The sequence below is a fragment of the Rhinolophus ferrumequinum genome, chromosome 12 (genome assembly GCF_004115265.2).
Source record: "Rhinolophus ferrumequinum isolate MPI-CBG mRhiFer1 chromosome 12, mRhiFer1_v1.p, whole genome shotgun sequence".
Taxonomy (NCBI): Eukaryota; Metazoa; Chordata; class Mammalia; order Chiroptera; family Rhinolophidae; genus Rhinolophus; species Rhinolophus ferrumequinum.
The window spans coordinates 1,591,100-1,735,278 of record NC_046295.1 but is presented as its reverse complement, the minus strand read 5'-3'; the positions used below and the strand labels follow the sequence as shown (position 1 = coordinate 1,735,278).

Sequence of the window (144,179 nt, the reverse complement as noted above, 5' to 3'; positions counted from 1 at the left end):
GTCATGCTTACCATTCAGGAAAAATCACCGTGTTGTGGCAGACAGACTCTAAGGTTAGGTCCTCTGATCACCACCTCCTGGTGTCCATGTCCTTGGGAGGTTGGGATCTTTGACTTGTTTTTGATAAAATACGGCAAAGGTGATGGGAATATGTGATTACTGTTGTGTAAGTAATAAGCTGTAACTCATTTCACCAATAGACTCACACTTTCCCCACGGCTGCTTTTGATGAAGCAAGCAGCCTTGTAGGGAGCCCACTTGGCAAGGAATTGGGGAGGTCTCTAGGAACTGAGGTAACCTCCAGCCTACACACTGCAAGGGCTTCCAGTTGACAGCCAGCAAGAAAATGGAGTCCTCATTCCTGCAACTGCAAGAAAATGAACTGTGCTGACAAGCTGAGTGAGGTTGGAAGAGACCACTTCCCCAGGCAAGAACTCAGGTGTGACCACATGCTTGACAGACACTTAATGGCAGCTGTGTAGAAGGCCCAGCTAAACTGGGATCAGACTCTTAACTCATAGAAGCTGTGAGATCATAAGTATGTGTTGTTTTAAGCCTGTAAGTTTGTGGTAATTTGTCACACAGCAATCGATAATTAATGAAAATATCATTCAATATACTAATCTAGGAAAAAAGAAATCTTCGGTGTAACAAATCTTGTAATCATTACTGCTGTGGCTTGTGTTACGCACATGATGAATTGCTAATAGATATATTTTCTGTAAGTCTATTAGCTGTGTTGGTCTTTCTACTTGTGTTTTAGCCAGTGCTTTTGAAAAGCGGTGAGTTTGTTCACTTTCATCCTGATGTTCTGGGTTTTGACAGAGCAGCTGTCAGCCTCTGCTCAGCTGAGACCAAGAAGGGGTACTGTAGTCACTCCCCCGTTGTCACGGTCATGCTGTGTGTTCAGTGCTTGTGAGTCTGAAGCAATTTCAAAACCCATTTGAAATATTCCAAGTTAGCTGAGCCTTTTTAGCAAAACTGTAGCTAAAATAAAAGGAATGAGGACATTTTCTTCTAAACATTATCCAAACAATCTACAATTTAAAAAGCCAACTATCAGAAAAATTTCATAGTAACATTCAATTTCAAATATTCTCTATTATCTATTTTATTGAATGGGATTTTTTTAAATATATAAGGATAATCCATTCAATCTTTTTAAAAAATTGCTCGTATTCATTATTTGGATTCTTGTCACCAACATGATCTTTATGGACTGAATTAAATGTTTTGAACTGAACTGATGCAGGAGAGTTAGCATGTCCCTAGGTAGACAGGGAGGTCCCTGGTGGAATAAACAACGACAGTCATATCCTAAAACTTCAGGTTTTGAAATCACTCCTTTGCTCCAGGACATAATGTAACAAGGCCTTGAGGTTAATCATAAAATTCCTTTTGGCCTGGCAAATGGAACAGATCTGATAGATAAGAGTGGGTTACTTTGCTAATTCCTTCAGGATGGGCAAGCAGAACAAACCTGGTAGACGGATTTCATTAGAAGGTGCCAGTCACCTTCTTCAAACAAATTCCCTTCTTCAAACAACTCCCCTTCCCCAAACAGGCAAGGGAAGGTATAAAAGTAAGAGCTTTTGCCTCAGTCACAGGCACCCCGCATTCGGGACCCTGACCTGCTCGGGAGCTGCAACCTCTTCTCCTGCCTCTAATAAACTATCCTCTTTTTAAACCTTTTTGCCTCTCCTTGGTCCATGTTTCCATTCTTCAGCTTCACGAGACACGTGGGCCCACACTCAGAAACTGCTAGCAGATCCAACATCACCTACATCAGAACCGTCAAAGCAGTTTAGGTGTGCGGACAGTTCCACATCCACACGAGTCCTGTCTCATCCTTGAGCCAGCAGAGAATGTGGGGAGTGTCCAGCCCCCTGCAAAGGAGTCAAGGTCTCCCCAGCAAACTGGCCTTATTAGAGTTTCCTACATCCTTATAACATGTGGTCCTTCAGATTGAAGGGAGCTTACCGGACCTTTCCTGAACAGTCCAAAGCCAGCTAATCCTTTGATTGCTTTACATTTTATCCATCATCAATGTGCAGCTTTGTTTCCTTTTGTTGGAAAGAAGTAAGGAGATAGCCTCGACTTTGTAGACATGATGTGAGAGCAGTTCAAGAATAAGTGAAGGATATTTTAAAAAAACAGGCAGCTTTGCCAGGAAGCTATGAGGAGCCTTCAATGTGTTACAAGGCAAAGACTTGTTTAGAGATTACTATGAAGAAATAACATAGATTCAAATTTCTATACAATGCAGTTTTAGAAACCCATTAAGGCCCAGAAGCTCAACCACCTGGTTCTGAAATGCTTTGTTATCTTCAGTTATTATTAACTATTAATAACTCTTCAATCATTAATTAAAACCATGTCCTGAAATGATGCCTCTGCAAATATCTGGTAGCTCACTCCTTATTGAGGACAAACAGGCAAATGAAGTTGCAACCACTATTTGTAAAATGCACATGCCTCTTCTATTGAGAATAAAAAGGTGGCGGGATTTCAGAGACAACTAAGTAGTCACGCTTCTGGAAAAATCACCATCCTTCTTAGGATCTGCTCTTGCACTTCGTGAAAACCTGTAGGCCCCTTCATCCCTAAGCTTTTGCCGGTGAGTGCCCTCTTCCGAAAATGCCCTTCCCTGGCTCTTTGCCTAGATAAAATCTGATCCACCTTCATGGATTTGTCATAACTTGCAAATATACATATATTTGTGTAATTACATTTTTCAATTAAAACTTTATTTTTAGAGCAGGTTTAGGTTCATAGGAAAATTGAGAGGACAGTACAGAGATTTCCCCTATACCCCTGCCCCACGCGCCTGTAGCCTCCCCCATCACCACCGTCCCCACCAGTAGTGCATTTGGTTCGGTCAGGGAACATACACTGACCATCAGAATCACCCAAGTCCGTAGCTATGTTAGAGTTACTCTTGGTGCTGTACATCCTCTGGGTTTGGATACATGCATAATGACACGTATCCATCACTATAGTATCATAGAGTGTCTGCACTGCCCTAAAAATTCTCTGTGCGCCACCTGTTCATCACTGTCTTTTCCCCAACCCCGGCAACCTCTGATCTTTATAATGTCTCCATAGTTCTGCCTTTTCCAGAATGTCATGCAGTTGGAGTCACACAGTATGTAGGCTTTCAGGTTGGCTTCTTTTACTTAGTAATGTGCACTTAAGTTTCCTCCATTCTTTCCATGGCTTGATCTCTCTCTCTCTCTCTCTCTCTCTCTCTCTCTCTCTCTCTCTCTCTCTCTCTCGGCACTGAGTAATGCTCCATTTTCTAGTTGTACCAGTTTATTTATTCATTCATTTACTGAAAGATTCATTTGAGGTGAATTTCTTCATTTAATTTGATCTTCACAACAACTCTGTGAGACAGATATTATGACAATGTCCAAGGGGCAGAGTTAAGGGACTTGCGGAGGTCACATGTCTAGTAAGCACAGAAATGAAAACACATTTCAAACTCAGGCACTTTGAGGCTGGAGACAGAACTTTTAGGCTCTGTGTTACAAAACCTCTGGCTTTTTAACTTGTATACTTTTAAGACTATGAATAATGTCTTCCTTTAGTAAATATCAAATACTTTTCAGTTGAAGAACTAAAATTGTCATGTTTTGGTATGTAAAACTCACCTTTTAGGACTTTGGACCACTGATGTATGAAAACATTAAGTTTCTGTAAATGCTTACATGTAACATGGGGAAGCACTCATGACTAGTGAAACAGTCTTAAGAGCTGAAGAGGATGTATTTTCTGGGACAGCAGAAATGGACGGGAGGAACTCCTATGATGAGGCCTCTCATCTTATAAGCCAAAGAGAATGTTTGCCTCAGAGACGCTTAGAGAGCAGGAGGTGAGGGCTCAGCCGGCGGTACTGCCAGCCCAATCTCTGCTGTATCCCCCGGGCTGTCATCCCTGCAGTTAGGCTGGGACCAGAGCCCCTGCCTACACACAGTGAACAAAGACGTGGTCCCATCACTTCCAGAACCCAGGAATAAAGTCACTGTAAGCACCCTGATGATAAAACAGGTGTTGCCTTTCAGCACCCTGCAAACAGGGCAGTGGGCAGAGCCCCGCCTGGGGAGCTCTAATGCCATAATTTAGCTGTCAGTGTGCACAGCTCAAGCCCTGGGAGGACCACAGCAGCCTAGGAGAGGAACCACGTGGGAATAATCAAAAGTGTAGTATCTTCTCCTGGGGGGAAGTCAGGATGCTCACTGACCCAACATGGCTGGAGGACAAAACAGTGTATGTCATTTTCTTCATCTATGGTTTATTTTGGGACACTTTAGTCTAATGTTTATTTAAATTAATATCAATTTAATGTTTACATCTAATATTTATTGGAAATTATTTTTATTGAAAATAGGATGCAAATTATGTAAATTGAGTTTAGGAGGTCAGATATGAAAATCGTTTGCCTCAAAACTGTAAAAACTGAATTTCAAGTAACAGAGATTGCAGTTTCTCCAGTACAGTCAGAATAATTGCCATGTTGCTAAGCAATGATAACATATTGAGAGTGGTTACATTTCATCTGATACCTGTCACGTGATCTGGATAACTTGTATCAGACAGTCTATTTCTTTCAGTGTTTGGCAAATAGAAGCCAGTGGATTCATATTTGAAAGAATCTCAGACTCAGAGTCATTTGCACTCATAAAATCCAGAGAACTTCCTGGCTCCACCACATGGGCAATAGTTACTCTGGAATAGCAACAGTTAATTCACAGTCCTTATAATTCTTTTGAGAGAAATAACTTTATATACAGTAGTTTATATTTGTGTCTGTGTACTAACGGGCTACATTTTATTAGAGCACGCACTAGATTTTTTTGTTTTCACCAGCTGTTAAATATTGTTTAGCTATATTTTTTAGCTTCTGGGGAAGAAATGGTGACTGTCACAGACACAGCCCATGTCCTGATGGAGCTGATTATCCACAGGTGAAATAGCAATTTTTGAGGAGCCAAGATCCTCTATGTAAAGCACAGACACCCCGAGATCTCACTGTGTTTGAGCCACAGATGATCCTAGTGGCTGTTGTCTGAACTAGGTCAAGGAAAGTCGAGGGAGGAAGAGCAGGCAGTGCAGAAAGTGGCTGGGAGTCACCCAGGACACAGGCACTTGCCTCTATAACGCTGTGACGAATGGCCAACCAAGGGTGCTCACCTCTAAACCACAACCAAAAAAAAGAATCAAATTTTATGTTTTCAAATTACTCAAATGATATACCTATCACGCAAATTCAACTTCCCAATTTGAGATTTCACCAAGATTGAAATAATTCGTTGAATTAAGGATTTCAGCTTCTGAACTTATAGAACGGTTGTTAATTTTACCCAAACACTGTAGGCAACAGGAATTTTTCAGGCTTTTTGTAATTATCTTAATGAAACAAGAACTTTTTTGAAAATAAAATAGCTTCTTACAACAGGGTTTGAATTGAAATAGCGCACTATCACCTGTCATTATATAACCATAAACGTGGCGACTTTGGCTCAATTAGGCGTATCCCTTTGTGAAGGCTTTGCACAATATGGCAAGTAGACCACAGGCATCTACCTGACCTTCCCTCATGCTTGTCACATCCTGAAGAAAATGATTAAAAGGAGAGCAACACATGAATAAACTATATCTTAGAAAAATAAAGACAATGTCACAAAGTGATATTTTCCACTTTAAAGACTCATTTTTTTTTACTCTTAGGTCTATTTTATCATTTGTATCCAGTGATATATTTTTCATTTTGAAATAGTATAATAGAGATAAGAGGCATATGTGTGTGTTTAATGCCTTTCTTTGGCCAAAAAAGTTGGCAAAACTACGTTTTTCCTGTATATGTGTGTGTGCTCTATTTCTCTCTCTCCCCCTCTTTGTGTGTGTGTGTGTGTGTGTGTGTGTGTGTGTGTGTGTGTGTGTGTTATGATCTCTGAAATCCAAAGTCTGATGTTGACAATGACTACATGCCTTTAATTCTGGATAAACTGGAAAGTCTCATTGCTCCCGTAAAGTTCTAAGGGAAAATCTCATAACTAAATACACATCTGCTGTCTGCACTCACACATATCTCAGCAGACTGACGCTGCTGATGACGCTCCGTGGCCGTGCCTTGTGTGTCTCAATCACACATGTGACCCAGCTTGAAGCAGCTCTGCAATTACTGTTGTGAAAATCATTTTGGCTCTGTCTGCAGGTTCCCAGAGGCTGTCCATGCACAGGTTTGAGTCCTCGCCGGGTGTTCGTCTGTCATAAGAGGAGCCAGTCCCTCCCTGAGCTTGGCCACCTGATGAGCCATAGGGTCACCTCACATTGCGGGACAGAGAGCCAGCATACCAACTTCTTGTCGGGGCACCTGACCGTGAATTCACTCTTAATATTGTTACTATTGAGCAAAGTTAAAGTTGATTGAAAAAGTAATTGTTAAGGATGATCTAGAGGATGTAAAATTCACGCACGTCTCTGGATCCACTCATTTATTTTCAATTAAACAAGATGAAGAAAGAGCTTAAGTGTGAGGCACATTATTTTGTCCCCAGTAGAGACTGAGTTTTTCTGAAACACAATTTTGCATTATTGCCATCACCCGACATTGAAGGATGTTTCAAGAAGCAACCTGTGAACATACCTCACTGTTTAAAATGTTACTCAGGGTTATAGCCGGGTGCATTTTATGGGGTCCCGACGGAGAGCAGGCCAAGAGCCCAGTGCCATATCTGAGGACCTGGTCACATCGCAGGTCAGCCTGGGACTGAGACTCCTCTTTGCACTGAATCCTAGGACAGTCAAAGATAAATTAATTGGCTACTTCTGTAGCTGTAGATCAGGTGCGATGGTATATTTTATAAATATATGAATGTCTTACTTTTGTCAAATTTGTATTACTTACATGGGGTTTGTCGTTGTTGAAATCTAAGGCAGAATATAAATAAGAAACCTTTAAATGATGCCAGTGTACCATGTGGCTGTATACTGCAGTATAAAAGCAGGAACCATAAATGCTGACATAAGGAGAAAGCAGCTGCAGAGTTTAAGTTAAGTGGAAACAGGATTTTAAGGAATTGGAAACATAAAAAATCATAAATTTTCAATATAGGAAATGGCAAATTTTTGTTAAATAAAAATAATGGCGTTAGAGGAAAAATGAGAATTTTACTACAACATCGTTCCTGCTTCCACTTCTGTAGTTCACCTGTAAAAAGAAATTCTATTGAGGGACATTACTGTTATTTGGAAATGTATTTAACGGATTCGTACTCAGGCAGGGAGTTTTGAAAGCCTCCTCCTGATATCTTCTGCCCCAGCTTTCCACCGGCCCACAGGCTACAGGGCAGCAGAGGCCGGGCCATCCATCCTGACGAAGGACTCCTGGTTGGTGAAGGAACACAGGAAGGTCATGCATCCCTCAGTCCACTGGGAAACAATACTCTCTCTGGGGACCAGGGCTCTGAAGTCACGTCTTGGAGAAGCTCCACTGCAGAGAACTATTGTCGCCGGAAGCGACGTTCTAGGAAAAATGCCTGCTTTCTCTGGACGGCTACCAAGTCCAGGTGCTGGACTTGTGCCTCTTTCAGGCCCGGACACTCCCAACATGCAATTTCTTGAAAATATAGCCGCTGTATTTTTCCTAGAAAATCAGGAGCTCAAGAATTACTCTTATGGCTTACAATGTAAATGTAAATTGATATTCCACAGTGAGGTGGTAGAAATATTTTTTGACATATTCTAATTAGTTTGAAAGAAGACTGTTTATATTTTACCTTCACTGAAACTGACAGTATGGAATAATCAAATGAATGGAATGGTTTTACCACAGCCAGATGCACAGGGCCGCACTCTTTATATTTCATGCCTGTATGATATTTAATAGAAACTACAGAAATAAATAGATGCAATTTGAAAAGATTTTAAAAAGCCTTATGTAAGACTTGTGTTTTACATTAGTAAAAGTGTCAGTCGTGAAAGATTAAAGCATATCATATATTTTTAATCTTATATCCAAAAGAAACATTACAATTTATGAAAGCTTACCTTCAGCCACAAACTTGAGTCCCCAAACATAAATGTGAAGGTAACTGAAACTGAACCTGAATTAGAAGAACGAAAATTTAGAACATGTGGTTGTACCCAGTTCTTGGCCATTTAATGCGAGTAAAATATATTGCTTATAGCAATTGTCACACTGAAAGATTTTATCCTTAAGTTAAAAATTGTTTTATTAGTTTTTCTCTCAAATCATAATTTTTGAAAGGAAACTTTGGAATTTTGGCATAAAATAAATGCTAGAAATGAAAAAAAAAATTATTTCAGATTGAATAACCATTGACATTAATTTTTTAGTCTCTTTTTAAATTAAATTTATTGGAGTGACATTAGTTAGTAAAATTATATAGGTTTTGAATGTACAATTCTATAATACATTATTTATACATTGCATTGTGTGTTTACCACCCAAAGTCAATTCTCTTTCCATCAGTCATGGAGACACTGAAAATGTTCTTAGCTCCCAGGAGGTATCTTTAACGGACAGTGGAAGAGAACGTAAGTCACAGAAACCATCTTCAGTGCAAAATTTCTTGTCAAAAATAAATAAATAAATCATATGATGAAAATGGGAATCTAGAAAGCCAAACTGGTAACCAAGTATTCTACTGCAGTCCTTGGAAGTTTTGACAAGAAACTAAGATCCAGATTGCAAATAACATTGTTGCATTGAAATGTAGGTATCACGAATGTTATTCTCACATCAATAACATTTTGCTAGAGAATTTGCAAAATGATGACATATATAGTATAAAATTGTGTAAGTACCATTTAAACATATAAAAAATCTGAGATAATTATAAATAAATATAATTTACTTTTTGAGAAATTTAGAGAAGAAATGACAAAACACATTGGTCTAGAGAAAAGAATATAATTGAATTTTAGATGAACAAGAGCATGGACTATATATGACTATGATGAAAGCTTGAACAAAGGTGGCTAGTACTGTGAGAACAATTGAAAAAAAAAAACAAGAAAAGAAATACAAAATGTCACAAGGATACAATATCATCTTGAGTTCAATCCGTTGCTGCTATTTATGTTAAATTAACCAAGATTGTCATCTGATTTTAAAGACAGACACAGTTTAACTGTAAGGACTAAAATCAAACATGCCATCGCTTGAGTTATCTCTTATTATGAAATTCACAGGCTGTGGACAGCAGGATTCTCAGGGCTGATTCCATTCACTTGACTTGGTTGACATTAAAGAACCTGAATGAGCCCAGAGAAGGTGGGTAGTGTGAGTTCAGTCACTGCTGAAATGCAGATGTGCCTGAACTCGCATCTCAGGGCAGATGCCATGCTAGAGTTTGCCCTGACCTTTGTCCTTAGCCATGTCTTGGGACTGGGCCATGAGACACCAGACCACCCTCAAATAAGCAGGCTGGAGGACACACATGAAGATAAGACTACACATGTAACGTGGATGCTGGTATTGGGTTGAATACTGCATGAATGAAAATGCAGCAATGTTTTTCCTTCAGTTCTTTACACGACTCTATTCCACCTGGAGCTTCATGACTGGCATGAATGATCATTTATATTAGGTCTAGCCAGCTTATAGTTGAATATTATATGTATACCACACTCTCTTATGCCTTAATCTTTTCATATTTTATACGAGATTTTGAAGGATATATATTTTATTAGCATTAGAGTCTAAAATTTGCTTGCCAACTTTAAAATATATCAGACTCAGAACACAATATTATACATTTTTTAATTATGCCAAATACCAACGTGTAGGAAGCGGAGAGGAAGTCACTGTTAAGGATAGAATATGGAGAGACTGAATGGTTTCCTACAGGCAAAGGTGTCAGGTAATGGTGCATTTTGTCTTCCTATTTGTTTAATCTGTGCACAAACATACCATAAGAAAAACTGGGCTAGACTCAGAGGAGGAGGAGTGAAAATTCGTGGAAGAAATATCAATAACTTAAGCTTGCAGATGACACCATCTTACTGGCAGAAAATAATAATGATTTGAAATGACTTCTAATGAAAGTGAAAGAAGAAAGTGCCAAAGCAGGACTGCATTTAAACATCATCAAGAAGACAGAAATCATGAGTACAAAAGAAATCCACAACTTTTACATAGATAATGAAGATTGAAATTGTTAAATATTTTGCTTACCTCGGTTCAGTCATCAATTCAAATGGAGATGCAGCGAAGAAATCAAGAGAAGGCTGGAACTCAGAACGGTAGCACTGGACGAATCAGGAAAGATGACCAAGGGCAAAGATGTATCATTAGATTCCAGGGCTAAGGTCATCCACACTCTTGTATTCGCAAGTACTATGTACGGATGGGAAAGTTGGACAGTGAAGACAGTCGACAGGAAAAAAAATGATTCATTTGAAACATGGGGTTGGAGGAGAGCTGTACAGACACCCTGGGTTGCCAGAAAGAGGAACAGGTGAGTCCTAGGACAAAGTAAGCCTGAAACATCGCTGGAGGTAAAAATGACAAAACTGAAGTTGTCCTACTTCGGCATATCATGAGAAGGGAGGGTTCTTTGGAAAAGACATAATGCTGGGGAGATAGAAGGCAACAGGAAAAGAGGAAGACCAAATGTGAGATGGACTGACTCTGAAAGAAGCCATGGGCAGGAGTCTACAGGGACTGAGCAGGGCTGTGAGGACAGGACACTATTCGGGTCACCAGGAGTCAGAGCCCACTCACTGGGCCATAACACGTGGGAACAGTGTTGCTACCCTGGAAATGCCTTTCAGCTGTATCCCTTATGAAATTCTATAACATCACACTGAAATCCAGCCCTGTGTGCAAGAGGAGATTGAGCTCACATTCCTCACCAGCCATGGTAAAGTCCTTTGGTGTATGTCATGATCTTTCCTTCATCACTGGGTTATTTCGCTCACCCCTTTCTAGTTGCAGGGACTATAGGTTGGTTTGGTAGTGTGTGTGTGTGTGTGTGTGTGTGTGTGTGTGTGTGTATGTGAGTGTGCATGTGAGTGTGTATGTATGTGTGTGGTGTGGTGTGTGTGTGGTGTGGTGTGTGTGTGGTGTGTGTGTGCGGGTGTGTATATGTGTGTGTGTGGTTTGTGGGTGGTGTGTGTGTGTGTATGTGTGTGTGTCTGTGACAGTAGAAGCTGTTAATGTTAGTTCTCTTTTCCAGTAGTTTTCATAGTAGTATAAAATCCTTTATCAATTATCTCCAAATCTCCTGGCTGTGAGAAGGTGGATTTGTTCCTGTATTATTTATTTCTCATCAAAAGGAAAAAAAAGACACAGCTAGGGAATAAAATCTGTAAGAGAAATTCCACTTAACAGCTTTGCCTGATCTTAACTAACTTCCGTTTCGTATGTACCTCTCTTGCACACCCACCAGTTTTCTGAGTCCTTTCCATCTTTAACAAATTGATTTCTAATGGGCGAATGGGACCACCAGCTCAAAGATCACCAGGGGAGGACTGTGATGAGGTCACTCTGCCAGGCCAAAGTCTGTCTTTAGGTGTCTACGGAGCATTTGAATAACCTCCCCAAGGGCCACAACCACCATCCTGGTGGGCTGCTGCCTTGGTGATCGCGGGGTGATTTGCTTTCCAGCCATCACACTGTTCAGAGAGCTGCCTCGTGGCTTTCAGGAAGGCCTCGTTTTCTAGGCGTTCTCCGCCAACACCATTTCCTGCGTTCTGTTAAAGGCGGGGAGGATGCTCAGGGATCTTACAAGGACCCACCTGCTTCCCACCAGAAGTGACCACTTTGGAGGGAAGTCTGCGCGCTCTCTCCACTCTTCCTCTCAGCATCTCGGCGTGAGCCTGGTGTGATCACCCCGGCGCCCAGAGGAGGCAGACAAAGACGAGGTGGCAAGGAAGCAGGGCTTGTTCTGCTTCTTCTTAAACTTGCCAACCAAGTGTGATGACTGCAACACAGTGTGCCACCAATAGCACTGGGTCTGTCACAGATGAGGCCACCAGGAAGCCTGCGGACTCTGGGACAGAGGATAGCTTCTCATTGTCTGGCAGCTTCCGCACCTCTGTGGGGATGACGCTCTCCCCCAGCGTCAGGCACCCCTGTGGGAGCCAGCCCAGGACTTGCTATGGAGAACCGGCCCCTGAGCCGCAAACCGGGCTCAGTAGGCCAGGTGCGCCCAGCACAGAGATGACCCTGCACAGTAACCAACAATTTTCCGCAATGGTTGCGGGGAAGGCAGCCCAGACAGGCAGGGTCCCCGGGAGAGTGGGGAGGGTGAGGACCAAAGCGCCCTCTTCTTGTCCTTGATGGATGGGAATTGCATCGGAGAGACGAGAATCGGGAGCAAATGATCAGAGCCCCTGGCCAGGCCACTGCCTCCTCAGGACTCCCCAAGTGGGGATACCTCCTGCGGGAATGGTTTCAGCCCGCGTCCCAGCTGCTTGCATTCTCTGAGACTCTGTGAGTAATTGCCAAAACCAGAAGAAATGTGAGTATTTGGAGGGGTTTACTTTGCTCTTGGCCTCAATGGCCTTACAACGGCAGAACTCTCCCCATGGCCAGAGTCCACGTCGTTTTTGCAGGGTTGTTGTGTCCTCACCCTGAGCACACTTGCTCTCAGTGATCCCTTACTGTGTCAGAACACTTCCCAACATACAGCAACTTTGAAGGGATCCATATACCTGTCACTTTGATTCCACAATCACTGCATTTTACTCTGCTTGCTATAAGAGGTCTGACAATTAAGTTCGTGAACTTAGTGTAACAATGTTGCTAATGTTTTTTGATATCAGAGGGATTATTCATTATGAATTTGCACGAACTGGACAAACAGTTAACCAAATTTACTTTCTGAAAGTGCTGGAAAGGCTGTGTGAAAAAATTAGACGAACTGAGCTTTACGCCAACAGTTCATGGCTCTTGCATCACGACAATGCACCAGCTCACACAGCACTGTCTGTGAGGGAGTTTTTAGCCAGTGAACAAATAACTGTATTGGAGCACCCTCCCTACTCACCTGATCTGGCCCCCAATGACTTCTTTCTTTACCCTAAGGTAAAGGAAATATTGAAAGGAAGACATTTTGATGACATTCAGGACATGAAGGTTAATATGATGACAACTCTGATGGCCATCCCAGAAAAAGAGTTCCAAAATTGCTTTTAAGGGTGGACTAGGCACTGGCATCGGTGCATAGCTTTCCTAGGGGAGTCCTTCGAAGGTGACCACAGTGATATTCAGCAATGAGGTATGTAGCACTTTTTCTAAGATGAGTTCGTGAACTTAATTGTCTGACCTTCATATCCTATCCATACATGTATATTCATTCTTCTATTCTTAACTGCTTCTTATTTTTGATTCTTTTAAAAGTAAATTGCAAATATCCCCTACATTCCCCTATAAACATGTGTGTAATCAATTGGATTTCAATATTTGCTTACAAATTTTCTTTTAACGAAAAATCTACACTTTGCCTTCAATCCCTTGTGTCCATGTGAGTATTCTAAGAAATGCGAAGATGGGATCAAATATGTGAGAGATTGATGGGGGGAATACTTGTGAAGGAGAAAAAGGAGGGAGGAGGGAGAGCCAGAGACCACAGTGCAGCTCTGATCCTGGGAAGGGGGAGGGCCAAGGAAGGAGAGTCGGGCATAAGAGGCTCAGAGTGCAGTGCAGTTGGAGGAATTTTTGGACAGGCCACGGGGGCATCTTGAAGCCAAAGCTGCAGCGGAGGAGGCCCACGTCATGCAGGAGTGGGCCTGCACTGGTGCCTCACTGCTAAGTGTAGGCCGTGAGCAGCCTGAGGAAGTACAGCCAGTCAGCTCTGCTCCCTAACACATCTGAGCAGCTCCGCATCCCTGACCACCTCCTCCCCAGAGGCACTTAGTGTCCTCATCATATTTCCCACCATAGATTAAATTAGCCCGTTCTAGAACTTTGTACACATGGAATCAAGCAGGATAGACTCTTATGCATAAAGCTCCTTTTTCTGAGGACAATATTTTTTAGATTCATCCATGTTGTTGCGGGGATCAGTAGCTGCTTCTTTTTTTATTAATGAACGGCATTCCATTAAATGGACACAGCACAGTTTATCCATTATCCTATTAATGGATATCTAGACCTTTTCCCAGTTTTATGAATAGTCCATGGCTGTATCCCCTGTGTGCCTAGTATAAGTGTTATCTTCAGTTCTTGATTTTTCTAAAGTTTAATTAAAGTGACCATATCTAGTGCATAAGATTTCTGGACAATATAAACACAAGGATTCATTGATAAGTGGCATCAATGAAGATAGATTTGCCCAAATTGACCAGTCCAGTTGGAAAGGTTCTACCTGCTTATGTGAAGGCCTTTCATTTTGTGCTTTGTCTACAGAGAAGTAGCCCAAGACCCTTTAAGAAGGCAAAACTATGCAATTCACAGAGCAGGACAAGCAATAAGAAAAGGAATTAAGCAATAGTTTTGGTCCACATTATACACATGACTTCCTCAGAAGCAGATAAAACAGCAGAAGAACCATTTTAAAGCCTCACAAATGTGAATCCCTGACGACTTCGTACTGGTTTTTAGGAAAACCATTCTAGTGCTACCAAACTGTACAGTCCTGACACTTATTCTCTTTTTGCATCAAAAATATAATTGTTCTTGTCACTGGTTATCTCCTACTCTCCTGTGTTCATAGATTTGGGTCAATGATCACATCTAGATTTTTATCCCAAACTGTTATGAATCAAATAGAAAATGTCTCTAAGTATCTAATAGGTTGCTTATGATGTTTTAAGCTATTAATTTTCCTAATAATGAATATGTATACTCTTTCTAGTTTTCCCCTACATGTATTTACTAGTTGCCTGGACCAACCCAGGCAGCACAAGGCAAAGCTTGGGGAGTGTGGTGTGTCTGTGGACAGAATTGTGGCCACTTTTCAATCCCACACAGCAATTTTATTAATATGTTAATTTCCCCCAACTCTCAGGATATATCAGCTTGAATATTTTATACATTTCATTTTAGAGTCCCTCAGCAATTGACTCCACACATTAATTTTATGTGTCAAATTATAACTTGTCTTAGAGACAAAAATTTACTATGTGGATCCAAATCTTTTAAGATGATATTCATGTTCATTCTTAAAAGAAAAGCTGTAGAAAATGTTAATATTAAGGACTTATGTTAATGTATAAACGTGTTTTTTAATGTCAAAAGACCCATTATTCACATTTATTTTTGAAAACTTTGAAAATAAAGCAATAACCTATACTTCATTCAGTAGGTATTTTTTCAATATTTTTGTTGCAATTATTTAATACATATGATATATATTAAAAAGAGTATAATCCTTTTTCCTTATTATAACAACTGTAGTGAGAATAAAATAAAAATAAATTTACAGGTATGTGTGTTTTAAGGATTAGAAATCAACAACATAAATAAAGTGCTTTGGAGGGATCCCCAGATATGTGATTTTAGTTAAAATTGTGACATAGATAGGTGTGAAACATTGTTTAAACAAATTCCTAGAGAATATGAACTTAACATCCATATATGTGTAATTGTTCAAATCAACTGTGGCTTTCTCTTTAGTTTTCTTTTCTAATGTATTAACATTTGTCTTTTCCCAGTGATAGAGTAGGCACAGTATGGATTTGAATGAACACATTGTTATTTCTATAAATAACAGTAACTCTCTGTATATATATATATATATATATATATATATATATATGTAATGGGCAATCAAATAAATAATTCTGGATAAGTCAGAGTTAAAGAGAGAAAAATTAATATTGAAAAGCGTTATTTCTTAATTGTCAAATAAATAAAAATAAGACTGATAAGACATGCTCAAAGAATAGCCAGGAAGGCTACAAAGAATCCCTGCAGAGTGGACTCCACACCATTCTCATTTGTAGGTTGTCAAGAGTAAAGTATATATAAAGGAAGGCAATTTCAGCTTCAAAACAGAGCTGATTTATTAATAGTGAGAATTGGTGTGACCCGGGAAACAAATGTCATCACTCTTCTGTGAGTGGTAATGGCAGACCCTTTCCTACAATTCAAACCAGCATCAAGCAAAATCAGCGGATCTGCTCTATTGCCACAGTAGTGTGGGAAGGAACCAATCAGAATTCAGATAGCATCTTCAAATGTGAAAAAATGGAGGCTGTGCAGCCAACGAAGAAGTGTGTGAAACAGGACCAAAAAAAAGCAACTGGAGAATAAAAGATAACATGGTTGATGTTTAAATCATTAACAATCTATAATAGTTTTTCAAGTTATTAATACAATTGCAGGTGTTTCTGAGTTGGCAGAATCATAAAAGGAAGAAACTGCACCTTAACAAGGAAGTGCTTGGTACCCACTTCAACTCCACAGACATTTTAGCTGCCTCAAAATAATGGATTTTATATAATTTCTCCTGATGTAACATCAGAGTACAATGGATTATTCGTTTGTTTTGTTTTGTTTTGTTTATTGAATTTCCAGAATATCAACTAAATCCAACTGTGTATCCAGAGCACTTATAGTCTACCTATATCTTGATTTGGAAGCTCTGTATTTTCCCCATGGCTCTGTTTGTCATTTCTAGCATTGTTTGCATTACTTAATTTGCTAATGAGCCTAGATTTAATTTTCTGTCTTTGCCTATGTATAAAATTTTAATCTTCAACAAAGATACCTATTACCAAAACGTAGATCCCACCATGGTGAAGTGATATAATGTTCCTGAGGTTGAAAGACAGTCTGAGGTAGAGCTGTGATTTGTGTTTTAATTTCTGTTTCAGTTGATTATTGCTGCATAATAAATTATCTCAAACCTCAGCGGCTTAAAACAACAGGGATTATTATTTCACAGTTCTGTGGGTCAGGAATCTGGACATGGCCTAGCTGAATGCCTCTGGTTCAGGGTCTCTCAGGTGCTGCAGTCAAGCTGCTGGCTCTGCTGCAGTCACCCCAGGCTTGACCGGGCTGAAGAATCTCTGTCCACTCCTCCTGTATGTGGTTTGGCGTTCCTTAGAAGATCCACTTCCACGCTTACTCCTGTGGGCCTCTCCCCAAGGCTGCCTCCCCCAAGGCCAGCCACCCAAGGGAGAGCAAGGAAAAGCCCAAGATAGAAGCCTCAGCCTTTTTTATAATATCTGAAGTGACACCCCATTGCTTCTCCTGTAGTCCACATTTTAGAAATGAGTAGGTCCAGTTCACAGTCAGGGGAGGGAATTCCATAAAGCTGTGAGTACTGGGAGGTGGGCATGGTGAGAGGCTATCATGGAGGCTGCCTGCCACAATTCCCATTTATTTTTTTCCCAATTGATATCATATTTTATTGCAAATACAATATTTTGTATATAATTTTTAAAACTCTCTCAGCTATAGTGAAGCTATATGAAAGTATCATTGACTAATGTGAAGACTAACAAAAATTTTTGTAGCAGTGGACAAATTTTCAGGGGAAATAAAATTGATCAGTGTGTCTGGAGTAGAAATAGGATAAAAACTCTGTTAGACCCATTATTTCTGTCATTTTTCTTTTTTCCAGAAAGACTGGCTGTATTTCTTACTACATCTACATTAGCTAGGAAGTCATTCATATACCCTTAAATTGTATTTTTAATTCTTTCTTCGATGTTAAGCATGTGTAGTTTAAGCTGAAAGACAGTGTGGAAAATTGAGCTTCTATGGGTTGTTTTTATTTAAATATGAAAAGCTGATAACTATACTGTAAATAGAGAAAAAAGATGAATCCTGATAGAAAAATTTCCCATCACTACCACTTTTGTGCAAACAAATTCAGAGAACATTTTGAGATTTGAAATTGGTAGATTAAGAACCAAGTCTAAATCTTGGTTTGATGGTCATTCACTATAGGACCTTGAAGAAGATATTTTCAACTCTGCAACATCAGGATTCATTTGCTACACTGTATGTTCAGGAATAAGAACACCAAATTAGTGAAACAGCTGTGGCTGACCCGATGGATGAAGTCATCTTAAATCCAGACTATTTCTGCAAACGTTAGGCTTCTTGATGTGAACAACAGAAAATGTCTCCAGAGCAGCACAAGAAATTAATTGGAACTCACAAGGTCAATGGGAAGGCTGGGGCCTAGGTGTAGGAAAAAGGCAAGAACCAGAACCCTGAGTTGCCAGGACTTCAGCCAAGGTCCCCCTCCAGTGGAAAACCGAATTGTGTAGTGGCCCAAGGAGCAGGTGCAGTGAGGCAGTGCTGTGCCAGCCATGCTGTCTGTTGGACACTCAGGCCTCCACATGAATTCTCAATAGTCTGTGATCCTCTGGCTTCAAAAGGATCCAACTGACAGAGCCTCATGCTGTGGGTCATGGAGAGCCTGGGTCTCCATTTAGGCTTCTGGGGTTCACACAGCTTTGGGGGCCACTAGCAAAGGAGGATGGTTCAGATACTGCACAGCAACAGAAAACAAAATTCTGCTTCCTTATCTCAGGGAAAAAGAGGACAAAACAGAGAGGAACTTTTAAAATTAAATCCTGAGAAGTTATAAAAAGACCATAGTCTAATTAATGCTCTTCATATGCCTGAAGACAAAATGTACACACAGAGTTACATGATTAGAACAGAAACCCCTCCCCCCCAAAAAAAATGAAGGAATAGGGATTCCACACTGTGTGTCCAGCTCTGTCCTGGGAAGGGCCCTGATGAGAACCCCTCAGGCATGGGTGACACTTGCTCTCAGATGGAGGTGCTTCAAAAGCACTGGCCAGAAAACCACTCATGCTATAGCCTGTATCTATGCTGAGCCCACAGGCTTGTCAGGATAACAAAGGGTCTAGGTTAGATTTGTCCACTGAGGGGCCGATGCTAATGGAAGAACTGGACTGCCCAATGTCCTTTGTCTGTACTTCTCATTGAAAACTGTTATGTTGGATTTCTGTGCATGGAGTTAATTAAAGAGGTCTCCTGAATATCGCCAAAGGTAAGCACTAAATTTTAGAATAACCAGAAATGCCTGCAGTACCTCCATGGGAGCTGGATTATTTGGTCTTTAGAAAACATCGTGGAGAAGAAATGATATGTTTATTGCATAATATCTATGAAAAAAATGTCACAAATTAGCTTATAATTAAAAACCCTGGGCTCAATTTCATGCAAATTAAGTACCATTAACTTTTTCAAACTTAAGAATATTTTCTAGTTCTATGATTAGTCCCACTACCCTCTCTGCCCCTACACACATACACCACAAACACACCACCCACACAACACACCATCCGGTCAAGCTGGAGGAGTAAGTAAAGGCTGTACTTGCCTCCTGTCATGACCACATCAAAATTACAACTGAACTACAGAACAACCATCATTGAGAATCACCTGAAGTCTAGCTGAACAGAAGTCCTATAATTAAGCATATACAGAAGAAGCCATGTGGAGACTTGTAGGAGTCGCAGAGATACAGAACAGGATGGCCCCACACCCCCGTGTGGTGGTTAAAAATCGGGAGTGATTCTTTGGCTGTGGAAGTCCCCCTGGAGGAGTGAGGGGTCCCAGGCCCACACCAGACTCCCCAGTCCAGTGTTCCAGTGCCACAAAGAGAAGTCTCCACAACTTCTGGCTGTGAAAACCAGATGAGATTGTGGCTAAGTGAGACAGAGGGCAGCTGCAGTCCCAGGCACTCCTCTTAAAGGGTCCACACACGGCCTTACTCACTGATGGACTCAGCTGCTCTGAGCTGGGGCAGCAGCTTGAAAGGTTCCAGAGACATGTGGGGAGAAACTTAATTGTCTGGCTTCAGGGAGAGGACTGGGGGGACAGCTTTCTTCCAGACAGAAGAGCTGCCAGAACACACTGTTCCTTTGTTAAGCCGTCTACCCTCCTGGTGTGCAGATACAGATGAGTGTCAAATCTCAGTCTCCATCAACCTGGCTAACACCCTTCATTTGCCACCCTGGTGATGCCCTGAGATCCCACCCCACCCAACTTGCTGACCCACCCAAGATGCTTCCAGTGGATTTTCAATATAAATGACCCATCGTGGCTCATAATGCGGACTTTCCAAATACTTCTCAAAGGTTCACAAAACCCAAACAGGTAGCATCTGGCCTCAGCATGCCTTGTACCTCTCGCTGAGCAGCCCCAAGACTGGCAGTAGTGGCAGCAAGCCTCAGTTCACAGTTTCACCTCAGAGTCACCTCCAGCCCCAGCATGGGTGGCTGCCAGAAAGGCACAGGTGGCAGCTGAACTTGGATTGCGGCAGGGCACCCCCAGGAGGTCCTGAGCCGGCATGCCCAGTGGCTGGTTTCATATACAGCTGGAGTATCACCCAGCCTTCTCAGTGGGCTACATACCAAAAAGAAAGACTAGGCAGACACCAGAACCCTGCTAAAGTGAATCCTGCCCTGACAGGTCAGCACCTGCACCATAGCTCCTCCACTATAGTCACGGCCAGTCCTCACAACCAATCAGCCTGAGGATCAATCCCTCCCATTAATGTGCAAACAGCAACCAAGGCTCAACTATAGCAGGAGGGTACACACAACCCATACAAGAAAAATACCTGGAGTGCCTGGCTAAGGTGACCAGGGAGATTGCACCACTGGGCCCCACAGCACATCTACTACATAAGATCACTCTACTGAGACCAGCAGACATAGCAGCTCTACCTAATTCATAAACAAACACATGAAAGCGGCCAAAATGGGGAGACAAAGAAATATGTCCCAAATAAAAGAACAGAATAAAGTTTCAAACAAAGAACTAAACAAAAAGGAAACACGCAATCTACCAGATGCAGAGTTCAAAACACTGGTTATAAGGATTGTGGGGACAGAGCCCTAGAGAGCAGTTTCCAGGGTCTCAGCATCACATAGAAAGGTGCTGGCTCAGGTAGTAGATGGTCATCAGCTGTGAGTAGTTGGCCATCAGCTGTTACCGGTTAGCCATTAGCCACTGATATAACTGACGCGGCTAAGCTAGCAAGGTAGTGTGGTGATGTAGTGGCGTGGTGGAGTGTGGGTTACAGATTGCAGAGAGGTGGATTGCAGCTAGCAAGTGAGGTTGGTCGGCAGAGACAAGTGGATGGCAGGTTGCGGATCACGTGGCTCCTGCCTCCTGTGTCTCCAACCCAGCTGCCAGTGAGACTACAGTGGTATGACTCCCGTATCTATGGCTTCATAGATGTTCTTTTTTGGCCTCACCATATCCTGCGTTCTTATGTGGGGAGCGGCACTAGAGACCCCGCATGCCACACTGCGTGACAGGATGCTCAATGATCTCAGTGAGAACTTCAAAAAAGATAGGAAACAAAAATGGAGATAGAAAACATAAAAAAGAACTAGTCAGAAATGAATACAATAATTGAAATAAATATGTTAGGGGGACTCAACACTAGATTAGATGAAGCAAATGATTGAATCAGTGATTTAGAAGATAAGATAGCAGAAAACACCCAATCAGAAAAAAAGAATTAAAACAACTGAGGACAGTTTAAAGGGCCTCTGGGACAACCTTAAGTGTTCCAACATTTGCATCATGTGGGTACCAAAAGGAGAAGAGAGAGAGCAAAGAATTGAAGACCTATTTGAAGAAATAATGACAAAAACCTTCCCTAACCTGGTTAAGGAAGTAGACATACAAGCCCAAGAAGCGTAAGGAGTCCCAGACACAATGAACCCAAAGAGGCCCACACCAGAAACATCATAATTAAAATGCCAAATGTCAAAGACAAAGACAGAATTTTAAAAGCAGCAAGAGAAAAGCAGTTAGTTACTTACTATGACAACATGGATAGACCTAGAGGGTTTTGTGCTGCATGGAGTAATTCAGGCAGAGAAAGACAAATGCCATATGACTTCACTGATATGCAAAACCTAAGAACAAAATCACACAAAACAGAAACAAACTCATAGACACAGAGAACATTTTGATAGTTGCCAGCTGGGAGGGTGTTGGGGTGGTGGGTGAAAAAGGTAAGGGGATTAAAAAGTACAAATTGGTAGTTACATAGTAGTCATGGGGATGACTACAAGGAATATAAATTATCTCATAAATCCCTTTTGGCCGGACAAACGGAACAGATCTGATAGATAGGAATGGGTTTGTTAATCCCTTTGGGTGGGCAAACAGGACAAACCTCATAGATGCATTCCATCAGAAGGTGCCAGCTCCCTTCTCCAAGCAGACAAGGGAAGATACAGAAGTAAGAGCTTTTGCCTCAGTCACTGGGCACCCCATTAGGGACCTCCCTCCCACTCGGGAGCTGTGACTCTTTGCTTTTTAATAAACTATCCTCTTTTACAACTCCTCATCTCTCGTTGGTCCATGCTTCCATTCTTCGGTTTCACAAGACACGATCCCGGCACTCAGAAAAATATTCCTACATCATCCAGGTGCCCCCTCAGTTCCTGGCCTATTGGAGAGGTCAGTAAGGATCTATGCAAAGAACTACTGAACAAATGGTATGTGTGCCTGTTTGGGGAGCCATGGCTGCTTCCTGAACGGGCTTCACTGACAGGGATGCAGGAGACGTTTCCCAGGGCTGACACTCAGCCTTAACATAGGGAACAGCCTCCCTAGAAATAGAATTTCAAGGGTCTAAGCAGATGACTCACCTTGGTGGGCTCATTTCATCAGCCACTCTGCTGCCAGGATCATTTCTGCATTCCCATAGTGATGTGGATAGATAGCTTTTTCCTAGAAAATCTTTTTAGGCCCCTCCTAAGTATAAAAAAACACATCATCAGGGCCAAGGATTGAATCTCTCTCTCCCTTTCTCTCTCTATGTCTCTCAAGATCAATGCTGTAATTGTTTTAGCAGCTAACTAGTTGTTAAGAAAGTCTAGATAAACAGGCCAGATGACCAGTGCAGCTATCTTCTATTCTTACGTCCCCTTGTACCCCATTTTTCCTAAGGCAGAGGAAATACTAAGTTGTCAGATGAGATGGTCGCACCTGTCCAATGCAAAATCTTGTGAGATGCAGGGGAAAACAAAACAAAACAAAACTGAGTCGTCCTAAATTAAATTCCAGTAGCCCAGAGGTTGGGAAGATGAGAGAAGGAATTAATCAGTTAATAGAGCCCCGGGCAGAAACCAGCAAAAGACTGCTTATATTCCTGAATGTCTGTTGACACTTTCAGGTGGCTTCCAGGTGGCTAACTCAGCTCTTATCTAGAAAGAGATAGCAGGCCACAGGATTCCACCGCTGCCTGTTTAGGCATAAACTGCTGTTGCCCAAAACCAATCCAAAGTAGCAACCACTTTTTCCTAGGGACTCTGCACCTATCCCAGAACCAGCTCCTCTACACTTTTTCCACCACCACCTTTATGTTTTCCACCTCTCCCCCTGCGTTATCTGTAGTCAATGTAAATTCTTTCTAAACAACCTTACATCTTTATTCTCCAAACTCTTATTATGAAAGAACCCTGTCAACTCCAGGAGGGCAGACACTCTCTTCCATCTGCCCTTTGCGGACCCTCTCCTGGCAGTTCAGACTGCAGGCCCCAGGACCTAGGCGTTTCCCTGGCTAGCATGCCACAGTAAACCCTTTCTTTTAGAAAAACTTTCAGCCTTGAGGCTTTTGTTTAACAGAACTAAGAGGGAAAGGAAATGCAGGAGATGATACAGAGAGAATCGAGTAATTCCTTAACCTGGAATATGGCCATGAAACAGGGGGATGGGATCACTACATAGCTGAGAAATCCCACTTAATCATAACAACATTTGCCATTTTTCTGTGAAAGCCCTTGCACTTAGGCTAGTATATAATTCAGTCCATTACAGGAAAAAAGTCAAGCTTTACCTTTAGAACTAAAGAGATTTTCCCCAGAATATATTTCATCTTGTTTGCACCAGCAAATTAAGTAGGAGACACAGCCGATTTGATTGCAATAATATATATTTATATTCCTTTAGGCTGTGAAACTAAAATTCCATTGCAACTCTAGTCTTTTTAGGACAGCATTTTCTTAATATGTGTGCATCAGAAAAACTCATGAACCTAACATTATTCTATTTCATAAGACACTGTTTCCCATTAATAATTATTTCTAAAACATCAGTGAATATGATTTACATGAAATTAGTAAGAAATGCATTATGCTTTATAACATAAGGGAAATATTTTCTCTTACACCTTCAACAAAATATATATTAGATACTTTGGAGACTTATTTGCAAAAAAAATTCAAATAAGATGACTGATACATGATTATATAAAATTTAGTTCAAAATTGTTTTCAAAATGTTAGACACTAAATAAAACTACCAGCTGAAAACTATCTACATACATTGGATGATTTTAACCACTTACAAATTTTGAAATAGAGATTATGTTACCAATTCAAGGCCCATGTGCCTGATGCTTTGAGAGTCACCAACTGAGAAGACAGGAGACTTAATGTTGCCACAAGTTCATCTTCAGAGAGCCCAGAATCCAGGCTTCTTTTGTGTCAAGGGAAAAGAGAAGGATGGGGCAAGGCAAGAGGTGCCATCCAAAAAAGGGGGGTGGGGATCTCCAAATCTCTAGGTTCCCAAGTCAGTTCTTGATATTCTTGACCAATCCACTGATCTGAGTCTTGAGCTTCCAGGAAATCTTTGATAAACAGTCATGGCTTTGCAAATTTTTTTCCCACCTATTCTGGAGGCAAAATTCCTCTAGTTAATTAGCATAACTACAATAGGAACTATTTGTCTGAAGGCCCTGGGAGAAATCCAGGCTAGAATTTATGGTAAGAGTCAAATGGGAGAGGAACAAAAGCATTCCACCCTGTTACAATTATATAACTAATTGAATCAGAAATTCATTTCCAGATACCACCAGAAAGATGAATGTAAATTATATCCACTTCAAGATATGTCATATATAATATCTCATGAGGTAGTTCTTAATTATTTACATGAAATTTTATGACCATTTACTTAGTATGTTCAAAATTGGTACATCAGAAGATGAATTCTATTACTCTACAGACTATTGGAAGCAAAATGTATTTGACTAGTTTTAATTAATATTTTGTAAATATAGGGAAGGCTGTTGTGCTGGGCTTTTATGATAAAACCACAGTCTTATATTATACGTATGTTGCAGAATCCAAGACTGGAAAGAACCCAAGCGGCACTCAGAGAGTTAGGAGAGTCAGCTTTATTAGCCGGTGGGCTCAGCGGGATCCGCGGGATCCTTCCCAAAAGACTGAGCCCCTAGCAAGGTTTTGCGCAGGTTTTTATGGGTTGGGGACTTCCTTGAGTCGGGGAAGGGGTAGGTGTTGGCTGGTGATTGGCTCCGGGTGTGGCTTGGAGGGGGCTGTGTGGAAGTGGGCTGGGGCTTAGGCGGGGGACCTCTCTCTCCGCTCGGGCCACCATTTTAGCTCAGTTCCACGTGGCAGGGAACCATCGTAAGGTCAGGTTCCCCATTACATATTGACTAAAGACTCATTGCTTCTCATACCATGTCAAAATGAAACAGTCTTAAAGTTAATACAACCATTGTTTGTCTCTGCAGAGTAGATGAAGTGCAAATCAGCAGAACTTGGAAGAGTTTTTAAAGACATAACTTTAGAACAATCTACATTCATATTATAATTGATTTGCATATATACGATGTAGCAAATGACGTCTTTATTTTATAATTATATTTTTAAAGTATTTTACTTTAAAGAAATAGCTATAAAGGAAGAAAGACTGAAAGACAGAAAGAAATGGAAGGAAGCAAGGAGGGAAGGAAGGAGGGGAAATAGAAAAGAAGAAAGGAAAAAAAAAATGAAAGAAAGAAGCCAGATTTGTGATGAAAGAATTTCATTAAGGTGAAAAATTATCACATTTACTTTATGGTTGTTACTCCCCTTAGACATAGGTGACAATTCACTCTGCTATTGTAAATATACTGGGCATAACTAAACTTGGCCAAGAGTGTTCCCAGTGTGTATTTGTGAAGTATGATGTGTGCATCTGTACACTTATTTTTCATGTGAAGCATGGAAGTGATACATGGATTCTTCAAGGGCAGGAGATGACAATGAACTGACTTCTTCTTTTGCACATTATAGATTTACCAAATACCATTTTTGGTATCAAATGACAACTTCTCTTGTCTGATAAAGAAGATTAATCATGAGATCCTTAAACTTTTGCCACTTTATATATGAAAAGATATTTTTAAAATATTAAATTTTATTATTTGACCTTAAACAAGTGATCAGTAATAGAACCAACTGGCATAAGGTGCCTTCTGATATGATGAACTGAGCAGGATACAACATCACCTGTGTTACTTCCAAAATGCATAACATGAATCTAATCATGGGGAAACATGAGACAATCACCAAATGAGGGACATTCTATAAAATTGATGTAGGATAATTTTTTTGTGAGTCCCCAAATGATGTAGGGGACTTTTGACTGAGGGAGTGCCGGGATCGTGTCTCGTGAGACCGAAGAATGGAAACACGGACCCAGGAGAGGCAAAGAGTTTTGAAAAAGAGGACAGTTTATTGAAAGCAAAGGGTCAGGACTCCCAAGCAGGAGGGGGTCCCAAATGGGGGTGCCCAGTGACTGATGCAAAAGTTCTTACTTTTATACCTTCCCTTGCCTGCTTGGGGACGTGGGGCTGGAGCCTCCTGATGGAATTCATCTATCAGGTTTGTCCTGTTTGCCCATCCTGAAGGGATTAATGAAATAACCCATTCTTATCTATCAGATCTGCTCCTCTGTCCAAAAGGGATTTGAGATAATTTATTAACCTCAAGGCGCATTCTCTTTGTCCTGGAGTGAAGGAAACATTCCAGAACCTGGAGTTTCAGGATATGGCCGCCTTATGTTTATTCCACCAGGGACCTCCCTGTCTACCTGCTAACTACATGCTAACTAACCTGTCTCAAAATGATTGGCCTATAATCTTTACGAATGTCAAGGTCAAGAAAGACAAATATAGGTTGAGGAACTATTCTGAATTAAAGGAAAGTAAAAGGATAATTACAATTTGTGATCCTGATTTGGGTCCTGGGACAGGAAAAAAAAATAGCTATAAAGGACATTATTGGTACAACTGACAACATTTGAATAAGAACTGTGAATCAGACAATAGTGTATCAATGTTAAATATTCTGGCTTTGATCATTGTGCTATGTTAGGTAAGAGAATGTCTGTACTCTGGAATTACAGAGTAAAGTATTCAAGGGGGGGAGGGGTAAATAAGAATTTAGAATCCAGAAAACATAACAAGCAAAGAACAGCAATAATATGGTGAGGGGGCAATTCTTTGTTCTATTATAACTCTTCCATAAATTTGAAATTAAGTTAAAATAAAAATAACCAAAATGCTATTTGAATTGTCTTTGCCCAAAAAGGTCTTCCAGCCATCTCAGTGAGATCATGGAAGGCTAATTCACACTCTGCGCCCAGGCCACAGACCTGAGAGAGTGGCTCTATGAGCGAGGGTCCAGGCAGTTATCCAGTGCACCAGAGGAAGAAAGGACATTTTATCCACCAGTCATTTGAGAGGACTTTTAGATGGAAAGGACTTTGCTAGGAGCCAGTGCTTTGGGATTAGTGATATAGGATTCTGGTGTCTGGTGCCCAGAGATCGTGGTCTCACGTACCCAAAGGATGAGAATGTGGACTCGGAAGGAGAGGTAGAGGAGCAAAGATATTTTTTAAAGCAAAAGTACAGCTCTCTTGCGAGAGGGGGTATGCAAAATTAGGATGCCCATTGACTAAGGCAAAAGGCTCTTATTTTTATACTTTTTCTTGTATGCTTGGGGAAGGGAGTTGGTGCCTTCTGATGGATTTTGTCTGTCAGATTTGCTCTGTTTGTCCAGACTAAAGGGATTTTATGAAATAACCCTTTTATCCCTAGAGGAATGTTTCATTGTTGTCCTGGAGCGAATGAGTCAGTACAGAACCTGGAGTTCCAAGATATGGTTGCCTTTCTTTATTCTACCAGGGACTTCCCTGTTTACCTAACAACATGCTAACTAACCTGTCTCATTAGCTTCTTCCTTTGAAGTAATTTACGGGTCAACATTAGGTAATGATTCAGATCTTAGATGTTACACTAATATGGTTTGACAAATCCATCATTGTAATTTCCTAAGAATCAAGTTCATCTTCCCGTGTGCCTCATTTACTTTGATTCTTAAATATTTATTTTTGAGGCCTAAAACTAGTTTTAACATGTTTAAAACACCAAATAGAATCCACTTTTATCATAAAATACAGGTTAATATTTTCTTATACATATTTAATTTAAATCCAAATCAGAGAGTTGTGTCATACAATTTTAATTATCAAACACAATAATTTAATATTCTTGATTGTATTCAAATATAGTTTCATTTTTTAAGAATGAAAGGAGTAAAATATGACATTAATACAAATACAAAATAAATGCGTCAAATATTATTTACCACAACGGAACCAGTAAAATGTTATAAACAATTAAAAAGAGTTCAACACACACACACACACACACACACACACACACACTCATGTGCACATGCGTGTGCACATGTACACATTTATAGGCTATCAGAAATGCTAAACTGAATGTGCAAAATAGATGCAAATTTACTTAATGTCCATATGACAATATTCAATTTTGTTTCTAAGAATGAGAATACTTTCCTTACTATCAAAATTCTACAATGTACAGCGATGTAAAATAGCTTGGATAATGAAAGACAGAGATAACCCCAAACATGCTAGACTGGACACCCTGTAATAATTTGCCCACTTCAGTGTTTCTCAGTTTTTCCTGACAGTTGCTTTAGGAAACTGAAACCAGAGGCCAAAGGAGTCCGGGCTCGTGCTGCCTGTGCCGCTCAACCAATAGACCGACACAGGACTTGGGTCATAGAATAAGCGTTCATTATCCGAGCATCAGTGGTCTGAGAAGGCAGCAGGTTAACACCTTCAAAAACTGCCTTAACATTCTCAGACCAACATGGGATATTTAAGGGGAAATCTGGGCTTTCCTCCAGAGGCCATGTGATGGTTCCAGAGGTCTGCATGGAGCCTCTCCTCTGGCGATGTGGCTCTCCAACGTGGTCACCAACCCAGGACCAGTGATGACAGTAACCTGGAAAGAATGCTAGACCTTAGAGGTTGTGATCAGTAAGCCTAAGGATATTAATCATAAGTTTCAAGGTAATTTTCTAAAGCAGGGAACTGGGTAGGACAGGGGATCATCCCACAGGGGGTTGATCTCTTGTTAAGCTATAAGTAGGTGAAGGAAGGGGGCGCTGAGGCCCCCGCGAGGCCTCTACTGAGTGGGTGACAACCCGGCCCTGTTTCAGAACCACCAGCGTTCTGAAATAATTATTCCATGAACCATTCATAGACTAGTGCTTGGCTTCACCATCTAGGGATATTTGTTCAAAAAAAAAAGGTAAAAACAATTTTTGGAGTCAAAACACCTTACTCTGGAAATCTAATAAACTCAACAGGCCAAGATGATTTTTCTAATTTTTATTTTATTTTTATTTATAACATGTTTTAAGCTTGCATTGCTAGAGTAACACTGAAGAAACTATATAAATTTTATTTCACTTTGATTCGCTGAAGTCAAAATCTTATATGCATCTATAGTAAATTTTGGTAAATGAATTTACATTAAAATAAAATGATAAGATTAAATAATAGAGATAAGTATTTGGCTAAAATTGAACTCGAGAGACATTGTCGTTTTTCTTGGCTAGGCTTTTGTCAGTGATAGTGGATAAGAGTAAGAACCCTGCCCTGGAGCCAGACACCTCCCTGCTCTGCTACTTCCAGCTGTGTGATGGTGGTTAAATCACTTCCCTTCCCAGGACTTCAGCTTCCTAATCTGTAAAGATGGGCTTAAGAGTAGAACTACTTCATACAAGTGTTATGAGCATTAAAAAGGTTAATATGCATGTGTGGTGATAGGTCTAAAACTAGTATTAGCTAGCTGTGGACAGAAAAGGGGCCACAGGTTAAAATTGACAAGCTCAGGAGACTGAAATTAACCACATATGATGACATGAACATAAAAATTCCTAACTAAGGTGGGCCATGGCGGGAAGTCGCATCCTTGGCCTGCAGCTTCTTTGACAAAGGTCCATCTTTATCTTAAGTGATCCTATCTGTTTGTTTGTTTTTTTGCATCTAAGATAACGTACCCTTGGAATGTCAGAGTACTCCCTTTTTCCAGACACCTCAGGGGGCACAACCCACCACACCAGAGCAAGAAACTACAAAATCTCTCTTTGTTATCTTGTTCCCCAAATACCATCTCTATGTGCTGTAAAATGCAATGAACTATCCTGTACCCACCAATGTAAAAAAATTGCGTGTTTCCATTTTACTTTTTATCCAATCCCAGAGATTCTCCCACTTTGCTTTCTCCTACCCTCTTAATCTACCACCAGTGGATTTCATGTAACCCTCCTCCTTTGATTCTATGTATGAAGTAAGTTGCCAACCCGCCATTTTCTGGAGCATTTTCTCAATGCGTTAAGAGTTTGCTTCCCGGCAATTGTCGTCAGTTTGGCTCAGATAAACTCTTATGAGCTTTCTCTTAGGCTGGATGGTTTTTCATCGACAGTGGTGACAGTGTCCTCCTTCCCCAGGCTGAGTCCATGCTGCTAATGAACGGCTGTTGATGGCATCTGTCCAGTGTCATGTGTTTGGCCATCCCCATAACCTGAGGGCAGGAATGCCCCTCACCAGTGGGGTGCAGAGGAGATGATGAAAACAGCAGGGAACGTGACAACTGCTCCATAGATGAGAGCTGTTATCAGTACTTACCCATGTCATCAGCCCTGAGGCTGTGCAGTGTCGTGTTAGCCTGGAATGCAGCTCATCAACAGTAAATAACTTCCCTTTGAAATAATTGGGATGACACTTCAATATTTTAATATCAGCTTCAGCTGACTGCTGCAAAATATTCTGAGTTTTCTGAGAGGCTGGAAGTCTGGGTTGCATTTGCAATCTTCTGATATTTAAATTTTGGCAGCAAACTTTAAAATTAATATAGTCCTCTGTGGGGGCAAACAAAGCACATCTAGGGGATTTTAAGGTGGTAGGTCTTCTGTTCCTGAAGTAAAACTTCAAATGGGATTTCAGGGACTATAAGGACAAATGCAAATTTAAAAAAGGAAAAAAATCAGTAGTCCATGGTGCAAAAAAGGGAAAAAGAATTGTCTCCCTTCTTGAGAGCACTTACTTTACAAAACGTATAATTATAAATTCTTTCTCTGCCTTTTTGAGATGTATGTAAATCCCTTTAAAGCCTAAAGGAGAGCCTCTTGCCACTTTTACAACCCAAGAAAGTTTTTCTTAAGGATCCAGAAGCCATCTGTTTGAAATGTAGTTATCAAGGCACATTATGCCCCATTTCCCAGTCTCAGCGGGAGGGTGGGAACTTAACTTGCCTGGCTCCAAGTTTTAAAACTACTCCATGTCATGTAGCTATGAGTTTATTTTCCCTTTGGATAAAGGCAATTATCTAGCTAATGGTAAATAAAAAAGAATTGAAGTGAGAAAAATTCAAACATCAAATTGGCTTTTTTCAATGATTCTTGAATCAAGCAGCATCTCATCCAGCAAATAGAAAGGGGCTCCACAGAGATGTAGAAAAGGAAAGGTTTTTGTTTTGTTTTGTTTTGTTTATTAGTTTCAGGTGTACAAAACAATGGAATAATTTGACATTTACACCCCTCACAAGGTGATAACCCCACTACCCCAAGCTACTACCCTTCTCATATCACATCTAGCTGTTACAATTCCATTGACTCTATTCCCATGTTATATTCCATATCCCCTTACTATATATATATATAAAATTAATATATATGTATATATTAATATATATTATAGTAATAATATTATTAATATTATAATATTATAATAATAATGATATAATATTATAATAATATATTATAATAATATTAATATTATATATATTAATATATATACATATATACTAATTATATATATATAATATATATATATTAAATTGTAGTTCACATTCATTATTGTTCTGTTTCAGCTTCAGGTGCACAGTGCAGTGGTCAGGCACCTACACCGCCCATGAAGTGGTCTCCCTAATAAGACAAGTGTCCATCTGACACCCTACAAAATCTTTACAACAGTATTGATTATATTCCCCAGTTTTTCACATCCCCGTGGCAATATTGTGACTACTAATTTGTACTATCTAATCCCGTCACCTTCTCCCCCATCCCCACCCCCTCCCATCGAGCAACCATCAGTTTTCTCTCTATATCTCTGAGACTATTTCTATTTAGTTTGCTCATTTATTCTGTTAGGTTTTTGAAGTCAGAAAGGGAGTGGCAAAAAGGAAATTATTAGCAAAAAACGTACTGTTTCAGATAAGGTTGCCCTGCTAAAGGGAATGGAAGGGGCCTGTGGACAGATTATTTCTCTAGTGCTAACCAGGTTATTTCAAGTTGTCTGGCTAAAGTTCACCTCCCTGGAAAGCTGAAACTGCAGTTAGGTTAAGTAATTAAATCTTGGTTTGCTGATGCAGGGCTTGGCACGAGTGACTCCATTTTGGGCCTGTTGTTTCTTTTTAACACTAACACAATGTGCCACCCCAATTACCAGGTAAATTTGGGATGAATGACATGTGACAAATGGTACTGTCCAGTCCTCTGCTTGAGGGCTCATTATCATTTATCTTGACGTCATGTAGGTCATAGCTGCCTGGCTCTATGAAAGGGTGAGATTTCTTTCTGTTTTAATAATCTTGTAAGCAGACTGCTGTGATGCACAATTCAATGTTTATTCAATAATAAAATGCGGTGTTTTTTTTTGTTTGTTTGTTTGTTTTTTTTTTTTTTTAATTCTGCCTTTGTGCAGAGGTGTGCAGAGATTTCTAGGATGGCAGGAGATACTGTTTCTAATTTTTCTCCCACAGTGCCTCCTTCCTGCACAATTTTCAATGACCATGGTTAGCAGGGCTTGCCAAAGTAAAGCAAACCTCTCCTGGTGTCTTTATCATTCGATGGACGCTTTCCTGAGCGCTGGCTGTAAAGTGATGTGTCTTGCTGAGATGTGTACACCCATGTCTTTAACACTGCCTACTTGGTTTTTTTTTTTGTTGTTTTTTCTTGTTGTTGTTTTTTGTTTTTTTTTAATTGGGGAATGAATATTGGGGAACACTGTGTTTTTCCAGGACCCATCAATTCCATGTCAAGTCATTGCTTTTCAATCTAATTGTGGGGGGCACAGCTCAGCTCCAAGTCAGGTCGTTGTCTTCAATCTAGTTGTGGAGGGTGCAGCTCACTGGCCCATATGAGAATCGAACCGGCGACCTTGGTGTTATGAGCACTGTGCTCTAACCACTGAGCAAACTGGCCGCCCTGCTTACTTGTTTTTTGTTTTGCATCTTAGAGCTATTCTTAAGCCTGCTGTAACTGTGGATAGACCAGTCCGGAGAAAACATTTTGAAATGCAAGTATTATTTGAAAGATGAATCTTACGTATTTTCTGACATACTAAGTGATGAATGTATTTCATCATCAAAAAATACATTATTTCTTTTACCCACCTATCAGTATATAGCAACCTATGATGTTATCTACTGATATTTTCCCTCCAGCACCTGCAAAGAGAAGAGACTGTAAAAATATCCTAAATTGGGAATCTTACAAATCAAAGAGAGATCATAATCATATATCCTAGGAGGCATATATGGGCACAGGCACTAGGCCTGTGCCCAGCCCAGGCCTCGCACAGCTTCATCGCCAGTGCACGGGGTTGTGGCTGTGTGAGGGCAGGTTGGCTCCTCATTCTACACTAGTGACTACCTCCCCACACAGTGCAGAAGAGTTGTTTCAGCTCCGCTTGCCTGCTGCAGAGTGACGTGCCTACGTCTCCCATATTCTTTTGGGTAGAAGAGACAGATGGGTTCTGGGCAGACCTGCAGGACAGAAACGGCTGTGGGAGGGATTGGCCTGAGGGCTGGACTCACCTGTTTTCCTCTCCCCTGAAGGGGTGATGGCAATGTTTGTTTTTTTTGTTTTGTTTTGTTTTTATTTCTAAGTCAATAAGAAGACTAGTGCTTTTTCCCAAAAAGTGCAAAGGAAAAGTCAATGTTCAGAGCATTAGGTTATTATTATTATTATTATTATTATTATTATTATTATTATTTTGCACAAACCTTCCTTGTCATCATCCCATTCTCTTACTAATGCTCTTTCAATGTTTGCTTATCCTCCATGTCATTTCTTCTTTTCACAAAGTGCTAAACACCTCACAGACTACAAGAAGGACAGTACCATTCCTTTGTCATTCAGTAATCCTAGCTCCACTCAAAATGCTTCTGTGTATATATACATGATATTACTGATGAAATAATCATCCCTCTTTGTCTCTCTTTTCATGCTGTTTAATAAATAGCCAGCTACATCTAAAGCTATGCACGGATTTTGGTGAGTGAGATCTGGCACAGATGTGTGCAGTTCTCATGGTGCTCTTTAAAACAGCATCATTTTTTTTCTGAGGTCATTAGTTATAACTGTGGAGACCACATCATTCACTTAGTACCATCTCCTAGCATTTCAGGTTCTCCAAGAAGGAAACTAGAAGAGTCACAGTGAAGAAAGGGCAAATCTTCAGGTCTTGCTCTGATGAGAGACATAGCTAAGCCAACCACAGTCAAGGGGCTTCAGAATTGTGGGCTGGGCCATTTGCTAAGCTGATCTCAGAATGATTTCAGATGTTGTGAGAGCCAGTAGCCCAGACCGGGAGAGAATACCAACTTGTATACAAGTTGTCCCAACCTCAGTTCATGGCAGTGTAACCTAAATACCATTAAGCAACGGAATTTGAAGTCTATTCTAATGTGGTTTTATAGATGCCCACCACAAAACCATAGGATTAAGTAGTACATTTCTATATGCTAGTCTATCTATCTCTACTCAAACACATGCACATGCATGTGTGCATGCATACACACACACACATACAGAGTTTTCTCCAAAATTTATTGCCAACTGTTTTTGAGTGCTGGTTCAAAAAGGCAAATTCACATTACCATATTTTAAAAAATGTTTGACTTCATTATTAATTATCTACCAGAGATGAGACCCATTAAGATCTACAGACAGTGTCAAAAAAAATGTATACACATTTTAAGAAAGGAAAACTATATTAAAATTATAATACTCAATATATACCAATATCAAGAGATGAATACAAGTGACATCATCAAAATGGCAGTGTGAGGTGAGCCTCTGGAAATCTCCCCTAGAATTTACAACAAATTGAAAAACTATAACTCCACAAGGACTCCCTGCACAACAGAGAGGCAAGACGAAGAGTCTTACTACTAAATTCACCTAAAGGTGGGCAAATTGCCTGAGCAGGGGAGGAGGAAAGGGAGAAGTGTGGAGATAGAGCCGCGCGGAATCAAGATGCAGATTCCGAGCTCGCTGCATCCCAGAACTACTACAGCTGTGGGAGAGGGAAGAACTCGGACTGCTAGGGCTCCACTTATGGCCCACAGGGCTGAGGGGACAGCATATAACATAGCTGAACCCAACGCTCACGGCAGAGACCTCGGAGCAAAGACTGAGGGAAGAAAGCTGAAAATGGTGGTTTAAACCCTCGCTGCCACAGAGAATGGAAGACTTAGGCACTGAGACTAGCCTCCCCCTTCCTACTTTCCCAGAGCTCACCCTGCCTCCACCTGCCCAGGACTAGAAGCGGAACAGTAGCAGGGGCAGATCAATAGAACAGAATATTTGCTGTTCTGAGAACTGTGATCAGCAGACACAGATTCGCAGCCCAACTAATTCCAGCAAAGGGCAGGGAGCTGTGGAAGCAGGACTGGCTGTGGTGGTGGTCGCCTCCATTGCTCTGGGCCACCTCTCACAACCCAACCCGCCCCTGTCCCCACCTATCTGGGTGGATCCCTGGAGGAGGAAACAGAACTGCTGAAACATACGGGCTCTGAATCTGGTGCACAAAGAGCTTTGAAACTTCAAAAGCTCTCCGTGTCTGCACAGGGACGCAGTGCCCTATGACCCAGGCAAACTGTTAACAGAGGAGAAGCCCGCCTTCCAGGGAATCCCCCCATTGTGTGAGAAGCTGGAAAAGTGCAGAGAAAACACAAAAATACACTGTGAGAGAGAAAAAAAGGCTGCAGTCGGAGAGAATATAAAACATTCTGCAAACACATACTGGAAAACAAAAGAAAGACCTCTTCCTATCAACCTGTTGCAGAACCCACTCCTGTAGATGTCTAGGAGGAGAAATAATAAATCAGTAATTGCCATGAATAACCAGGGCAACAAGACAGCTCAGAAAGAAAGTGAAAAGTCTCCTGTAAATGAACTTAAAGCTATGGAAATATGTGACTTAAATGACAGAGAATTCCAGATTGCAGTTCTGAAAAAACTCAACGAGATGCACGAAAACACAGAAGGTAGTTTAATGAACTCAGAAACACAATCAAAGAACAACATGAACATTTTACCAAAGAAACTGAAATTTTAAAAAAGAACCAAATAGAATTTCTGGAGATTAAGAACTCAATAGAAGAAATGAAGAATAAAATAGCCAGCTTAGGAAGTAGAGTTGACCAGATAAAGGAAAGAATCAGTGACATCAAAGATAGAAACCTGGAAATGACACAGATTGAAGAAGGAGACTTGAAACTTAAAAGAAATTAAAGACTCTACAAGAAATTTCTGACTCCATCAGAAAGAGCAACATAAAAATAATGGGCATACCAGAAGGAGAAGAAAGAGAGAAGGGAACAGAGAGTGTATTCAAACACGTAGTCGATGAGAACTTCCCAAACTTGCAGAAAGAACTGGATCCTCGAATCCAAGAAGCAAATTGAACACCTAATTACCTCGACCCCTACAGGCCTTCTCCAAGGCACATTGTATTGAAGCTGTCAAAAATCAACGACACAGAAAGAAGCCTCAAGGCAGCAAGGGAAAAGAAGATGGTAACCTACAAAAGAAAGCCCATTAGATTATCACCAGATTTTTCAGCAGAAACCCTACAAGCCAGGAGGGAGTGGAACCAAATATTCAAACTATTGAAAGAGAGAAATTATGAGCCGAGAATAATATATCCAGCAAGGATATCCTTTAGATATGAAGGGGGAATAAAGACCTTTCCAGACATACAGAAGCTGAGGGAATTATCTAATACACGACCAGCACTACAAGAAATGCTAAAGGATGCTATTCAACCACAATGACAAAGACAATTTGTGGCAACCAAAACATAAAAAGGGGGAGAGTAAAAGCCAGAACCAGAATATGGGAGTGGAGAAAATAGGCATGCTGAAGAAAATGGAATACTCTAAATATCAAACTTTCTTTTACATAAACTTAAAGGTAACCACTCAAAAAAAAATCCAGAACTGAAATATATACTGTAATCAAAGAAGAAACAGAGGGAAACATCATAGAATACCACCACACACAAATAATAGACAACAACAAAAAGGCAAAGAAACAATGGAGACACAGCCTTACCAGAAAACTAAAGAGAATGATAGGAAATCCTCACATATCAATAATCAATAATCACCCTAACTGTAAATGGACTGAACTCACCAATAAAAAGGCACAGAGTAGCAGATTGGATCAAAAAACTAAACCCAACCATATGCTGTCTCCAAGAGACGCATCTCAGCCACAAGGACAAGCATAGACTCAAAGTGAAAGGGTGGAAATTGACACTCCAAGCAAATGGTATCCAGAGAAACTCAGGTGTAGCTATACTGATATCAGATGAAACAGACTTCAGGGTGAAAAAGATAACAAGAGAAAAAGATGGACATTTCATAATGGTAAAGGGGACTATACAACAAGAAGACATAACAGTCATCAATATTTATGCCCCCAATCAGGGAGCACCGAAATATACCAAGCAACTACTAACAGAACTAAAGGGAGAAATTAACCAAAACACAATTATACTGGGGGACTTAAATACATCATTGACAGCTATGGATAGATCATCCAAACAGAAAATAAATAACGAATTAGCAGCCCTAAATGACACGTTAGATGAAATGGACATACTTGACATTTATAGAGCACTTCATCCTAAAACATTAGACTATACATTGTTTTCTAATGTGCATGGAACATTCTCAAGGATAGGCCATATATTGGGACATAAAACTAACCTCAGCAAATTTAAGAAGATTGAAATCATACCAAGCATATTCTCTGATTACATGGCTTTGAAATTGGATACCAACTGCAAAAAGAAATCAGGAAAAACCACAAATACATGGAGATTAAACAACATACTTTTAAAGAACGACCAGGTCAAAGAAAAAATTAGAGGAGAGATCAAAAGATACATAAAAACAAATGACAATGAAAATACATCCTACCAAAATTTTGGGGATGCAGCGAAAGCAGTTTTAAGAGGGAAATTTATATCATTACAGGCCTATCTCAAGAAACAAGAAAAAAATCCCAAATAAATAACCTCATGTTACACCTTAAAGAACTAGAAAAAGAAGAACAAATGAAACCCAAGGTCAACAGAAGAAAGGAAATAGGAAAAATCAGAGCAAAACTAACTGAAATAGAGAACAAAAAGACAATAGAAAAAAATTAATGTAACAAAGACCTTGTTCCTTGAAGATTAACAAAATTGACAAACCCTTGGCTAGGTTCACTAAAATAAAAAGAGAGAAGACACTAATTAACAAAAGCAGAAATGAAAAAGGGCAAGTTATCACGGATGCCACAGAAGTACAAAGGATCATCCAAGAATACTATGAAGGACTATATGCCACCAAATTCAATAACCTAGAAGAAATGGACAAGTTCTTAGAAACATATAGCCTTCAAAGGCTGAACCATGAAGAACTGGAAAATCTAAACTGACCGATCACCAGTAAGGAAATTGAATCAGTCATCCAAAACCTTCCCACAAGCAAAAGTTCTGGACCAGATGGCTTCACTAATGAATTCTACCAAACCTTCAAAGAGGATCTAATACCAATCCTGCTCAAACTCTCCCAAAAAACTGAAGAAGAGACAGTACTCCCTAACTCATTTTATGAGGCCAACATTACTCTGATACCAAAACCTGGTAAGGACAACACCAAAAAAGAGAACTACAGACCAATATCTCTGATGAATACAGATGCAAAAATCCTAAACAAAATTCTAGCAAATCGAATGCAACAATGCATTGAAAAGATTATTCATCACGACCAAGTGGGGCTCATCCCAGGGACACAAGGATGGTTCAACATCTGCAAATCCATCAATGTGATACATCACATAAACAAAATAAAGGACAAAAATCATATGATTATATCAATTGATGCAGAAAAAGCATTTGACAAGATACAACATCCATTTATGATTAAAACACTTAATAAAATAGGTATAGAAGGAAAATACCTTAACATAATAAAGGACATATATGACAAACCCTCAGCTAATCTCATAATTAACATTGAAACACTGAAGCCTTTTGCTCTATGTTCAGGAACACGACAGTGCTGTCCCCTATCACCTCTGCTTTTCAACACAGTGTTGGAAGTCCTTGCCAGAGGAATCAGGCAAGACAAAGAAATAAAAGGCATCCAAATTGGGAATGAAGAAGTTAAATTGTCACTCTTTGCAGATGACATGATGCTGTATATAGAAAACCCTAAAGACTTCACCAAAAAGCTATTAGAAATAATCAACAAATACAGTAATGTGGCCGGCTACAAAATCAACGTACAAAAGTCCATTGCATTCCTATATACTAACAATGAAATCTCAGAAAAAGAAATAATAAAAAAAAACACAATTCCTTTTGCAATTGCAGCAAAAAGAATAAAATACCTAGGAGTAAACTTAACCTAGGATGTGAAAGACCTATGTGCTGAAAACTACAAGACAGTTTTAAAAGAAATTGAAGAAGACACAAAGAAATGGAAAGACATTCCGTGCTCATGGATTGGAAGAATCAGCATAGTTAAAATGGCCATATTACCCAAAGCAATATACAGATTTAATGTAATCCCTGTCAAAATCCCAATGGCATTTTTTAAAGAAATAGAACAAAATATGATTAGATTTGTTTGGAACCACAAAAGACACCAAATAGCCAAAGCAATCTTAAGAAAAAAGAGCAATATTTGAAGTATCACACTCCCTGACTTTAGCTTGTACTACAGGGCTACAATAATCAAAACAGCATGGTATTGGCAGAAAAACAGACACATAGACCAATGGAATAAAATTGAGAACTCAGAAATAAAATCACATAAATATGGAGAGATAATTTTTGACAAAGAAGCAAAAAACATGTAATGGAGAAGAGACAGCCTCTTCAATAAATGGTGCTGCGAGAATTGGAAAGCCACGTGCAAAAGAATGAAACTGGACTGCTATCTGTCACCATGTACCAAAATTAATTCAAAATGTGTCAAATCAAAGATTTAAGCATAAGACCTGAAATAATAAACAGCATAGAAGAAAACATAGGTACTAAACTTATGGACCTTGGGTTCAAAGAACATTTTATGAATTTGACTCCAAAGGCAAGGGAAGTAAAAGCTAAAAATAAATGAATGGGACTATATGAAACTTAAAAGCTTCTGCACAGCAAAAGAAACCATCGACAAAATAAAGAGTCAACCAACTTAATGGGAGAAGATTTTTGCAAACAGTGCCTCCGATAAGAGGCTAATATTCAGACAGAAAAAGCAGAGAATCGTATCATTTCATTGATATGTGGTATATAAATCAAAAACAACAAAAGAACAAGAGAAACAAATGAGAAACAAAAATTCATAGACACAGAGAATAGTTTAGTGGTTACCAGAGGGTAAGCGGGGAGGGGGATAGTAGATGAAGGTTAAGGGGTCGAGTATATGGTGATGGAAGGAGAACTGACTCTGGGTGGTGAACACACGATGGGATTTATAGATGATGTAATACAGAATGGTACACCTGAAATCTATGTAACTTTAGTAACATTTGTCACCCCAATAAACTTTAATTAAAAAAAAAAATGAATACAAGTCACATTTGACTTCTGCAATTACAAGAGGTGCTCAAAGTGGTTACCATCTGTAAGGAATAGAATATATGAAGGTCTGCCTGGGAACATTTGGGGATGGAAACTCTCACAGTGGCTGGGGTACATGCTTGGCCTTGGAAGGATTGGCTACCCTCCCAAGGACCAAGAAAATATGTACAGGATGTGGAGCCTGGCCTTCGCCTTGGCGCAGGTGGGCCGAGCTCCGACACATCTAATCTCGTACCAAGGACTGGCCCCGGCTCCTAGCCAGATCCGAGACCAGTTACTTGTGTTGCTAACACGTATGCTTATTGGCTCCTTCCCGCTGTTGTTACTGAAGTTCTCAAAACCCCAGAATACCGTGACAGGCTCAGTTGTGTTCCCCGGGCCGCCTTGGCTGCTGCAAGGTATTCCGCCCGTGCTGATGACTTTACTTGACTGGGATTTTGCCTGCGCTGATGAAGGGCCGGTGCTGTTTCTGCGCATGATGTTTTGCCCGTGCTGATGAAGGGCCGGTGCTGTTTCTACGAGTCTAATTGACTGGGCCCTGGTGGTATGATGAATTGCCTCCTTGCTTGTTAGTGGTATGATGATATATTCCCCTAATCTCTGTCTTGTCTTACTTTCACTTTGTAATAAAACTCTTTAACCCCTTCATCCCGGCTTGTGGTGGTGTGTCTTGTGTATCGGGCCTTGAAAATAAGTCTGTGCACAGCAATCGATAATACTTATCGATATATCATCAGTGTCCAGACACTTCTGATTATGCCCAACTACTGCCTGAGCAATGGTGACCAAAGTGTCCACTTGTATACATTTTTTTGGCATCCCTGATATTTATGACAATATATTTCTGTATTATAGAAGTATATGTAGAAATATATTAAAGTTTGTTATCTACCCGTTTAACCAAAGCATTTCTTTGAGGAACATTAAAATAAATAGTTATGTAGGTATATTAGTTAAAATATATGAAAGAAATACACTTACTACAGAAAATAGTTAACATTAATGTCTTATAGGTGAGGTAAAGATTATTTGAAAAAAATACATATGTGTTCAGAGTTTTATAGTGGCTTTTTATGATGTGGTCCAAATTAGAGATTGTATGATACAGTTGACTTTTAATCTAGAGTGCTTTCTTTTCTCACAAGGATTGTTTTCTTAAAAGAAAACTAAATAAAATTCTTATCAAACAACTTGATAAAATAAATAAATTGAAATAAAATTTAGTTCTATTAAATGCAAACAGAAGTGACTGTGTTAATAAATAATTTTCTTCAATTAAATATCTATACCTAAAACTATGGCATATTTTCCAGAGTCACAATCCATGAAAAATGTTACCTAGTGTTTAGACGCATGTATTTTTTTCTGTTAAATAGTGGATAATATCACAACTGTCATAATTAACCAACATATAACAAGCAAGGCTATTAATCAACTCATCAACTTCAGTACAATGATATCTGCTATTATAGGAGATTGACAAATGAAAATAATCAAATGAGGTCAACATGTCAAGTAAAATTGAGGCCAAACAGCATTTATAAGATCTTGAACTTTTATCTATAACTCTTAAAATAGCTATTCAAGAGTCTGGGAATTTGAGAGGAAGAAATCAGTCAGGTGAATAACAATTACGTATACTGCAAGGTTTTCATAACATCTTTTTTTTTGCATGATTTTTTGCATGAGTGCATTTTTCTATTATTTGCTCCAGGCTCCATCTCTGACAAAGTTCTGAAAACTACATTTAACATTTTTCATTTCTCAGACTGACTTCACTTAATTCTACCAAAGATGGCCTTTTCTCACATAGACTCTCTCAGGAAGGCGACACTGATGGAAGTGGGCAGCTCCTGGGACAGCCTCCGATGATTCTGCCTCCCGGCATCCTGCCCGTTGCACCCTTCCCTTTCAGTGCGGGCTGGACAAGGAGAAATGGCAAAAGTGATGATGTGGCACTTCTGAATTTAGGTTTGCTCAGACGTGGGGGACGCATGCCTTGGTGCCGGGCACTGCTTCAGGGCAGGCCCACCGCCCTTCTGGAGGCAGGGGTTGCCAGCGGTGCCTGAGGCTCTGGGCGGTTCTGCCAGTCCAGGACTGGGTCCATGTTTTGGAGTTTGTTTTCTAATGTGCAAAATTGTGTTGTTGTTTTCTTCTCTGTCTCGTGAGTCTTTTGTTGTTGTTGTTAAAAGTAAGAAATCTTTTTTTTTTTTTTAATTAAAGTTTATGGGGTGACAATGGTTAGTAAAGTTACTTAGGTTTCAGGTGTACAATTATACATCATCTATATATCTATATATCTGTATATCTGTATATCACATTGTGTGTTCACCACCCACTCAGTTCTCCTTCCATCACCATATATTTGACCCCCTTTACCCTCATCTTCCACCCTCCTTCTCCTTTCCCCTCTGGTAACCACTAAACCGTTATTTGTGTCATGAGTCTTGTTAAAATCCACTCACTGTCCTGTTAGAAGGATCTGGCGAGGGAGTAGAGGTAAATGTTACATTGCCCTGAACTGAACTGCAAGTCCTTGATGTTTCTTTTTCTCTTTTGTTCCCCCTGATGTGTGGATTGAGGAACTCAGGCATATTCCTAGGAGAAATAAGACCCAAATGCAAGCGTTAGTCACTATGACTCTACTGGGAAAGTAAAACGTCAAAGTAGTATATTTCTAGATTTCTCATTGAATTTTATCACATTTCCTTATGTCTAAGCTACCTTTTAAATTCTGCATTCAAAAGATGTTACTTCTAACCTTACCCATATATTTTTCAGTGTTTTAGATTATTCTTTATTCAGCTGAGTTTTTTTAAGATGAGATAGTTTCTTGAGTTCACAGCTTAGATTAAATACAAACTTTACTTATATTTCACAAAAATTTCATCTCTGGTACACAGTTCCAATTTAGAGAAGAAACTCTGTAAGACTCATAGTTTATTAAATAATTAAATAATCATCTAAATAGAACAGTCTTCGTTTATCTTATTTAAATGCATAAAATCTCAAATTTTTCAAAAATGTACAGACTTCTATTCACTGGAAATGTTTGCTAAAGATTTACGTGGGTATTAATTCTAGTATTTTATAATTATTATCCAAACCTATGGGGAGTGGGAAAAGCATGTGGGTGTACATGTGACACTGAGCCTTCCATATCTGGAAGGAGAGTGTATATCTTACAAATATTCTACTACTTTCTATTCTGTAACATATACTACATCATTAAAAGCTATATAATTTGTCAGTGCATATTATCTCTCACAGTTATTAGGTAAACAATAATCATGGTACATGTCTTCACACTAGAATCAGAAATCGTTTAGGCAGATTATACATATAAAAAAGTCTGCATCTATGGGAATGAATTTTATTTCCCTGGACTCTTCTGACAGTATCTCTTTGGAATAGTTTCTTTTTTTTCTACCCAGTTTTTCCTCCCCCCTGGGAATTTATATGAGTTGACATGGCCTGTTGCTGTGGGGTACATGTCCCCCTCTGGCTGGTGAGCACAGCTGAACAGGTAGGGCCACACTTGGCTGCTTTGTAGCTTTCTTTGCCAGTGGACACCGAGTCATAAGATGCTGCCATAGAACTCACCTGGGCACTTGAAGATGATGCTTTCTCTGTACTTCTTCCAAGAGAATTAAACTCCAGCACAGGTTCCAACACAGGTGGGCCTCATCCGTAAGGAATAACATCCAATTCACATGCAGGCCTCCGAATTCCCTGAGAATTCCTTGGACGCCGTCTTCCTGGAGAGGGCCTCATCACCGCCCAGCCCAGGGCCCAATCTTCAGGCCTGATTTTCCTGGCTATCTCTGAACCCTTTCGTACTTTCACACATACGTACTCATCTCCTTGGTCTTTGGAGACCCCTCTCCCTGACTCCCCCTTTCCTCTGACTTGCTAGTTTAGTCTCCTGAATGGCATCAATAAAATAAAAGCAAGGTAAGATTGCAATGCCACTTTTTTTTCTCTTTCCATCACCATGTATTTGACCCCCTTTACCCTCTTCTACAACCCCCTTCCTTTGTTAGCCTCTGGTAACCACTAAACTGTTGTCTGTGTCTATGAGTTTTTGTTTGTTTGTTGCTTTCAGTTTTACATCCCACATATCAGTGAAATCATATGGTTCTCGACTTATTCTGTGTGACTTATTTCGCTTACTATGATAATCTCAAGATCCAATACCACCCTTAACATTTGTATTTTTTAAATCTGTGTTTAATTTTAAAGCTCTTTTGTTCATCTTCTTTCTTCCCAAATTAAAGATCTAAGTTTTCATTTTCTTATGTACAATACATATATTAGCCTATATGTTTATTAATTATTTTCACCTATTTAATTCCAAAAGAGAACTATGATGTTTTTTACAATAATAGGCACAAATATAACTGAGCCAATAAAAATGATTGGAGTAATAAAAGTATATTAATAAAAAAGGAAGGCAGAAGTAAAATCTATATGCTAAGAAAGGAGGAAAAATGGAATTGTATTAAATATTCAAGTAAAGCCACAAAAGGCAGGATGAGAGTGGAAGACAAAAACAGGAACAAAGAACAAGGGCAATAAATAGAAAACAGTAACAAATATGGTAGATATTGAATCCAACTATATCATAATAATCACTTTGAACATCAGTGGTCTAAATGCACCAATTAAACAGCCCTGTCAGAGTGTGTTAAAAACAAGAACCAATTATATCTTTTCTACAAGAAACCTACTTTCAATATAAAAATATATATAGATTAAAAGTAGAGGTGAAGAAGGGTGTACTATGCTAATACTAATCAAGAGAAAACAATTGTATCTGTATTAGTAATTGCAGACTAATTACTGCAAGTGATTTCAGAACAAAGAAAGTTATCAGGGATAAAGGTCATTACATATGATAAAGTATGTTCTGCGTCATCAACATATATGAGGCAAAATTGGATAGAATTACAAAGAGAAATAGATAAAGCCACTATTATGGTTGGAGACTTCAACACTTGTCTGTCAGAAACGGACAGATTCAGGAGGCAGAAAACCAACAAGGACATAGTTGAACCAACAACACCATCAATCAACTGGAGATAATTGCCATCTATAGACTACTTCATCCAGTGATAGCACAACATACATTCTTCGCAAGCTCATACGTACCATTCACTAAGACAGACTGGACCATAAAACATACTTTAACACATGTATGAGGTGTGATCAAACAATACAGTGAATGTTTAAATTTTAAAAAATGTATTACAGGAAAAGACACATTGCCATTAATCCCCCTCAAAATACTCCCCCTCACTTTGAACACATTCTTCCCATCGTTTTTTGCCACTTTCTGAAGCAGTTCTGGAAGTCCTCTTTCGTGAGTTGCACTGTCATGCCTGCCTTGGTGTCCTGAATTGATTCAAAACTTTTACCTTTCATGGTCATTTTAACTTTGGGAAAGAGCCAGAAGTCGCACGATGCCAGATCTGGTGAATAAGGTGGATGAGGATACTCCGTAATATTATTATGTGACAGAAATTGCAGTATCCAGAAGTGATGTGTGACATGGAGCCTTTCCATTGTGACCACAAAATACAGTGAATGCTGCTGCCGAGTGCCATCCAACAGAAAGGCCGGGATCTTCAATATGGGAAGTGGCACATCAAACCTTAGTAACAGTCTGTGACAAGTTTCAACTTGTTCGGTGGTCATTCGGGTGTGAGCTACAGTTGAGAGAAGGTGTATTTTAAAGTGTGCCATAAATCATCCTCCATCATGACAATGCCCAATAATCTGTTTCTACCTTAGAAAACTAGAAAAAAGAAAACAAATTAAATCCAAAGTAAGCAGAAGGAAAAAAAGATAGAGCACAAATCAATAAAACTGAAAACAGGAAATCGGTAGAGAAAATCAACAAAACCAAAAGCAGGTTCTTTGAAAAGACCAATAAAATCTATTAGCCTCTAGCCTCTAGCTAATTAAGAAAAAGTAATTAGTCGAAGTTCTAAAAAGAAGACCTTACTAACATATCTATATACTCAAAATCTCCACTATTAACTCTATCAAAATATTGTAAAAATTAAGAATTGTGCATTTCCATTCCATTATACTTTAATAAATGATGTTTTTTTGTGGTGGGGGGGAAGAGAGAAGCCCATTTATCAGAAACTTAGATTAGGTTCTAAATAGTATATTAAAAAAAATTGCTTCAACCACAGGATGGCCACGGGGTTTGAAAATTAATCTGGGGAACGTAATTTAGCGGTTACCAGAGGGTAAAGGGGTTGGGGGTGGGTGATGAGGGTAAGGGGGATCAAATATACGGTGATGGAAGGAGAACTGACTCTGGGTGGTGACCACACAATGTAATTTATAGATGATGTGATATAGAATTGCACACCTGAAATCTATGTAATTTTAATAACAATTGTCACCCCAATAAATTTAAATAAAAAAAAAATTGCTTCAGAGACTTCTTCTAAAGTTAAAAACGATTACTATAGGATACTCTCTCTTTTTCTCTGGGACAGTCATAAACATCTTAAATTTGTTTTTAGAAAACATAAAGCTTTTTGTGCTTAATCAATGGCATAGTATTGTCTTCATATCTTTCACAATTGTCCAGCTTCCTGTAAACAAGCTGCTTGTGTTTTCATCATTTATCTTATTTTCTCTGTTCCTTTTCTAATATGCTGTCTCTAGATGAATTTTTGAGCTGTGAACATTTTATGAAATAAAATGATTCTAGAAAGCATGGTATTTTAAAGCATGATAATTCATCATGCATAAAAACTGGATTTATTTATTCATTAAATATTCAACCAGAAGAAATTAGTACATTGTGAACTTTTCTTTAAATTATGTGTCACTAATTTCCTAGTTAGGGTAGTTCCTGAATGAATGGTTTATAGTTTCCTCAGTTTGTCGGGTTAAAAATATTTTGCTGTTTTGTTTTTCTTTGAATGCCATTCAGGTATACTTATCACTCTCGTATGCACAAAAGTATAAAGCTGTGTTTTCTCTTCTTTTGTTTTCTGCATCTCTCTTGCTTGCTTTCATTTATTTCCCTGGCAGTTGCTTTAACATCTTTGTAGGAAAACAGGTGGTTGCAGATACTGATATTCTCCTTATCTTTGTCCTATCTTAAGTTAGCTTCTGAGCATTAGGGATTTTGTGTGCTCTGCATATCTGTCAAATTCCTTGTAGTGACTGATATGCAATTATTTTGATAAGTAAACTTTGGGTTTAACTTTTTTCTCCCCCTCATTAAACTTTGTTTTAACAGGTCTTAAAATTCTGTGACAGATTTTTGGTCAAGTTGTTTCCATTAAAAAGTACTGATTTTAAAAACTAATAACTGAAAAACTGCCACATACACACTCACAAAAAATGGTCCATAAAACATTCTCCTTTCCTTCTGAAGGTTTCATGATGCATTGTAATCATTAAACAGTCTTTTACTACTAAACTTAAATGGCCAATTGAGACAAACAGTTCTGAGACCGTTCTTCCACCACTGATTAAGAGTGGGCTGGCAGGTATTGGGGATAATGTCCATTTGGCCTTCTGAGCCTTCTGGGCAGACTTGGTGGCCTTGCCAGCTCCAGCTGCCTTCTTGTCCACTGCTTTGATGACACCCACAGCAACTGTCTGTGTCCTGTCATGATCAGCAAAATGACCCAGAGGAGTGTTGTCAGGGAAGCTCTCAACATACATGGGCATGCCAGGAACCATCAGTGATGGCAGCATTACCAGATTTCAAAAATTTGGGGCATTCTTCCATCTTTTTCCCTGGATGATGCTCATTCTTCTCCTTCAGCTCAGCAAAGCAATGTGAGCTGTGTGGCAGCCCATCACAGTGTGTATCCAGCACTGATTTGACCTAGATGGTTCAGGATAATCACCTGAGCAGTGAAGTCAGCTGCTTTCATTGGCGGGTTATGTTTGCTGTCACCAGCCACATTGCCATGACGAACATCTTTGACAGAGACATTCTTGACATTGCAGCCCTCATTATCCCCAGAAGAGCTTTACTCAAAGCTTCATGGTTGTAACATGGACTAGAGCAAATGTGACCAGCCCACAGGAACAGGGCCAATACCACCAATTTTGCAGAAATCCTGGAGAGGCAGACGCAAAGGCCTGTCAGTTGGAAGAGTTGGCGGCAGGATGCAATCCAGAGCTTCAAGCAGTGTGGTTCCACTGGCATTGCCATCTTTACGGGTGACTTTCCATCCCTTGAACCAAGGCATGTTAGCATTTGGCATGTTGTCACCACCATTCCAACCAGAAAGTGGCACAAATGCTACTGTGTTTGGGTTGTAGCCAATTTTCTTCATGTAGATGCTGACTTCTTAAGGATTTCCTTGTATCTCTACTGGCTGTAAGGCAGCTAGGTGGAATCCGTTTTATTAACACCCACAATTAGTTGTTTCACACGCAGTGTGTAAGCCAGAAGGGCGTGCTCACGGGTCTGCCCACTCTTGGAGAGACCTGCTTCACATTTGCCGACCCCAGCAGCAACAATCAGGACAGCACGGTCAGCCTAGAGGGGCCTGTACTCACGTTTTTGATAAAGTCTCTGTGTCCTGGGGGATCCATGATGGTCACATAATAGTTGCTGGTCTCGAACTTCCACAGGGAGATATCAGTGGTGATCCCACGTTCAGTCTCAGTTTCTCCAAGACCCAGGCAGACTGGGAGGAGCCCTTTCCCATCTCAGCAGCCTCCTTCTCAAATGTTTCCATGGTTCTTTGTCAACCCCACCACATCTGTAGGTCAGATGACCAGCAGTGGAGTCTATCTGTCCAATGATGATGGTGTTGATATGAATCTTTTCCTTCCCCATTCTGGCTTAGATTTAGTGGTAGTTTTCACTACACCTGTGTTCTGGCAGCAAAGCCATGGTGAAAAAGCAGGATTAACTTTTTAAGTTAAGAAATTTACTCAAATAATTATCTTTGTCTTCTAGATTCCAAGTAAATCTTACGATTCTTTAAATACAATAGAATCAAATAGACTCCTCGCCTCTACCCCATGGTGACTCCCGCTCAGAAGGCTGCAGCTGAGGTTGGGAATCCTCACTTGATTTGATTATAAGGCATATTCTACAGAAGGAAAACTGGGGGACAGGCAGCTTTGCCATTCATCGCTTACAGAATGGGTTCACTCACCCTGCTGAATGACAGATGGCAGACATTGTGATACTAGAAATGATCTCTTAAGACGGCTGCAGTTTGGGCAAGAAGGCTTCTTTAATCACTTTGGACTTGCTTCTTCTTCCCTCCTTGGTTGAAGCCCTGGGAAGGCGGTTCAGCTCACAGCCTGGGGTGCTCCCCGAGGCTCTGGCTGGCCCTGAACCCTAAGCCTTGTTTCATTAGCATGGCTACACTGCTGGAGTGTTCCCCAAATGCCTGTTTGGCTTCTCTAGCTCTTGTCCACGTTGCTTCTCCTTATTGAACTTTGGCTTGCATTTTCCAAGTTGATTTATTAGCCAAACATTTACTAAGTTCAAGCAGTTTTTAAGACTTCATTCATATTACTTCTAAGCCCTTGGTTGGCTCTCATTTTCTAAAACTTACATGAAATATTTGGCTATGTCTTGTTACCTCTACATAGAGTTGTCATTCTGTTTGAATCATGCAAGCTGTCTATCTAATGACATCTGGCCATTTAATGTCAGCACATGTCCCTCAGCAGCTATTAAGTTGGAGATTCACTGGTACACGTGTTATTCCTTGGGGAAGCCCCTCCTGCCTCTATGACTTGGTCAGGTTTCTCTGTAAAATCTTCTCAGAAAATGGAATTTCTTTTCTTCAAATCATGTATCTCAGAATAATTTGTTCACTGTTGGAAGTATTTAATTATGTCTCCTTCACTGCACTTGAGCTTCCTTACAAAATAGGCTGATGTGTTTCCCATCTCTATGTGGTTCTCAATTTCCTTACAGGTACATTAATGTAGGGGGTGCTCAAAACGAATAAAGGTCTTGATGTGTCTTAATATTATATATCATTAGTAAAATATTGAATTTTTAAATAACTTTCATATTTAGTATGAACCCAGGCTTGTACATCAATCTAATTATCCTATAGTTTTGAATATGCAAAAACTTAGATGTTTTTCCTGTGAATCCTAATTGAGGAAACTCTTGGAGAATAAATATTTTCCAATTAAGACTTGCTAGCAAAATAAAGCAGAAAGTTTGGCAATGACCTTTGTATATATTAATTTTGAGACTAAAACAAATGTGGGGATTGGAGCCTGGACATAATAAAAATGTTGTATGTCCTGACAACATCCAAATGATATACCCAATGAAAACTCAAAGTTACAGGTAAAAGAACATGGAAGAACTGTTTTATTGGTTCCCTTCTCTGTAATAGCTGGTCATAAAAGGATATTATTTAAAGATAAATCTAATAATACATACAAGCTCTGAAAATTAAGTTCGTGAATTCATTCTAGAAAAAGTGCTACATAACTCATTGCTGAATATTACTATGGTCACCTTCAAAGTACTCCGCTTGGGAAGCTATGCATGAATGCCAGCGCTTAGTCTACTCTTCAAAGCAATTTTGGAACTCTTTTTCTGGAATGGCCATCAGAGCTGTCGTCGTATTACCTTAATGTCCTGAATGTCATCAAAATATCTTCCTTTCAATATTTCCTTTATCTTTGTGAAAAGAAAGAAGTCATCAGGGGCCAGATCAGGTGAGCAGGGAGGGTGTTCCAATACAGTTATTTGTTTACTGGCTAAAAACTCCCTCAGAGACAGTGCCATGTGAGCTGGTGTATTGTGGTAATGCAAGAGCCATGAATTGTTGGTGAAAAGTTCAGGTCGTTTTCGTCTAACTTTTTCATGCAGCCTTTGCAGCACTTCCAAATAGTAAACTTGATTGACTGTTGATCCAGTTGGTACAAACTCATAACGAATAATCCCTCTGATATCAAAAAAGGTTAGCAACATAGTTTTGACTCTTGATTTGGACTAATGGAAATTTTTTGGTTGTGGAGAATTGGCTGACTTCCATTGTGCGCTTTTGACACTTTGTTTCAGGATCGTATTGATACACCCATGTTTCATCACCAGTGATAACATGGCCCAAAATATCATCTTGCCTCTCCAAAAGGTCTTGGAAAACTTCGACTCCCCTTTGTTTTTGTTCATTGGTGAGTTCTTTTGGGACCATTTTTGCACACGTTTCTCATGCCAAGATTTTCAGTTACGATTTTGCTACTGTTTGTCTATCGATGTTTACTTGGTCTGCTATGCTTTTAACAGTCGACTATTTTGACACACAATTTGACGAATTTTTGCAATGTTTTCATCAGTTCTGCTCATTACTGGCCTCCCTGAACTTTCTTCATCAGTGATGCGTTCTCTCCTCTCAGAAAAATGTTTAATCCATTTGAACACTGCTGTTTTCTTCATGGCATTATCCCCATAAACTTGGACTATCATGTACCTGATTTCACTTCCACTCTTGTAGTTTTCTACATGCAGGTGTTAAAAACAAAACAACAAACTCAAAATGGAGTAAATTATACTACGTCTTATGTCACCGCTGAACCAAGACTTGATTTCAACTCTGTCAGAAATGGAAGCCTAGACAGAAGGAGAACTGACTCTGGGTGATGAACACACAATGGGATTTATAGATGATGTAATACAGAATTGTACACCTGAAATCTATGTAACCTTACTAACAATAGTCACCCCAATAAACTTTAATTAAAAAAGAAAAAATAGAAAAATAAATGGAAGCCTAAACCGGTCAATCAGGAAATGCCTGCTCAGCATTGGTTAGGTAATCTGTCAGAGAGGCCCCTACCATCCCCTAAAGGAAAATAACTGCAATAACCAATCTGCCTTTTTGCCTAGTATAGCTCTTTTGTTCCTGCTTTCTTCTGCATATAAAAGACATTCATTTTGTATAGCTCCTCAGAACTCCTTTCTATCTGCTATAATAGAGGCTGCCTAATTCATAAATTGTTGAATAAAGCCAATGAGCTCCTTAAAATTTACTCAGTTGAATTTTGTTTTTTAATACATGACCATGTCATCTGTCAATAAAGTCAGTTTTACTTTTCTTTTCCAAACTAGATGTTTTTAATATTTGATTTTCTAGGAGGCCTTCTTGCATTTCCAGTAAAATGTTTAATAGGAGTGGCAAAAATAGAATCCTTAAATTGCTCCGAAAATAAGATAGAAAGCATTTAGTTGTTCAGCATTAAAAATGAAAATTGTTTTGTTTTATTTTTTTTAAATAGAAGACCTGTTTTTAGATGGAGGAAATTCCCTTTTATTCCTAGTTTGTTGAGTTTTTTAATTGTAAACATGTATTGCATTTTGTCAAATGTTTTGTGTATCCATTGACATGATTATGTGTTTTTGTCCTTTTTGTTATAATATGGTGCATTACATTAACTGATTATTAAATATTGAACAATTTTGAACACCTGGGTAAAAACGTCACTTGGTCACGATGTATAATTTTTTTTATATATGGTGCTGGATTTTCTTGCTAAATTTTTGTTAAAGATTATGTGCCTATGTTGATGAGGAGTGTTGGGCTGTAATTTTATTTTCCTTGGTGTTTTTGTCTGACATTGTGTCAGGGTAATTTTAGCCTCCTAGAATGAGTTGAAAAAATTTTCTTCTTTCTCTATTTTTCTAAAAGAGCTTGTAAAAAAATTGGCACTAAGTCAATAATAATAATTGTTGTTATTATTATTATTATGAATAGTGTTCCTTTTAATATATAGAACACATTTTGAGGTAGAAGGGGAAAAGGGACGGGGAGGCCTAAAAGCTGTCAGCAGTCAAGCATAAAAGAATGAAGTCAGACTTTACAACTTAGTTGTCTGACCTCGTATATCAATGATAGAACCTGATTTTCCCCTAAGAGTTGTTATTATCGTTTTTGTTTGTTTGTTTCTCTTTTTATTTATTATCTTGTATGGAGTAAATCTGTGAGTTCTGTCTGGCCAATGGTGTGCAGCGGCTGATGTCTCTCTGCTCATTTATTTTTTAATATTCTTATTTTAATTTTGAATCCTGCATTGCTAGGAGCCATCTCTGTGTCTGTATTACTCAGTGAGAGCCCAGTGTTTGAACAGAGGCTGTGCTCAAACATTTCAAGCCAGTAAGGCATTTGTGCTCTGCCAGTACATCTGTATGTGGGTACAAGAGCACATTCAAAGTTCAGGCCATTTTCAAATCTTTTCTTGAGTTTTCTTTCTGCCGGGCTCTTTCCCATCTCTTTTGTGCCTGAACATTAGCCTTAGAATCTGCCAATTATTTGTGGCTAGCTGGGGCTTTTCTGGTTTTGTCAATGAGGCTTTTTTCTTTTTCTTATCATGGCAGAGAAACTGCCAGTTCTCACAGCCTCCTGCACCATGCCAGAATCTCTACACCAACTGAGCCCTAGGCCAGAAAACCAGAGATTCCCACTGCTTTTACCCAACATTCAGCTCTTCTTCAAAAATAGTTCTCCAATTGTTTCATGACTTTGGTTGATTCCCAGAGGGTTGCTTTTGTGGGAAGGCAGTAGCTGTAGCTGGAAGTCCTGATATAGTTCAATTTCCATAAATGAAAAAAAAAAGGGTTCCAAAATGAAATAATTTAAGAAGTGTAAAATTAATGTAAAATTAAGTTAAGCATATTTCTTTGCTGTAGGAGTTCCCATAGCCTATAATAGATGAACCACTTTCCCAATTAGTTTAACCATGGATTTCTCCCTTTACAATGTTTGGCAATGTCCTTCTGTGAAACACAGTTTGAGCAATACTGTTTCCTTTTAACTTCTAATGTCAGGAAAGTAATCCAGAAGAAAGAACAAAACAGACCCATAGTACAGATTGTTGAAGAAATGTTGAGAATCTAGAATTGCCCAGGTTAAAAACAAAACAAACTGGGTGAGGGCAAAGGTATGCACTAATTTCAAAACTAGTTGATAGATTGTATTTTGGAATCAGGAAAATAATTCCCCTTTCTTCACTATTCTTTACTTCTGAAATTTCAATAACTTTTATTTGGTCTATCTCAATTGACAGTCTCAATCTCTTTTAACTTTCATTTACTTTCCTATTTCGTAACAGTAGTGTGTTTAGAGAGTCATCCTCATTCTCACCATAATAAATAAAATTTTATTTTAGAATAAATTATAAAATTATACATTATATTATAATTTACTAATTCTAATAAATTTCTGTTCATCTCATATTTTGAGGTTTGCCTGTTTTTTTATTTTAATGTTGTTTTGCACTTCTAAGGTGTCTAATTGGTTATTTTCATATTTTGTAGCCCTGTGTTAATACGACAATGTTGTTTCCTTATTTCTTTCTTAACTATGTATATATAGTTGTTGAAATTAAGAAAGGAAATTAGTTTCATTTGTGAATTAATATATGGATCATGAATATAAAGTGTCTAAGAAATTTAGAAGCAGATATTCTCAGGCAGAAAGGCCACAAGATTTTAACTCATCTGGGAAATTTAATGACTTTTGACGTGGCATGTGGCATTCCACAGGACATAGGGAAAAGAGGAGACCCAACCTAACAGTTGCATTATATTACAATTTAAATTATTATTCTAGTTTTTGCTTTTTATGTGAACAAATAATAACAATGGGGAACCAAATACATACTGAAAATTCACAAAAACGACAAACTCAGAGGAATAAGACCTGAAAATACAAGTCATTCTACTGGTTTTGAACAACCTCAGAGCTCCATGTATGCTCTTCTTTCTCAGTCCTGAGACTTGTGAGACCTGCCGGTGAGGTATGTGTGTATCATCCACAATAATTTGATTTCTTCTCAGACAGTTGAAGACTCTGCCTTGTCCAGCTGCTGCATGTTTAAAGCAAGCGGGCTTAAATTTCATAGACGTGAGCTTTAAATCCCTATCTCCAGCAAGATGTACCCCTCAGATTCCAAAAGACAGTGCTAAGGATGTGACTTGGTGTCAGAAACTGCCAAGCCTATCTTGAATTCAATAATAAACTTTTCTAAACCAACCAGCATGTCAGTCTTTTGGCAGAAATTATAATTTTTATCACTTTTGAGAAATTTATTCCCCTGCAGGTCCATTGTGAATGTCACAAATGGAAAGGATTAAAGCAGTTGCCCTTCCCCCACCAAGGAATTGCCCGGGCAGATGCGGTCCTACTTGGACCAGTGACATGAGAGCTCAGCAATGATATCATATCTAATGTGAATAAATGTTTTATTGTTTTCAAAAGAAATAAAGATATGAATTCTTCAGGCACTGTCCTTGAAAAACATTTTTAATGGAGAAATTTCCAGGCTTATCTGTTGAGTTTTTTCACTACCAATTTAAAAAATAATGACTTTGTTAAATTTAAGCTGACTTATGGAAAGCAGGAAAGTAAGGTATATTTTCTCTTGTTTTAAGTTTTAGTTTTGTTGACTATAAACATTTACAGGAAAAAAATTCCATGGATAAGTGACACCTGTTATTATATTATTATATTTCTATTTTGAAACATTAAAAAAAGGGGAGGAGGAGCAAAATACTTCGTAAACCAGTAAGATGTTTTATTGTGTTTTTGTTTTCGTTGTTGTTGCTTTGGTCTATTTGTTCAATATAAACAATCTTCAGTATTATTTTATATTAAGTTACTGTTGATCTTTTTAAACTTTTATTCTTGAATAGCCTTGAGAAGTCAAGTAACGCAGATAACTTTTGTCATGTGTCGTATTAGCAGCAATTAACCGTTTATTACATTCTTAGCTTACTTCAACTGAAAAGAAAAGCCCCATACAAAGCAGCAGTCTTCTCTAAACTTTTACCAATTTTGTATCGGGTTGTATCGGGTTGATAACAAATACTGTCACAATCCCAGTAGCTTAACATAAGAAAGTCCATTTCTTGCTCCCGCTCAATTCACTGTGGTTCTGAATGATTCTTGGGCCAGTGAGTCTCCACGTGGCAGCTCAGCATTGCCAGTGGTGACTCAGGGCATGTTTATTTCACACAGAACATCAGGATTCCTCTGACAGAGGAATAACACAGGGATTGGCCTGAATTTTTCAGGAGAGTTGATCCATCTGCCAGGTTCTGGGAAGCACAGTCTACTGTACTATAGGAAGAGGAGAAGAACTGGAAATATTTATGAGCTCTAGAAATGTCATCACATGCTCCAAACCCTCCCTACCCAGTAATTTGAACTACTTTCTTAATATTAAATCACAGAAAATGATACCTACCCCCACACCATACTTACATGTGTGTGCAAGCATGTGTTTTCCCGTTGGATGAAGATTTAAAATATAGAAAAGCATAAAGTGAACCAAATGCTGATATCGCTACCATTTACTCTTCACATTCTGTCATATTTGTATTCCTGTCTTTTAAAATGTAACGAAACATTACAAAGAGAGCTTGAGTTTCCCTTTAATCCTACTCCATCCCGTCACCACTTGCTTCCCATCTTTCTGAATCATTGCCAGCAGAATACAACTCTATATAGTATCGACTATCTTTCAAAAATTCTCTAATTCCATATTTCTCCCCAGCTACTGCCTCATTTCCTTACTTTATGCCTAGTGAAAATTCTTGAAAGGGTTTCTGTGGTTGGTGCTCCACTTGTATACCTCACTTTCTTCCTCCAGCCCTTCCAAGGTGTCCTCGGCCCACAAGTGACCTTTGTCACTTCCCTTGATGTCTTCTCAGCATTGGGTCATAGTTAAACACTCCCTTAACATCCGTTCTTCTCCTGGCTCCTGTGATGCCACCACATATGGTTTTCCTCTTTCTTGCCTGAACACTTCTCTCCACCTTCTTTGCTGGCTCCTTTTCTTTTCTCCAATTTGTTTTATTTTTTTCCTGTTGCAGAAGGAGATCTGGGCCCTAGGCTCCTTCTCATTTCTACATTTTCACTCTTGTCTGGTCCTCTTGTCCAGGCACTTTGCTTAAGCTTATCACTGACATGACAATAACCCCTCTCATTCCCCCCCAAAAAAACTATCTTATTACCTTGCCTACTACATCCAGCTCACTACAGTAGTCCTCTCTTATCTACACTTTCCCTTTCTGTGGTTTCAGTTACCTGAGGTCAACCACAGTCTGAAAATAGTAAATAGAAAATTCCAGAAATAAACAATTCAAGTTTTAAATTGAGTGCCATTCAGAGTAGTGTGATGAAATCTTGTGCCATTCTGTTCTGTAATGTTCAGGATGTGAATCGTCCCTTTTCCCAGCATCTCCATGCTCTACACACTCCCCCACCACTTAGTTCCTTAGCAGCCATCTCAGTAATCAGGTTGACAGCCACGGTATCACAGTGCTTGTGTTTAAGTCACCCTTATTTTACTTAAATATGGCCCCAAAGCACAAGAGTCGTGCTACTGGCCATTCGAATATGCCAAAGAGAAGCCGTAAAGTGAAAAGATATGTATGATATGTATGTATGTATGTATGTACGTACGTACGTATGTATGTATATACGTACGTATAGGAAAAATCATAGTATATATAGGGTTAGAACATTTCTGAGCTTTCATGCAACCCCTGGGGGGTCTTGGAAATTATCCCCCTCAAATAAGAGGGGACTACTGTACACCTATCTGGATATGTGATGAAAACCTCAAGCTTAACATGACCAAACAGAACTGTTAACTTCCACATCCCAAAACCCAGTTCTCCTGCTATGTCCGCAGTTGAGCAGGCCAAACTCAGTTACTCCAACTAGAAACTAGGAGCATTTCTTTATTCCTTTCTCTCCCTTGCCCATCCTCTCTTAATTCAATTCATCTGGGCATTTTCCTAGGTATAAGCCCTGTCCACATCTCTCCATGTACAACCCTGTTACTTAAGTACAACCAGCATAACCTATAGCGTGAACTGTTATAACTTGCTAACTAGTCTAACTACCACTGTTCTTTATAATCCATTCTTCAAGCAGTAGCCAGAGTAACTCTTTACATATAAATCATATTCTGGCATTCCTTTGCTTAGTAGGCTCCCATACCTCCTATTGCATTTCAGTGGGAGCCACCTCTTTTTGCCAGCTGACCTCACAAAGCCAGGTATGACTGTACCCTGCCCCCTCCTGCTTCTCACCCCTCCCCTCATGCCCAACCACACTGTCCTCCTGCCTGAGCTCCGGGCATCTGTTCTTCCCTCTGCCTGCAGGTCTCCTCCCTTCATTGTCACATGGCTCACGCCTTCTCCTCAGACCACTCCCAAGTCGGTCCTTCCTAAGCTCCCACTCTGAAGCAGCCCTGCAGTCTCTCTCAAGCACATAGTCCCCTCTTATTTCTGCAGTATGTGATATTGTCCCTTGCTTATGAGTGTCTGCTTATGTTCCCACTCAAAGATACAAGCTTCGCGAGGACAGTGGTCTTTCCTGCCTTTTTCAGTGCTCTCTCCCCAAGGTCTCATTAAATAATTATGGAATAAGTGATCTTTCCTGTATAAAGAGGCAACTCTATCATAAATTTGATATGTAACCTTTTGGTATATTTTAATACTTAAATATGTAGATATTTATAAACAGCAAGTCATATTATTATGTTATTATTTTACATAAGTTACATAAAAGAACATCTTTTAGAAAATAAATATTATGTTTCTGAAATCTGGGTGTACACATATATTTACATATTCATATATACATATAAATGTATGTTCTTTAAAACGGCTATAATGTGCTCTATTTTATGGTTGTACCTCACTTAATATATCCATTGCCCTATTAAGGAATATTTAGGGTCTTGCCAGTTGTTCGTTGTTACAAATGATATTGCTATGGCTATTCTTTCATATCCCCTGCTTATTCTGCAAGAGTTTCTGGGCAAAATATATCAAAAAATTGAACTGCTGAAATGGAAAATATGCAAATGCATGTGTCAGTTTTACAGGAAATATGGCAGAAATGATAGGTTCTCGTTTACGTGCTCTCCCAGGACCACTGTGCATTCCTGGAGGGGAACGGTGCGTCACATTTTACAATGCTAACATCCAGAGGATTAATGGTGGGGCAGGGCAGCTGATTGTTCCATAAAAGTATGTGGAATGTGTTTGGATAGATGTGAAACAGTGATCAGTCAGTCCTGACCAGATGATCTATATTGTTCAGAAGTTAATATTGGGGCAGCCGGATGGCTCAGTTGGTTAGAGAGCAAGCTCTGAACAACAGGGTTGCTGGTTCGATTCGCACATGGGCCAGTGAGCTGCGCTCTCCACAACTAGATTGAAGGGACAATGACTTGGATGACTTGGGCCCTGGAAATGACTTGGGCCCTGGAAAAACACACTGTTTCCCAATATTCCCCAATAAAAACCAAAAAAAAAAATTTGTTTAAAGTTAATATGGTAAAGTATAGTATAAACCATCTGCAGGATAAACCATCTGCAAGCCTCTATTCTCTCTCTCTGACTCCATTCTTCTTTTGCTTACTTTAAAAATTTTTTGTTTTGTTTTGTTTTCTCAGCTTAATAAGGGACATGAATAAAGGAATGCATTTTGTTTCATTTTCTGCCTGTTTATGTTTTAAGTGATTTCCCCCTTTAACTTGAGGTCGTTGGAGTGACTTCTTTGTTGTTATTAATCTAGTCTTCAGGCAAAATGGTTACAGCTCCAGGGCTAAATGGAGATTTAAATTCAAGTCTCAGGACCCACAAACATGTCTTTGATCATGTGAAGATTTTAAATGTTAGACATTCAGTGTCATTTATTGTTTCCTAGCAAGATGTGAAATATCCCCCACTCCCGTTAACCAAAGTTCAAGACATTCTGAATCTTAACAGTTAAGTTCCTATAAGTCACTTGTCAGAAGTCATTGTGATGCTGGATGAAATATAGAACAGAAAAAAAAAATGAAGAGAAAGAATGTGCTCCACAGAAAGGCACTATACAAAGTCATAGAATATTCTTGTTTAACTCAAAAGCAATCACCTCAAAGTAATATCATTAACTTCAAAAATAAGAAAAATAAATTATTAAAAAATAAAGGATTTTAAGATATGTTAAACCTTCATTATAATGATTTAATGAAATCATTTAAAATATGATTCATTTAAAATATGATTTGATCCTTTCAGGTGAGGAAGAAAAAGTCACTTGTGAACATTATTTTTAAAACAGTGTATCTCAGGTGACTCTTCCACCCAGACCTCTGACTTCTCATCTGTAAATATGTACGCTTTGACCTTCTTTTTCTTTTCTTATCCCTTTTTCCGTGTTTGCTGAAATCACACTGATTATCCATGCTTTTCATTTGTGAAGTTAGTCAAATGTCGTATCTCCTACAAGTCTTCACTCATCCCAGCACTAGAAAAGAATCCTCCCCTCTTCTGTAAGAAAAAACATTTAGCTCTTCCACTTGTGTTGGAATTTGTTATTTAACATACAATTCTTTACTTCCTATTTATCAGTATAATTGATAATGGCACATAAATGTTCAGTGAAGTAGACAAGTCAGAGGAAAGCTCAATAGATTAAGAAAATAAGAGGTGAGTTATATCTGCTTAGAGTAAGTTCATTAGAGTTATGGAGCAAAGAGCATTGACAAAATGTTAAAATTTTAATGGAAGGATGAGGAAGTGCTTATAGAAAATGTAGACTACTCTCTCAATAAGTTTATTAATGAAGGAAAGTACTACAGTCCAAATAAATCCTAAAAAGGAGTCCTAAAAAACTATTTGTTTTTTTTGTCAATTTTGTTTTGTTTTGTTGTGTTTTGTGTTTCCCTTTTTAATTTAGATGAAATTCACATAATATAAAATTAATCATTTTAAAATGCACAATTTAGTGGCATTTAGAACATCCATAATGTTCTCAACCAACACCTGTATCAATTGCCAAGACATTTTCATCACCCCCCCAAAAAATCCCATACCCATTAAGCAGTCACAGCCATTTCCTCCTTTTTTTAGACACTAGCAAAAATCAATATGCTTTCTGTCTCTATGGTTTAACTGTTTTGGATATTTCAAATAAATAAAATCATACAATAAGTGGTCTTTTGTGACTGGCTTCTTTTACTTAGCATAATGTTTTCCAGATTCTTCTTTGTGATAACATATATTTGCATTATCCATACTTCATTCCTATTTATGACAGAATAGTATTTCATTGTATGTATAGCCCACATTTTGTTTACCCGTTCATCTGTCGATGGACATTTGGATTTTTTCCACTGTTTTGCTATTGTAAATAGTGTTGCTATTAACATTTGTGTACAAGTATTTGAGTACTTATTTTCAGTTCTTCACAGTATAGAACTAGTAGTAGAATTGCTGGGTTACATGATAATTTTATGTTTAACTTTTTGAGAAATAGCCAAAAATTTCCCCACAGTGACAGCACCTTTTACATGCCTACCAGCAGTGTACAAGGGTTCCAATTTGCTCACATCCTCAGCAAAAATTATTTTCCGTTAAAAAATATATTCTTATAACCATCCTACTAGGTGTGAAATGGTAGCTCATTGTGGTTTTGATTTGTTTTTCTCTAGTGATGTTGAGCATTTTTCCATGTGTTTGTGGGCCATTTATGTATCTTCTTTGGAGAAATGTCTATTCAAGTCCTTTGTCCATTTTTTAATTGGGAAGTTTGTCTCTTTGTTGTTGAGTTGTAAAAGTTCTTTATGTGTTTTGGATACTATACTGTTATTAAATATATTATTTGCAGACATTTTCTCTCATTTTCTGAATTGTGTTTCTACTTTCTTGATAATGCTCTTTGATGCATGAAAGTGTTTAATTTTGATGAAGTCCAATTTATCTATTTTTTTCTTTTGTTGCATGTACTTTTGGTGTCATATCTAAGAAACCATTGCCAAATGCAAATTTATAAATTTATCCCTCAGTTTTTTTTATAATAGCTTTATATTTATGGTTCATATTTTAGGTTGTTTATCCATTTTGAGTTAATTTTGGGATATTGTCTAAAGTAGGACTCTAACTTCATTCCTTTGCATATGAATATCTAGTTATTCCAGCATCATATGCTAAACAGTCTATTCTTCCCACTCCCTACTGGTCTTGATACCCTTGTTGAAAATCAATTAGCCATAGAATGTGTGAGTTAATTTCTGGACTCTCAATGCTATTCCATTGGTTTATATATCTATATATCTATCCTTACACTAAATTCCTATCACCTAGTGATGTTGTAGCTATCGCAATGCATTACTCATTTGTTTGTGGTGATGCTAGTGTAAACAAACTTACCGCACTGCCAATTGTATAAAAGTACAGCACCTATACTTCTGTTCAGTACATAATACTGATAATAAATGACTATGTTACTGACTTACATATTTACTATATTCTACTTTTTATCATTATTTTAGAGTGTATTATTTTCACTTATGAAAAAGCATGCTGCAAAACATGTTATGCCCGTCACATCTTTTACCACATCTCTTGATTACATCATTTTTTCTTGCGCTTGATTTACTCTTGTGTGTGTATGTACAGTAACTTGCTGGACAGGCGTGTAGCAATAGGCTATACCATACAGCCTAAGTGTGTAGTAGGCTGTACCATCTAGGTTTGTGTAAGTGCACTCTGTGATGTTCACACAATAAAAAAAATTACCAATGATGCATTTCTCAGAACATACCCATTGTCAAGGGTACATGGCTGTGTACTGTTTCTCAAGTCCTCTGCTTCCTTATTGATTTTCTGCCTAGTTGTTCTATCCATTATTGAAAGTGGAGTATTGAAGTCTCCAACATTGGCTGTAGAAGTCTGTTTCTCTCTTCAGTTCTGTCAATTTTTACTTCATTTGTTTTGGACCTCTTTTGTCAGGCGAGTGTATGTTTATAATTGTTATATCCTCTTGGTGAATTGACACTTTAATCAGTATGTAAAGTCCTTATCTGTCTCTTGTAACATTTTCTGACTTAAAGTCTATTTCATCTTTTTCGTACATTAGTATAACAGCTAAGTTCTCTTTCGTCTTCTATTTGCATAAAATATCTTTTCTAATTTTTTCTTTCAATCTCTGTATCTTTGGCTCTAAAATGTGTTATTTGTAGACAGCATTTTAAAAAATTTACTTTGAGAATCTATGCTTTTTATATAAGAGTGATATGGATTGAATAGCACCCTCTCCAAAAAAATAAGTTCAAGTCTTAACGCCCAGTTCCTCAGAATGTGAACTTCTTTAGAAATAGGGTTGCTGTAAATGTGTTTAGCTAACTTAAGACAACATCATATTGGAGTTGGGTGGACTCTTAATACACTATGATTGGTGTCCTCATAAGAAGAGGGAAATTTGACACAAGCACATACAGAGAGGAGAAAGTTAATGAAGGCACAGACACAGAAGGAAGTTAGCCATTTGAAGACGGAGGCTGGGATTAGAGCTATGCTGCCACAAGCCAAGGAATACCTGGGCTACCAGAACCTAGAATAGACAAAGGAGGTAGAGGCTATGGAGGAAGCTTGTCCCTGCCGACACCTTGATTTTGGTTTTCTAGCTCCAGAACTTTGAGACAATGAATTTCTGTTGTGTTAAGCCACGCAGTGCACAGTACTTTGTCATGGCAGCCTTAGGAAGCAAATACAGAGATTTCTTTTTTTTTCAATTAAAGTTTATTGGGGTGACAATAGTTAGTAAAATGACACAGGTTTCAAGTATACAATTCTGTAATACATCATGTATATATCACATTGTGTATTCACCACCCAAAGTCACTTCTCCTTCCATCACCATATATTTGACCCCACTTATCCTTATCTACCACCCCCTCCCCCTAACCCTCACAAATTCAGAGATGTCAATTCACTTAAATTTAATTGCCAATTCATAAGGACTTACTTCGACCATTGCTATTTCTCTTTTTGTATGTCATATCTTTTGTTTTTCAAATCCTCCAACACTGCTTTCTTTTGTGTTTAACTGATTTTTTCAAGTGTAATATTCTGTTTCCTTTCTGCACAGGTTTTAATTGTTTTCTTAGTGATTACTCTAGAATCACAATTCTCTTAAACTTAAAAGAATCAATTTTCCCTGAGAATGGGCCATACTTTCTTGTTTCTTTAAATGCTTCATATTTTGTGGGGGGAAATAGGACATTTTGAATAGTATAGTATGATAACTCTGGAAATTGTATTTCCCCTCTCTTCGGGATTTGTTTTGTTGTTTGTTCTGGGTTCTAGTTGTTTGCTTTTGCAGTGACTTTTTAAACTTAGTTTTATAGATTGCATTCTTTGTCATGACTGATCTATGAAATCGTTTTCTTTAACTTGTGGTCAGTTAATGTTTTGACAGAAATTTCCTTGAGTACCTTGAGTCAAAAGGGAAAAAAAAGAAAAACCTTTCCCAGTGTTTACAGACTGACTCTGCAGGGGAAAATCTTCTCTCATTAGCAGGTATGTTCTGAGCCTTGAGATCTAGCATGAAGCCTTCCGGTCTTTTTAGCCCTTTTCTGGCCATGCATCATCACTGGGCCTGTGTGCTCTTTTCCAGTTCCCCGTATACATGGGTGCTTTTAAATGTCTTAATTTCCCTGAGTCACACCACTTCTTGGGGCCTTAGCTAGTCTATGATATTTCTCTGTTAACAGTCTCTTTCCCCAGCTGTTTGTGGGTCTGTAGTCCCTCAGTGGCTTTTGTGAGCCAAGCCCATTGCTTCCATAGCTGTTACTAGACTGAAATCGGAGCTGTACCACTCTGGGCCAGCTGAGCTCTACATTAGGTGACACAAAGGCCAATCCTTTAGGCAGCCCCCCGGCGAGTTAGAATATTGCAAGTTAGTTCTGCTCTGCTCTCTGTGGGTTGCAGAAGGAAGTGGGGATCTGGCTGTCACTTGCCCCAGACCAGACCTCTGTGCTCGGTAGGTGGTGAGGCAAAAACAAGTAAAAACAACTTAAAATTTCACACTGCTTTATGGCTCTTTCTTTTCCTTTGGACATTTGTTCGCTTGCTGTAGATCTTGACTGTTTTGCAGAGCTCCTATAAAGTTTTTTCAGCCAATATTTAGTTGTTTATTTATTGTTTCCATGGGGAAAGGCGTGCCTGGATCTTCCTACTCTGCCATCTTCCTGATATCACTCTCCTATCTTACTATTTTTAAATTGATTCTTTTTTGGTTCAGTGTTCACTTGATTACTATAAATTTGACTCTCAGTTCAAACAAACTCCTTCTGATGTTTACTGAGGTTTTAACACCATTGGATAGTTGCATCAAGGGAGCCATTCATCAGGTGGAAGAGAAATTGGAAGCAAAACAATTTTGAATATGTTTTCTGAAGTCACAAATTATTTTAAGTAAAAAATAATACAAATGTATCATATGCATAAAGATATAATGTGTTGATGTTATTTTTTCTTTATTTGATACCTTTTCCTGTCAGTTTATGCTGTGAAGCTTTGTACCTGTAACAACCCCAAAGAAAAAAATATAATTAAACACTTTTCTGTTAATTGTTAGATTAAATAAAATCAATCAATGTAGCTATGTGAGTTTAAACTTGAAAACTATACATGCCAATATTCATCATAAAATCACATGCATAAATTTGTACATAAATAAAACCTTTTAAAAAGTCAACACAATATTATAGGCATTGTTCTATTATTCATGCATCTAATTTTTACTCTTTAACAGTTGCCTGGTAAAAATATTTTACCTATCTAGTCACCTTTTAATGACTTCTTGTTGTTTTCCAGCTTTACATGACCATTCTTGTTTATGCATCTTTAAATGGTAGCTAATAATATTTTCAGGGCAAGTTATTGGGAATGGAATTGTAATCTCCAAGATGAAATATACTGTTTAATGGTATTTTACAATTGCTAGGCAATTGCTAGGCAATAATAATTAATTTAACTTTTTAAAGGGGACAAAACTTTATTAAAATTTATATTTTTTGTACCGCTTCATCATGGTGTCATGTGACATACAATTAGAACAAATTTTAAATATTTCTTTAAAATTGCAATAGAACAGCTCACATTATAAGGTGTATATGTTTGGAAAATATTATGTTGTTAACATCAAAGACAGTTTCTGACTTGGACAAAATTGCAGATGTAAAAGAAGAAAGCCAAGATGATTCTCAGGTGCTCAGCTGGCACAGGGTACCGGATAGATCACTTTGTCTTAATGTTGTGTTAGGAAACATAATAAAAACACGACCATTTAAACATCTAAATATCCTGCTTTAAAAGAAACTGTGTAGTATACAAGAAATGCCCAACTGACACTTGGTTCCAAATGTGGACGCATACTTTTGAAGAGAGATCTAAGCTAGAGATGAGCTAAGGAAGTCAACTTTATTTCAGTAGGTGAAGTCCAGAGCCAATGAGAATACTCAGCAGTAAGTGAGCAATGAAAAGGGAATAATATCCCAATCTTCAAGTTAAGGTGCATCTATTTAAAGACCAAACCATGAAGGAGAAAAGAGTGATGGCAGAAAAATAGGACAAATCAGAAAAAAAAGTAAAAAAAATGACTGGTGGAAATGTTTTAAGTGACATTCTTCAAAAAAAGTAATATAAGACTAAAATCAGCTAGATGTCTGTGCATTTTGAGAATGAAAATGAGATTGGAAAGGATTGAAGAATAAATGAAAGGAAAATAATTGAAGACAAGCAGAGACCATTCTTTCATGGAGGAGAAGAGATGCTCTGTGATAACTTGTAAGAAAATATGGTCAAGTAAGTACAGTTGACCCTTGAACAATGCAGGGGTTAGGGCCACCAACCATATACAGTAAAAATCTGCATATAATTCTTTTTTTTTAAACGTTGAATAAAATATAGGCTTTTATTATAACAAAGAAGGAAAGAATGAATAACCTAACTGTTGCTATGGAAACCTAGAAAAATGTCTAGATATTGGCTTTCCAATATTTGCCCATCTTTATTTATTTATTTATTTATTTATTTATTTATTTATTTATTTATTTATGTATTTATTTTATTAGTTTCAGGTGCACAAGACAAAGTAATATTTAGACGTTTATCATTTATATCCCTCACACTGTGTGAATCCCTCCCCCATCCACTATCCCTTTGACATCGCACGGAGCCATTACATTTTCACTGTCTCTATTCCTAATGCTGTACTCCACTTCTTGTAAGTACACACACACACACACACACACACACACACACACACACACACAAACTTGTAGTTGACATTCATTATTGTTCAGCTTCAGCTTCAGGTGTACAGTGCCGTGATCAGGCATCTACATCATCCCTGAGGTGGTCTCCCAAATGGGATAACTGTCCATGGGATACCCTACAAAATCTTTACAACATTATTGATTACAGTCCCCAAATTAATTTTCAAAACCCTGTGGCAATCTTGTGGTTACTGACTGTTTTCTAATCTCCTCACCTTCCCCCTTGTCCCCACCCCCCCTTCCATCTAGCAACCCTCAGTTTTTCCTCTATGTCTCCAAAACCGTTTCTGATTAGTTCATTCACTTACTCTTTTCTTTAGATTCCACATATAAGTGAGATCATATGCTATTTGTCTTTCTCTGTCTGACTTATTTCACTTAACATAGTGTTCTCTAGGTCCATCCATGTTGTTGCAAATGGTAAGATTTCTTTCTTCTTTATGGCTGCGTAGTACTCCATTTTATAAATGTACCACAGTTTCTTAATCCAGTCATCTACTGATGCGCATTTCAGTTGTTTCCATGTCTTGGCTATTGTGTATAGTGCTGCAATAAACATAGGAGTGCATAAAGTTTTTTGAATTAGAGTTTTGTATTTCTCCGGATAGATACCTAGGAGTGCAATTGCTGGATCATAAGGTAGTTCCATTTTCAGATTTTTGAGATACCTCCATACTGTTTTCCATAGTGGCTGCACCAATCTGCAATCCCACCAACAGAGCACAAGCGTTCCCTTTTCTCCACATCCGCGCCAGCACTTGTTGTTTGTTGAATTATTGATGATAGCCATTTTGACTGGGGTGAGGTGGTATCTCATTGTGGTTTTTATTTGCCTTTCTCTGATGGTTACTGAGGTTGAGCATTTTTTCATATGTCTGTTTGCCATCTGTATGTCCTGTTTAGGAAAATGTCTCTTCATGTCCTCTGCCCATTTTTCAATTGGATCGTTTGTTTTTTTGGAGTTGAGTTGAGTGAGTTTTTTATAAATTTGTGATATTAACCCCTTATCAGATATATCATTGGCAAATATCTTTTCCCATTCAGTAGGATCCCTTTTTGTTTTATTGATGATTTCCTTTGCTGTGAAAAAACTTTTTAGTTTGATGTAATCCCACATGTTTATTTTTACTCTTACTTTCCTTGCGCGAGGGGTTATATCAGTAAAAATCTTATTCCGGTTAATGTCTGTGAAGTTTCTACTTATATTTTCTTCTAGGAATTTTATGGTTTCAGATCTTACATTTAAGTCTTTAAGCCATTTTGAATTTATTTTTGCATATGGTGTAAGGAGGTGGTCCAGCTTCATTTGTTTGCATGTGTCTGTCCAGGTTTCCCAGCACCATTTATTGAATAGACTGTCTTTACCCCACCGTAAATTCTTACTTCCATTGTCATAGACTATGGAAATAGACTATATCTACTAGACTATGTCTACCTAGACTATGTCATAGACTAAATGACCATATATGCAAAGATTTATTTCTGGACTCTATTCTGTTCCATTGATCTATGTGTCTGTTCTTATGTCAGTACCATGCCGTTTCAGTTACTGTAGCCTTGTAGTATAATTCGATGTCAGGTATTGTTATACCTCCCACTTTGTTCTTATTTCTCAAGATTGCTGAGGCTATCTGGGTCTTTTATGGTCCCATATAAATTTTAGGATTATATGTTCTATTTCTGTGAAAAACGTCTTTGGTAGTTTGATAGGAATTGCATTGAATATGTATATTGCCTTAGGCAGTATGGACATTTTAACAATACTAATTCTTCCTATCCATGAACATGGTATGTGTTTCCATCTATTTGTATCTTCTTTCATTTCTTTCTTCAGTGTCTTATAATTTTCTGAGTACAGATCTTTTACTTCTTTGGTTAAATTTATTCCCAGGTATTTTATAGTCTTTGGAGCAATTGTAAATGGGATTGTTTTATTAATTTCTCCTTCTGATGTTTTATTATTGGCATATACAAATGCAACTGATTTCTGAAAATTAATTTTGTATCCTGCTACTTTACTAAATTCATCTATCAGCTCTAATAGTTTCTTGGTGGAGTCTTTAGGGTTCTCTACATATAGTATCATGTCATCTGCATATAATGACAATTTTACTTCCTCCTTACCGATTTGGATGCCTTTTATTTCTTTTTCTTGTCTGATTGCTGTGGCTAGAACTTCCAGCACTATGTTGAATAGAAGGGGAGAAAGTAGGCAACTTTGCCTTGTTCCTGATCTTAAGGGGAATGATTTTAGCTTTTCCCCATTGTGTATGATGTTAGCTGTGGGTTTATCATATATGGCCTTTATTATGTTGAGATATGATCCCTCTATTCCCACTTTCTTAAGGGTTTTTATCATAAATGGCTGCTGGATTTTGTCAAATGCTTTTTCTGCATCTATTGATATGATCATGTGATTTTTATTTTTCATTTTGTTAATGTGGTGTATCACATTAATTGATTTGTGGATGTTGAACCACCCTTACATACCAGGGATGAATCCCACTTGATCATGGTGTATGGTCTTTTTAATGTATTGCTGAATTCTGTTCGCTAATATTTTGTTGAGGATTTTTGCATCTATGTTCATTAGAGATATCGGCCTGTAGTTTTCTTTTTTTGTGGTGTCTTTGTCTGATTTTGGGATCAGGGTGATAGTGGCTTCGTAAAAATTTGGGGTAGTCTTCCCTCCTTCTGGATTTTTTGGAAGAGCTTGAGGAGAATAGGTGATAATTCTTTTCTGAACGTTTTGTAAAATTCACCTGTAAAGCCATCTGGTTCAGGGCTTTTGTTTGTTGGGAGATTGTTGATTACTGATTCAATTTCTGTGGTGGTGATCAGTCTATTCAGGTTTTCTGTTTCTTCTTGAGTTAGCCTTGGAAGGTTGTACGCCTCTAGAAAATTGTCCATTTCTTCCAGATTGTCAAATTTGTTGGCATATAGTTGCTCATAGTAATTTCTTAAAATGTTTTGTATTTCTGCGGTGTTCATTGTCACTTCTCCTCTTTCATTTCTGATTTTACTAATTTGGGTCCTCTCTCTCTTTTTTTTAATGAGTCTGGCTAAAGGTTTGTCGATTTTGTTTATCTTCTCTAAGAACCAACTCTTGGATTCATTGATCTTTTGCATTGTTTTTCTGGTTTCTATTTCATTTATTTCTGCTCTGATCTTTATTATCTCCTTCCTTGTGTTCCCTTTGGGCTTATTTTGCTGTTCTTTTTCCAGATCCCTTAAGTGTGAAGATAAACTGTTGATTAGTGATTTTTCTTCTTTCTTTAGGTAGGACTGCAATGCTATGAATTTCTCTCTTAGGACTACTTTCATGGCATCCCATAGATTTTGGGTCGTCGTGTTTTCATTTTCGTTTGTCTCGAGATATCTTTTGATTTTTTTCCTTGATCGCCTGCTTGACCCATTCATTATTTAGTAACATGTTATTCAGCCTCCATGAATTGGTGAGTCTTCCAGTTTTTTTCCTGTAGTTCATTTCTAATTTCATAGCACTGTGCTCAGAGAAGACAATTGGTATGATTTCAATTTTCTTAAATTTATCAAGACTTGTTTTGTGGCCTAATATGTGGTCTATCTTGGAAAATGTTCCACGTGCACTTGAGAAGAACGTGTATTCTGCAGCTTTGGGGTGAAATGCTCTGAAAATATCTATTAAATCCAAGTGGTCCAATGTGTCATTTAAGGCCGTTGTTTCCATATTGATTTTCTGTCTGAAAGCCCTGTCCCTTGTTGTCAGAGGTGTGTTGAAGTCCCCTACTATGATAGTGTTACTGTTGATCTCTGTCTTTATGTCAGTCAATATCTGTTTTATGTATTTAGGTGCTCCTATGTGGGGTGCATAGATGTTTACTAGGGTTATGTCCTCTTGTCGGATCGATCCCTTTATTATTATATAGTGCCCATCTTTGTCTTTTAATATGTTCTTCATTTTAAAGTCTATTTTGTCAGATATTAGTATTGCAACTCCAGCTTTTTTCTCATTTCCACTTGCATGAAATATCTTACTCCAACCCTTCACTTTCAGCCCGTGTGTGTCTTTGATCTGAGGTGAGTCTCTTGAATACAGCATATACAAGGGTCTTGCTTTCTTATCCACTCAGCCACCCTATGTCTCTTGATTGGAGCATTTAATCCGTTTACATTTAAAGTGATTCTTGATAGGTACATAGTTATTGCCATTTTTAAATTTGTAGATTGTTTTAATCTTTCTTCTATTTACAGAAGTCCTTTTAGTATTTCTTGCAATGCTGGCTTGGTGATAATAAATTCCTTTAGCTTATTCTTTCCTGGGAAACTCTTTATCTCTCCATCAACCTTAAATGATAGCCTTGCTGGATAAAGCAATCTAGGTTGTAGGCTTTTGTTTTCCATCACTTTGAGTATTTCCTGCCACTCCCTCCTGGCCTTCAATGTTTCTGTAGAAAAGTCATTTGATAGTCTTATGGGGGTTCCCTTGTATGTAACCCTCTGTCTTTCTCTTGTTGCTTTTAGGATTCTCTCTTTGTCTTTAAACTTTGCCATTTTAACTATAATGTGTCTTGGTGTGGACCTGTTTGGATTTATCCTGGCTGGAACTCTCTGCACTTCCTGGGCTTCTATGTCGTTTTCCTTCACCAGGTTAGGGAAGTTTTTGGACATTATTACCTCAAATATGTTCTCAATCCCTTGCTCCCTCTCTTCACCTTCTGGTATTCCTATGATGTGCATGTTGTTGCGTTTGACGTTATCCCAGAGGTCTCTTAAAGCTCTTCATTGTTTTTTATTCTTTTCCTTTCTGTTGTTCCGTTTGGGTGATCTCTGCTAACTTGTCTTCTAAGTCGCTGATTCGATCCTCTGCTTCATCTAACCTGCTGTTAATTCCTTCAAGTGAGTTCTTTATTTCAGTAATTGTGTTCTTTAGTTTTAACTGGTTGTTCGTTATGATTTCTACATCCTTCTTTATGTTGTCTCTAAGCTCCTTAAACATTCTTATCATCAGTGTTCTGAACTCTGTCTCTGATAGGTTGGTTACCTCTGTTGCATTTGGTTCCATTTCTGGAGGTTTCTTCTGTTCTTTTATTTGGGACATGTTTCTTTGTTTCCCCATTCTGGCTGACTCTCTGTGTTTGCTTTGATGTATTAAGTAGATCCCCTAGAGTTCTTAGTTCTTGCTGGGTTATCTTCTATAGTATGTGTCCTTTATATTTGACTTGCACTACTTCGTTCTTCTCCTCTGCATGTGCTCCAAAGGTGACTCTTGTATTGTGTATATTGTTCTGTTAAAGAAGATCTTTAATTGCTTTTTGCTTGTGAGCAGGTAGGGTTAACTCCTAGTCTGACTAGTTGTGAGACTTGGCTCTGCCCACTGCAGTGTGTTCTGCTGCGTGAGAGTTGACCACTTAAATGTGGTTTGGCCTCTATGGGCTCTTGTGCCTGTAGAGAATTCCCTCTGGGTGTGTCACTTGTAGGTCACACCCGGTAGTACTCTGGTTTGGTCTGGAGTTGGCCTCTGGGTGTGTTAAATCTTGTGGCTCTTAAGCTGGCCCTGGTAATTTCAGAACAAAGCAAATCACCAAGCACCGCAACAACAACAACAACAACAAAGAAAAAATCTAATACATTCACATGTAAAAAAAACCTGACAACCCACACTCAACACAGGCAAAGACATCAAAGATATAAAGACAAAACAAAACAAAACAAAAAGCAGCGCCTGTCTTGGCTTAAGCCCACCAAATAATCTCCAGGTTGTCCTCTGCTGTACCAGAGTCCTCTGTGTATTGTGCAGGCAGAGCTGGTCACCTCATGCCCAGAGTGACGTTGGGACTGCAGATTCAGATGCGTGGGGCTGAGGGTTCTGGATGGTAGTTTCTACAAAGTCAGTGCAGTTTCAGCCCTTGCCTACACATATGAGCACTGAGAGTAGCACCACCAGCCCTGTGTCCAGTTCTCCTGAGTCTTAGAGCACTTCTTCAGTGTGTGTGTGTGTGTGTGTGTGTGTGTGTGTGTGTGTGTGTGGCGGGCGGGAGATTTCTGAGCTGCTAAAAGCCCAGAGATGAGTCTCCCGCCTACTGCTGATCCCTGGGAGTGCCTCCTCAGTTGTAATTGCCCTGCCCTAGGCAGGCCAGAAAGGGAGGGGGCTGGGGATGGAGGGGTCTTCTCTATCCCAGCCCAGCCGTGTCACACTCTTTCCGCAGGCCAGAAACGGTGGTGGCTGGGGGTGGAGGAGTCTCTTCTCTCCTAGCCCAGCAAAAATCACACTCTTCCCAGCCTCTTCCCTGGGTCAGAGCTGCACGCCAGTCTTCCCAGAGCATGAGCACTAAGACTCCTCTGTTCAGGGGCCAGTTTAAGTCTCTGGAAGGGCGGGGGTAGGATTGGAAGAGTGGGCGAGGGGCCCAGGTATGGAGTTTGTGTCCTTTGTCCAACCTAGGGCCAAACTGGAGGTCTCAGCTGAGGTTATTGCCTCAAATGCTGGATATGCTGCCCCCTTGGTGGGAGAGATCAGCTGTGGGATGCAGGGAAAGAGCCTACCTCCTGGCTTTTGTGTTCTCTGTTCTGTCCTGGGATCCACTGTGTCTCTGCAGCTGCGGATGCCGGCCGCATTTCCACCGCCACAGATGCGGGAGGCGTCCCCACAGCTGAAGGTTCAGGTCGCGTTTCCACTCCGCTTCCTTTCCTCTTCCCCTGCTCGCCCAATTTGCCCACCTTCAAGTAATCCTTGCACGAGTCTCTTAGCTGTTCTGCGTGATGAGCAGAGTCCTTTGATGGGTTATAGATGTCCCGTTTGTGATAAGATCCGGAGGAGAACTCAAAAAGTGCTCCCCACTGCTACCATTCCTATGACGTCACCCCTTGCATATAATTCTTGATGCTCCAAAACTTTACTACTGTTGTGTCTTAGTATCTGTAGGGAATTTGTTCCAGGACTCTTGGTGGATACGAAAATACACAGATGCTCAAATTCTTTATATAAAATAGCATAGAACAATGCTTAGAGTCAGCCCCCCATATCCATGGATTCCCAACCATAAATCAAAAACACTGTTTTTTATTCCAGTTGGTTGTATCCATGGATGCAAAATCTGGGGATATGGAGGATTGACTGAATATTTACTGAAAAAAAATCCATGTATAAGTGAAACTGCACTGTTCAAATGTGTGTTGTTCAAGGGTCAACTGTATTTGTTGGATTTCAGAAGAGTGATAATTAAATAAGTTTAAAAGCTTATGGGGGAAAGGCAGTAGAAAGGGAAAAGTTGAAGGTTCCAAAGGAAAGTGGAAAAATTCACAGAAGATGTGAGGAGTAGACAGATTTGACTACACTGAAAGGATGCTTCAATTGGATTGGAAGGGAAGACAATCAAGAATGTCTGGGATGTAGACCCAATTTAGGGGTATATCTCAATCTGAAAGCAAATTATCTCTCAAGATCTTGCAAAATTGCTTTTGTAGAATATCCCCTTTAGAATATGCTTCCCTACCTTACATTAACCCCAACAAATTTCAATTCCAGTGTTTAAAACAATGAGAAGTCAAGCCAGCCCTCAAGCAGATGTCTCCTTAATGCAAGGAGAACAATTTCTATAATTTGGACAATTTCAGAAAACAAACAGTGCCTTAGTTACTTTCAAAAACATTTGCAAGCAAATCTTTCCAAGTAAGTCAAGAATGTGATTAGTGGGGCTACTGTGGTATTTTGAGATAGAAGTATTATTGATCTGATTTTTTTTTGTCTTGCAAATATGATTGTACTTGCTTAGGAATCTATATTTGTTTCTTAAAGCATTTTTCTGCTCCTCTCACAGTTTCCATTTGAAAACACAATGCTCTGTCCAAGCAGCATAATTAGCTTCCCAGCAATAGAATGAATATAAAAATGGACCATGGATAGATTACATATGGACATGGATAGACTACCCACAACCTCTGCAGCAGCCAGTTCAGGAAGTCAAACTACAGCCTTTGGAGTTACCAACCAAAAGGAGTTAGAACTTTGTCAATGAATGCCAATTTCCTTATTATGTTGCCTGCATCCAACTCAAAGGCAACAAAAGCCAGTAGTGTCCCAAAACCAACAACATAAGATGCCCTATTTCTAGTTAGCCCACCTCTAGCTGCCCCACACCAACAACTTTCAATCTTAGCATCCCTGAAGTCTTCTTTTTATTTTCACCTATAAAACTTTCTCACTCTTCTGTCTGCCTTTGAGTCTGCAAACATAAGAGATCGTGGTTGATTTCTTTCCTCCAGGTTCTAAATAAATAGTCTCTGTTTTTTCTTTATTTAATTTGAGTGATCTTTGTTTATTTCCATATCAGTCACCAGCTGTAGAAATGTTACTATCCCAAAAGTTAGGAGATGAAGGCTAGGAATAGATTCCCGTGATGGGAGCTCAGAGGTTCAAATTAGAATGTGTTAATAACTGCTCTGCTTCATTAGAAGAGAAAATGACACCATTGTTTCATTAGATCACATTTTGCAGCTTTAAATTTGAAAAGGGATTACCAGCACTTGTGTTTCTCAAACAGCTTTACAGCGTAACAATCTGTCACTGCTCACATTTAATAATTTCAAATTTCGGCATAGTGGAACTTATCCATGTCATACAATATATAAATAGCACATTTGATGTTAAAACTTCATTGTTTTATGAGTTAAAGTGTCTAGGGCAATGATTCTCAATTTTGAATGTTTCTATGAATCACTAAGGGATCTTAGATGTGAATTCAAATGAGGTCCTGGGGAATGATGGAGCTTTGAGCAGTTGCAAAAATTTAGGGTGTCCAGGTTGCTCATACAGGTATCTGCTTACAAACAGAAAATGAAAAGATGAGAATGAACAAATACTAATCAGCACATCTCATTGGATAAACATCTTCACCTGAAATCCAAAAGGAAACTAAATAGAATCTATTTAAACATGTGATGAGTTTGCCAAACTGAGGGTCTGAGGGGACAGTCCCCATAGGACTGCTCTTACTTTAATACCAACCACAAGGTCAGAGGGGAGAGGTGAAAGAGGAGGGTGATGCCCCAGGGACTAAAAGCAGAACTCAGGTGCTATGAGCAGCAGGGTCCCACACTTCATTCCTCGGAGTACCTGCATGAGGTGACAGGATCTATGAGGTGAACAGCCAGAAGTTAGGAGAAACTTATCAAAGATTCCTTCATTCACCCTTGTGTATCAGTTATCTCCTTCTGTGTAACAAATCATCCAAAGCCTTGTGGCTATAAGACAAACTTTATTTAACAACAGACAACTAAAACAAGGGTGAATATCTTGCAGTATGGTTTACGAGGAGCAATTAATAATAACTAATAGTTCACCACATCTTGTGGGAAAAGCTCATTGACTTCAAGGGGCCATGCACATATGGACATAAAGGTATCAGCTCTTGGGAAGAAGAACAAAGACAGCAAGATCGTATGGGCTTATTTTCCAGGTTCTACATGAGCTTCCTGGATTTTTTTTCTTTTGTTCCCTTTATTTTTTTTTCAATATTAATTTATATTAATTTTAGGTGTACAGCATAGTGGTTAAACATTTATATAATTTAGGAAGTGATCCCCCTGACTAGTACCCACCTAGCACTATACATAGTTATTACCATATTATTGACTATATTCCCTACGCTTTACTTTACATTCTCATGACTATTTTGTAACTATCAGTTTGTACTTCTTAATTCCTTCACATTTTTCACCCTGTCCCCCAAGCCCCTCCCATCTATCACGCTGATAAATCTAGTACCCATCTGACACTATACATAGTCATTACAATATTATTGACTACAATCCTTATGTTATACCCTGCAGCCCCATGACTACTGTGTAACAACAAATTTGTACTTCTTAATCCTTTCCACTTTCACCCACCATCAAACCCCCTCCCATCTGGCAACCATCAAAGTATTTTCTGTATCTATGAGTTTGTTTTTCTTATGTTTATTTGTTTATTTTGTTCTTTAGATTCCACTTATAGTGAAATCATATGGCATTGTCTTGTGCTGTCTGACTTAGTACACTCAGCACAATAACCTCTACTTCCATCCATGACGTTACAGATGGCAAGATTTCATTCTTGTTAATGGCTGAGTAATATTCCATTGTATATACAAAGGGTGACAAAAATGTATACACATTTTAAAAAAGAAATAAAAAGTATTAAAATTGTAATATATACCAATAACAAAAGATGAATACAAGTCACGTTTGACATCTATAATTATAAGAGGTGCTCAAAGTGGTTACCATCAGCATAATTTTAATGCAGTTTTTTTCTTTATTGAAATGTGTATACATTTTTTTGCACCCTCTGTATGTATCCACCTCCACTTTATCCATTCATCCATTGACAGACACCCAAGCTGCCTCCACATCTTGGCCATTGTAGATAATGCTATAATGAACACATGAAAGCACACATCCCCTTGAAGGAGCATTTGGGTTTCTTTGGATAAATACCCAGAAGTGGGATTACTAGGTCCTCCTCTGTCTCTTCTTATATCCTTTGGTTTAAAGTCTATTTTGTCTGGTATAAGTATTTCTATCCCAGGTTTTTTTGTTGCTGTTGTTTCCATTTTCATGAAATAATGTTTCCATTCCTTTACTTTCAATCTGTCTGTGTTTTTTTGATCTGAAGTGAATCTCTTGTAGGCAGCATATGTAAGGGGCTTGTTTTTTTTTATCCATTCAGCCACACTATGTCTTTTGATTGGAGCATTTAATTGGTTTACATTTAAAGTAATTGTTGATAGACATGTAGTTATTGCCATTTTATAATTCATAGTTTTTATCCTTTTTCTTTTTTTCGTCTAGGATTCCTTGTAATACTGGTTTGATGGTAAGGAACTCCTTTAACTTTTTCTTGTCTGGGAAGCTCTTTATCTGTCTTTCAATTCTAAATGACAGACTTGCTGGGCAGAGTCATTTTGATTGTAGGTCCTTGCTTTTCATCACTTGGAATAATTCCTGCCAATCCCTTCTGACCTGCAAAATTTCTGCTGAGAAATTAGCTGCCAGTCTTATGGGAGCTCCCTGTAGGTAACTAATTGCTTTTCTCTTGCTGCTTTTAAGATTCTTTATCTCTAACCTTTGGCATTTTAATTATAATGCGTCTTGGTTTGGGTTCTTCTTGTTTGGGATTCTCTGCACTTCCTGGGCTTGTATGTCTATTTCCTTCACCAAGTTAGGGAAGTTTTCCATCATTATTTCTTCAAATAGGTTTTTTTTCCTTGATCTCTCTCTTCTCCTTTTGATACATCTATAATGTGGATGTTGGCATGCTTGATATTGTCTTAGATGCCTCTTAAAGTGTCCTCATTTTGGGGGGGATTCTTTTTTCTGTTCTGGTTGGGTGTTTTCTGCTACCTTATAGTCTAAATTGCTGGTTTGATCCTCTGCTTCATTTAATCTACTGTTAATTCCCTCTAACATATTCTTCATTTCAATTATTGTAGTCTTTATTTCTGACTATTTCTTGTTTATGTTTTCTATCTCCATTTTTATGTTTCCTATCTCTTTGGTGAAGTTTCCCCTGAGGTCACTGATATCCTTATAACCAGTGTTTTGAACTCTGCTTCTGGGAGATTGCTTGTTTCCATTTTATTTACTTCTTTTTCTGGAGCTTTGTTCTATTCTTTCATTTGGGACCTATTTCTTTGTTGCCCCATTTTGGCTGCCTCCCTGTGTTTGTTTCTATGTATTAGGTAGGGCTCTATGTCTTCCGGTCTGATGTAGTAGGTATGCTGCAGTGCTCAGTGGCACAGTCTCCCTTGTCACTAGACCTGGGTGCTTCAGGTGTGACCTGTATGTGGGTTGTGTGTCCCCTCCTGTTGTAGTTCAGTCTTGGTAGCTATTTGCATGTCAATTGGAGGGATTGATCCTTGGGCTGATTTGTTGTGAGGACTGGCCATGATTACAGTGGAGGAGCTGTTGTGCAGGGGCTGACCTTACAGAATAGGATTCACTTTAGCAGGGCTCTGGTGACTGCCCAGTCTGCCCTTTGGATGCACCATCCTTGCAATAGGCCATGTGACGCCCCAGCTTTGTTCAAAGCTGGCCACTGGGCATGCCAGCCCCAGGGCTACCTGCAAAAGTACCTGCTACCAGCCAAGTTCTGTCACAGCCTTTGCCCTGCCTGGGACCACCTCGTATGAGCCACAAAACAATCTGCAGATGGCTACCACCCACGTTATCCTTGGAGGTGCCTCAACAGGCCAAGCCATGAACAAAGGATAGCTGCCACTAGTTCTGGACTTGGGGCTACTCAGCCAGAGCTACAGGACATTATGAAGCCAGATGATGCTTGTTTGGGTTTGTGAACCTTTGAGAGACTTCACAAAAGTCTGCAGCATGAGCTAAAGCAGACAGTTTGTATGAAAAAGTCACTGGAAACGATTTGGGTGTGCCTGAAATTTGGGTGGGGCAGGGTGTTAGCCAGTTTGGTGGAGATTCAGATATGATGCTGTCTGTGTCTGCAAGCTGGTAAGGGGGAGGGCTCAACAAAGCAACAATGGCTTCCACCAGCTTCTTCGTCTGGGGGAAAGCTGTCCCACTAGTCCCCACTCTAAGCCAGACAGATCAGTTCCTCCCTTTATGTCCCTGGCACCTTTCGAGCTGCTGCCCCAGCACTGGAGTTCAGAATGAGTGAGAGCGACAGTGAGTACATCTGTGTGTGGGCGCTCCAAGATGAGCCCTGGGGAGTTCAGCTACCCTCCATCCCACTCAGTCACAATCTCCATTGGTTTTCATGACCAGAAATTATGGGGACTTCTCTCTATGGCACTGGAACCCTGGGCCTTGTGTGGGGCTGGGACCCCTCACTCCTCTGGATGGGGGAAAACCTCTGCAGCTGTGATATCCCTCCCAATTTTTAATGGTCACTCGTGAGTGTGGAACCAGCCTGTTCCATATCTCTGTGCCTCCTACCAGTCTCAAGGTGGCTTCTTCTGCAAGTCCTTAGTTGTAGGGCTTTGGTTCAGCAAGACTTCAGGTGATTCTCAGTGACAGTTGTTTTGTAGTTTAGTTGTAATTTTGATGTGATTGTGAGAAAAGGTAAGGACAGCATTTACCTACTTTCCTACCTTGACCAAAAAACCTGAGCCTCCTTTATTTCTGTGTTGCCTTAGAGAGGAGAGGAGAGTCCCAACTACCCACCCACCCAGCCAGCAGAACAGAAAAAGGCTAAGACTGAGTTTTTTGACAGACTGGTAAATATTATAATAGAAGTGTATCACAACAATGTAACAGTTATTGCTGAGATTTTTAGATTACCTTGGACAGAGCCAATCAGGATTTCCCAACACTTGGCTTTAATCTCATATGTGTGTGGGTATCATTTGCTTTCCACAGCCATCCTAGTAATATTGTAGTAATATTGCAGTATCCTTAAACTACTTCAGGAAAAGTATGAAAGCTCCCACTGTATTGAGATGGGGAGAATTTTTTGATTCCTAGTGCCGTTCCTGCTCTGTGTTAAATCCTTGACCTGCCTTTACTCATTTAAACCTCTCAGCATTCCATACAGAGTTCTACATTATCCTTGTTTTATAAAGCTAAAACCATGGTTTAAAGGGGGTTCTCATGGCCATTCTGAGTCCATTCTCATGACCATTACATTTCTTGGCTACCTAAATGAATTAAAACAGCACTTTTTCATCATAATACTTTGATTTAGAACAGATATAATCAGGAATATTGCTAGAAGATGCAATATTGCTCAGGATAAACATCCTGTGCCATGATAAACAATCAATGATAAAAATGATTGTTAGCATTATACTTTTTATGTCACATATTTCCCAGTTGGGATATTTCTCAGTCCTGCTTTACTAACTATACAATTGAATCATGGACTTCACTCTTCCACTAATAACAGAGTGGAAGGTTTTTGCTTTTGTTGCTGTTGTTATTTTTTTATTGTCATTATTGTACCACACTGCAACAATCTGAAAATTCAATTACTTTGCATTAAAAATCACTGAGTATGTTTATATTCTAATAGATGTTTCAGCCTATAAAAAAATCAAATTCTCTCTACATATTTGCCTCATTATTTTCTCTCCTGAAGCTGAAAATACAAAGCTAAGCCATCAAGTTAAGATTCACCTGTAGTACCTATAAATGTGTGTGAACTTCTCTTTTCTTGAGGTACTCAAATATCGCTGGGATCCTGACCTGTCAAGTAGGGAACTTCTTCACTACCCTCTAAGACTTAGCAGTACCCTGTAAGTCGGGTACCAGCCAGGTTTTCCAGGAGAGTTTAGTTCCTTAAAAGTTGCTAGTCATACCAGATTAAGTGAGCATTATTTTCAAATATGACATTCTGGGCAAGGTCTTGATTGCATAAATATTTTTCCATTATATCCTGCTAAGAAGGAGAGCAAATGCTTACTTCACTTAAGCAAATCACTATACCACCATGCAAAATAAGAAGATTCAATAAAGGTTTCTGATTTCTAGGGTGTCCACCTTTGGGAGGAAGAGTCAATAAGAATAATATATTAAAGTGTTTTATTAAATTTTATAAAAGCAGATTCTACTAAATTGTTATAAAGTTTTATGAGGCTTAAAATGACTGTGGTTAATTTATTACTGGTAATTTTCAATTGTGAAGGTTCTGATGAGAGTTCATAACAAGAATAATGTAACTGACAAAGAAAATTTGATCATGCAAAACAAGATAATAAAGCCAATCCAAAAGAAAAGCTTTAGATAAAATGTCTATAAGAACACCAATTAAGTATATTATTGAGAAAAGCAGTGAATGTTACATCTCATATATAAAATTGGTGAATATAATTTTTTAAGGGTGTAAATCTTGACATTAAATACTTTCAGTGAATCTGGGATAGGTCCTAGAATCTGTATTTTTATAAAAACCATACGTATGTCTCATATAAATATCCAGTTGAGACCAACTGGCCTAGAAGATGCTAGATTCAAAATGAAAAAGAAAGATTTGGCCAAGTAACCATTTTAAATAATAATTTAAATTATGACTAATAACCCTATGCTGCCATTGCCTAATATTATTAGGTAAAGCACCACCAAAATTCTTTAAGTGTCGGAAAATTCAATGGAACTATTTTATACTATTTTAGTGTTTTTCCTAAGGTTAATATATAGCAAGTGAGGGCATTGACAAACTCTGTGGACTCTTCAGGAAGCATGCATTTTAAAAAATGTTTGTTAACATTTTACTTAAACAAATTTAGCTTAGACATGAGTGAGCATTTCTTTTAATTTGACAACTTTTTCCATGAAACTCATCAATAGTAATATGTCAAAAAACTTAATTACTTCTAGCACTCCTTTTTATAAGGTGAAAGAACAAATCTTTGTGAATTATCAGGCATCTTCTAGAGAATCTGAGTTTTAGGTACAAAAGATATTCTGAAAATTTTTATTTATTTTCATTAGATTTAGGATCTGATTTTTTTGAAGGTAAAAAAAATTCCTGAAGTTGTCAGAGGCAATTTGGAAACTTAATTAACATTGAATCATAAGTGCTTGAGAAAAAACAGCTGATTACATATTTAATCAAAGTAATAATAAATATCTATACATAAACATAGAAAGCAACATAATTGTAAAAAACCTTAGCTCTTTCATAAATGAGAAAACTTTGTTTTCTTAAATAATAAAGGGAATAATAATGACAACATGAATCAGAAAATAATATATTTCATAGTATCACAGAATTCTTACTGCCTAGGCAGATTACATATATGTAAAAAAATAATCCTTTGTAGTAGGTAGAATTCCTAAGATGTCCCCACAGGATTCCTGGAGTTCCTTGGTTAATCAATCAAACACAAATCTAGGTCGTGCTCTAAAGGAACTTTCCAGATGGAATTCAGGCTTCTGTTGAGCTGATTTTAAAATAGGGAGTTAATCCTGGATTATATTGGTGGCCTCAAGGTAGTCCCATGACCCTGAAAAGTGTAAGGGAAAGAAAAGGCTTCAAGATGAGGTAAAAGCAGAGACCAGAGAGAATAAAAAACAGCCATTGACCAACCGTTGGTGGCTTTGAATAGAAGGCGGGTAGGGTCATGAAACAAGGAATGTGGGGAGCCACTAAGAGTTGAGAACATCCTCTGTTGACTTTCAGAAAGAAACAAGAACTCAGTCCTACAACCACAAAGAATTGCTTTTGGGGATCAATCAATCAATTATCTTACAAGATAATTTCCCCCCAGGCTCTCCAGAAAGAAATGCAGTCCAGCCAACACTTTGCTTTGGCCTGTAAGAATCTAAGCTGAGAATCAGATAAACCATGGTGTGCCTGGACTTCTGACCTACAGAGCTAAGAAGTAATAAGTGGGAGTTTATCACTTTAAACCTCTAAGTTTGTAGAAATTTGTTGTGGTGACAATAGAAAAGTAGTGTACCGGTTCCTAGCAGAGGCAAAGGCAATAGACAGTAAACAAGTCTATCACAATTGAATAAGCTTTGCTAATAGGTTAACACCTTTCATAGTTCTTCAAACTATGGCAAATAAATCAGGGCAAATAAATTCACTTTCCAAATTGTTTTTCATGATGTTCTTTCAAGTTCAAAAATAACTGATACTTTATGTCTGATATCAGGGGGCCTGTGTGATCAGAATTAATTTCATGGTAATACCAGGATGTTATTAACATGAAATGTGTCCATTGTTGCTATTTTCAAATGAATCATTAAATAAAAAATTTAAAAATTCTAAATTTCACTTTCTAATATAATAAATATTGTTAATTACCATCCACACAAACAAAAGGTTTTTGGGGTCCTTAAAAGGCATTAAGAATGTAAAGAAATCTGGACACTAATGAAAAAAATATCTCCTGAGTACCGCTACTTTAAGAATTACTCTTCTCCTTAAAAATAGACGCACGTATACAGTTATATTTCTTATCACTGTTGCTCCTACTATAATCTCAACCACTTATATTAATTATCAATTTTAACCAAAAGTAACTAACTTCTGTTTTACAGAGGAAACTGGAGAGTGGAAAATTGTGAACTGAACATCACACACCAGCATTTTAACAGAGCTGCCAGACTTATGAGAATGCATAACAACTGTGTAGAGCCTCAAATATCCTTTCTACATATTCTCAAAGTGGCAAAAATGAATACATTTATTAACATGACCCAAAGAAATAGCTTCTCTGTAATTATGAATTAAAGAGCAAAAGTATTTGAACTTAAAATTATGCTAAATAATCAAATAACTTAGAAGTGACCTAAATATCCAATGATTATTTATCAAATAGCTCAATTGAATATCAGTACACGTTACTGATAAGTTACCCAAAGATCCTGAAAATTGTATTCAAACTTTATAGCAGAAAAGGCAAAAATAAAAAGCATAACAATTAAAAGAATGAAACAAAATTGTCATTATTTGAATGATTATAATTCATCATTTGTAAACAGCTCTCTACAAGAAGCAGGATTCTTCTCTTGAATGGTTATCTTTATAAAAAGCAAAACTTGTTTGACTTGAGGAACAAACACTAGCATTTAAGATATTAATAAATATCTGTGCTAGCTTCAGCAGCACATATACTAAAATATTAATAAATATTTGTGGAAAATCAAAGGTGGTTTTAAATTTTTTAATTCAAATAGAGTCTATTTGAGTGTTTTTGAATAAGTGGGAGATATAAAAATAAAAGAACAAATTTTTTAAAAAATTTACAGGCCAATGAAGAATGGTTTTAGTAAAAATGTCCAAATTAGGCTCCAAAATGTTACCCCTCAATTAAAGAAATGACAACACTAGCAAAAATTGTCAGTGCTAATTTTTTTTAGAACTCTGAAAATTAACCAAAGATTTGCAGCCACCCAGAGAGAATGTATTCAAGAGAAATGGCTGAATCTCAGTAAGAATAGTGAGATTAACAATGGCATTGTGACATAGTCCCTGAGTCCCACCCCTGTTCCTCAGTTCTTCAGCAGCAGCCTCAGAAAAGAACATACTGGATTTTCAGTTACAGAGGAAACAGAATGCAGCAGTAGCTCTTTCAAAGCCTCGTTCCTCAAAAACAGTACACATAGGGCTAAAAAGCCTCTCCTCTGAGAGATTTTTGAAAGTATCTACAGGAAAAATATTTCAACATCACTACTGCCTGAGGCAGTGAATACCAGTAGGAACAAACAGTAGACTACAAAAGTCTTAAAATGAAAAGCTGAGGAATGATATGTCCATGAGAACTCTGAATATTCCTTGAAATCTATAATGCAATGCACATGAAAAGGGCTGTTTTCATGCCCAGAAAACACTTGAGAAGGTTATAATCTTTCACCTCTCACTGACCTTCAGGCCAGGAGAAACCAAAGACTAAGGCAGAGTTGTAAATTGCCTGGATGTGTGTTCAAGGGATGTCTGAATACATACATAGATCTCACCAACAAAGACTAGGAATTATTTTGGTTGTAGATGATTAAGGAAATCTCTGCACAATCATTAGATGACAAATAATCAAATTGAACAGAAACTTCAATGCTCACACATGACAAAGAATACACACATTATAGAATTTAGTTCAGAAAAGTCACTAAAAATAAAACTACTACTACAACAAGCAGCAACAATAATAAATCCTGGGAATGGAAGAATCTAATTTTTCACAGTTGTCACATTATAATACTTTAATTGTCCATTTTTAACAAAAAAATTATGATGAATATATTACAAAAAACTTTAAAAGTTTGGCCCATAATAATGAATAGAGCAATCAAAAATCATCCTTGATGAAGGCCAGATGTTGGAATTACTAGAAAAAAACTCAGTTACTCAGTAGCTTAACTCCTATTTCTGCCTTCATCATATTGTGTTCTCTGTGTATGCCTCTATCTTTATATGGCTGTTTTCTTATAAAGACACCAATTATATCAGATTAGGGGTCTGCCCTACTCCAGTATGACTTCATCTTAATCTAAATAATTACATCTGAAATGACCTTATTTTCAAATACATTCACATTCTGAGATACAAAGGGCTAAGACTTGAATATATCATTTTTAGGGGTGACACAATTCAATCCAAACACATCTATTTAAAATATGTTCAAAGAACTAAAGGAAATAAAGTCTATATAATTAAACAAAAGTGTGAAAATAACGTATCACTAAATAGTGAATATCAGTAAGGAAATAGAAATTGTATCAAAGAAAACAGAAAAAATTTTGAAGTTCCAAATTACAATAACTGAAACGAAAATTCTTTAGAAGGGTTTGACACCACATTTGAACAGACAGGAGAAAGAATTAAAAACAAAACAAAACAAAAAAACTTTAACATAAGTCAATTGAAATTATTCATTTTGAAGAATAGAAAGAGAAAAGAATAAACAAAAATGAGCAAACCCCCAGAAACCAGAGAGACATCATCAAGCCAACCAACATATGCACACAAGGAGTTCCAGAACAACAAATGGAGAGGAAGAAAGCAGAAGGAATATTTGAATAATCAATGGCTGAAAACTTCTCAAATTTAATAAAAAGCATTAACCTGTACATCCAAGAAACTCAATAAATTCCAAGTAAGATGGAGCCAAATATATTACACCTAGATACATCATAGAGAAACTGCCAAAAGCCAGAGACAATGAGAATTGTGGAAGTAGCAGAAGTGGCTTCTCATGTATAAGGGATTCTCAGTAAGATTAACAGTTCATTTCTCATCAGCAAGCTGTGATGATATATTCAAAGTCCTGAAAGAAAAGAATAAAAAAAAAATCTTGTCAACCAAAAAAATCCTATATATGGCAAAACTATTATTTAAAAGTAAACGATAAATCAATATATTCCCAGATAGACAAAAACTTACAGAGTTTGTAACTGGCAGACTTACCCTACGAGAAATACAAAAGGGAAGAGTCCTACTGCCTGAAATAAAAAGAAACTAAATGGAAACTTGAATCCATATGAAATAAAGAACACTAGTAAAGGTAAACACAGGTAAATATAAAAGACTATATAAATGCATTTGGAGGATTGTAACTCCTTTTTTTCCCCTCTGTGATTTAGAAGGCAATTATATAAAGCAATAATGATAAAAGTACTTTGGTGGACACACAATGTATAAAGATATAATTTGTGATGGAGCTACATGGGAGGAAATGTTTTGTATACTATTAATATTAAAATCAAGTTGGTATTAATCCAAACTAGATTGTCATAAATTCAGATATTGATTGTAACTCCAGGGCAATCACTAAGAAAATAACTAAAAAACACACAGTAAAATAAATCACAATGGAATTCATAGAATACAATAAAAAATATCCATTTAACACAAAATAAAGCAGTAATCAAGATACTGAGGAACAAAAATGACATAAGACAGTTGCAAAAAATAGCAAAATGGCAGAAGTAAGTCCTACATTACCCATAATTAAATATAATTGCATTAATATGCAGAAATTGGCATACTGGATTATAAAACATGATCCCATTACACGCTGTCTATAATAGACTCACTTCAGATTAAAGACAAAAATAAGTTGAAAGTAAAGGATGGAAAATAATATTAAATGCAAAGAGCAACTGAGACAACTGAAGTGTGGCTATGCTATGTAAGACTTTAAGACAAATAGTGTTACTGTAGACAAAGGATGATTGATGAAAGGGTCAATTATCAAAATGATGTAACTATTAAACATACATAGGCACTGTGGGGACAGAGCCAGGAGTGCAGTTTCCAGGCTCTCGGCCTCACATGGAAAGGTGCTGGCTCAGGTAGTAAATGGCCATCAACTGTGATTGGATGGCCATCAGCTGTGGCTAGTTGGCCGTCAGCTGTAACCAGTGAGCCATTGGCCACTAATATAACTGCTATGGCTAAGCTAGCAGCAAAATGGGGGCTGGCAAGAAGATGGTGGCTGGCAAGCGCGGATTGCACGGCAGAGTCGAGGGGAGTCGGTCGGTTGGCAGCAAAGCAGACAGCAGGTCGCACGTTGTGTGAATCCAGCCTCCAGTGAGACTATAGTGGTATGACTCCCCTACCTATGGCTCCGTGGGTGTTCCTTTTTGGCCTCACCATATCCTGTGTTCTTGTGTGGGGAGCGGGAGCTGAGACCCCGCATGACACCCCGCACCACAGGCACCTAAACAACAGAGCCTAAAAATACATAAAGCAAAAACTAACAAAACTGAAAAGAGAAATAGTGAATTCTACAATAAATATTGTAGAACAATTGATAGAACGACTAAAGATCAGTAAAAAAACAAAACCAAAAAAGAAGGCTTGAACAAAATTATAAACCATCTAGTTCTAACAGATATCTTTAGAATATTTAATCCAATAACAGCAAAATACATATTATTATGAAGCACACATGGAATAGTCTTGAGGATAGACTATATGTAAGGTCACAAAACAAGTTTCAAGATTGAAATCATATAAAATATGGTTTTTACCACAATAAAATGAAATTAGAAATCAATAACAGAAAAAAATTGAAAAATATTCAAATATATGGAAATTTAACAATATAATTCTAAACAATCAGTGAGCCAAAGAAGAAATCATAGGTAAAATTAGAAAATACCTTGAGATAAATGAGAATGAAAATACAATCTACTAAAACTTATGAGATTCAGTGAAAGAAGTACTTGAAGGGAAATGTGTATCTGTAAATACTTCTTTTAAAAAAGATCTTAATTCAATAAACTAACCTTCCACATCAAGAAAATAGAAGAAAGTAGAAAATAGTTTAGCAAACTAAACCCAAAGGCATCAGAAGGAAGGACATAATAAATATTTGAGGAGATCAATGAAATAAAGAATAAAAACAATAAAGAAAAAAAAACAATAAAATCAAAAGTTAATTCTTTGAAAATATTAACAAAATTGACAAACATTTAGCTAGACTGACCAAGAAAGAAAGAGACAGGACTCAAATATTAAAATCAGAAATGAGAGAGGAGTCATCACTACTGACCTTATAGAAATTCGAGCTATTGTAAAATAATATTAAGATGAACAAATTCCTAGAAACACACAAACTACCAAACCTGACTCAAAAAGAGACAGGAACTCTGAATAGACATATAACAAAAAAGAGATTGAGTTAGTAAACTAAAAGCTTCCATAAATAAAAGCCCAGGACCAGATGACTTCATTTGCAAATTCTACCAGTTGTTCAAAGAAATATTAATACCAATCCATGTCAAACTCTCCCAAACAATGGAAGAAGAGGAAATATTTCCCAAACTTTATACATGTCACATGCTGTCAAAAGTTAGAAGAAGTGTGATGTACATTCCCACCCAAATTTGCAGTAATATGGTCCAAGCTCATATAATAGTTCCACAGCATTTTCAAAGCATTTCTATGAAAATTCAAAGGAAACTGTCATGTTTCAAAATTTATTTAACAACAATTGAGATTTTTCATTAACTTTCAACTGGAAGTGACTAATCTGTGATTTTATGACAAGCTAAAAAACAATATGAAGAGTAAAAACTAATAGAATTCTATATGCTAATGGAGTTATGTCAGTATTTTACAGTACATATCTATGTGAAAAGCATTTTCAAGGACAGAAATATGAACAAAATCTCATTACAGATTAGCATTAAAGATGAACATTCCAATTAGTTTGATGGTAGGGAATACTACCTTTGAGCCCCCATTAAGAAAACCATATTTCTTCCTCTCCCTCTAAAATAGAAGAATTTCACTCATCATCAGCAGACCTGCTATTACATATATATACTCAATTATTATTATTATGTTTGAATTTCATAGAAAAATGTGGGAATTTGTGTTTAATAATCTGAGTGAGTTTAGCACAAATATAAACTATTGATGTGTAGGAATTCTGTCTTGGGTTAACTAAATATGTACATTAGCACCTTTGTCAGTGATGTTTGCTGAATAATTCTCTCACGGAATAAAGTTTTTGAAGAAATATCTGGTACTTATATAGGAATTGAGTAGAGAATGCTCTTGCTTGGGGCCAAAAGACAATGACGGAAATGTTACAACATCTGCGATGAAAAAGGAGAAGGATTCAATTTAGAAACACACAAAAAGGAAATTCAGCTAAACATTAAGACTTGATCTTTATTACAGAAATGAAAGTGTTCCCAATAGACTTCCTGGGCTTTACTGGTCTTTAGGAAAACTAAATGCCAGTGGTGTCACAGTCTGTATTTTCTACACTTTATTCCTTCGTAACATGTTTATCTTAAAATCAAAGGTCATTATGACCAGTGGAAGTTCAGTGAGGATTACAACTGTTTCACTAGATGCTTATAGCAGACATTTACGTAAGCTGGAAGATTTAAGATTTATTTCAGAGATGACTATTCCAGTTTAAGAAGAAAAACCTTTGATACAATATAGTATGCATATAAAAAATGAAACACACATGATCCAATGAGAACAATTTTTTTAAATTATTAAGTTAATTAAATATGGCTGAGCTATTTCTCATGAGACTGGTATCAGGACCCAAACTTGTTACTTATATCCTGCCAAATTACTGCTTGTAAACAAAAACAACCTTTCTTTCCACGGTATAAGAAATTCAGACACAATATTTATTAATGTCCCATTCGGCAGTGGCTCTTTATGTGCGTTATTTCATCTAAATACATTATTAAGAATTTAGATTGTTATTGTTACCAAATTGAAGGATTGAGTGTTTAGAAAGCTGGAAATAGTTTAAATGATTAAATTGTCTGCCAGTGAGGCTTATCCTAAACTCATCAGAGTGACAGCGCAATACATTCTTGGAAGCAGAGACACCATTTTTGATGAGCTATTCTTTTTTGTTTTTGTTTTCTTTTTAACATTTTATTGTGGAAATTTTCAAACATTATGCTAAGTGAAATAAGTCAGATGGAGAAAGACAAATACCATATGATCTCACTTATATGTGGAATCTAAAGAATAGAATAAATGAGCAAATTAATTAGAAACAGTCTCAGAGATACAGAGTAAAAACTGACGGTTGCTAGAGGAGAGGGGGGTGGGGGTGAGGGAGAAGGTGAGGGGATTAGACAGCACAATCAGTAACCACAAGATGGCCACGGGGATGCAAAAGACAGTTTGGGGAATATAATCGATAATGTTGTAAAGATTTTGTAGGGTATCTGATGGACATTTGTCTTATTAGGGAGACCACTTCATGGATGGTGTAGGTGCCTGAGCTATTCTTTTTGGCTGTTCTCAGAGAAGGACAGAAAAATGCTCAATATTTGCTAACTCAAAAATTATTCCCTGTGCATTCATTTGTAAAATAACTGGTCATTAATCTTTATTTTCAGTGATCAAATTATGTAGGCTTATACACATATTTTCAAATTGTGTCACTTAGCTATAATTATTGTGTTTTATGGCATACAATTGGAAATTACTTTTCCTTTTTTGCACAAACCTGCTTTTCTTTTTCATAGCTCTAGATCACATTGAAGCTTTCTTTTTACTGTTTTCCTATGTTTTTCTCTATGACCAGGAAGGGTGTGTTTGAACAAAGGAATGAAATGTCATTAAATAATGATGCAAGCAATAATATTTAGGGAAACAGCATAATCTTGACTCTTAAAAAAACATTTTTAATATCTGTCAAAGAAATGTACATTGAACCTTTTCTTATACCAGTATTTTCTTTATTTACACATGCTGGGCAAGAGTCATTTGGAGGAAGGTGGGTTTTGGGTATTCACAATAAAACCTAGTTAATGAGGATGTTTAGTGTGTTCAGTGAATAGGTGATCATGTTTAATATTTTAATTTCTCTACACTGCTAAAAAAATTGTATGTGGTAGGCAGCTTTCTTGATCACTGATAGGGATCACCTATGACCCCTGCCTCCTGGTTTTCACACCCTTTACATAACTATGCTGAGTGTCATGTCAGCTGGACTTAGTGACTCAGCTTTAACGAAAAGAGTAAGAAGTGACAGTGTGGCTTGCAGACAGACCATAAAAGGTGGCATGGCTCGGCCTTCTCTCTTTCTCTCTGACTTTCTCTCAGGTTGCTCACTTTGGGGAAGCACCTACCATGTCAGGCAGCCCTATGGAGAGGGTAGGAACTGAAAGTGCCTCACACAGGCCTCACTTTGGAAGTGGCTCCCCCAGCCTCCGTCAGTTTTCCAGATTCCCGAAGCCCTGGCCGACATCTTGATTGCAACCTCAGGAAAGATCCTGAGCGAGAACCAGCTGGTCAAGCCACTGCCAGATTCCTAACCCTCAGAAACTCTGCGAGCCATTGCATATTTCTTGTATTAAGACGCTATGTATGTTTTGGGATAATTCATTATGAATAATAGCTAATTAGTACAAACATGGGAGACAAGAGGCACTATGCTCAGCATGGCTGAGGAATAATAATCTGTCTTTTCTTAATGTTTTAACTTCTGTACAACACTAAAAATCACATTTTCATCCTTTTTCTGTGCTTTCCTTAAGCTTTCTAAGAATTATCAGGGCAAGTGCTATCAGGCTAAAAGTCATTGAAACCAATTTCCATGGTGTAATTCCTTTTTGAAGAAATAATTTTTTTGTTTGTTTGTTTTTTATATGGAGTAAAAAACACGTGATCTTTATTCAGTGAACATACCACTGAAATGTGCATCTATTCGGTGATCTGACAAAACAGTTTATCTTTTTTATGGATCAAAATCACTACATATAAAGAAAATCCAAGCACACATTTGTCATTTCTCAGTGCTTCAGCAGGAAAACAAATAAAGTAAAAATCTTCCTGTTTTTTCTCTTTTGTTTTTAATTAGGTTTTATTTGTAACAACTTTTTAATGTTGTAAACTGTGGAAATGAGGATTTAAAAGCAATCAGGTAATTCCATAATCTTGGCACACTGCACATGACACAAAGAGAAGATGCATGCATATGGAAATAACCTACCCATTTTTTCTTCTGTTGTTTATACCCAAAGTAATAGCTTAGCAAGTGGGGACTATTAATTTAAAATGAGAATTCATATGTATTAGGCCCCAGCAAATTCACATAGTTTAACTTTTTTTTTGTCCTAGTTATTTGTTTTCAGTTTAATTTCAATAGTTTTACCACCAGATAAGGAGGTGGCCTCTTCTTAATTCTCTGTCATTGTATTTAAGATAAATGCAGTCACCCACAGTCACACTGGAAATTTCACTGAAAAAATGTTTCTTTATTCAAGTTGTCATTACCTATTAACAGAATACTCCTTGTAAGACCATTTATTCATATACATAGAAATATTTTATAATTTTTTTGTTATAGAAACAAGTTGTAGCAGGATTTAATGGAAAGAGCTCCGAATAAAACATAAAAAAGACAAAATCACTAAATGTGGACACATAAAAATTATGGAACAACCTCAGTCTGATTCTCTTTCTGTCACTTATTAAATTGATCACTTTAAATAAACACAATTTTGTGAATTGCTTTCTTTAAATATTCAAAGGAATATTTACTTCAAAAAGGTTTATGTCAACCAAGGGAAATAGCGATAGATTTGGGAAGTGTTGAGAATTGCTGTATTAATTTATTCAATCTGAGTGTGAGGGAAATGCTGCAGCTTTGGAGAAACTATTTCTCAGTGTAAATTCCACACAGCAATTGAAAAATGTAGTTGTGAATTTCAGTATTTTGATGTTATTTTTACCTGTTGAACTGCAGTACTAATTTATCCGATTATTTTGTCTTGGCTTATCTAATTTTGAGGACACCACAATATATGAAAAAGTTGCAACCATATTTCACAAGTATTTTTCCTACATTATTTCCTTTAATATTTTTGAACATATGAAATTGATGAATGCACTGACAGCAAAAATTCATGTCAAGATGGTGCCACAATGCACCCAAATGTAACATTTTATTCTCTAACTCGTGCCCTTCACTCTGTTTGACCTGTTTCATCATTATTCAGTGACTATGTTAATTTCAACTCTATATTCTTCCTTCATGAGTTAACCTCTCTTAACAATTCTCCCCTTATTCAACTCCTACATTCTTTTTAATATTCATCTCTGTAATATTTTCAAACATTAATATATCTCAGAAAACTAATAGCCCCTGTGGAAAAAAAATCACATTTTATATTTCTTATGAAGTATACATTCAGATGGAGAAAGAGTAAACCTTTTTTCTGTAATAACTTCATGGGCAGTTATTGATGAATGATAATTATCACTTCAGTTTTCTACTTGAATTGGCATCACCACATTCAGTAGGCAACGTTCTAAGGAGAACATCCAAGGAGCCAACTTAATGTTAGCTTCAAAACTATCTGATTGAAACATGTGGAGTTCTAAAAGCCATTAACTTTTATGTGCAGAGCGAAAAGTTTTCTCCATTAGCACATAATTTCTTTTTTTTTAATTTTTAAAAATTAAATGTAGTAGGGTAACATTGGTTAATAGCATATAAGTTTCAGGTGTACAATTCTATAATACATCATCAGTATATTTATTGTGTGTTCACCACCTAAGGTCTAGCCTCTTTCCATCACCATATATTTGACCCCCTTTATGCTCTTCATCCTTCCCCCAAACCCCTTCTCCTCAGGTAACTACCATACTGTTGCCTGTGTCTATGAGTTTGTTTTGTTTGCTCATTTGTTGCTTTTTTGTTTTATAGCCCACATATGAGTAAAATCGTAAGTTCCTCGTCCTTTTCCATCTGACTTATTTCACTTAGCATGCTACTTTCAAGATCCATTCATATTGTTGCAACAACAAAAAATCCAGTTAAAAAATAGGCAGAGGAACTAAACAGACACTTTCCCCAAGAAGACATATGGGGCCAGCAGATAGATGAAAAGATGTTCAACTTCACTAGGTATAAGGGAAACACAAATCAAATTCACAGTGACACCACTACATACCTGTTAGAATGGCTATCATCAAGAAGATAAGAGGTAACAAGCGTTGGCAACGATGTGGAGAAAAAGGAACCCTTGTACACTCCTGGTGGGATTGCAAATTGTTGCAGCCTCCATGGAAAGCAGTGTGGAGTTTCCTCAAAACATTAAGAATAGAGCTACCATGTGACCCAACAATCCCTCTTCTGGGTATCTACCCCCCAAATTTGAAAACTTTCATTTGTAAAGATGTATGTGCTCCGATGTTCATTGCAGCATTATTCATGGTGGCCCAAACATGGAAACAACCCAAGTGTCCTTTGACTGATGATTGGATAAAGAAGATGTGGTATATATGCACAATGGAATACTATTCAGCCATAAGAAAGGATGAAATACTTCCATTTTCAACAACCCCTACATTCTTTAATGGATTATTTTAATGGCCTTTACTCTCTCTCCATTATCCTCAAATAATTTCCCACAAACATTTCATCAGATGATTCCTCTTGGAGTCAGCTCTAAATAAGTGTGCTTTTCATGAGGAGATGTTATACCTGTTTCTCTGGGGAATATCCCTGCTTCCTGGAAATAATTTTCCAAATTGAAAAGCAGCACTCTGCCCCTTCTCAGCAGGTCCTTCAGGAAATGACAATTGTCAGTCCTTAGAATATGAGGCAAGCCACATTAGTGGCTTCAGAAACCTAGACCTAACATGTCTGAAAAAAAGAATAATGAGCTCTGATTTAAAACAAACAAACAAACAAACAAACATCATATCTACTCATTTTCTCCTCTCCACATCTCTTGACTTTGCCTTGGAGTTCTGTCTCCTTGTTCCTTTCTTTGTATTTGGGTCTCTGTGCATCTTCCACCTCCTCAGCTGATCCATTCATTTACTTTCGCTAATGTCCACCTCAAGAGCCCCCTTCTCTGCTAGTCTCCGCCTTCTCTTAAATTCCTCCTAAATATGAGGCTTTGGTTACAATTAAGATCCTTGAAGCCAAATAAGGAGTAGTGAAGGAATTCTGCACAGAGTGTCTTATATTAATGGGCGAGACTCAGGAACTGCTGACAATAAATTAAGGCCGCGAGAGAGGAAAATTGATGTGAGGTGGATGGGGACACACTTTAAATTGTGTGTGTCTTTTATGGCAACCAAAGGAGGATTTCTTTTTAAGTACCATCTGCATTTTGGTAGAAAGAGCTGAGTTCTTACAGGAGACCAGGCTTTTTCTGATTTAAAAAAATAAACAAACAAACTTGATGGGTTAAGAGAAGTAACCATCCTCATTTGCTCAAGACGTGTAGGCAGAATTAGCACATTCTGTAAATCCAAAGACTTGAGACATGATAGGAACTCTATTTATCTAGCAATCTTGAATCTCCTTTTCTGAGCTCTTGATGATGCCTAGGTGTTGAGCAAACACTCATAAACCATCTGCTGTGTTCTAATTTCTGACTGTTCTATTACGTGCAAGCACACACCTTATTTTACAAACATATTTGGACAATTAATTGATTTTTTTAATTTGAAAAAGAAAGCCTAAACCTAGGTGTCCGGCTTCTCTCTCTGATAGGAAATAGAAGTTAAATATATACTTTTCAATGGAGCTATGAGTGGATTTTTTAGTGTCTAAGAATTTATTTCTTTACTTTTGATTGTTTTTTAGTAATTTGCACCATCTGTAAAATTGGAAAAACAAAACTGAACTCAGATCAGTTCAGTTAATCAAATATTAAGCGTGGAGTATGTAGCCAGTGCTGATGCAGGCCATGGGATCCTGGGTGAGGAGGGCATGGTCCTTGCCCTCCAAGAGATTACAGTCTTCAGGTGCCTTTGAGAGCCTTGCAAGGGTTTCTGAGGAGAGGATTCAGTATGGAACAGACATCACTACTCTTCCTTACCACACATATCCCTACTCTCACCTTCTAGATATGAGGACTTTCTAAACAGGGGAGCATGCACACATTACAATCCTTCCTCAGTTTAGATTAGTTTCTTCTTACCGATTTGGGGTCTTTGACAGAATCGGCACTGTCTGTACTCACATAGCATTTTGCATAGATTTTTTCCCCTTAACAGCTTTGTTGGAATGAAATTCACATATTATACCATTTACATTGAAAGTATATAATTCAATGGCTTTTAGTACACTTACAGAGTTGTGCAACCTCACCACAATCTAATTTTAAACCCTTTTGTCATCTCCCAAATGGAACCCTCTATCCATTTGTCATGCAGGGTGTTGGGGGGAGGGGTCTCAGCTCCCGCTCCCCACATAAGAACGCAGGACATGGTGAGGCCAAAAAGGAACACCCACGGAGCCATAGGTATGGGAGTCACACCACTATAGTCTCACTGGAGGCTGGATTCACACGATGTGGGACCTGCTGTCTGCTTTTCTGCCAACTGACTGACTCCTCTTGCTAGCTGCAATCCGCTTCTCTGCAATTCGCAGTCCATACTCCGCCACTTGCAGGCTCAGCCACCATCTTCTTGCTAGACCCCATTTGCTGCTAGCGTAGCCACAGCAGTTATATTAGTGGCCAATGGCTCACTGGTTACAGCTAACGACCATCCGATCACAGTTGATGGCCATTTACTACCTGAGCCAGCACCTTTCCATGTGAGGCCGAGAGCCTGGAAACTGCATTCCTGGCTCTGTCCCCACACCATCAGTGTCACGCGGGCGGCTTGCAGGATCTCTGCTCCTGCTCCCCACATAAGAACGCAGGATGTGGCTAGGCCAAAAAGGAACACCCACGGAGCCATAGGTAGGGGAGTCATACCACTATAGTCTCACTGGAGGCTGGATTCACACGATGTGCGACCTGCTGTCCACTTTGCTGCCAACTGACCGACTCTCCTCAACTCCCCTCGCGTCTCCTCGACTCCCCTTGACTCTCCTCGACTCGACTTCCCAGCGCAGCTGTGGCAGTTATATTAGTGGCCAACAGCTCAAGGGCTACAGCCGACGGCCAACCAGCCACAGCTGACAGCCATCTACACTACCCGAGCCAGCACCCTTCCACGTGAGGACGAGATCCTGGAAACTGCTCTCTGGGGCTCTATCCCCACAATTAGCAATCAGTCTCCATCCTTCCTCCTACCCCGACCCTAGCTTTAGGCAACCAGTAATCTATTTTGTGTCTCTATGGATTTGTGTACTTGAGACATTTCATATGAAAGAACTCGTATAATTGTGCCCTTTGTGTGACTCTGCTTTCACTTGGCATAGTATTTTCAAAGCTTACTTATGTTGTAACATGTATCCATACTTCATGTTTGATGGCTAAAATATGTTCTATTCTTGTGGATATTCCACATTTTCTTTAACCGTTCAGTAGGTGATAGTCATTCGGAGTCTTTCAACTTTTGACTACTAGGAATAATGCTACCATAAACATTTGTGTACTAGTTTTTGTGTGGACACGGTATTTCATTTCTTTTGGGAAGTTTATACCCATGTTGGAAGAAATGAAAATGACTCATGTTCTGCACTGGGCAACACAAAATGGTACAAGACTTCTGGGATATAATAATGATTCATTACAGTTTACTAAAATGTAGTTATTTATCAAATTATACTCCGAAGAAATTTTCCTAAGCAATAAAGGCAATAAATATTTTTTGAAAAATGTTAATTATAGTATTATCTATTTTGAGGAAAACTGAAAAAAATATTAAATATCTAATAATAAAATAGAAATAAAACACAAACCAAAAAGTTGAAAAAGAATATAGTCAATAAAATCGTGATAAGTTTGCATGGTGACAGATGATTACTAGACTTAATGCAGTGATCATATTGTAAGATATATAAATGTCAAATAACAATATTGTACACCTGTAACTAATATAATATTGTATACCAACTATGCTTTTGTAAAATAAAAACCCCACAAAATATGAAGCAGTGAATTTAGAAAGTCATAACTTTGGTATCTACAAAAATTCTTTAGAAGCATAAAAACGACAAATATGCAAAAAGTGCAAAACTATAAGTTATAGTTTTACTATCTTTAGACATGTACACATGGACCAAACAAAATTAAAAGTAGGGGCTTTGTGAGGGTAGTGAATGTATCAATTATTTTTTTAGACTTTTAAATGTGTTAGTGTCTTGGCTTTATGGATATAAGTTTTCAGTTATGCGAGATGAATAAGTTTTGGAGATCTACTGTACAGCATAGTGATATAGTTAACAATACTGCATTGTGCACAGAAAAAATTGTTAAGGAGGTAGATTCATGTTAAGTGTACTTACCACAATAAAAAGTAAAATTATAAAAATAGGAAAAATAAAACCCTAAAATGTTGTAATGTTGTTCAAACAATGTGTGTGTGTGTGTGTGTGTGTGTGTGTGTGTGTCATCAGAGGAAGATACTGATTCAGTAGCTGTTATGGGTTGAATTATGTCCCCCAAGAGACATGGTGAGGTCCTAACTCCCAGAATGTGGCCTTATTTGGAAATAGGTTGTTGCAGATGTAACTAGCTAGATTATGATGTGGAGACACTGGAGTAGGTGGACTCCTCTTCCAATAAGATTGGCATTCTTATAAGACAAAGAAAGAGACACACAGAGGGATGGTGACAGTGTGAAAACAGAGGCAGAGATGGAGTTACTCTGTCCCAAGCCAGGAGCACCCGGGGCTAACAGAAGCCAGAAGAGGCAGGAAGGGTTTTTTCCTAGGGTTTCAAAGGGAGCACTGCCTCGACTTCTAGTATCCAAAACTGCGAGAGAGATTTCTGTTATTTTAAGCTACCTAGATTTGGGTACTTCTTCTACGTCAGCCCTAGGACACTAATTCAGTTGCTGTAAGGGCTGTTGTAGCACTTATCACCTGGACAGCCATTGCTTAATAATCCTGCACCATACCTAGCTGTTCAGAGCACAAATATGGCTACATCATGGCTGCTACATGATAAAGTGAGAAAGCCAGATTCTGCGGTTCAAATGACAGATCTGCAACTTCCTATGTGTCTGATCTGCAGGTTATGTTATTTATCTGTGATTTAGTTCCTTGTCCATTAATGCAAATAATAATAATAATAAATACTTACTTTAGAAGATGATTATGAGGATTCAAGAACACTTATAATAGTACCTGGCTCTAACTTAATGCTACATAATGCTATTCATTAACCTCGTGATGGTTTAGTGCTCACATTAAAAATGGGATTATAAGAATACCGGTTACATGTGGGAACATACAGAGCACTTAGAATAGTGCTCTAAAGATAAGTAGATGCTGAAATATTAGCTGTTACCTTTTTGTAAGTAGCTAACACATAGTAGTTGTTCTGAAAGATTTTGCTAAATGAGTTAGTAGATGAATTAAGTGCAACGGAAAGCATATTATTATTTTACTCATTTCTCATTTCATGAATTACTTTCTATCTTTTGAAAGTTAATAATTAGTATATGTGTCATAGCTCTCAATGCATTCTATGTTGGGATGGCCCTTAATTCAGAACTGATGAATTTGGATTCTGTCTCTGCAGTTTCTCAGATATATAACTCTTTGATAAATGAATTACTGGATTTTATTTTCTATCTTCATTTCCTTATATCCATTATGCACAAAAGGAGAATATTGTCATAAGTAAGCTCTCAGATTTTTTTGAGAGTCACTTAATATTCAGTGACTCTGATATTTTGAAACCTAGGGTCTGGAGCCGATTCCTCTTTGTTACCAGTAATCGCATACAATCTATTTTAAGACTACAATGACTTAAATGAAAAATATCACTGTAAGGGCTCAATAAAATATTTGAGCTAGCAAAAGAAATAATCATCAAGCTTTGGGATAGACCAACAGAGATTATCTAATCTAAAGAATGGAAAGAAAAAAATAAAGAAAACTAAACAGCCTTAGAGAAGTGTGAGATACCATGAAGTGTGTCAATATAAATGTAATGGAAGTCCAAGAAGGAGAAGAGTGAGAGAAAGGGAAAAACATTTTATGTGAAGAAATAATGGTGAGAAACTTCCCAAATTTGATGGAAAACATTAGTTTATAATTCCAAGAAGCTCAACACACTCCAATTTCTCTTCAACAGAGAGAAATCGATATCTAGACATGGCATACTCAAATTGTAGAAAGGCAAAAACAAAGAGAAACTTTTGAAAGCAGCAGGAGAAAAATGACTCATAATATACAAGAGAATCTCCATAAAATTAACAGTTGACTTCTTACCAGAAATAATAAAGGTCAGATGACTTTGCAATGACAGATTCAAACTGCTGAAAGAAAAACCTGTCAGCCAAGAACCCTATACCTAGCAAAACTTTCAAAAATGAAGGGGAAATAACAACACTTCTTGATAATTGAAGACTTCTAATGAGACTCCCAGGTTCTTTATTCATTGGACATGCTGTGGCCTACAGTAACATGTTAGGCTTTAGCAGAGGTGTGTGGTTCTTTTACTTATACAGAAAATGTCATTTGGGTTGTGAATCATCCCCATTTTATACTTGGTTGCATAGCTTAAATTACAGTTTCCAGGCAACTATGACCAATAAATTCACATATTTCAGGTTTGTATGCTGTTTAAAAAAAAAAAAAAAAAAAGGAGCAATTTTAAACAACAGTGCATATCATGCTGAAATCATCTGATGGAAAAGGAATCTATTGTGCCAGTAACATGCTTAGAAGATGATAGGATTAAGTCATCTGACTTCTTTATTTCAATGGGATTTCCCCAAAAGAAGAGAAAACAGCATGTAGACCTGCTTCTCAGCCTCTTCTTTTTTAGATTCTTGGAATGTTGGTGTCAAATTCTTAATATTACTTACAAAACACTCAGCAGAGCTCTTTGGGCAGTATGTGTACCTATTGTAAATGCATGGAGAAAAAGTTCAGAACCATTAGTGTTAGTTATTATCTGTTTAATTTCTTCTCACATCAGTGGAAGAATAGATTTCTTAGCAATTGTAGAGTATAAGCATATTACAGATATATGAGGGCAGAGAATTAAGTTCGCAAACTCATCCTAGAAAAAGTGCTACATATCTCATTGCTGAATATCACTATAGTCACCTTCGAAATATTCCCCTTGGGAAGCTATGCACCAATGCCAGTGCCTAATCCACCTTTCAAAGAAATTTTGGAACTCTTTCTGGAATGTCCATCAGAGCTGTCATTGTATTACCCTTGATGTCCTGAATGTCATCAAAATGTCTTCCTTTCAGAATTTCCTTTATCTTTGGGTAAAGAAAGAAGTCATTGGGGGCCAGATCAGGTGAGGAGGAAGGGTGTTCCAATACAGTTATTTGTTTACTGTCTAAAAACTCCCTCACAGACAGTGCCATGTGAGCTGGTGCATTGTCGTGGTGCAAAAGCCATGAATTGTTGGTGAAAATTTCAGGTCGTCTAGCTTTTCCACACAGCCTTTTCAGCACTTCCAAATAGTAGACTTGGTTAACTGTTTGTCCAGTTGGTACAAATTCATGAAAAATAATCCCTCTGATATAAAAAAAGGTTAGCAACATTGTTGCAACAAATTCAGGAACTTAATTGTAAGATCTCGTATAATATATGTGATTAAATCAAAATACTTTAATTTCACTGAAAACTCTAGGCCTTTGCAAAATTAAGTAAAATTCTGGTTCTGTTGGCCATTGTAATTATCTTATACAGGGACACTATGTGCAATTGAGTTTTGAATTGAAATCAGTAGAGCAAGTCTGTCAAAATCAATTCAATTGATTTTCATTTATGCAGATGCATTGAGTTCTACAGTGGTTGAAGTTCTTTATTGAATGGATGAGATTGCAGAAGCAAGCAAAATTTTCATATTCCAAATCTTGCACATCTTCTTCAATACTGTTCATAAATACTTCAAAAACTTTCCTGAGCAAATAATATGGCAAGCATTCTCACATTATGTTAAGTAATTAGTTCTAAAATTGATAATCTTATAAGAGTTAACTTTTCTAAAATGTAAAACGCAAATAACTCCAATAGAAATAGACCAAAAAAAATCGAATGGTTATGTAACATAAAATAAGGACTAGACTAAAATGTTAACTACCTACAGCTATGACATAGAGTTGCCAGAGGCTATCGTGAGACCAAATAAAGGCAAGCAAAACTGAGAGATCAAAAGGGGGAGAAAGAAACCTGATTACAGAGAAGAAATCCCAGGATCTCAATGTACTTGATGACAAATCTATCCTTCTTGGACTTCTTACTCATAAGTTTTGGCATGCTTCTTGGACTTCTAAATTAAGTAAAACTAAATTCCCTTTTTCCCATAAACATACTTGAGTTTTGTTTTCGTTGGTTTCAATCAAAGAGTTCTGACATATACATAAAATATTTGTTTTGGCATTATAACTGATAAGCATATGTTTGGAATATTGAAATTATTTATATCAGTGGAATTTTATATATAGTATGATTTACAGTGATATATGCCTTTGTTATGTTTATTTTAATGTGGAAGAAGATAGCTATATTAAATAGTGAACATCATGCATTTTCATAAGATTTAAGAGGAAGACCAGGTTATTTGTCAATAGTATGATTATTTAATACTGATTTAATGAGACAGCAAACAACAAATAAGGTTTATAACCCTTGGAAAGAAAATATAATATTTTCATTTACATAATTCATATATGTATAAAAATTCAAGTCAATCAATAAATGTCTTTCTTGAGCTTGAAATACATTTTACAATCAATATGTATATTTAAAGGGATTGTTCTTATTCACTTCCCTGTTTTTTTACAACTATTATTAACTTGGTGGTGTTCTTGTTATAAATGTGATAGTGGGCAGGATAGAGCTAATATCACCCTAGAGAGTCATAGAGACCATCATGTAGTCTCATCACAGAGGAAACCAAAATCAAGAACAATCTCAGTGCTGTTGCCACCACCAGGAAGTTCCCAGTTGTTCAAGGATGTCTTCTTTCCCCTGTATCCCCTTATTCAGCTTGCACCCCAGAGAAGTTAAATAGTGAACATCATGTGTTATTAATGGAGGGGGTGGGACATGTATCAGAAGTGGATTAACTCACCCTCATACTCATAAGTGCTTGAGCAGGAATAGGTTTGAGTGAGTAGACCATGCAACTGTGCTAAAGGGGCTTGAGCCACACGTCTGACTGCCCTGCCCTGGTCCAGAAAAGTAGATAGGGTGGAATTTGGATATGAAACTGGAGTTTGCAACTGGACTGTATCAGCTTTTTTAGAACCTGAAAGTACTGCACAGCTCTGGCTTCTGCTTAAGATATCTGTAAGAGATAGGAAGGCAGATTTGATGCAACACAGTGAAAGAAGATAAAGATGACAAGATGAAATAAAGTTGGTTTATGGTAACACCCTAATGATTTGAGGCTGCTTAGAAAATTGGGTTTTTTGTTGTTGTTGTTTTTGTTTTTAAGGTAAACTCATATCTCTATGCCAGTTCAAGTCAACTTCTCCCTCAAGGTACATCTCAGGAACAAATACTATTTTCTCCAGGATGAGTTTCTTCTACCTATGATTTCAAGTGGTAATTTGAAGATCATTGATGGCCTATGGATAGAGAAGACCCCTAGAAGAAAGCAATAGAGGAACAAAGATTCTTTATATCAATTGAAAGTGATATTCTTTTTGTTATTTTAGTTCACTAAAGGCTCAATAAAGATAAGAGTAATAGAAGTGCTCTTTTCCAGAAGCAACATTCAATTTCTGGACAAATAAAAATAGATCTAGAGCCTAGGCTGCTCCTTATTTAACTATTTCCATACGGAAAAAAAAAAAATAAGGAGGCGAATTGCTGTGGAAAACCCAGACTATCTTTATTTTGTTTAAGTGTGAAGTGAGAAAATTTTAATTAGGACGAGGAGTAAACATACGTATACGTATGACTGGTTTAGATTCTTTTAATTGCCATTTGTAAATTGGAGCATCCCTGAATTTCTGCTGATACTTTTCAGTTTCTATCATTATTATTATTATTATTATTATTATTATTATTATTATTTTATTTTATTATTTTTTTAAGTTTATTGGGGTGACAATTGTTAGTAAAATTACATAGATTTCAGGTGTACAATTCTGTATCACATCATCTATAAATCCCATTGTGTGTTCACCACCCAGAGTCAGTTCTCCTTCCATCACCATATATTTGATCCCCCTTACCCTCATCTCCCACCCCCCACACCCCTTACCCTCTGGTAACAATTAAACTATTGTCTGTGTCTATGAGTTTTTGTTTCTCATTTGTTAGTCTTGTTGTTTTGTTGTTTTTGGTTTATATACCACATCTCAGGGAAATCATATGGTTCTCTGCTTTTTCTGTGTGACTTATTTCGCTTAGCATTATACTCTCAAGATCCATCCATGTTGTCACAAATGGTCCTATTTCATCTTTTCTTATGGCAGAATAGTATTCCATTGTGTATATATATACCACAACTTCTTTATCCATTCATCTGTTGAAGGGCATTTTGGTTGTTTCCATGTCTTGGCCACACTAAAGTTGCAATCAACATTGGAGCACAAGAGTCTTTATGTATAAATGTTTTCAGATTTTTTGGGTAGATACACAGGAGAGGGATTGCTGGGTCATATGGTAATTCTATTCGTAATTTTTTGAGGAACCTCCACACTGCCTTCCATAGCGGCTGCACCAGTCTGCATTCCCAACAATAGTGTACGAGAGTTCCTTTTTCTCTATAGCCTCTCCAACACTTGTTACTATTTGTCTTGTTGATGATAGCCATTCTTACTGGGGTGAGGTGATATCTCATTGTGGTTTTTATTTGCATGTCTCTGATGATTAGTGATGTTGAGGATTTTTTCATATGTCTATTGGCCATTTGTATGTCCTCTTTGGAGAAATGTCTCTTCAGGTCCTCTGCCCATTTTTAAATTGGGTTGTTTGTTTTTTTGTTGTTGAGTTGTATGAGTTCCTTGTATACTTTGGATATTAGCTCTTTATCGGAGGCACTGTTTGCAAAAATCTTCTCCCATTCAGTTGGTTGCTTCTTTATTTTGTTGATGGTTTCTTTTGCTGTGCAGAAGCTTTTAAGTTTCATATAGTCCCATTCATTTATTTTAGCTTTTACTTCCCTTGCCTTTGGAGTCAAATTCATAAAATGTTCTTTGAACCCAAGGTCCATAAGTTTAGTACCTATGTTTTCTTCTATGCAGTTTTTTGTTTCAGGTCTTGTGCTTAAGTCTTTGATCCATTCTGAATTAAGTTTGGTACATGGTGACAGATAGCAGTCCAGTTTCATTCTTTTGCATGTGGCTATCCAATTCTGCCAGCACCATTTATTGAAGAGGCTGTCTTTTCTCCATTGTACGTTTTTTGCTTCTTTGTCAAAAATTATCTGTCCATATTTATGTGATTTTATTTCTGGGTTCTCAATTCTATTCCATTGGTTTATGTGTGTTTTTGGTTTGATTATTGTACAAGCTAAAGTCAGGAAGTATGATACCTCCAGTATTCTTCTTTTTTCTTAAGATTCCATTGGCTATTCGGGGTCTTTCGTGGTTCCAAACAAATCTGATGATTTTTTGTTCTACTTGTTTAAAAAATGCCATTGGGATTTTGATGGGGATTGCATTAAATCTGTATATTGCTTTGGGTAATATGGCCATTGTAACTATGTTGATTCTTCCAATCCATGAGCACGGAATGTCTTTCCATTTCTTTGTGTCTTCTTCAATTTCTTTTAAAAATGTCTTATAGTTTTCAGCATATAGGTCTTTCACATCTTTGGTTAAGTTTATTCTTAGGTATTTTATTATTTTTGCTGCAATTGCAAAAGGAAAGCTTTTTTATATTCCTTTTTCTGAGATTTCATTGTTAGTATATAGGAATGCAATGGACTGTTGTACGTTGATTTTGTAGCCGGCAACTTGACTGTATTCGTTGATTGTTTCTAATAGCTTTTTGGTGGAATCTTTAGGGTTTTCTATATATAGCATCATGTCATCTGCAAAGAGTGACAATTTAACTTCTTCATTCCCAGTGTGGATGCCTTTTATTTCTTTCTCTTGCCTGATTGCTCTGGCAAGGACTTCCAACACTGTGTTGAAAAGCAGAGGTGATGGGGACAGCCCTGTCGTGTTCCTGAACGTAGAGCAAAGGGCTTCAGTTTTTCACCATTAATCATGAGATTGGCTGAGGGTTTATCATGTATGGCCTTTATTATGTTAAGGTATTTTCCATCTATACCTATTTTATTAAGTGTTTTGATCATAAATAGCTGTTGTATCTTGTGAAATGCTTTTTCTGCATCAATTGATATAATCATATGATTTTTGTCCTTTATTTTGTTTATGTGATGTATCACATTGATGGATTTGCAGATGTTGAACCATCCTTTTGCTCCAGGGATGAATCCCACTTGGTCATGATGAATAATCTTTTTAATGCATTGTTGTATCCGATTTGCTAGAATTTTGTTTAGGATTTTTGCATCTGTATTCATCAGAGATATTGGTTTGTAGTTCACTTTTTTTGTGTTGTCCTTACCAGGTTTTGGTATCAGGGTAATGTTGGCTTCATAAATGAATCAGGGAGTACTGTCTCTTCTTCAGGTTTTTGGGAGAGGTTGAGCAGGATTGGTATTAGATCCTCTTTGAAGGTTTGGTAGAATTCATTAGTGAAGCCGTCTGGTCCAGGACTTTTGCTTTTGGGAAGGTTTTGGATGACTGATTCAATTTCCTTACTGGTAATTGGTCTGTTTAGATTTTCCAGTTCTTCATGGTTCAGCCTAGGAAGGCTATATGTTTCTAAGAACTTGTCCATTTCTTCTAGGTTACTGAATTTGGTGGCATATGGTCCTTCATAGTATTTTTTTGGATGATCCTTTGTATTTCTGTGGCATCCGTGATAACTTTCCCTTTTTCATTTCTGATTTTGTTAATTAGTGTCTTCTCTCTTTTTATCTTAGTGAGTCTAACCAAGGGTTTGTCAATTTTGTTAACCTTTTCAAAAAACCAGCTCATTGTCACATTAATTTTTTTCTGTTGTCTTTTTGTTCTCTATCTCATTTAGTTCTGCTCTGATTTTTCCTATTTCGTTTCTTCTGCTGACCTTGGGTTTCATTTGTTCTTCTTTTTCTAGTTCTTTACGGTGTAATGTGTGGTTATTTATTTGAGAATTTTCTTGTTTCTTGATATAGGCCTGTAATGATATAAATCTCCCTCTTAAAACTGCTTTCGCTGTATCCCAAATATTTTGGTAGCATGTATTTTCTTTGTCCTTTGTTACTATGTATCTTTTGATCTCTCCTCTAATTTTTTCTTCTACCCAGGCATTCTTTAAAAGTATGTTGTTTAATCTACATGTGTTTGTGTTTTTTCCTGCTTTCTTTTTGCAGTTGATATCCAATTTCAAAGCCTTGTGATCAGAGAATATGCTTGGTATGATTTCAATCTTCTTAAGTTTGCTTAGGCTGATTTTCTGTCCCAATACATGGTTTATCTTTGTGAATATTCCATGTACACTAGAAAAAAATTTATAGTCTGATGTTTTAGGATGAAGTGCTCTACATATGTCAATTATGTCCATTTCATCTAATGTGTCATTTAGGGCTGCTATTTTGTTATTTATTTTCTGTTTGGATGATCTATCCAAAATGATGTATTTAAGTCCCCTAGTATAATTGTGTTTAGGTCAATTTCTCCCTTTAGTTCTGTTTGTAGTTGCTTGGTATATTTTGGTGCTCCCTGATTGGGGGCATAAATATTGATGACTGTTATGTCTTCTTGTTGTATAGTCCCCTTTTCCATTATGAAATGTCCATCTTTGTCTCTTGTTACCTTTTTCACCCTGAAGTCTGTTTCATCTTATATCAGTATGGCTACACCTGATTTTCTCTGGGTAACATTTTCTTGGAGTGTCAATTTCCACCCTTTCACTTTGAGTCTATGCTTGTCCTTGTGGCTGAGATGCGTCTCTTGGAGATAGCATATGGTTGGGTTTAATTTTTTGATCCAATCTGCTACTCTGTGCCTTTTTATTGGTGAGTTCAGTCCATTTACATTTAGGGTGATTATTGATATGTGAGGATTTCCTGTCATTTTATCTTTAGTTTTCTGGTAAGGCTGTGTCTCCATTGTTTCTTTGCCTTTTTGTTGTTGTCTATTACTTCTGTGTGGTGGTGTTTTATGATGTTTACCTCTGTTCCTTCTTTTATTACAGTATATATTTCAGTTCTGGATTTTTTTTTTGAGTGGTTACTCTTAAGTTTATGTAAAAGAAAGTTTGATAATTAGAGTATTCCATTTTCTTCAGCACAGTTACTTTCTCTACTCCCATGTTTCGATTCAGGCCATTACTCTCCCCCTTTTTATGTTTTGGTTGCCACAAATTGTCCCTGTTGATTGTGGTCGAATAGCCTTCTTTAGTATTTCTTGTAGTGCAGGTCGTGTATTAGAAAATTCCCTCACCTTCTGTATGTCTGGAAAGGTCTTTATTCCTCCTTCATATCTAAAGGATATCTTTGCTGGATATATTATTCTTGGCTCATAATTTCTCTCTTTCAATAGTTTGAATATTTGGTTCAACTCCCTCCTGGCTTGTAGTTTCTGCTGAGAAATCTGATGATAATGTAATTGGCTTTCCTTTGTAGGTTACTGTCTTCTTTTTCCTGGCTGCCTTGAGGATTCTTTCTTTGTCGTTGATTTTAGACAGCTTCAATACAATGTACCTTGGAGAAGGCCTGTTGGGATTGAGGTAATTAGGTGTTCTATTTACTTCTTGGATTCGAGGATCCAGTTCTGTCCACAAGTTTGGGAAGTTCTCATCAACTATTTGTTTGAATATACTCTCTGTTCCCTTCTCCCTTTCTTCTCCTTCTGGTATGCCCATTATTCTTATATTGCTCTTTATGATGGAGTCAGAAAGTTCTTGTAGAGTTCTTTCATTTCTTTTAAGTCTCAAATCTCTTTCTTCTTCCATGCATGTCATTTCCAGGTTTCTATTTTCGATGTCACTGATTCTTTCCTCCATCTGGTCAAGTCTACTATCTAAGATGGCTATTTCATTGTTAATTTCTTCTACTGAGTTCTTAATCTCCAGAAATTCTATTTTGTTCTTTTTAAAAATTTCAATCTCTTTCCTAAAATGCTCATGTTGTTCTTTGATTGTGTTTCTGAGTTCATTAAACTGCCTTTCTGTGTTTTCTTGCCTTTCTGTGTTTTCAGAACTACAATTTTGAATTCTCTGTCATTTAAGTCTCATAGTTCCATATCTTTAAGCTCCTTTTCTGGAGACTTTTCACTTTCTTTCTGAGCTGTCTTGTTGCCCTGGTTATTCATGACAATTACTGATTTATTATTTCTCCTCCTAGACATCTACAGGAGTGGCTTCTGTAACAGGTTTATAGGAAGAGGTCTTTCTTTTGTTTTCCAGTACTTGTTGGGTAGAATGTTTTGTTTTCTCTCCGACTGCAGCCTTTTTTTCTCTCTCACATGTTAGTGCTATGTTTTCTCTGCACTATTCCAGCTTCTCACACAATGGGGGTATTCCCTGGGAGATGGGCTTCTCCTCTGTTAATAGTTCGCCTGGGTCACAGGGCACAGTGTCCATGTGTGTATGCGGAGAGCTTTTGAAGTTCCAAAGCTCTTCCTGCACCAGATTCAGAGCCCATATGTTTCAGCAGTTCTATTTACTCCTGCAGGGATCTGCCCAGATAGGTGGGGCCAGGGGCGGGGTGAGTTGTGACAGGTGGCCCAGAGCAATGGCGGTCACCACCACCACAGTCAGTCCTGCCTCCACAGCTCTCTCCCCCCCTGCTGGAACCAGTTGGACTGCGAATCTGTGTCTGTGGTCCACTGTTTTCAGAACAGGAAGTATTCCGCCCCTTTGATCTGACACTGCCACTGTTCCGCTTCTAGCATCGGACAGGTGGGGGCGGGGCGAGCTCTGGGAGGGTAGGGAGGGGGTGCTAGTCTCAGTGCCGAAGGCTTCCGTTCTCTTCTCGGCAGTGAGGGCTTAAACCACCGATTTCAGCCTTCTCCCCTCAGTCTTTGCTCCGAGGTCTCTGCCATGAGGGTTGGGTTCAGCCGTGTTATATGCTGTCTCCTCAGCCCTGTGGGTCATAAACGGAGCCCTAGCAGTCCGAGTTCTTCCCTCTCCTGCAGCTGCAGTAGTTCCAGGATGCAGCGAGCTGGGAGCACTGAGCTAGGTCTGCATCCTGCGCCCTCGTGGCTCCATCTCCACACTTCTCCCTTCCCTCCTCCCCAACTCGCGTGATTCGCCCACCTTTAGGTGAATTCAGTAGTGGGCCTCTTCGTCTTGCCTGTCTGCTGTGCATGGAGTCCTTTGTGGAGTTATAGTTCTTCCATTTGTTGTAAATTCCAGGGGAGATTTACAGAGGCTCACCTCACACCGCCATTTTGATGACGTCTGTATAGGTTCTTAACCAGGTTCTATTATTACTAATTTGAACAAACAATTTGATTAATTGATGAAGAATAAGAAAAATAAAAGATTTTATTTTACATTTACTCCTTCTCTAATATGTTTCCTTCCTTATGTAGATTCAAGTTTCTGACCTATACAATCATGTGTCACTTAACGACGGGGATTCTGAGAAATGTGCTGTCAGATTATTTCCCATTGTGCAAACATCACAGAGTGCATTTACACAAACTTAGATGGTACAGCCTACTGCATACCTAGGTGCATGGTCCAGCCTATTGCTCCTGGGCTACAAACCTGTACAGCATGTTGTTGTATTGAATACTGTAGGTAATTGTAACACAATGGTAAGTATTTGTGTATCTAAACATATCTAAACATATAAAAGGTACAGTAAAAATATGGTATAAAAGATAAGCAATGGTACACCTGTATAGGGCACTTACCATTAATGGAGCTTGCAGAACTGGAAGTTGGGTGAGTCAGTGAGTGAGTGGGGAGTGCGTGTGACAGCCTAGGACATAGTGTCCACTACTGTAGACCTTATAAATATTGTACACTTAGACTACACTACATTTGTTTTTAAAATGTTTTTCCATTTTCAATAATAAATTAACTTTCCCTTACTATAACATTTTTGCTTTATAAACTTTTCAATTTTTTTAACTTTTTGACTTTTCTGTAATAACACAGCTTTAAACACAAATATATTGTACAACTATACAAGTGTTTTTTATATCCTTATTCTATAAGATTTTTTCTATTTAAATTTTTTTTTACTCTTTAAACTCTTCTGTTAAAAACTAAGATGCAAACACACACATCAGCCTAGGCCTACACAGGGTCAGGCTCATCAATATCACTGTCTCCACCTCCACCCTTATCCCACTGGGAGGTCTTCAGGGTCAGTAACAGGCAAGGAGGTGTCATCTCCTGTGAAAACAATACCTTCCTCTAGGATACCTACTGAACAAACTGAGGCTCTTCTTTAGGAGGTGTCACTCTTTTCAGAAACATGTCCATGGTGCTCTGCTTGGTTTCTTTTTTTTTTTCTTTTTTTCTTGCTTTCTTTTTGTTTTTTTTTTTTTTTTTTTTTTTTTTTTTTTAATTGAGTTACAAGTGACATACAACATTGTATTAGTTTCAGGTGTATATTGAAACTAATAATTCAATATTTGTATATACTGCAAAATGTTCATCACAATAACTCCCATATTCCTCACCATACATAGTTACAGAATATTTTTCCCTTGTGATGAGGACTTGTAAGATCTACTCTCTTATCAACTTTTAAATATGCAATAGAGTATTATTAACTAGAGTTATTGTGCTATATTTTCTATCCCTAGGACTTATTTATTTATATGTAACTGTAAGTATGTACCTTTTGATTCCCTTCACCCATTTCACCCACCCCTTACCCTCTGACTTTGGCAAGCACTGACCTGTTCACTGTACCTATGAACTTTTAGTGTTTTTTGTTTTTTTTTAATTCCACATACAAGTGAGATCATGTATTTGTCTTTTTTTGTCTGACTTGTTTTACTTAGCATGATGCTTTCAGAGTCCATTCATGTTGTCATAAATGACAAGATTTCAGTCCTTTTTATGGCTGAATAATATTCCATTACACACACACACACACACACACACACACACACACACACACGTCAATTATGTTAGCGAACTTACTGCAACAATGTTGTTAACATTTTTTTGATATCAGAGGGATTATTCATTACATATTTGTACCAACTGGACTATTAACCCAGTTTGCTATTTGGATATGCTGAAAAGGAATGTTAGATGACTTGAACTTTTCACCAATTTTTCGCCAACAATTCATGGCTCTTGTATCACAACAATGCCCCAGCTCACATGCACTGTCTATGAGGGAGTTTTTAGCTGGTAAACAAATAACTATATTGGAACATCCTCCCTACTCACCTGATGTGGCCCCCAATGATGACTTCTTTCTTTACCCAAAGATAAGGCAATATTGAAAGGAAGACATTTTGATGACATTCAGGACATCAAGGATAATACGACAACAGCTCTAATGGCTGTTCCAGGTAAAGAGCTCCAAAATTGCTTTGAAGGATGGACTAGGTGCTGGCATTGGTGCATAGCTTCCCAAGGGGAGTACTTTGAAAATGACTGTAGTGATATTCAGCAATGAGATATGTAGCACTTTTTCTAGGATGAGTTTGCCAACTTAATTGTCCAAGCGTGTGTGTGTGTGTGTGTGTGTGTGTGTGTGTGTATTGGGGTACCAAAAAATGTATACAAGTGAACACTTTGGTCAACGTTGCTCAAGCAGTAGTTCACCATTATCAGAATTGTCTGGATGCTGACGGTAACCACTTTGAGCACCTCTTGTAATTGCAAAAGTCAAACATGACTTGTATTGAGTATTACAATTTTAATACAGTTTTCCTTTCTTAAAATGTGTGTACATTTTTTAGCACCTCTGTATGTATATCACATTTTGTTTATCCATTCAGTGGTCACTGTACACTCAGATTGCTTACATATTTTGGTTATTGTAAATAATGCTGCATGAACATAGGAGTGCATGTTTTCAAGTTAGAGATTTCATTTTCTTTGGATAAATACTGAGAAGTATAATTGTTCAGTCATATGGTAATTGTATTCTTAATTTTTGTGAAGAATCTCCATATTATTTTCTATAGTGGCTGCACCAGTTTATCTTTTGTCATTTGATAATAGTCATTCCAACAGGTGAGGTGACATCTCATTGTGGTTTTTATTTGCATTTCCTTGATGATTAGTGATGTCGAGCACCTTTTCAATATACTTCTTGGCCATCTGTATGTCTTCTTTTGAAACATGTCCATTCAGGTCCTCTGCCGATTTTTAAATTGGATTGTTTGGGAGAGCTTTGCTATTGAGTTGTATGAGTTCTTTATATATTTTGGATATTAACCCCTTATCCAATAAGGGGTCAGCCCTCTCCTAGCCCATGTCTCTGCCTCTCCTACCAATCTCAATGTGGTCTCTTCTTTTTATCCTAGTTATAGTGGCTCTGTTCAGCTGGTGTTCCGATGAATCTTGAGGTTGATTTTTCTATAATTTTGGTGTGATCTTGGGATGCAGTAGGCATAATATTACCTAATCTGCCATCTTGAATCCTCCCCCACTATTGAGAAATAGTTTCTTATACAAACAAAAATCAAGGGAATTTCCTGCCAGTTGACCTGCCTTATATGAAAGGTTAAAATAAATTCTTTAGAAAGAAGAAAAGTAATATAGTTATGTGCCACATAAGTAATATAGTTATGTGCCACATAAGATCAACAATAGACCACACAATACAATGATGGTCACAAAATTATAATGGAGAATTAAAAATTGTACCATTTAGTGATACCATAGTCATCATAACATTGTAGCATAACACATTACTCATATGTTTGTGGTGATGCTGATGTAAGTAAACTTATTGTGCTTCCAGTCATATAAAAGTATAGTACACATAATTATGTACAATACATAATACTTGATAATGATAATAAATGACTGTGTTACTGATTTATCTATTTATTTTACTATACTTCTATCATTATTTTAGAATGTACTTTATCTACTTATTAAAAGAAAATGTTTGCTGTAAAACTGTATGCCAAGTTAAACCAGCAGCAGCAACCTCATACATCTTGTGTTTACCTTGTCTCTTGATTGTATCATTTTCTATTGTGCTTGATATAATCTTATGTTGTTTTGTTCATCCTGGACCCTATGCATAAAAAATCTACTGCTAATGTTGCCGGTAAAAGGATACAGTGAGTGACTGACCTGGAAACAAAATTAAAAATGATTAAGGACTGACTGCAAGTGTAGAAAATCAGTGATAATTACTGCTGGCCAGTCAGGCATCCACCATAGCAAAGATCTTAAAAAACAAGAACAAAGTGACAGAAGCTGTTAAAGGATCTGCTTCGCTGAAAGTAATGAGGCTAACAAAAATTCAAGAAGGGCCTATACCAGACGTGGAGATACTTCTAATGACCTGAGGACCAGACACAGCAGCATATCATTCTCAGCACCATGATGATTGTGGCCAAAGGAAAAAGTGTTTGTGATGTTGAAAAACAACTTGTATCTGAGTATAATGTTGAGTTTACTGCTAGCTGTAGGTGGTTTAAATAATTCAAGAATCATTATTCATTACATAATGTGAAAGTGCGTGGTGAATAGTGAGTCTGTGAGTAGTGATGTGAAGGCAGCTAAAGAATTTGGAAACTCTAGTATGCTGATTATGGAGGAAAATTACCCAAGGAGCCAATTTCCTGTTAGCTTCTAAACTATCTGATTGAAACATGTAGAATTGTAAAAGCCATCAACTTCAGCTTTAGGTGTACAGCACCATGGTCAGGCATCTATACAATCTATGAAGTGATCCCCCTGATAAGCCCAATACCCATCTGGCACCCTACATGATCTTTACAACATTATTGATTATATTCCCCACACTGTATTTCACATCCCTGTGACTATATTGTGACTACCAGTTTGTGTTTTCTAATCCCTTCACCTTCTCTCCCATCCTTCAAACCCCTCCCATAGCAACCATTAGTTTTTTTCTCTGTATCTCTGAGTCTATTTCTGTTTTGTTTTCTCATTTATTCTGTTCGTTAGATTCCATATACAAGTGAAATCAATGGCATTTATCTTTCTCAGTCTGACTTATTTCACTTAGCATAGTATTCTCTAGGTCCATCCATGTTGTTGTAAATGGTAAGATTACATTCTGTTTTTGATAGTAGAGTAATACTCCATTGTATAAATGTACCACAGTTTCTTTATCCGATCATCTATTGATGGACATTTCAGTTGTTTCCATATCTTGACTATTGCGACTACTGCTACAATAAACATAGGGGTGCAAATATTTTTTTCAAATTAGTGTTTTCGATTTCTCTGGATAGATATCCAGGAGTAGAATTGCTGGGTCATAAGGTAGTTCTATTTTTAATTTTTTGGGAAACCATACTGTTTTCCATAGCGGCTGTACCAATTTGCAATCCCACCAGCAGTGCACGAGGGATCCCTTTTCTCCACATCTTTACCAACACTTGTTGTTTGTTGATTTATTGATGGTGGCCATTCTGACAGGAGTGAGGTGGTATCTCATTGTGATTTTTATTTGCATTTCTCTGATGATTAGTGATGTTGAGCATCTTTGCATATGTCTATTGGCCATGTGTATGTCCTCTTTGGAGAAATGTCTATTCATGTCCTCTGCCCATTTTTTAATTGGATTGTTTGGTTTTTTGGTGTTGAGTTGTATGAGTTTTTTTATAAATTTTGCATATTAATCCCTTATCCGTGTATCATTGTCAAATATCTTCTCCCATTCAGTAGGATGTCTTTTGTTTTGTTGATCGTTTCCTTTGTTGTGAAAAAATTTTTAGTTTGATGTAGTCCCATATGTTCATTTTTTTCTTTTGCTTCCCTTGCCTGAGGGGATAGATCAGTAAAAATATTACTAAGGTTGATGTCTGTGAGTTTACTTTCTCTATTTTCTTCTAGGAGTTTTATGGTGTTGGGTCTTATATTTGAGTCTTTAATCCATTTTGAATTTATTCTTGTATATGGCATAAGAAGGTAGTCCAGTTTCATTTTTTTTTGCGTCTAACTGTCCAGTTATCCAAGTACTACTTATTAAATAGACTGTCTTTATCCCAATGTAAATTCTTGCTTCCTTTGTCATAGATTAAATGACCATATAGGCATGGATTTATTTCTGGACTCTCTATTCTGTTCCATTGATCTATGTGTCTGTTTTTATGCCAATACCATGTTGTCTTGATTACTATGGCCTTGTAGTATGATTTGATGTTGGGTAGCATGATACCTCCCACTTTGTTCTTATTTCTCAGGATTGCTGTGGCCATTCAGGGTCTTCTATGGTACCATATAAATTTTAGGATTATTTGTTCTAATTCTGTGAAAAATGTCATTGGTATTTTAATGGGGATTGTGTTGAATCTGTATATTGCTTTAGATAATATAGACATTTTAACTATATTAATTCTTTCTATCTATGATCATGGTATATGTTTCCATTTATTTGTATCTTCTTTAATTTCTCTCTTCAATGTCTTATAATTTTCTGAGTACAGGTCTTTTACTTCCTTGGTTAAATGTATCCCCAAGTACTTTCTTTTATGCAATTGTAAATGGGATTGTTTTCTTATTTTTTATTTCTGATAGTTCATTATTGGTGTGAAAAATTCAGCTAATTTCTGAATATTAATTTTGTGTCCTGTTACATTATTAAATTCATTTATCAGTTTCAATAGATTTTTGGTGGAATCCTTGGGGTTCTCTCTACATAGTATCACGTCATCTGCAAATAATGACAGTTTTACTTCTTCCTTTCCCATTTGGATGCCTTTTATTCCTTTTTCTTGTCTGACTGCTGTGGCTAGGACTTCCAGTATTATTGTGAATAAAAGTGGTGAAAATGGGCATCCTTGTCTTGTTCCTGATTTAAGTAGAACGCTTTTAGCTTTTCCCCATTGAGTATAATATTAGGTGTGGGTTTGTCATATATGACCTTTATTATGTTGAGCTATGTTCCCTCTATTCCCACTTTGCTAAGAGTTTTTATCATAAATGGTGCTGGATTTTGTCAAATGTATTTTTTGCATCTATTGATATGATCATATGATTTTTATTTTCCATTTTGTTTCTGTGGTGTATCACGCTAATTGATTTTCTGATGTTGAACCAAACTTGCACACCAGAAATGAATCCCACTTGATTGTGGTGTATGATCTTTTTAATGTATTGCTGAATTCAGTTTGCTAATATTTTGTTGAAGGTTTTTGCATCTATGTTCATTAGGGATATCAGCCTACAGTTTTCTTTTTTTGTAATGTCTTTGTCTGGTTTGGGGATCAGGGTAGTGATGGCCTCATAAAATGAGTTTGGAAGCCTTCCCTCCTTTTCAATTTTTTGGAATAATTTGAGGAGAATAGGTGTTAATTCTTTTTTGAAGAGGTAAGTGTCTTATGCAAAAATACTACAACACAAGAAGAATATAAAGGAATGGAGGAGGTGGATGAAGACTCAGTGACCCACCAGAAAGTCTGTGGGTAATTGAGGCAAAAGTTATAAACACAGAATCCCCAGCATCTGAAGAAATTTTTGAAAATATGACCTCTTTGAAACAAAGGTTCAGAAAGATTTTTTAAAAAGGTACAAAAACAGATTAAAAGGATTCAAGAAAGAATGGAAGAGAGATTAGTTCTTATAAAAACAAAAATAATATTTTATGTAACAGAAAGAAGACTAGACACTGCTGATATACCATTGAGGGTCACAGAGGACATGGAATAAACAAAATATGAATATAAATGAAAACAGAAGAGCTAGTACAACTGGTTAGCAACAACACAGCACATATGTGAGAAAGTGGAAATGAAATGAAAGAAATGAAAATTAACACAAAAAGACAATATGCCTTGCCTATAAAATTTTAAAAGATTAAAAGTGAATATTGATGCTTAGGAGAGCAAATTCCATATTTTCTGATAAGAGTGTGTTTTGGCAACATACCAAGTTCTTAATTTCATTTTAAAAAACATCTTGAAGAAATTAATTTAAATATGGGGAAAACATAACTAAAACAGTATTTTTTCCTTCCATAATACTATAGCAACAAAAAATTGGGAGAAACCTAAATGTCCGGCAATAGACGGTCACTAGAAATTACCTCTGTGGTGTATATTACCCACTCAAGGTAAGGACACTGGTTTTCAGCCTTAATGGCGTTTTCTCAGAGAGAATGAGCAGTGCTGATTTATCCCTTGGATACAGTATGCCCAGTGCTGGGAACATACAATATTGTTATGGGCCCATGAATGTTTTAATTTCTTTTAAAATTAGAAGGAAAATGATTATTATTATTCTGGCTTATATTCCACTTTTTATAATAATGCAGTTGTGAAATGCAATTTTTAGTATTATTTTTCAAAGAAGGAACCCATGAAAGCAAAGTGCCGTGGACCCTCAGAGTCACCACAAGACCAGGAAAAGGAGTATTTCCAGACATGGCCACCAGTCCACGATCTCTGCTCTTATTGTCACAGTGGCACAGAGGAAGAGAAGGAAAGAGAACGGGGCTCAGCCTCAAGGCTATGGAATGCCCTAGGGACAGAGCAGTAGAAATCCCAGAAAACTGACCAACTAGAGCTTTTCCAGGCAGTGCTCTGAAGCTACTGAATGGCAGGCTCTCTGACAATCTGCTGGATTTGTTTTAAGATTAATATTTTTTAAAATTATACTTAAGTGGGTATATTTCCATTACATATTTTTGAATATAAACCACAAGATAAGAAACATGATATACAATATGATTCTGTTGGCACGTGAGTGGGTGTTTTGGTTTCTATTTGGGTAAGAAATGGCTGGGTTACCTCCAAGGTGGGATTGCACGTAGGGAAAGATGGAAAAAGGGGGAGGGATAAATAGACTGAGCACAGGGGATTTTTAGGGTAGTGAAAATACTCAGTATGATACTATATGGTAGAGCTGTAGCATTACACTTTTGCTTAAACCCATAGAATGTACAACACCAACAGTGACCCTAATGTAAACTATGGACTCTGGGTGATGATGATGTGTCAGGGTTTATCTGTTGCAACAAATGTACAGTCTGGTGGGGGTATTGATGGTGGAAGTGGCTGGGAGGTGTATGGGAAGTCTCTACTTTCCACTCAGGTTTGCTATGAACCTAAAATTACTCTAACAAGTAAAATTTATTTAATAAGTGTTTTTTTAAAGGCCTCTCTATGCTATATGATAGTTGGGAGAGAAGGTGCTACTTTATGAATAACTTTCATACCTTACAAGCCAGGAAGGAGGTTTTAGGTATCAAAACAAACCCCAAAACTCTAGTGATGTACAGTCAATCTCCAAGACCCCAACCCAAATTCACATGAATTCCATCAGGTTGTTGTTAAAACCACACACCAACTCTCTATAATTCAGGGCTTTCTCACTTTGACTCAAGAACTTCTCTTAAATTGAAATCTTGTCAATAACTATAAACACTGCCAGTAATCAAGCATTTTCATGTTATAACTGCAAGAGAGTCAATCCTGCCACAATCAAATAGAAAAGGACTGGACCCATATCATCACCAGATCAATGAACATTCAAGAAGCATGAAGAAATCATATATAAATATATATAAATGTGTGTGTATATATGATACATATATAAATATACATGCTTAAAGAAAGGTGATCATAGCCAGTGGCTTCCTCAAGCAATATTTCAAGAAATCCAGTTGAAGCACAAATTTTTTGTCCACTTTCTTAAGAATTGTCTTGGCTGGAATTCGCCCTTAGACTTCATATTCAGAAGACTTCCCCAAGCCCCATTATTACTACACATAACAGTACAATCCTCCCTCAGTATCCACAGGGGATTGGTTCCAAGACCCCCAGCAAACCGAAATCTGAGGATGCTCAAGTTCCTTATATAAAATGGAATAGTATTTTGCATATGACCTATACAAATCCTCCTATACACTTTAAATCATCTCTAGATTACTTATAAGGCCTAATACAATGTAAATGCTATGTAAATAGTTGTTATACGGTATTGTTTAGGAATGAGGACCAAAACAAGTCTGTACCTGTTCAGTACAGATACAACCATTGCAGGCCTAACTACATAGTATATGTGAACAACAATGTAACAATTTTTTTTCTAACTATTTTCATCTGGTTGAGTCTGTGGATTTGGATCCTGCAGATATGAAGGGCCGACTGTGCATGCCCTCCAATACCACGTGTGCTCTGACCACTTCCAATATGACTGCTACAACTGCAAGGAATGTGGCCTCTGTGCTCAATCCCTTGGATGCTCAGAACAGGCACACACAGGTGGCTGTCCCAGCTCAGGGATGTACTGTGCACCAGTTCTGCTTTCTCTATGAAAGTAACACATGGTGAGTGTTACATGTTGAATTGTGTCCCTCCAAAAGATATGCTGAAGCCTAACCCTTGGTGCCTCAGAAAGTAACCTCATTTGGAAATCAGACATTGTAGTACAGTAAAGTTAGGTCACGGGAGAGTAGGGTGGATGCCTAACCCAATATGAGTGTGTCCTAATTAAAAGGGGGGATTTGGACACAGAGACAGACACAAGGAGAATGCCATGTGAACATTAAGGCAGAGACAGGGGTAATGTGTCTACAAGCCAAGAGACACCAAAAATTGAGGGCAAACCACCGGGGCTAAGAGAGAGGTCTGGAACAGGTTCTCCCTTACAGCCTCAGAAGGACTAACCCTGCCAACACCTTGACCTCGGACTTCTAGCCTGAGGAGCTGTGAGAGAATAAATTTTTGTTGTTTAAGCCAAATGAATAAACAGACAAACAAACACGATGTGTGACGTGTCAATATGAGCCTGTTGCTGTGTGAGAGAGTATGTAGTTTGTATATGGGTAGGTTGCTGGCTTACCTCTGAGGTGGTACTGCGTGTAGGAAAAGAGACACTTCAGAATTATCTTCTTCGCTACAGTGAGTCCATATTCTCAATATTATATTTCATTGCCCATTATATCTTTATAATGTGTAATTATCATGTTTTTGCAAAACTAATGAAATCTATTGAAAATGCCTGCATGAAAGTAAAATGAGGAAATATATTATTTGCCTTCTCTATTTCCTTATATTGATAAATTTGAAGAATATTATTTCCTCCTTACTGAAAGAAATTTGTAGCTATGAAATATTCAAGCTCCTTTCTGCCTTGATACCAAACTATCATAGATTTGGACCATTCATAATCCTTTCTAACTCAGAAAAGTGACTGATTTAATAAATATGTAAAACACTCATTATTATTAATGAATGTTGAAGGAGAAAATAAATCACCATGCCTCAGCTTCATAAATAGTGTGAAATAGGTAGAAGGAGTGATCGACTCTGAGGGGAGCTGGCACCATTAACAGGAGTGGCCCACGGCGCAGGGCAAGGAGGGCCCAGCCACTGCCTGCCGTGGGAAGTTCACTCTGCCAGAGCCAGGCCAGAGGCCTGGACACAGATGGAGAAAAGTCAGCATGACTGTCAAAGCCATGGAACTGATGGCTGACTATCTGAAGAGACTACTTTATTCGCTATTAGAAAAAGAGAAGTCCCTCACTATTGCACATTGCACATTAACAGGCATTGCTTTTATTTGTCTTGTATGCTCTGTGGACTTCATACATGATGACGAAAGTCATGCGAGGGAATTCTGCCCAGATGACCAGAGCACTCCTCTTGGGCTCTTTCCTAATAAACCATAACTTTCTTCTCTCAGAGGAACGCCTCCCTTTGACAATTTTGCAAATTATCTAAAACAGCAAGATTGAAATTTGTTTCTCAAACTAAACGGATGGAGCCATTTGGTCCCAAACTCAAATGAGTAGACATGGTTGTTGCACCCATCAGCCAACTGGTGACTCGTTTTTGTCTTCCATCATGCCTCAGGTGAGGAATCTCTCCAGTGTTCTTTCCATACTAGGTGCCCGGGTTGCTGGGCTCTGCTTGCACCACTGGTGTCCTGACCTGGGTCTCAGTTCTGTGAGGGATGCCTCACTCAGATAATTTTGGAGTTAGGCCTGGTGATAAAACATGCACACAGATACACATGCCACATACACACATGCATGTATTCCTGAACACTGCATACTGAATCTAAACACAAATACTGTAGGTTACACAGAATCGTTTTAATTTGTCAGCTTAAAAATTAGAACTTTTTGAACAGCTAAAATAAATTTTCAAAAATCCATCCTTAGATTCTGCATGTTGAAAAAATATATACAGAAAAAGTCATGTAGATTTCATGCCACTAATTCTTATTCAGATTTGAGAATAATTACAACTATGTGGAAAATTGAACAGCCCTTGGGAAAAAAGCTCATACCCAAAACATAGGAGAGACCTTAACCCTAACCTTAATCCTAAAAGCTTCTTTTATATTGGTCTTTTATTCTTTAGTAAAATCACAATGTTAAAAACCTAGTCAATTAAATAAAAAGAACATGGAGTTGTTCTCCTGAATTTAATAATAAAGTGTAGAAAGAGTATTTTGAAAAACTTTCCACTAACCTAAATACTTTGAATAATAATGTGATCACAAATGAAGTGAAAAAGAAAATCAGGATTGCTAATTAAAAACAGGCATGTTTTGAGAGGAATATGACTCATAAGTTTGCACTCCAGTCAACGACTTCACATTAGGGTATTTGAAACATAGCCTTAAGGAATGAATATTTACTAGTTTATAAAAGTTTAACAACATATAAATGAAAATGTCAATGCATATATTCTTTGCTAAGAATGAGAAATTTAACTTTTAACTTTAACTTTTATAAATGCAAATATTTATTTATTGTGCAAAGATTGATTATCTTTGTAAATCAAATGATATTAATTTTTCTAAGTTTGCATGTTTTTAAAAATCTATATACTCTCTTCAGAAATCCACTTTTTTATATTTGTCATTGTATGACCATTATTATTTTAAAAAATTTAAGATTTTTATTAAAATATAGCCAACATACAACATTATATTAGTTGCAGGTGTACACCAGTTATTCAACATTTCTATACCAAAAGAAGTGATCATCATGATAAGTCCAGCAAGTATCTGACATGGTACCATACTATCACAATATTATTGACTATATTCCCTATGCTGTACATTACATCCCCATGACTTATCTGTTTCATACCTGGAAATTTTGGCACACTGAAGTTAGATGCTGCTTGTTTGGGTTTTGTGAACCTTTTAGTGATTTTAGAAAAGTCTGCAGCATGAGCCAAGACAGGTCATATGTATGGAAAAGCCACTGGAAGTGCCTTGTGTGTGCCAGATCATTGGGTGGGGTGGGGGGGGGTCTCAGAATCACCAGGGTGAGATGGATGAACAGTTTTAGCTAGGTTGATGGAGACTCAGATATGGCAGCCACCTGTGTCTGAAAAGGGGTGTGTGTGTGGGGGGGGAAGCTCAACAAAGTAATAATAGGTTCTGCCAGCACCTTCGTATGGGAAAAGGCTGCCCTTCCAGCTCTCGCCATGAAGTCAGACAACTCAGTTCCTCTCCTTATGTCCCCCACACTTTTTGAGCTGCTGCCCCAGTGCTGGAGTTCAGAGCAACTGAGTCTTTCAGCAAGTAAGTTCATATGTGGCCCCTTTAACAGGACCCTTTGGGCCACTAGCTGTCCTCTGTCTCACTCAGCCATAATCTCCACCAGTTTTCAAAGCCAGAAGTTATGGGGACTTTTCTTCCCAGCACTGGAACACTGGGCTGGGAAATCTGTTATGGGGCTGGGACCATTCACTCCTCCAGCGGAAACTCCACAGCCAAAATATCCCTCCTGATTTTTAACCACTATATGTGGTTGTGGGATCAGTCCGTTCCATGTCACTAATCCTCCTACCAGTCTAGAGGTGGCTTCTTGTGTATGTCCTTAATTATAGGGCTTCTGTTGAGCTAGACTTCAGGTGATTCTCAATGATGGTTGTTCTATAGTTTAGTTGTAATTTAGATGTGATTGTGAGAGAAGGTAGCACAGCATTTACCTACTTCACCATCTTGACCAGAAATTCTTAAAATTTTTATTAAATTAGCAAACCGAATACGTATATATACTATATATACATAACATATATGTATAACATATTTATATACAATATATAACACATAGTATATATAACATATATAATTTACATATGTATATATCTATATAAAACTTTAAAATATCTACTCCTGAAACAGTAAGCAATATTTTTGAAATAACAAGTCAGTAGACATTGTATATCATTCAGTGATAAACAATTTCACAGCCCATATAGCTACACTATCAATTTTGTATTAAAATTGAGAATCTGTTGAAATTTTCATTGTCTCAGAATAACTAAGTATATTTTCTTCTGCTTTCATGTTTATCTGAGTCATATTAATCACACATAAATGATCAACTTTAAAGTTTATATAATTATATTAAAACTTGTATAAAATTTTTATTGAAAGTAATGTAACCTAAAGCACTTCTATTTTTTGAGGTGGCCATAAGGTATCATTTTCTGGTAATGGATAACTCTATGTACAAGCAAGTTTAGGCTGAGTGAAAGGAGTCAACAGAGAAAGAGGGATAAAACATGCATGGTATAATGAATGGAGCAAGTATTCAAAGTTTACGGGAGGCAATGGGGTGAAGAGATTAGTGGAAAAGAGCAAGCATTATTCAGTATATTCCTCAGGAAAATGAACTGTTAACTTTAAAGCAATTTTGAAGTTGGGAAAATGGAATTTGAGGGAACTTGCATTTAGGTCCTTGCTCATCTTAGAAAATGTCCTGAGAGCAAAGAAACAGCTGTGAATTGGAGGATATGAAGAAAATGTGATTAAAATTACTATGGAAAATGTGATAGAAAATTAAAAAAAACAATTTGCATCTACATTTCTGTACTGGCTTACTACTTTTCTAGATTTTGCCTCACGTCAATTTCTGGTAGCTAAGTTTGCTGCTGATTCTGCCTTCTCATTCTTAAAGCCAAAAATAGTGCAGATTTTCTATAAGAGTTTTAGCAATGATGCTGACTAGGGCCTCTTCCTTAAATAGAGGACATTAAAAAAAAAAAAAAAAAACCTGGAGGGTTCATCCATTGCCACTCCTGTCTTCTAGTTGTTGACTTCCTTCTAATTGTTAACTTCCTGTTTTTGTTTGCTCTCCAATGCCTTCAGGTAGTTTTTTAAATTTATGCAAAGCTTATAGTCATGTGCCTGAGAATCAGTTCAATAGGAGCTTACTCTGTTATTACCGAAGTAGAACCTAACAGTATTTTTTGAAGTAAAGATAATGCAAATCAAGAGAAAAGCTTATATGAGATGATTAGTTCTGCATAATTAATTTGTATAAAATCACCAAAGTTAGTTACTCTAGCCCACATACCACAATGTGGAAAACATGGAATTATAAAAAAAATTCCTTTGTACATGTACTTATATCATTGAATTATAGGACTGGAAGATAAGTTTTGGTAGGAATCTTAGTGGTTATGTAATATAACTGCAAATGGAAATCAGTGAAATGCCACTGTACACTTCCAAATGGTCATTTATCCTGCATCTAAACATACAAAATAGCAGGAGTGTAATTTTCTAGCTCTGGTTTATAATCAGAATTACAATCAAATGGTGATATCTCTTGGTTCAATTCCCACAAAGACATGCATGTTAAATAAAATAGTACTTTTCTATCACATTGATGTAATTATTAATATTTTGAAGAGTGACAGGATTATCGGATTTTAAAATATTTGGTTCTCAGAATAAGACCACTAGTATAGCTGCCCAAATAGTTTGAACTTAGGGAAATATAAAATGAAAACAGTCAAATATTTAATTGCATTTCATTGCTTACTGTGCATTTTCTCAAACATTTTACTACTCAAAATAGCATTAGTAAAGACATGAAGAAACTGAGACTTGAAGAAGTAAAACAAAAATTTTAAATGATGCTCTTTGACTTGAATGCAGTTTCCCAAATACAAATACTCTCTTATTTTAGTTTATTGTCCTTCTTTTCTTTCCTGTGATGATGAGTTCAATGCTCAATGCCACCTAATATGGAAACTTTGTTTATTTTTGTAATTTTTCCATCTTTACAAACACAAAATTAAATTAAACTCAGCTACCAAGTTAAAAATACATATTTTATTTTATTTTATTTTTCTGAATGGTGTTTTGCCTGGGGGCGGGGATGGATTTTATTTGTCTTGATTTGGCGGTTTGTTTTATTCTATATATTTTTTGTTATTTCTTGGCTATTTATTTTTATTTTGCTGTTGTTGTGAGTACTAAGGAGAAAGCAGATTGTTAGACACACTGGTGAATTGTAGACACAACTTGAGTGAAAATGTTGGGGAATAAATTTGAACAAGTAGAAGAGGCTGGTGCCTCTTCTTTAATGTGGAACGGAAGGGTCTGAACCTTAAAATTGTTAATTAATTAACTGGATCTATAGTGTCCTCATGTACCATATATATATATATATATATATATATATATATATATGATTGTTCCTTTTTTGGGAAGTTGGATAGGACAAATTATGATGCATTTTGATTGAGTTATGACTAATGATACACATAGGCAGACCACATTAAAAATATTGCAAAGTAGAATTTGTACTCCTGAAGGATTTATAAAAATAGAGTACACCATGTTGTTGACTCATAATTCATGTTTCCCATGACCAAGGAACTGACAAATTTAATAGAGGAAAGACTTTACAGTATTTTCTTGCTTTATATCTCCATGTCTTTATGAACATGCAGACATCAAGCAGTATTTTATTATTTACAATTCCTTTTGTACTCTAGATATATTATTTTCAGAATATTTTATCTAGTTAAAGGATGCATATCTCATAGGAAACCATACACATCTATTCACAGGAGAAGAGATGTGTGACACTATTGGTGCAGAGGGTATCTTAAAATATTTATAAGTCACCAGGAATAATCTTCACTCAGAAGAGTTATAACTGGCGAGGACAAATATCTTGAGATTAGGCCACTTGCCAACTCTCACTGGAACATACTACTTATGAACTCAATTTTTAAAGAAAATGATAACAAAGCCATTAGCCATCATTCACATTCTCAAGAAGAAAAATAACTCCACCTGCCATCACTTATGAATTGAAAAGTTTATTTTTTCATTCAAACTTGCAGTTTAATTGCGTGAATTCTTCCTATCATTTACGAGAAACTTAGGAAGACTTGAGTTTTTAACTCAAGGATGTAGGGCTGGAAAGAGTATTGCTCTCATCTTTACAACAAGAAAAAAGTCAGACAAATTGTAAGTTATGACTTTAATTGAACCAATTAGAGAACAGAACTTACAGGGAAAATGACTAACCCAAAATCTAGAGAGAGATTTTCCTGCACGAAGAAACAGTACCTGAGCATTTGCTTTATCTAAGACAGACATCACTGAATGCCATATAAGCCAGTTCTAATGGAATGTAGACAACATGGAAGATCAGGTAGTAATTTAATCAGAGTAATAGAAACTATGAGTCAAATGCTAGTGTTAGAAATTAAAAATATAGTAACAGGTTGAAAAATGCCTTCAATAAGCTTCAGGAAAGAATCAGTAAACTTAAAGACAGGTCATCAGAAACTATGTAACCTCCATGAAGAGAAAAATTGTGAAACTATCCCAAAAAACAGTGCATCCACAAACTGTGAGACAATATAAAACAGTCTAATGTATGCATAATTAGAATCTTAAAAAGAGTAAGAAAAGAATTCTCAGAATAAATATTTGAAGAAATAATGGCTAAAAAATTTCCAAAATTAGTGGCAGACACCAAAATAAAACAAAACAATACAAAACAAAAGAAAGCACAAATAGCTCAGAGGATACCAAACAGGGTAAACTTAAAAAACAAAACAAAACAAAACTGTAAAACATATAGGCATGTCATATTCAAAACAAAGCAAATAACAAAACAAAAATATGTATGCAAACATAACACTCATATTATATCACAATTTCTGAAAAAGTAATACAAAGAGGGGGCAACTACATTACATACAGAACAATGAGGTTAAGAATTGTATCAGCCTTCTTGTCAGAAACCATGAAAGAAAAAGACAATGGAGCAACATCTTTAAAATGCTAAAAGAAAACATATGTCAACCCAGAATTGTATATCCTTCGAAAGCATCCTTCGAAAGTAAAGGAGAAAGAAAGACCTTATAAGACAAACAAAGGCTGAGAAAACTCATTGCTGACATACCTGCTCCATAAGAAATGTTAAAGGAGTTCTTCAGACAGAAGGAACATGAGCTAGGTAAGAAATATATATCTATACAAAGAAAAGGGGAAAGTCCAAAATGAAACAAATAAATAAATGAAGGAAAATAAAACAAAACACTTTTTTCTTATTTTTGTTCTTTAAAGGATAAAAATACACAACATTTTAAATATCCATTTATTACTATGGCTATAAACCACAGAAGACAATAACAGTAAAAATGTATTAGGTGTTTATAGCACATATTAAATTAAAATGTATGTGAACAATACATTTTCTTAGTAGCACAAGGATAGCTGGGAGAAATGGGAAATGAATTGTTAGAAGTTTCTTATGCTGCACATGAATTGTATAATATTATTTAGTAACAAAATCAAATTATTTAAATATGTATACTGTAAACCGTAGGGCAACCATATACAGTTTTTTTTGCCCCAGAGGTATAATTAATAAGTCAATTGAAATATAAAATAATAAAAACATGTATAATTAAACCTGGAGAAAACAGAAAGAAAGAAAAAAACAAAGAGCTAATGGGACAAATAAAAAACATCTAGCGAGATTAAATACTTTATTCATACACTATCAATTACTACTCTAAACATGAAAGATTTGAACATAAGATATATAACACTGAGATTGTCAGATGTATAAAATCTACTGTATGCCATCTTCACGAGCCATGCTGAATATAAAGCCATGGGTAAAACTAAAGGAATGGAAAAATATATACAATGCAAACACAAGCCAAAGCCAAAGAAAACTGGAAGAGCTATATTAATTTTAGACAAAATATATTTCAGAACAAGGTCTATTATCAGAGATAAGAAGGGACATTGCATAATACTAAAGGAGTCAGTCTCCAAGAAAATAACAGTCCTAAACATTTACGAACATTGCAGAAGAATTTCAAAATACATGAACCAAACATTGACAAATCTAAAAGGAAACATGAAGAAATCCACAATTATAGTTGGAGATTCCAACACTCCTCTCTTAGAAGTAATTCATAGAACAAGGAGCCAGATATCAGTAAGGATATAGGTGACCTAAATAACATTGTCAACTAACTTGACCTAATTAATATTTATGGAACACCCCTACTCAACAAGAGAAGAATACACATTCTTCTCAAGTGCACATGGACCATTCACCAAGATAGGCCATATTTTGGGCCATAAAAGAAAGTTCACCAAATGTAAAATAATAGAAAGCATAAAAATAGGTCAGGGGCAGAAAACATTAAAATAGAAATCAATAATAAAGATACCTGAAAAGATTCCCAGTATATGAAATTAAACAATATGCTTCTAGAGGGTGCATGGGTCCAATAAGGAGTATAAATGAAAATTTTAAAATATTTTGAAATACATAAAAATTAAAATATAGCCACATCAAAATTTTGGAATACAGTTAAACCTCTGAACAGAATTTTATGGCATTAAATGTTTGTATTAGAAAAGAAGAAAGATCTAAAATCTCTCAACTCAGAAATTAAAAAAAGAAGAGTAGTTGAAATCTAAAGCAGAAATAAGGAAATGATAAAAAGTAGGGTAAAAAAAGAATTTAAAACCAGAAAAACAATAGAGAGAATCAATTGTCCCAAGTATTTATGTATGTATGTATGTTTTAAAAACTGAATCAAATCAATGAAACTGTAACCAGGCTGAAAAAGAAAAAGGAGACAAGACACAAATTACCAATATCAGGAATGAAAAAGGGGACATCACTGTGGATCTCACAGCCATTAAAAGGATAATGAGGGAATACTGTGAACCATACCATATCCATAAATTCTACAACTGAGAAAAAATGGATCAATTTCCTGAAAGACATACACTAATAAAACTCACTCAAGAAAAAATAGGTAACCTGAATAGTCGTATATATAGTAAAACATCTAAATTTGCAGTTTAAAAACTTCCCATAAAACACTTCAGATCCAAATGTGTTCACTAGAGAATCCCACCAAACATTAAAAAAAAAAAAATTAATACCATTGACTGTATTTCCTATGCTGTACTTTTTAAAATATAGTTGACATTCAATATTATTTTATATTAGTTTCAGGTGTACAGTTTAGTGGTCAGGTATTTATATAATTTACGAAGTGATTCCCTGTTAAGTTAAAGATGTGTTAACTAACTTTATTGTGGTAAACATTTTGATGTGCGCGCGCAAGTTCAGAAAAGTAAGTTCGCAAACTCATCCTAGAAAAAGTGCTACATACCGCATTACTGAATATCACTCTGGTCACCTTTGAAGTACTCCCCTTTGGAAGCTATGCACCAACGAAGCTAGGCTTTGGAAGCCTAGCCCACCCTTCAAAGCAATTTTGGAACTCTTTTTTTTGGAATGGCCATCAGAGCTCTCGTCGTGTTACTCTTGATGTCCTGGATGTCATCAAAATGCCTTCCTTTCAATATTTCCTTTATCTTTGGGTAAACAAAGAAGTCATTGGGGGCCCAATCAGGTGAGTAGGGAGGGTGTTCCAATACAGATATTTGTTTATTCTCTCACAGACAGTGCTGTGTGAGCTGGTGCATTGTCGTGATGCAAGAACCATGACTTGTAGGCGAAAAGTTCAGGTCATTTTCATCTTTTTCATGCAGCCTTTTTAGCATTTCCAAATAGTAAACTTGGTTAACTGTTCGTCCACTTGATACAAATTCAAAATGAATAATCCCTCTGATATCCAAAAAGATTAGCAACATCGTTGCAACAAGTTCACAAACTTAATTGTCATATATATGAAATCATCAGATTGTTACCTTAAACTTACACAATATTAAATGTCAATCACATCTCAATAAAACTGGGGTGGGGGAGAAAAAATATTAATACCAATTCAAGACAAGCTCCTCCAGAAAAGAGAAGAGGCGTAAACCACTTTAAATTTTTTTTATGAAGCCAGAATTATCCTAATACCAAAGACATAATAGAAAACTACAGACCAATATCCCTCATGAACATAGAGGCAAAATCCCTCAACAAAATGACAGCAAATTCATTCATGATTGAAAAAAAGAAATCAACAAACCTGTGTAAAGGAGATCCCAATCTAATCAAAGGCTTCAACACAAAACCGGCACCTAATATTGTGCCTGACAGTGAGGTACTGAGTGAGTGCTTTCCCTACAGTCAGAAACAGGGAAGGATGTCCACTCGCACCGCTTTGATTTAGTGTCACTGCTGTGTTGTGTTCTCGTGTGCTCAGTGTTCACGCTGTGCCCAAGGCCCAGTGTCCAGCTGCAATCCCACCTGAGGTAACCAATGGCTGATACTTGAACTCTGCACAGATGAGATGCCGCTTAGGGGCACCAGCCAAAGATGAGGTAGGACCCTCTCAGGAGAGTCATTATGGAAAGTCCCCGTTGCTTCCTATCCTTGTAGAGGAAAAGGATCTTTAGAGAAGTTCTTCCCTGAGGATATGGCACCCTGCTCTCTCAGTGCTGCCTGGGATCTCAGCTGGTGATCTCAGTTCCCCTGGGGATGATGCATCTTCCGGGTCTATTCCAGGATAAAAACACTTGGAAGAAGGTTTAACTTGGAGGAGAGGCTTCAGGGTGTTGGAAGTATTTAAGAAAAAACAATCATGACTATCAATTACCTCTGATAAACAGCAGTACATCACAATACAACTTTAAAGTTAAACATTCCTGCCAATGTGTCACACTTTTTTCCTGTTAAAGCAAGCATTGTGTCTGTCTAACTGTTCTGACTCTAGAATAAGCAGTGATCTGATTGGAACCTAGAGTGTAGACAGGGGCGAGATGTGAGCTTTTGTCAACAATGCAGGTCAGATCTGATGCATGAAAAAAGGTGATGTCTTGTATATAAGTGTATCTGTATGCAGGAACTAGTCCACACTTTGAATAAAATATGGCCCAAACTACAGGTTGATGTCCAGGCTTTTTTATTAACTATAGCAACACACTTAATACTTGTGTTGGATGCAAGACCATTAAGAAGTTGGATGTTTAATTATGTAACTAGAGGAAGCTATATTTTCACTCAATAAGAATTTTTTTAAACTATAAATATTGCATTATCTGTGCTATGGACAATAACAAGTGAAGAAGGATAAGGGGTGAGGAGTGAGCACCATTGATTGGCTGGTCTAGGTGGGCTTCACTGAGAACATTTGGCTGTAGACTCAAAGTGGCCACTCCAAAGGGAAAGACAACCAGAAGGCTCAGAGGCCGCGATGCTGAGGAACAGGACGGCCAGTTCAGTGAATGTGTCAGACAGGTTAAGAGGGGCTGAGAGTTTGCAAAAAGCATTCTGGTGGCTGCTGAAAACACAGAGGAAGGAGGAGCAAAGGTTACTAGTTAAAAGGCTATTGCACTAATCCAGGTGAAATATACAGGGCTTTTTGTTTCATTTCTACATTATAAAAAATGTCAACGCGTTATATAAATAGGAAAAATACAGTGAGTACACATTCAGCTTCAACAGTTAAATTTATAAGCAACTTGTTTCACCTACAATCCCAATCCAATGCCTACCCGAAGCTCACCTCAAATATTTCAAAGCAAATCCTAGGTGTATCATTTCATCCGTTCCTTAAAATCTGAACCATTATAATCATTAAACCAAATATTATATATTTAAAGTATGACACATGGAATTAAGAGATTATGGAAGGATTATCAGTTTTTAAACATACCAAGGACACAGATATGGGAGTAAATGGCTGAGGTGGCAGCCATGTTTGTCACCAACACAACTGCATCTTCTAACACTTGCTAAGGCTGATATTAACTCACTCGTTCCACTTCCCATCTGCTTTTTCACAAAAAGTTACTGGTATACAGGCACACTTGTCTCACAAATATTCAAATTTATGTCTCTGAAAAATTACATGCCTTCAGAACATCCCCGAAATCCTACATCCAATGATGAACACCCACAGTGTTGCCTGTCACCGGTACCATATTCTTCTTGTCTGAAACACCCTTGATACTCCTGCAAAAACCAGATTCAAGTCATTTCTCCCATGAAGTCTTACTAGAATAAACTGTTCTGTTTCTCCTGTTTGTTGTTCTTAGCACACTAGAATTTACTTAACTGTTTACTTGCTAAATAGCTGGAAAGGATAATCAGATTAAGAAAAAAGTCCCAAATCAATACACGACTTTTATTGCATCTTCAAAATATCACAAAGCAGTCTGAGGAATCAACCGACATCTTGGTGTTTCTGAAGCTGGACCACTTAGATCTTATTCATCAACCTGCTGAACTGTTCCTCTTTCAGAAACGTAGATACCATCCCCCAAATTTTGATATCCTTGCTTTTAACTGTTGTGGCTTGTTGAATCAAAGCAGCTGAATTTGATACAAGTTCATTTAACCTTCAAAAATTAACTCATCTTTCTGGGTCTGAGATACTGGACAAGCAACACCTGACTCCGTCCGAACCTATGGATGTATTTTTCACCCAGGAAATTTCGGTTTTCAACAAGAAAACTGTTCTCCTGAATAATGACGTTGATGGGGAAGTGAGCACATACAGACCTCATCTTGTAACGGAGGCCCAATGTGACACCCTTGATCATGTTCTGTGACTACAGATAGTGTAGACAGGAGCCAGTTCCTTTCTATGTCCCCACCATTTATCAACCCGGAGCCTCTTCTTTTTCTTTTCAAGGAGACCGAGATCTACACTGATGTGACTGAAGTCCCTCCGCAGGGTGGCTCCGGGGCCCTTCACAATACATGTGGGCGCTTCAGAGTGCCGTCCGTGTTTTCTGGAATGTCCACCATCTGATTGCTGAGAATGGGCTTCATCCTCGCAGTAGATGTGGCAAATAGCCTTTTAAACATTTTTTTAATAAAAATAATTAGCCAAGCAGAATGAGCTCTCGGCTAGAGCAAGACAATGCAGTGGACCAGAGCCCTGAGGGAGGCTGGGGCGCAGCTCCCGTGTGAGGTAGGGCTCACCTCACTGAGGGTCTCTGACGCTGCTGCTTGGTCTCCACCCATCAGCATTGTTGGAGGCCGGGAAGGTGAGGCCAGGACTCTGCACCGCTTCTCAGCAAGAGCAACCCTGCATTACCTCTTTGCTTACCGACACCCTGGGAAAGAGTTCATTCAAATGATGTGCCCTGCAAACAACATGTCCGAAGTTACTGAACTAGGTGTCAGGTCTTTCTAACTTTTGAAGTCTATGATGCCACCCGAGTGAGAGTAATAATACGATGATCGTACAACTGATACTGCTAAATTAAAATTTAAAAGGTGTAATCTAGAGGAATGCTTCTAGTGAATTCTCACAAACTTAAAGAAGTTTGCAAACATATTTAGTTTTCCTTAATTATCCAAAAATTGTATTTACCTTCTATTTTCCCATATAAAATGCTATAATAGAATTAAGCTGAAGAGATGGCAGCGGTTCCAAATTTAGTGTAGCTTTGATACTGGAAACTAGGAAAGTAGAAATAGCCTTATAGCCAGCAGACTGATCACCAACACAGCACTTACGCACATACGTATCAGAGTACCCCTCCACAATTAAGACAAGACTGAACTTTGCAAAAAAATTCTAAAATAAAATGCTATTATGTAATATTTGATACAACATTTTTACTTTCTTAGTGGCCCCATAAAACCATGTAAAAACCAATAAAAATATAGATATTGTGTACTAGTATTTATGCAGTTCTCCAAAATGATACAATTTTATGCAAAAAAGTCTAGACAATTGCCAGTTTGGCAAAACATGTCACTTTACACGGTTAGAAGGACCAATGATTGTGCAGTAGTGCCATCTGTGATCAGGGCAAGCAGAGATGACTCCCCTTAGCTATCCCTGGGAACTCCCCCTAATTATCTGGCAATTCTATTTAAAATAGGAGAAGAAACTAAAATCATTTAGGCCTTTCTGAAGCTCAGAAACTAAAACGTGATTAGACTGTAGTAATGTGTAACATTTCCAGAGTAGATGAGCAATGGTTTATTTCCACGGGGACCACCCTCAGGAAAAATGGGAAGGGACCGATGAAGTCAGCCACGTGGGGCTTACTGCCTGTGTCCCTGATTTCTTTGGCTCTACACTTGCACCCCAAGCATTCACCTAACACTTCTGGGGGCACACACAAGATGCGCCTCCCCAGGCAAGGCTTGTGAAAGGTATCTAGGACCAGAAAAGATGCCATCTCCAGCTATAAGGGAACCAATGGCTTAACAACCAAAAGAGGTCAGAGGCTTCTGCCTGGGGGTGGCAGTTTATAAAGTGCCCGTCCAGGACCAATTATCAGCCAAGTACTAGATCTGAAAAGCAGATAGGCAAGCTGTCGACACCAAGTACCCCGCGCCATGACCTCCTGCGAGGACGATCCAGCGAGTGGAGTGATGAGTCCTCCCTTCCCATCTGACATAAAAATACTGTGGAATGTTCTCAGTTTTAAGTGCAACCCATTTAACAGTCTGCTCAGCTACATGTCTTATTCCCTTTTATTTTGGACAATATCACTGGGAATTGTTTTCATTAGTTTCTGTGAGTAATTTTGGAGTAACTCAAGTTTTCGTCTCAGGAGAATTTTCTCTTCTTGATGCCAGCATACTGTGTGAATCACACCAGCAGTTGCTTGTTAATAATTTGATCATCTTGACAAAAATGACTTAAGCAATTTTTTAAAATTCCAGAAGCTACAGATACTGATAATTATTGGGAACATATTTACTAACTTTGAATCATTTCAGTTTTAGTTTAGACACATTACGTTGACGGGCAGGGATATCTGCCCTGTTTACTAATGATGTTTCCCCATGCATTGCAAAGTTGGAGAGCATTACTTTTCCATTTAAGATGCTTTGAATGTACAATATATGTATTTTTTAGTCTAGCTCTTACCTACTACATAAAATGCTGGTCAGAGTACAATTGACTGGCTCCTGAAAGCAGAACAGAGTTTCTAAGGAAGAATGTCAGTGGAGCTGAAATCTCTCAGGAATCTAAGAATCATCTCCAGGGATACCGACAGCATTACACTTGCCACAAGCTTCTGTGCATCCGGATTAGACTAGTCTGTCACCCTAGAGGACAGAGCAAGGTGAGTGGCAGCAGAGGCCTGGGCCTCTCTTAGCTGCCAACCAGGAGTTGCAGCCCCAGACGGGGGAGGTAGCAGCATGCAGGGTCCTGAGGTTCGAAGCAGTTTTACAGTAGGAGCTCGCAGTCCTTCCAGGGTGGGCAGGAAATCCAAAGCTGGTGTATATGTGCAGGGGTAGTGGTGGTAGGCTTGTGTGGCTAAGTTAGGAAAGCGAGAGAAGCAGATAAGGGGGGTACAAATTCTGTAATGTCCAGCCTGCTGTGTCCCATAGCACCTCAGGCCTCTGCTTGCTGAGATCCAAAGGTTAATATCCTCATTTGTACAGCTCTCTGCTCTACCAAGTCACAGACGCAGAATAATTGGGAGGCATGCAAGAGCCACAGACCATTTCTAAAGTAGTTCAGCCTTTTTAATTGTAAGGAAAAGCAGTAATGAAGGAGCTGGTGACCAATTACTGCAAGACAGGGTCCTGAGGCAGCCTGCCAGTCTTCATTACCTGATGGCAAAGATTTTTCTCTGCTCTTTCAACGTCTTATATAGAAATGTAAAGTTCTCAAGAATTTAAGGGTCCTGCAAAACTATATGTTCCTTTGTCATTTAAACATTCTGTCTCACCTCATGTCTCTTATCGATATTACATTTTAAACATACCCCTAAATTCCTTCTTTATCAATTGACAGGTGGATTTTAGCCAACAATCAATTTCTTGCAAATAATTAGAGCACAACTTCTGAAGAATTCCTTTATTTTCTTGCACCACCAGAAAGCACATTACAACCAAAGCAGAAAAGAGAAACAGGGTGCTGCCGGGAGACCCTCAGTACAAATAACCTGATGGCCACCGCAGTCTTAATGAACCCCCATGTGTCTTTGGATAGCGGATTCTCTAGTCGCAAGTGCGCAAAGGTGTAGATGGGGTCTAGATTGAATTTGCCAGGGAACAACCATCTTTCTTCAGTGACATTCGGTATCTAGTTTCCCAGCCAATCATCAGTTTTCCTCAAAACTCTGAAAAAAGGTTATGATGTTTGGACAGAAATCATGAAACAAGCCTACCTGGTCGTGGGCTGCATTTCCAACACTCACAGAGAGCCTTCCATAGAAAGAAAGTTCTGGGATCATGATGGGGAAGAAGAACAAGGACATCGCCCCAGAAATGGAAGTGTGCTGGGGCCAGTGTGTAGTCAGCACCTTCCCACCCAAGCCAGGGCCCCCAGCCACGGGCAGAGGGCTCCAGCCATGGCCCTGGTGCTCACGCTAGAGTCTGTGCCCCCATTGCAGAGCTGTAAGGTGGGAAGGAGAGTCCAGATCACAACACTTTTCTGCTTTGTCAAGATTAAAGCAACCGGTCACATATTTTGCTTTGGTGAGCTGTAGAACAGAAGTGTCTCCTCATTCAGCCTTAGTCTGCAAACACAGCCCCTGATGTCTCCACTCGGACGTCTCACACATCTTTCCAGGAAACCAGATTTCCCTGAAACCAAAAACATCCAGCCTAAGAGAAAGCTTTTAAGAGTTTATTTGAGCCAAATTGACAATGATTGCTGGGAAGCAAAATCTCAACGGATTGAGAAAGTGCTCTGGAAAATGGTGGTTTGCAGCTTATTTTATACATAGAGTCAAAGAAAGAGGGTTACGTGAAATCTATTGATGGTAGATTGAGGGGGTGGGAGAAAGCAAAGCGGGAAATCTCTGGGATTGGATAAAAGTAAACTGGAGAGACAGGTACTTCTTTCACATACGTGGGTACAGGATAGTTAATAGTTCACATAGAGATGTTAATTAGGGAACAAGAATAATAATGAGGGATTCTGTACTTTCCTGCTCTGGTCTGGAAAGGGGGATGACTGACGTTCCAAGGATGTCGTCTTAGGGGCAAAAAGACAACAGACAGGCTCACTTAAGGTGAAGATTGACTTTATGAAGGAAGCTTCAGGCTAAAGATGTGACTTCCCTCCATGGCCCACCTTAGTTATGAATTTTTTTAATGTTCACAACATGTGGTTGTTTTCAGGTTTCACCTGTGGCCCATTTTCCCTCCTCACCCTCCCCCCCCACCACCAACATGTTTGTTTTGAAACCTCCCTCCCCACAGTTTGACCTCAGTGTTGATATGCATCTTCTCACCTCATCACCACGTGAGACAACTCTTCAGTTTCACCTTGTCCAGATTCCAGACAGGTTCATACCCAGACTCCGGGGCTCACTCTTCTTCTTTCTCAGCGTTCCATTATCTATGCACTCCTGAGAGTCTCCATAAAACATTAAGCAGATCGTTTCGCTGCCTTGTGCCAACACTTCCCTGATCTCACTGCGGTTAGAGTGATATCAGATCTTCTCACCTTGCCCAGGAGGCCCTTAGCCGAGCCTGCTCTATGACCCCTGCCCACCTCTCAGACATCACTCCCATTACGCTCCCCTTCTTCCTCACACTGGCCACACAGGTCTCCTTATTTTCCTGGCCATCGTGGCTCCTCCCACTTCTGGGATGGCCAGAGCTGGACCCTCTGCCTGGTCAGCCCTTTCCCAGCCTGGACGTGCCTTTTACTGTGCACAGGCCATCCCTGCACATCTTCCCTAAGGAAAATCCTGTTGTTTTGTTATTATTTCCCTGTTTATTTTCTTCTGTTACTGAACACAGTTTGAACTGTTTTGTGTATTTGTGATCTTGAATTGTATGTGTCTCTGGCTCTGGAATGTGAGCTCCAGGAAGGGTGGACCACAACTGTCTTGTCAAGAGTTATGAGCAGAGAGCTGGGGCCCAAGGCAGTATGCCATCTTCACCAAAGGATTGTGTCAGCATCATCCACATTTAAATGTTTATCTACACGAGTCATCATAAGTCTGAGCATGTTTCACATAGTGCTGCCAAAAAATGGTCAAGAGGAACTCATTGTATAAAACAGTTTGTAGAAAGACCTCATCCATTAAGAATGATTACAAAATGTATTTTAAACATCTGTTCTACTTTAAGTCGTGTCCACTTCATTTACTTCACAGTTGTCAGAAGGCCGTTTCCGACAAGTGGTCACAAGGTCACATTTTACCGCACCTTCAGAGCATGTCAGCAGGGCGCAGAATCACCTGTATGGTCCTTTATGAAACCAGGCAGCCAGGAGTCCAGAGGCAGGAGGGGTGGCCCTGACTCGGCAGCTCAGCTTGCCTGGGCGTGAGCACTGCTGCACCTCCTTCTGCTGTGGGGTCTAGAAAAGGAACAACTAGGTGACAATAATGCCTCCCCTTTAGGAAGTCCAGGGAATCAGGGAGCTGCTGAGTGTAAAATATCAACAGGGCACATGGTACTTGATAAATGCTCAAAGGAACACCAGCTCTTCAAAGAAACATAAATTAAATCAAGACTTAGTAACGATAATGAGTATTAAGTTCAAATAAAACTAGAAGAAGATGCCTGGTTTATCATGACTCCTACATGCAGGGGAGGGTGGAGGTGTAGAGGGGAAGAGACTGGTGTGTGATGTGTTTTTATCCAGAAGTTGCTTTTGCTGCTGTGTTGCTGCATTGTCGACTTCACGGAGCCATATTTTGTACAGGACAGATAATTTTCCTCAGAGACAAATCAATCTTTCTCCTAAGCCAGGGGGCATAAAATAGTCTCCAGAAGGAAAGACTCGACCTTCCGATGGCAATCATCTTTTTAGAGACACTAAATAAAACACGGTGTGGGGACAGAGCCCCAAAAAGCAGTTTCCAGGCTCTCGGCCTCACATAGAAAGGTGCTGGCTCAGGTAGTAAATGGCCATCGACTGTGATCAAATGGCCAGCAGCTGTGGCTAGTTGGCCGTCAGCTGTAACCAGTGAGCCATTAGCCATGAATATAACTGCTGTGGCTATGCTAGCAGAAAAGGGGGAGCTAGCAAGAAGGTGGTGGCTGAGCCTGCAAGCGGCGCAGTGAGGGTTGAGAATTGTGTTGCTCCTGTTTCCTGTGTCTCCAACCCAACCGCCAGCGAGAGTATAGTGGTGTGACTCCCCTACCTATGGCTCCGTGGGTGTTCCTTTTTGGCCTCACCATGTCCTGCGTTCTTATGTGGGGAGTGGGACCAGAGACCCCGCCGGACGCCCCGCACGACACACGGACACACAGAAAAGAGATCCGTTGCCACCAGAACTGCAACCAGTCCCGGGGAGTTTTTCTCACCATAGGCTTTGCTTGAAGTGACGCATTTGCCAGGCAGGGGGACTTTTTAGCCAGTGGGGTGCTCAGCAAATGACATAGGCATCCTCATCCTTCTTCGAACTCAGTTCCAGCCCTTGACTTTGAGAAATGTGTCATTGTCCACTATGTTTCATATTGAGAATGTTACCCCAAAGTGGATCCCTGGAAGGTGGACTGGTCTGAGCTTACTGAGGACTTGTTCAGAAGCATGTCAGCAACTGCAGTGGCTTTAAAGGCAATTGTCCCTATAGCCCGGAAGACCCCACTTGTCCTTTGTTTCTTCCTGCTCCGCTCCCTGTACCTCTCACCCCATATAGAACAGCAGCCCAGGGATGTGGTCTTTGCTTTCTCACCGGAATAACGCCCTGATCTCTCAAAGGCAGCAGAGTGGTTGCTGTGAAAGGCCAGAGCCTGAACCCAGGGCGAGCCGTGCGGCTCCATCAGGGAGCCCTGGCGTTTGTGTCAGCAACAGCAACAGACGCCAGGACACAGGAGGCCTGAGCCCCCCAAAAACCTCCCCCGCTTCTGTGTGTGATCTTCTCAGTGGTGACGGGCTGTGGCTGTGAGCAGGAAGGTGTGCTGGCAAATGTCCGTTCCAGAGACTCGCCCAGCATGGACAGCGTGTGGCCCCGACCAAACCCTATGACCAGGTTTTCTCATTCCTAGCGCCCCGTTTATTTTTTCCTTTACAAGATGTTTTTTATTTTTCATTTATGTTTTTATATTAATTGTTGCCTGATGATTGTTCTCTCTTCCACAGACAGAGTAAACTCCCCAAGGGGAGAGTCCTTGTTTGCTTTGTTCTCTATTGAAGCAGGTTTGAAACCTGTCTGCACATCCCACTGAGACGCAGTGTCTTTGTCCCCTCCCCTTTGTACCGGCTAACCAACTGATCACACAGAAGTGATGCCCTGTGCCTCCCAAAGCTAGGCCCTAAAAGATGAATCAGCTTCTGCCTGGTTCTCTTAGGCAATGTGATGGTTAATTTCATGTGTCAATGGACTGAGCCATTGGATGCCCAGATATGTGGTTAAACATTATTCTGGGTGCTTCTGGATGCGATTAGCGTTTGTATTAGAGCAGGTGCGCTCCCCAGTGTGGCACTGAGGGCCTGAATAGAACAAGAAGCTGGAAGAAGGGTGAATACTCTCTCTCCCTGACTGTTGAGCTGGAACATGGGTCTCCACCCTCAGACTGGGATTTATACTATCTGCTTCCCTGGTTCCCTGGAACTGAGCTATACTACTAACACTTCCAAGTCTCCAGCCTGAAGGTGGCAGATTGTGGGACTCCTCAGCCTTCATAGTCCTGTGATCCAATTCCTCATAATAAATCTGCCTATTATCTGTATCTCATGTGTTATCTGTCTGTCTATCTATCTATCTATCTATCTATCTATCTATCTATCTATCTACCTATCATCCATCTATCTATCTACCTCTCCTTTTCATTCTGTTCCTCTGGAGAACCCTAATTAATGTGGACAGCAAGCATATAAAAGATCTCTATACCCTATGTTAATGATTATGTCTCCATAAGGAAGGAAAAACAAACACACTGAATATATAAGTTCTGAAAATGAGCATGTTTTGGATAAACTATACAATGAGTCAGGATTAGTTTTCTATTTGTCTGTAGCACTTGTCCATAAAAAATATAATTCCTAATGAATACCACCTTTAGCTTTATTAAATAGATAAAAGAGTTGGGCCAATGCTGATGTGTTTCTTTCCCCCTTGCCTCTCTGGCTGGGTTCTATGGGCAGCCCTGTGTGAGTGGCGTTCAGGACCCATGTCTGGGGAGGTAT

General features: G+C 38.0%; 1 pseudogene; it reads right to left on the bottom strand.

The window, feature by feature from the left end:
* Positions 1-49,023: 49,023 nt before the first annotated feature.
* On the bottom strand, positions 49,024-135,937 carry LOC117032029 (putative elongation factor 1-alpha-like 3; annotated as a pseudogene).
* Positions 135,938-144,179: the final 8,242 nt, after the last annotated feature.